This window comes from Botryllus schlosseri, chromosome 16, assembly GCF_051294905.1.
Source record: "Botryllus schlosseri isolate E-star chromosome 16, Bs_hap1, whole genome shotgun sequence".
Classification (NCBI taxonomy): domain Eukaryota; kingdom Metazoa; phylum Chordata; class Ascidiacea; order Stolidobranchia; family Styelidae; genus Botryllus; species Botryllus schlosseri.
Genome location: NC_137251.1, coordinates 7,467,201 through 7,596,470, shown reverse-complemented (window position 1 = coordinate 7,596,470; position 129,270 = coordinate 7,467,201). Strand labels below are relative to the sequence as shown.

The 129,270-nt window shown below is 42.2% G+C and overlaps 6 protein-coding genes and 1 long non-coding RNA gene across 8 annotated transcripts; 3 read left to right on the top strand and 4 right to left on the bottom strand.

Annotated features, from left to right (window-relative positions):
• Positions 1-10,091: 10,091 nt before the first annotated feature.
• LOC145459167 (zinc finger MIZ domain-containing protein 1-like) lies at positions 10,092-51,907 on the top strand. Of its 2 annotated transcripts, none has more exons than XM_080337800.1 (20): positions 10,092-11,039; positions 11,276-11,389; positions 21,900-22,005; positions 22,063-22,234; positions 22,822-23,209; positions 23,396-23,530; positions 28,902-29,183; positions 31,385-31,687; positions 31,748-31,958; positions 32,511-32,655; positions 32,899-32,977; positions 35,386-35,505; positions 37,111-37,216; positions 41,703-41,881; positions 43,387-43,454; positions 43,515-43,672; positions 44,797-44,925; positions 45,533-45,819; positions 46,574-46,927; positions 50,127-51,907. In XM_080337800.1, the coding sequence occupies exons 1-20, from the start codon at positions 10,938-10,940 to the stop codon at positions 50,238-50,240; spliced, it is 3,552 nt and encodes a 1,183-aa protein (XP_080193926.1). In that variant the 5' UTR covers positions 10,092-10,937; the 3' UTR covers positions 50,241-51,907. The 2 variants fall into 2 exon arrangements, with proteins under 2 accessions (XP_080193926.1, XP_080193927.1); XM_080337801.1 differs by having other exon boundaries at positions 10,095-11,039; positions 31,385-31,678.
• Positions 51,908-68,004: 16,097 nt separating this feature from the next.
• Positions 68,005-71,275, top strand: LOC145459072 (uncharacterized). The gene is made up of 2 exons (XR_013921268.1): positions 68,005-69,464; positions 70,792-71,275. It is a non-coding gene; the product is annotated as an uncharacterized LOC145459072 (long non-coding RNA).
• Positions 71,276-80,994: 9,719 nt separating this feature from the next.
• Positions 80,995-82,830, top strand: LOC145458708 (uncharacterized). The gene has a single exon (XM_080337165.1). The coding sequence runs from the start codon at positions 80,995-80,997 to the stop codon at positions 82,828-82,830; it is 1,836 nt and encodes a 611-aa protein (XP_080193291.1).
• Positions 82,831-99,141: 16,311 nt separating this feature from the next.
• LOC145458321 (solute carrier family 35 member E1 homolog) lies at positions 99,142-111,609 on the bottom strand. Its single transcript, XM_080336654.1, has 11 exons — positions 111,501-111,609; positions 110,691-110,778; positions 109,805-109,883; positions 108,033-108,165; positions 107,830-107,962; positions 106,792-106,862; positions 105,119-105,256; positions 104,936-105,061; positions 101,478-101,570; positions 100,824-100,970; positions 99,142-100,085 (listed from the first exon to the last, which is right to left on the bottom strand). The coding sequence occupies exons 2-11, from the start codon at positions 110,695-110,697 to the stop codon at positions 99,798-99,800; spliced, it is 1,215 nt and encodes a 404-aa protein (XP_080192780.1). The 5' UTR covers positions 110,698-110,778; positions 111,501-111,609; the 3' UTR covers positions 99,142-99,797.
• Positions 111,610-112,586: 977 nt separating this feature from the next.
• Positions 112,587-114,252, bottom strand: LOC145458318 (protein SHQ1 homolog). The gene has a single exon (XM_080336650.1). It carries the CDS (start codon positions 114,250-114,252, stop codon positions 112,936-112,938), a length of 1,317 nt encoding a protein of 438 aa, XP_080192776.1. The 3' UTR covers positions 112,587-112,935.
• Positions 114,253-114,271: 19 nt separating this feature from the next.
• LOC145458319 (histone deacetylase 3-like) lies at positions 114,272-115,916 on the bottom strand. Its single transcript, XM_080336652.1, has one exon. The coding sequence runs from the start codon at positions 115,914-115,916 to the stop codon at positions 114,600-114,602; it is 1,317 nt and encodes a 438-aa protein (XP_080192778.1). The 3' UTR covers positions 114,272-114,599.
• An 18-nt stretch (positions 115,917-115,934) lies between these two features.
• Positions 115,935-118,588, bottom strand: LOC145458320 (TM2 domain-containing protein 3-like). Its single transcript, XM_080336653.1, has one exon. It carries the CDS (start codon positions 117,988-117,990, stop codon positions 117,217-117,219), a length of 774 nt encoding a protein of 257 aa, XP_080192779.1. The 5' UTR covers positions 117,991-118,588; the 3' UTR covers positions 115,935-117,216.
• Between the last annotated feature and the right edge of the window lie 10,682 nt (positions 118,589-129,270).

Below are 129,270 nucleotides of genomic sequence, written 5' to 3'. Positions count from 1 at the left end.
AGTATGCATCGTTTCGAGCTTCATTTTCCACATTTCTACTTGAAGTATAGTTTGGACATGTCTTAGAAATCTCCACTTCTACTTGTAATTGATTAGAAATTTGCGACGCTTCTTCTAATACTATTTGAGTACCAACGAACTACTTTGACCAACTCGGTGTGCAATGTACATTTCTATCACACTTTACACCCCAACTGCTATGTAATTATATTGTAGTGAGTCTACCCGGGCCTATCTACATTCTTTGAAGATCCATCTCCATATAGCGAACCAGATGCAGTGATCGCAGGGTTGTCACCAAGTCACAAGGTTCCAAGTCACAAGTCAATCTCACTTTTATAGTTTTGACTCGGGTCAAGTCGAGTGATTTTTCATTCACCACAGAGTCACGTCCAAGTCCAACTCAATAAGTAGAGGGTCGAGTCCGAGTCCTAGCGCTGTGACTCGAGTCCAAGTCATTGTGTTTACTATTCAGTTTTGAGTTCAATCGGGTTCAGTCCACCTTTTCAACTCTTCTCGAGTGATATAGAATGGTTGGCATTCATCATGTCGTAATTTGCCTCAGTCCTAACATTTTCTGGTCGTATTTTCCAAGTATCAGGATTGATAGATGAAATACAATAATGTGGTGACTTTACTCTTCTACGAAGTTACAATGAAATGTCTGCTTTGAACTTGACCGTTCTAGTCTCGAGTCATATGACAAGTCGAGTCAGTACACAAATTGACTCGAGTCGAGTCATTTTACGCATTTGAAAAAAAAATACTCGAGTCAAGTTGAGTCACCAAAAACTCGTGACTCGAGTAGGACTCGAGTCGAGTAATTACAACCCTGAGTAGTCGATAATTTAATATTACCTATAATCCACATGCTTCCTTTTTCAATCTAACGCTATTGACGTTAATTTGTAATTGGTGTAGACTTCCGAGAACGGTTGGCAGATGATGATAACGATATAACGCAATCCCATTGCTCTCTGTTACGTTGCGGAAGCGTTATTATTCAGGTGAGCTGAAAGGTCACAGGTGTATTGGGATGCGGCGAATACTTGAAACTTGTAAACGGTGAATATGTTTGACTTCCCGGCTCTAATGGTGCGAAGCCACACGCGAGACGAATTTTCACAAAGTTTAATGCAACTATATCTCGCTTAACTAAAAGTGATGGAAATATTTGTGTGGAGTGGTATTGAACCACACAGAACTCTGAATCGATATTTGTTCTAACCGAAAATAATAAAGATTCTACATTTTAACTGGCGTGACACGGTAAACACAAGGGCCAGGTTTCAATTCGATTGCATGCGAATTGGATCACTTATTATCGAGCGTTACTCTTTGTAAATGGCTCTACATAGTATGGCTAATAGAGATGAATAAATAAAAATTGAAATACCTATAAAGAAAGGATTTATTATGCCACCTTCTTATTCTGGCACCACGCGGTTGCATTGGGCGTGGTAAATCTAAGTTGCTATATATATATAAATAGATATACACCAACGCTAATTGCAGTTATGAAGTAGAGAATAGCTGTATGAAGTATATCTAATCGTGTATTACTCCCACTCCGGTTTGTACTGATCAGTACAACCGTTATACGAGTAACTTTATAAAGTATAACTTATGCGGTATAGGTCCCATAAATAGATTATTTGCGGTCCTATGTGAACTGTTGGCTGCATCCATCTTGATTCGACTACAATTCAATTTACATTTCATGCGCAAGATTGCTAAATACCATCCGCAATAGCACCTGGACGGGCAAGGTGTCGACACGAGTTCAACGTGTTACATCGAACAATACAAATAAAATTCATAATAACCAAAATTTAGAGGTGTGGTTAATATTCCGATGGGAAACAAACAACGACACATCTCCGCGCTCTCCAAATACACTACACGATTGATTTTCAGGAATGCCCTTTGCGCAATGCCCACTGGAGTATATGATTATATATTTCTATCAATATCATAAAATATCATACAATCGTGAATTATGATTGTAATTATATCCTTCTCGCATCGCCAGGAGTATACTTCTCTCTCTCCCCTCTCTCTCTCTCTCTCTCTACCTTCCTCTCTCTCTCTCTCTCTCTTTCTCTCTCTCTCATTCAATGTTCGATTCAGGACTGGTTCGCAGACAGAAATTCTTGGTGCTCAGAATTGATCTATATAAAACAATTCACTATTTTATTTATTATTGGAAAATATGATGTTCAGAACACAATCGATCCAATGTGGAATGAAGCGATGGCCTGACGGGGATCGATCTGCCTATGATGTTGAATTAACGACTCGTGTCCCAATCAACAGGGAAGCTGGCATTTAAAAGACCGGGTGTGCAGTGATAGATTTTACCGTTCAGTTCAGTTTATTATTAAAATTTCGTCATTTCAGAACACCAGAAGACTGCGATACAATGAAAAGATTGGATCGTGTCGAAACGACTTGGAATAGTCTTTAAGACGAGAGACCCATGCCCACGTGGGCCTAGGTGTTAAGAATATAGAATAGTTCTGCTCTAAAATACAATAGGGGGCAACATTCGGTTAAAACTTGACCCTGGGGCCCGAGGCAGACAAATTCCCTGATGGGAGCTCGAAAATCACCTGTGGAGGCTGTATAGGACATGTTGCGTTACTTCCGAAGTCCTTGCATGATCAAATCGATATACTGTTACATATTCTAAAAAGAAACAGGCGGAGATAGGCAAAACATGGGATACATATATTGCTAATCTACGCATAGTAGCTTAGATCTTCTCAACTTTCGCTGTGTGTCCAAATCAAACCTTCGTGGAGCAAGAGCATAGATTACGAAGCGGGGAGATTTACGTATACATGTGTCAGTATAATTATTAAATGATCAATGCACCTGCGAGTTAGCTTCCGAAAGTTGTCAAGAACAAACAAAAAGTAGGTTATCCACACGACGCTTTCAGATAAAAAGAAATATCGTCTCTTCTATACCGGATATTGCCGTACGGTGCAGACATCAAACTAGAAACTTGCTGATAACAGTTCCAGACTCTCAATCACATTTGCAGGTTCTGCAATTGTCATCAGTGAGATCATTATATTGTTCACAAAAGCTGCATCACGCTGACCGCCTTCAGCGGCATTTTAAGATCCCTAAAAATGTATGACAGACCTGGTCCCTCTACATCCCTCCCTCAGTGAAAACGTCTCATCTAGCAGATTCACACTCTACTCGTGGACAATTTCCAAGCTCTTTCTGTTCTCGACGTAAATTGGGGTATCATTTCGTTTACTTGTAATTGTAACTTGATCTGACACTAGCGGTAGTTGAGTGGCATCAACGTTCATATCGATAGCATTTCCGGAAACACGTGCACCTTCGCGCGTTTAGGCTAGAAAACCTGCCTCACTAAACGGACACCCAATGTAGCAGATCAGTAGCGGTAAACAGCGTATAGGCTGAGGGGGTCTTGGGGCAATGCCCCCCAGAAGTTCAGTTTATGACCATATAGGGGGCCAAAGACCTACGTATTTTTGGAAGGGGGGCTAACGAAGTGCTGTTACGGCCCTGACCACGGACAAGCTATTTGAATAATGCTTACTGGGTGAAAGGTAACTCCATTGGAACATATATCTTTAGATCGATGAATTGTTGTGCGGTTTACGGCCATTGGGTTGCTTGCATCGTATCTAGGGTTCGGGTTGCATTTGAAACATGTGTTTAAAACGTGTTTTAAACAGTGTTTTATTTAAAGGCCTTTTTTCTTAAATTTTGTTTTATTTAAGTTGTAAAATTATGCCATAATTGGTAAATACTCTCCAAAAACATGTTGTATGAGCCTACGGACAATTACCACCCGATATAGCTGACGTAGATGGATATGGGATGGTAAAAACCCTCAAAATAGTCGGTTATAGTCGAGCTATATTTACCCTATATTTTCAATTGTCAATATCAATCTATTGTGACGTCACAATTGAATATTCATGACGCCATGGCTTAAAAAACAAACCAAAAAAAAAAATACCATAAAAATATGTTTTAAATTAGGGCCTTGTTTTAAGCATCTTTGTTTTAAATTGATTTTTATAAGTGCAACCCAAATCGTATCTATGTTAATATACAACCTCCGTAAGGGTAACGCCGTGAATGTGTTTCCAGTGATACAGCATTTCTATGAGACCCGGACTTCCAAGTTTTTGTTCTATATATTTATTGATATTATGGTCATTTCAGACATTAAAATATACAAAAGTTTTTCTTACATAGTGACAGAATTCGTGCATGGTAAACCCGCCCAACAATTTTGTCCAGGCTGTTCCACTGGTAACGTCAATATTGCTACATCGGATGTTTAGTAATGCGACTCCGTTTTACATACATTCAATTTTAGCGTCAATGACTTTGTTATAATCCTTCACGGGGCCTACGAGAACTCAAGTTATTGTAGGCCCCGTCCCACATGTAAATTACGCGGTTAAACCGGGCCCCGGTTAAACATTTAAATGGAGTTTCGCAAACGCATACACAAGAGAAGATTTAGGCGGCTTTTTCATATTTTCACCCGACGAGGGGAGCAGATCAAGTCAGAGGCACTTTCCATCACGCCATCACGCCATCACGCCATGCATTACGCATGCATACGTATCGGAGTATTTGGTTCATGCGCCACATGCGATGGTGATGGAAGGGTTGCCCGACATATGAGCATGCGACACAATGGAAAACGACAGTTCAGCATGGAACACATCAGCATGCGTCACTTCAGCATATGACTGTATAACCCAAAAACTTACCCTAACCCGAAACATAGCCTAACCTAACCTAACCTAGCCTAACCAAACCTAAAACCTAACCCTAACCCAACCATAAATCCAACCCTAACCTACCCCTAACCCGTAATTTAACCCACATGCTCATGTGTCGCATGCCAAATTGTCGCATGCCGAAGTCTCGCATGCTGAAATGTCGCATGCTCAATTGCTCATATGTCCACGGACCGATGGAAGTTGATTGTCGTAGGGTAAGTGCCACAACATAGATTTACACTCCCGTACTGCTGAATGGGTCCAATCGATATGTGTTGTCCAGAGTGACGTCAACCGAGAAATAGGGAAAATGCTATCGACGTCATAACCCGACTGTTGGTGCGTATGATGCCGTTGAACTCGCGGGTATTGAACGAGCTGCGATGCAATTTGAGAGAAGATACATGCTGATGACGCATTGTTGCGAGATTTGCGTCCGGTATGGGTGACTTACGCCTTGTCAGTGCGATTCTCCCGATAGTGTGTTTTCGTAAAGACCGGTAGAAATACGTTGCATAACGATGGATGATTTCGTATCTTGATTTTATTGTGCATGCAAACTTACACGAGAGACAGGAACCAATATGATATCGAACAATGCCGATATATTTGATTTACTGACACCGATGCAGCCATACCATAAGGAAGAATCAAGCGGTAATCAATATTAGTCAGTTAGCTCGAAGTGTATAGATTGGAGCTTCGAAGTGATAGCAATAACGTCGTAAATATAACTTGTGCTATGTTGACAAAAGCTACGCACAGGACAAATGTTGTGTAACTAGGGTTGCATTTAAAACGAACAGTGTTTTATAACACTTTGTTTAAAACATGTTTTAACCGGTGTTTTAAAAAATGTCTTCGAAGAATCGTGTATTTTTTGTTGTTTTATGACAGGGGTCGGAAGCCTTTTTCGTCAAAGGACCCATATTAACCCTATATTCTCAATTGTCAATGTTAATCCACTGAGACGTCACAATTAAAAATATCTTGACGCCATGGCTAAAAAAAAACAATAGAAAACATGATTTAAACATGTTTGTTAGAAATTGATTTTTGTTCTAAATGTGACACATTGTGTAACACAAAATTTATCGCAGTTTTGCTCCGACCTGCTGTCGATTAGCGCAAAATCGTAACAAATAACAATAGACGTCGTCAACAGTAGGTTGATGTCTGTTTTGGTGGGGCATAGTTCACGCCATTGGCTAGGTTGGGACATAAATGAAAGCTGTTCAATTCTTTGTCCGTTATCAATCGATAAAATGAGATATGCCGCCGCACGTTCGCCGCACAATTAACCATTGATTTTGGAGATGGCACTGCATGCAAACGCATGTTGCATTGGTGACAACCTCAGCCATTTCGCACATTTTGTAGTTATCAGGTCGTTTACTTGACCAAGTTTACAGTCGGAATAGGCGTTGTGTACGTTGGTTCATTTCGGCTAAACCGATTTGACTACAGCCATGAGAATGCAGAACACTAGCAGAGCGTGTGTTGAACCTACTGCTGGATTCTTCGAGAGCGCGTTACTCGACGAATAATATCCAATTTAATTTAATTTAGGATGCGACTATGCCTACAGGCCAGTAATTTGTTGTACCACAACGAAGAAGTTTTATACTTACACTATGAGTTACACATTACAAACTTTTCTCGGATTGGATTCAGGTCTACATCAACTTGTAACTGCTATGGGTCACGTTCCCGCCTCCCATACATAGAAGTCACAGTATATTGGTACTGATAAACACATCTCTCATCGCATCACAATATCGATCTTTATAGGGAACTTAATAACTTACAGTCATTATTCGATATGTACTCCAGGTCTTTAAAAGTCACGATTTCACCAATTGCCATGCTGAAACGTATCACATTATCATCTCTCAAGTTCCACGGTAGTCTATACTAGTATTATGACACCAGGAATGGTCAACTCCAATTGGGTCTCAGCCGAATTCAAGCATTTTGATCGCCTGCGGGCCGGACCAGTCAAATGATTCTAAAATGTTACCTCCAAATCAATGCCTAGGACTATTATGTATAGACGTGGTAATTAATATAGTCCAGCGCATTTCATTACGGATCCCAACAACACCTTTATTCTCAAACAACGGAGTTGAAAACACTATACGGTGATTGACAGATTGAATACACGTTAAGCAGTGGCTTTAACGAACGACAATATAAGCTGCCTTATTTCTATGCCTCTTTACTTTAGTCGCGATGCGGCGTTGGCCCTGCGTATGCGTTGTGAGGAATACAAGAGATTTAACGGTAAACGCGGACATTAGAATTTGGTTCCTTATTATTAAATCACCATTCGGGGTTCTCTGGAGGTCGGGGACCTTTTGAGTCGGACGTTATACAGAAGTGCGATCACATATATTTGAATTAATGATGCTTATGTACCTATTATATTGTCCATGTAACTTTCATACAACGGTTTCGCGTTGGCGTTTTCATCTCGGTGAATAGCAATTATTTATCCCGTTTTTCAGAAAGCTATGAACTGAGTGTGTGCTTTTTTGCCTTCTCGGGATTTCGTGTCAATGTCACCGAATTGTTCCGAATGGTTACTAGAGTCAAAACCCAACACCCCAACACTGCCGTGCCATGGCTATAATGCGTCCTAAGAACCAATTAAACATTTTCCACATTTGCTGTCCTGAGGGATAATATTTATGTGAAATTAAATTCTTACTAAAGATCCCAACTTTTATTAAAATGCACTCATACTAGAATTATCGTGCCTATTCCGATGATAATATACCGGAGGGGTTGTTGATATGTTAAAGTTACGAACTCAATGAAAATTTTTAGTAAAGTTTTACTATACGTGATCTCTCAATCGACTTCGTAACATGGACGTTACGTAAGTGAGCAGTAAACACTGTTCCAACTGCTAATTTCGTGCGTCTGTAGCTGAAGTAGTTCCGGCCACAGCCCTAGAAGTAGATCTACTATATAGGCCTACTTGTACTTGAGTTGGACTTTGTAGCATTACTTCTCGTTCTATTTGGATGGCATCATTAACTTTTTCCGTTAAAAAATCGGGTTCCGATATCAGATACAATGCTGCTTTAAACTCAGCAAGCAACAGATAGCGACATTAGTCGGTCTTTGGACACATTGCTGTGGATGGATCATGCATGGATTCTCTGTAAAGTACTAACATATCAATCGAGAAGATCACTCAAAGACATTTCCAATCTGAAAAAATCTGATCAGAAACATTGCTATAACTGCACGAAATTATATGTCAAATTTAGGATTGGTTTTGGGACGCCAAGTGGATACCGATTCAGAAGTAAGGGATGCAGCAGTCACCGCGCTGTTATTGCCACAGTGTATTCCCAATCGAGTATTTAAATTATATATGGATTTGCGGCTGGTATATGCATGATGCTGTGTTACACGCATGTGCGAATTTTGCCATGTGAAATTTTGTAACTGTTAAGTACGTTCCGCCTCCTTTGAATATATACAATTATACATGTCTGCGACACGTCAAAACCGTACAATGTTAGCTTATGATTCTTTTTATTCACGTTTGAGTTTCTATGTACTTGTACAGATGTCAGAAAGTCGTATGTCAAGGAAGTTGTTGGCTAGTATTTCCTTCGACATTGCGCTGTGATATCCAATGCTCATTGGTCGTTAAATGAATGATTGGCAAGAGCCGTTTATGAAGACATTTCGGCTACGAATTTCATTGAAAGAACAAGTTCTATAACTATATGAATTACAAGAGGCCGAATGTACCACAAATTGCAGTACTGAGTAATAGGTATCTTCTATTCATATTCTGTTTTAATATGTGGCATTGCAAGTATTAAGCCAGTATACGCCGGGCCATATCCCGACTTTTGCGATGGGGAATATCAATTTTGTGAACTCATATTAAATACTTATCAACAAGTGCCACATAGTAGAGCAACTTAAAATACTATCGAATTTCAAAGTCATGCCATTACCATTTATAGTAGTCTCTTCTATTGACCCGAGACGGTAACAGTGTTCTCAAGACTTGAACAGACAACCTAGTTATAGTTACATTCCTCAAGGTACAGTATGTTTCAAGCATCCTTGAATAGAAGCCGAATAACATGATCATCACAGATACTTATCGTAGCCACGGCTTACATTGGGCATTAGGTTTCATTTCAGGTCAATTGCTGACCAGGCAACCTGAGACTACCAATGAATATACACAGCCCATGGTAAGAAAGTTAGAATCACCAATTTCGGCACGCCGATCTGTTAGAACACGATGTACGTGACAATGACGCCAAAACCGTGATATTAACGTAATTGTATTGCTTGTATTGTCGATTAAATTGCGACTCTACAATACATTTACGCATCAATTCGGGTGTCTTTTCTACACATTATGATCATCACCTCTGGACTCCCTATCACAATTGTGGTATCGATAAGCGTTGATAGTATGCTACATAGCGGATCATCTATCTATTCATTCTCAATTTTTCAGGAAACCGATACTGACTTGGCTCTATCGTACGATTGCTTTTGCGCGACATTTGGCGTTTGTACGGATATCCATCACAATATAATATTGAAACAACCTTATCAAACGGTACCGTTCACAATGGATTTTCCAGCGCTGCTTCTGGAAACAGGAAAATGTAATTTTATACAGCAAGTTATGACTGAGTCAACTCTATCCATACTGTTACTTGCAGCAGTTACTGCATCATTTCCGATTGAAAAAGCTTTATAAACGCGTTCATAAAGAGTATTAAATGTAATACCGACGGATATTTTACATTGCTGACAAGCTAGCAGGATTCGAAGCTGAGTATATTTTACCAGGGCATTTATCAATCGATTAGACTGAATTTCGCAGTAATGTTTCCACACACCCATTGAGAATATCTGGGTGACTAATAACTATCCGTTTACAATTAGGGTTACCATACTCAATACCAACAGCCATCAAGAATAAAAATATTTGGGTGAATGAGTAGTTTGGCTTATGGTTGCGTAGAACGTTACGCATACGTATCATGGAGTAATGAATACAATGCGGTGTATTATCATCAGCAATGCATCGGGATTTACGTAGGCACTGTTCTTACGTCGTCGCGCGAAGTCGTACACGAAGACAGCATTCCCCGAGGCCATCGCGTTCGGCGATTTTGAATTCATTACCACCGCGGCCACTTGGAAGCCACAGCGAAAGAAAAGCGACATTATTTGTCGAGAGCGATCTTTTTTCGCTTTTGACTTCTCTCTCGTAGATGTTCTACCAGAACGGTTGAGGCTGCGTTTCTTTTGTGCTCGTGTAAATCACTGTAAGCGACTAGTCACTTTCTGTCTAGGAAGACGAGGTATATCAATAAACAAAGCGATGGTGATGTAGCGTCTGCTGGGAACGGACATTATTGATATTAGTTTGCCGAGGATTTAACAAGTTGCGCGCGTTCCGACTACGGCATCAGGGAATTAGATCGGCGAGGCATGCACCATCTGGCTTAAAGAGATAATTTTCAGATTGAATCATTGAGGGTAATAGTCTAAATTGGACGCTCACTTGAGCATATCAACAAGGTGGTGGGAACAACAACTTGAGTCGTAATATTGAAGACGTGATGAGATAATGAATAAAGTCTTTATTTAGATGCAGACTAATACCTTCGAGTATGTAGGTTAACACGATCGATTATTTTCGTCGCCTTTCCTGTGTTATGTGTCGGAAGCACGGTAGTAGTAGCTCAGGTATCATTAATAGTTTCATCTTCGAGAGTGAAATCAGTCTATGTTGGTAAGGACATTTTAAGTACTGGTATAACCCTTCAGAAATGAAAGGACAATTGGGATAGTGCGTTACCATTGTTCTACTTGAGCGATCCTTGAACATATCGAGTGATGGGGTGAATTAATTCAGATGTAAGATTATTGTTCGATGCCAAGACCTAGTAGCGGGTATTTGTAGGTCATTTAACGACGTCCCCCGTCAAATACAAAGCATTTAAGCGGGTTATTGTGTATGTGCACGTAAATAGTGGCAGTAGAATAATACCAACTGAAGATCTGATGAATATAACCACATTGGATATTACTACGCTATCTTTGGATTTATGACAACATACGAAGAATACTGCTCTAAACCAAGATATGGCACACATGGGAGCTCCTAACGGCATGACACAGGTCGCTCACTCCGAAGTGGAACGGCATATACGGCAGAACAATGAAAGATTGCGATGCATTCAACGGGTGAGTGATGTCATTTTAAGCAGCACGCTTAAAACATTAGTCAATTGTGTTAGTTCCAAGACCTGTGTAGCTTGGGAGCATATATAGAAGCGATCGTTATTAGAGTGATGTGCGATGCGGTTGATCGGGTTCTCGAACATAATCCTTGTAAACTTGCGACCGATTCTCTCGTTGGCGGACTTGTTACTACAGTGCTAAGGAATTGAATATATTATTGACTGCGTGCTTCTTTTTAGCACTTACAATCACCTGGCGCGTTCGAAAAGGCCGCCAAAGAGCTCCTGGAATGGTGCTCTGACCCAAGAGCGTTCCAAAAAGCTTTCGAAGAAAGCCTTATGAATTGTTTAACGGTGAGAAATCTTATCCATACACACTATTGTTCTATTAAATAAACTCGATAAATTTAATATCGGTGAGCCAATAAGTGACTTGTCAATAAGCGTTATATTTCGTTGATGCATCTCGTGTTTTATGTACAGAGGCACTTGGTTTCTTCGTTTTACTTCTCGTCTAGTACCTTGTTTTATGTAGTTTACCTAGCACTGTCACGCATTGTTAGTGCCAACAATAACGGCCTACTCTATCGCAACAAGAGTTACAATCTATATTGTTTCCATCTCTTTAGGCATGAGATGTAACGTTCAGGTGAACGTACATTTTGCAACGCTGTTGACGTTGTTTGCTCACTTGTAAAATGCTTCTATTTGACATAGCTTCACATATTGTAGCAGTTTAGCTGCATTAAACGATATTGACATTGCCTGTATGCGCGTTTGGGCCTATTTCTTAGCACTAATTTATCAATCCGCGAACCTCAATCTGCACACAGAAATGTGACCAGCCTACACATCATAATTCTAAATCGACGATATATACCAGGTCGGATTCATTATGCGTTTAGCAAGAGCAATTTCTATTGCCTCCATAGCTTTCATCGTTTATGACCTTTCACATAGTAGAGTTTTGCGTTATTTTTCAATGACTACCATGGTTTCTATAAATAAGTTTCTTATTTTAATATACTTAGGGCCGCGAGATTGCCAACTACTAACGTGAACCGTGGCATTTGAAATCTTAATAGTATTTCGGGTAAGGTATAAATGCCACGAAAAATACGAGAAATACTTATACGCGACATGCTTTGTAACTTGTTGACTGGATGTATTAAGTAAAACTTCTGTTTTAATGTGATAAGAGCGAATCTACGCCACAGCTGTGATGAAAAATTGTACATAGTGGAACGTACAACACCGGCATTTCCTATCTTGGCTTTTACTCTGTACTGTTCTAACAGCTATAGCATCCAGCGCATAACGTGCTGTAGCGGAAATTGACTTGTGAGAGCCATTGTTCTGCGAAGTGTGCTGTCTTATCCATCGCCCGACTATTTCGGAAGCTCGTCTCGCGTTCGGTTTTGACTGTACTTGTACGGCGTACGTTCATGATTTGCTAGGATATTCGTGCTTACGGATTGGTCCTTCAATTTCAATGCACCAACTTCGTATGAAGCCTGAGCTGGTTAATCCGACCCGTCATGTAACAATCATCTGGTGCTCTGGATGGAATCTTATGTTTTTAAGCCAGTGTCCGTAAACGCGCGTTCTAAAAACGAATATGTGACAGGTATGTAAGATGTATACGACATCAGTTAATTGGATGTTTCAATATTTTGATTTGTTCGCCAGATTGTTACAATATTGGATATCTAATTATCTGTGTCGTTTTGACTCGCATTACCATTCCGTTGTGCCGTGTCCCTAGCCAGGTTAGCGGGAAATACCGTCAATGTAGTTTCAACGAGATTAAACTAGTTCTTACATTATAGGATATGTCAACTTCCAGAATAAACCTTCGCATAACTGTTTTTGTCTTTGTGCTATTTTGAGGCATTTCCGTCGCTATTCAGTCTTCTCTGCCGTCACGCCTGCTGCCTTTGTAAGCAAACAGAAGTACGAGAATGGTGACAAAATGATAAAATTTGTCTTCTGTTGTTACAACAGTCGCTGAATTGCCTTGAAGTCACGGTCTTGTTTAGGGCTGGGTAGACTCTGTACGCTTTTCTTTTAGAAATCACTTAACCCTTGCTATTATATGACTAGCTGGATACTGTGAATAGCCACTGATAACCTTAGTTTGGGTGATTCTATCTAAGTTGCTCCACATTTGACTATAAAGGGGAGATTGTGTTTTACACGATCAATCCATCAAGCAAGCAAAGAGCCCGGCAATGACAGTCTTAGCATTCTTCTGCAATGCTTCCGATTCGTGAAGTTATTGACCTATCGCTTCTTCTCATCAGAACGGTACAATGTATTATTGTGAATGAGCACATGACGGCGTTGAGCCGAGTCGCTGGCATTCTAATGTTAGTTTTATTGATTAATATTTGCTTGTATGGAGTCAGGGCTGTGCGACGCAGCTATCACGAAAAATCGATACCTCTGGAATGATTGTCGAATGCGAGAATGTGCATGATAGATATTGCCTTTCCGAGTTTCCTAATAATGGTCGATAATCTTGGCCTTGTCAAAGGTTTGATGACATATGCTACGGGTTTCTATTTGGTCTCGTTATCCCGGCCAGGCGCGAGTACTGGTTATCCTTATGCTTCCCAGTTTAATTTCATCATATACTAGAAATTAAGGTAAAAATAACATTCCTTGTGAAAGGCTTACATCTTCCTACGCGGTAGGACTTGTGAATGAATCACCAAAAACGGTACTTCATGACTAACTGCAACTGAAGCATTGTCTATGATGAAGGGAATTGCCTTTCCTTCCACGCGCTGTAGTTGATAGATTCTCGGAATAAGAATTACTATGCTACATGCTGCACAGACGCTTTTAGTCCACGGGCTGTATTTTCGTAAGCAAGTCGTGACATGCCAGATACATTCTACTGTAATAGCTAAAATACTAAAGTTTCATTCGAAATTCTGTGCAGATTAATGTCAAAGGTCAGAAAATCATATTTCTCTTGCATGGTGCCTTGAATGCTTATTGGATGAAGATGAAGTGCCCGATTCGTATAACGTGTGCGCTGGTACCGGTGGTGTCATATTGGTGTCACACTGTTTTGATATTTTTGATGCTCCTTGCTAAAAGGTGACCCTACACTGGTGGCGGTGCGTACTTCGCGTTATTAAACACGGCACTATTTCATGGCAGGTTGTCACTATTTGATGGGAAATAGTAGCGTACATGATACTTACCGCTGTGTCGTTTCATATTGTTGCGTTACGCAATATGAAAGTTGCGGCAAAGTGTCGCGTTTCGTGCTGTGATTGACCAATAACTTTAGCTTACGTGCTGTGATGTCGTTAATCGCGCATCATACCATCGGTGGCAATTCCGCAGTGATTCGCGGTGCGCATGCGCGGAATAGATCGAGAATACGTTACCTTCAATTGGAACTGTGCCTCTGAGCAATGTCAACCGCAATGAATAGAGTAAGATGTTAGTAATTAAACACGTCGCCTGAAGCAGATCCGACCTGCCTAATATCTGTGAGAGTAGGCGCAGCGTCAGCGGAGATTATCTTAAATACGAAGGTCCCACGGTTTGCCATCGTTTTTACGCAGTGCTTTTTACTACGAAAGCTGATTTGAGCTTGCTTACCGCTTGAACTTGACCACTCCCGATGCTCGCGTTGTTACTACCGCAAGAATTATGACGTGACAATACTTCCCGTCTCATTCTCGTGTTGTCTCGCGTATTCCATCGCGTAGTAGGTGACAGTAACTAAATCATGGGAGGTGTAAATTATACATACAATCACATTGGTATATGAAACGGAATCTGAAACGTATTACTTGCGTATCGACGGCATACAGCTCGTTTCGGTGGATAATTTCACGAGGCCAGCTGAAATTACATTCCGGTAGACACGGTATGTGCGACACACGTCTTTGTGGCGTGGACTCCTTGAACTGATAGTAACATTAATGAAAAGGCGATACGCAAAAAAGGAGGAGATATCCAAACAAATCCGACTAGTTTACAATCTCAACAATTTAGCAATGCTTCAATGAGAATGTCGGACTTCAGTGACATCATGTGTTCGATTTGCTTGAACGGTTACACTGTCTGGCTTTTGCTTCGCCATCAGGTTTGGGGTTATGAATCGATGGGATAGGTGTGTGATGTGTATGTAGACTGCAATTTGCTCCTTGCTAAACTTCCAGGCTGTGCTATTTTGGGACATCTAACGTTACAGTGTTCGTTACCGTCATAGTAGAATTATGCTAATTGAACCGCTCCCGATTTATGTATATCGTGTACTTACCTTAGCTTACCAGCAGCATTGCGCACTTTTGCAGTCTCTTTAAGGCTTAATTGTACTTATCATTTACAATTTTTCAAGTTGACCCCGCGATTATAGTTGTAAGTCGGTCGCCTTGGATGCAGTCACCCGTTTCAGCTGTGCTTCGCTTTGAATATAATATGGTGTTTATTGAAATACTAAGTGAGATTGTAAATGTTCAAAGTAAATTAATTTCGATGAGACGCTACGAAATAAATGGAAGCTAATAAGCGCTTAGTACGCCGTGGAAGTCCAAATTTATTGCCGCCCAATGTACACAAATCTGTGATTCTAGACACGGTAAGTTTAGGTATGCCAATAGACGCTCGATAAAATCAACTAATAAAACAAAATCAAAGTATTTGATTGTCACATTATATTTATCCGTAAGCCGAACACTGTGAACAGCCTAAGGCGAGATGTCTTGGCGCGTACACCTTGTAAAAGTGACAGCACGCGAAACTAGCTCCTAACTATGCTAAGTGTCGCGAATTGACAAATACTCCAGTTTCTGAAATAGCGGTTATGATTCACCAGTTACAAATGGCATTTATCTTTCCTCGACAAACGCTTTACCTGTCGGCAAACATATCCGTGATACCATCATTTGTCATAATTACGCAATGGTAGGAATTAAAATCATACCGTTATATCAATTGATAATCCGTGCTACATGCTAATTGTAACCGCATTCGCAGAATTACACCGTGCACATAGTAGACTTTTGCGTTGAAAGTAATGAGACTTCGAATCTCGATATTAAAGATTTTTGCGCTGGTAGACGCCTCGCGCCGGGTAGTATTTATATAACAGATTAGTCTAATGACGATATGCTTCGTTGCTGTTCGCGACACGCGCCTTGCCCTTGATTGAAATTTGAATTTATTACCTCGCTGCGCTGTATGTCACAAGTTCCATGTGTCTATTGCTGGATGACGGTACGTGTCCATGACAGTTTGATGACGTTTGATCTAACAACACATTAATGATGTCAAATGCGACCTTAAGCTAGCTTCAGTTGCACGATGTGGTAGAGATACAAGTTGCTGATAACGCCATATCAACTGGGACACAACATTCCAATTGGCTCGCTTACAATATGATGCCGTACATTTATGTTTGCTTAGCTATTAGGTAAATTTATGTCGCTATTATTGGATGTAGATTGAATAACTCCTTGTAACGCGAAGGGCTTCACCTTCGTGTTGTATGCGTCTTGCAGCAGTGGTTTTTGTATGCTATGGTATTAGAACGGAATTAATCATCGCGACGGCACTACACTATCGGTGAACATTCGCTTACAAATCAAATACATATAGAAGGGGAAAGTTAATATCCAACTACTTTGATTCTGTTGGTATTTGCATTGTAAGCAGCTCGATGCCGACGCTGTAGCAATGTAGCGACGCCGAATCATGTTATTATTCAATTTCACGACGAGGGCGCAACAATTCAATGACTCGACTGCGAGTTTAGTATCAATTGTAATAATTCGAGTATAGTAGAGAAAGACATTGTTTTCGGTTATCGAAATAATGCGCCCAATGCGACTAACAATTATTGTATCACAGATAAATATAACTTCACTTCCTATCCGCCACGATTGCCTTGAAATGTCGGCAGGTCACAAATTCAGTGTCCAGAGGTCCAAGGTCACACGGCGAATATACAATGGAACGACATTTCTATTTAGTAATGAATGATCATGCCGTAGCATCAGCCCAAAGCGCTAAAACATATAGTCATGGTCAAGAAACACAAGACTATTATTTAAATTTTTATTTGAACTTTCGAAGGTGTCATTACTGGTATGTACGCCATCACAGCTGGTGCTTGAATATTCGGCTCTACTGGAAACTTATTGTTACTCGGAATCCAAGCACCCGATTTCTGGATTTTGCTCAGCCATAAATTATTACAAGCGTCAGTCTCCTGGCTATCCGAAACGTAGCGGACCCACATAATTCCTGACCATTGTAATATCTTCATAATAGGCTATGAGGTGCTGCAGGTAATTGATGCTACTAGGTGGAATGGTCGCGTGTTGTGGTTTTGCTTCCGTGTTCGGTGGGTGTTGGTCACTCTTCGGCTTTTAAAGTTCACTTTCAATCGTCATCGGTTGCTTTTGCTGACAATCCAGGCGATGTCACATGGTTCCACTTCAGGTACAGCATGGCCTACTAAAAACTACTAGTAGGCCATGGGGGCAGTAACTAAAACGTTAACCGACCCTAAAACACTATCATCTGTGTCTTGATTCCTGAATTGATATCTCGTGTCGCCCTATACAATAGATACCTCTAACGATTGACAAGGAGGCAATATCCAACCGTAATGTGAGAATAAACAATGGTTTCCTAACTACAAAACTGGTCCAAACTACCTATAATAAAGTCAGTAGCACTTGATGCAACGAATAAATATCAGGCCGATGCTCATGGTTACCGGTTGAGAATCATTGTGGATTAAGTTTATAACGTCACAACATCCGCTACAACATTGTTTGCTGTGGTGCCGCCCCGCGTTGAGAAATCGTGTCATCCGTCTGTGGACTGTTGATTTATCCACAGCTAGAATCGGTCACTGGGAAATGAGCGGCAATGCCAGCGAGTTATACTAGTGCGGCGCGCTCTCGAAATGTAGACTGTCCCCAAATCTGTCACGTGAGGATAATCAAGTTTGAATTTCGACGATGGAACTTGTTCGTCGTGTCGTTTCCATGTACCGAGAACCGATCGTATAACGACTGAAATTGCCAAATGTTTCCTGCTAAGAATGGAAGTTTCGCTCTTGGAGCAATGGAATAATTTTCGATTACAAGGTTCATTTCGTTACGTTAGTAAATTTCCATCAAGCCCGTAATGACAGTTGAGCTTTGCAACAGCGGATAAGGAAATTGCCTGTTGGCTGACTGATCCTTGGTATCATGTGCAAGGCGATTGCCATTGGATCATGCGCAAGTGTAACACGCAATAAACACACTCCAATTCATTGAGCTCTAATAAAGCGTTCCCGTGGTACGTGTTCATTGTGAAATCACGGAAGACACCTTATTATTCGCCATGAAGACCAACTCAAAAGCGTTGACTCATTCACCCCACGAAAAAGTGACACGCGAAAAAAGCCGACTGAATTGGAAATTTTTATTTAATCTTACACCGCGAGCCGTATTACTCAGCGGGAGAGTACGATCGAGTTCACGGCGCCGATTTTAGCCAACAGGTTAACAAGATGCGTTGTTACTTACACTCACACGCGTGAGTGATGGCACACCGCGGCTAGCGAAATTGTCATTGTTTTTTCCTGGATAGCCCGTAATTCCGTGACCCGCCGGTGTACTCCAGACGGCATTTCCTATACCCCGCGCGTTCCTGGTGCTAACCCATGTTAGTTGATGTGATGTGACTATTCTGCTTCGAACTTATTCTGTTTATCCAATGAACAAGTATTTAGGCCTGACAGTAATAGTGATGTATCACAAAACTGTAAGTGCTCACAGTTAGTTCGACCTCCGCGGATCCCCATTCCCGTAGGGTCAACGCCTGAATGGGTAGGACTATAAGAAAACGAACGGGGGTGTATTATGGAGGGATTTTGGTAGCGCGTCATGAGACATTGTGTTTGCTCGAATATTTGTAACCTATTGCGTAATTGAATTCGTCAAACGGCGCGTTGTGTTAAAATTTCGCCGCAAATGGGCCGTTTTTTAGGTGGGTGGTCGCTTATTGTGTTTAACGCTATCGATTTAGCGCCGTCGATACGTTGGCCGCGCACGCGGCCGCACCGTGCATTGCCGAATCGCTGTTTACAAAATTCTGATCCAATCTTTAGGCTCGTAATCCGGTAAAATACCAGATTTGAAAGAACTTAATCCGAAACCCAGACGTGGTTTGTGGATGTGTGTAGTGCCGTAAAACTGAAGGTACATCGAAGCGGTAACAACCCTTCTACACGATCGTGACGTTGTTCCGAAATCATTAACAATTGACAATGATAGCAGGGACTAATGAATCATGGATTACATCTCCTCCAGAGAGCCATCGGTGCATATGAACTTTGATAGGTCTCATTCGAACTGACAGAAAAATACGATAGCTCATTTGTTTGAAATGTTTGAATTGGTAACCTTTCATCCAATGATCAGCATAATAAAAGATATATTCTTCTAAAAAAGAGGAACATTGACACATTGTTCATATGTTGATTTTACGCTGACATCCCAGCCAATTCTGGGTATTTGTCATAGCGATTGGGTTTTACCGGATCTGAAATAGGCTGACATATGTCCTGAACGGTAGATCCGATGCCACCTGTATGATGCAAGCTATAGGTTTCATGCCTATTCATTATAATCATGATGTGTAAATACTAAATGGTATCGTGGTACTTCGAACTCATCGATTGATCTTCAGCCCGCAGCGATCATGCATCGTGCATTCTCGCAGGGCAGTGGTGAAGAATGTATCCTATTTTGGTGATAAGTCCGACAGCGAACTGGTATTGCTTGCCGTATCGCGTTGCAATAGATAGTTGTTTTGTGCAAGTGTATTTGTTGAGTTGAGCGAAACAGCGTAGCATTCGCGGTATGTCGTAGATATCGCGATAACGCGGGTCTTGATTTGGTTGTTGTGTATCTGGCGAAAGTGGCTTTGTGACGCATAATTCAAATAAAGCAGATACTGCACCGTCGAAACTTCTGGCGGAGTGAATTCGTCGTTGACATCTGTTCGGTGGCAGGATTTCTTCACGTATTAGCAGTGTCCACATCTGGTCGATGGCGATTACGGTGGGATACGTCGTAGCATTTTCCCAGTTGGTGAAAATCTATCGTGCTGTTGTCATCTGCGTATCGCGAGGAAACGAAGTTGGCATCTATCCGTTTCCAATTATACTCTACCGGTACGAAGTATTGTCGAAATGGCAGGGTAGTCCATTAGATATAATATGTGCCCAGATTAGCTAATTACCGGCGTAATCCACACCATTATTCGCTAATTCCAATTATCCTCAAGTCACTACGACGAATGTCTTGTATACATACTGTTCGAAGACTAAAAGCATGATGGTACATTCACGACTAATGTAATTTCGCGCAAGCCGTCAGTTTTCGGTGATCAACATTGCTCGAGGACGCGACAATGCAGATAAGAGTGCTCATTTTGCAACGTTCAAAAACCCTAATTAATAATTCGTGCAATAAAACGACTGCCGATACCGGAGATTAGGGAGATTAAGACCGGCCAGTGCTATCAGTGTAGCAAACGTGCGCGCGTATCGCTATCATTACGGGATGAGTAGACATAATCGTTACACCGGTTCAGAGCGGACGCAACGCCTCTAAGTCAGTTTTCGGTCCTATTTGAGGTTCTGAACGTACTATACCTCAGTCAATACAGGCGCATGCAATTCACCATATAACAGTGACAACCGTGAATATACCATCGTACATTTGTATGATAATGTCGATTTGAAGACCATTTCACTCGCCAAATTGATAGACTTGATGTTATAGTCCGTAATATCTCGTTACGAAACATCACCACTTGACTACAGTGTAGGCCTAAATAATATATTGAACCCCGTGTACTCAGCGTGTTTCGCATTCACAACGGATCGGTGCAGAGAGAGAACAAAGATACGGTCGCGCGATGCTACTGTTTTCTTGGGTGTTCGATATATTGTCGATGCTGGAAACTAACCAGAGTTCCTTTCAATGTTGAGTTCAAAACACTATCCATCGCTGGAGGCCAAACGAGTTTACGCACATAGTTTCGCTGCTCCCGAAAATAGCCCTTCTTGTGAACTCCCGATGTTGTGACATTGGATCTTATGTATCGCAAGGAGCGCGCGCGCACACGACTGCAACAACATATTTGATCACAATATTGTATAGCTTGTACATCTGCGTGTGTAATTCAATCGCGGACGCGCCAGTCTATTACGCGGTGACCGCGCACCATTTGCGGGATATTTACATGTCCTTAATCGAAAATGAACTTAGCCTGTTTCTTTCTTCCGTGTTTTCGACCGATTCGACAAATAGTATCGTAGTAAGAAAACAGTTTTGGTATGTAACTCGTTGTGTGTGATTCATACCGCGCCAGAAATACCAGTAACTTTGCATCATAAGTCATGTGAGTCACACCGCCCGTCGTAGTAGCCACCCCTGTTCTAATTCCTATTAGCGATATAGCGGGAGGTCTTCTGTCTCGTGAAGTGGCGTTTTTCGCGGTAAAAATAAAGGCGCCTCGCAGCGTTTTCAGAAAAAAAATTGATTGGTGTAGGAAACTTTATTTTGTGATTGGAAATATACCTCAAATTTATATTGTATATGTATCGCGTGCTGGGCGCGCGTATACTCTATATGCGTCGGAATCGGTATTGAAAAAGAGAGAGTCGCAACCACGGTCAAGTTCTTGCGATCAGTAATTATTTCTTATTGAGAATAGTGATAATTGAGTGCTTGCCGGGCGCGTCAAGCTCTTACCTTGCCCGTACGCGCTTTGTAATGTTATTGGAAAATGCCGAGAATTAAGGAATGGCACGTTCTAATTGCAGGTAATTAGCGAAGTCGCGTCCAAGCCGGGATACAATTTGAGTTTGGGCTATCGATTGCTGGCCGTGTGCTCAGCGAACCGTGACAAATTCTCGCAAAAGTCCTCCAGTGAGTATACCGCGGCCGCTCGCGCTGAAGTTACGTGTAACTTTTACCTTTCTTCAGGTTATCTGCACACTTGGTGCGACGACCTGGGGAAGCTGTTACTGATGCAGCACCACAACAGCAGTCGGCCCAACGACGGAATAAAACCGGGATTACCCAGCCCTTCTCCGAACAATCACAACTCGATGGACATGCCGTATTGTCCCACCGGACCGATGGGTCCGCGGATGGGGTGAGTGAAACATGCGATGTTGAGGGGTGGCTGACATTTGAACATGCGATGTAGTAAATAACGACACTAGAACATGCGACACTTGAATATGCGACTTTATAACCCCAACACTAACCGGAAACGTTACGTTGTAGTGGTTACCAATCTTCTGGTTGTGTAATTTGACTAATTGGCGCGACATGCCAGTAATCTAATTCTGATCTAATTTGTGAAATATTTTTGTATTCTAATTTTTATTCTATTTAGTGAAAATGGTACAGGTGAACTGTATATAGTGCGAAACGTCCCAAGCTTGGTGTACAGACATTTACCAATCGCAAAAGACTCTGCTTTGAAGTGAACCGAAGTCGATTTTCGTCGTATTTTTTGAAATTCGGAATTTAATTCAATTTCCAAGTCTTTGCGAATTCATTAATTGTAATTCTAATCAAATTTTCTAAAAACTGTGTAGCCATAATTCTAATCCTCATCTAATTCGGAAAACCTGAAAATTGTCTAGTTGACCTTTTCTACGTTTTACTTTGTCGGTATCAGACGTAAGCCAAATGCATTTTCAAAGCCGCAACTAATCCTACTGTGTTTTCCAGCGGGTATCCACCCGAGGGTCAGCCCTGGAACGTCCACGATTCCAACCGAAGGAACATGCCAGGCCCGATGCATCCAAGACCCGCCTTATCCGTGACCACCACAGTGTGGGGCGTGTCAGACGCCACGCAGTCTCCCGCTATCAGAGGACAGAGCCACCCGTCGATGAGCCAGTACCCGATGGGTCCGAATAACGCGACGCACCCGCGGCCGCAAGGGGTCGGTTATCATATGAACATTTACGGGCGAAAACCGGGGCCGTACCCGAACAACGGACCCTACCCTCGAAACGAATACGGCCCCATGAACGCCGGACATCGGGGTGTCCCGGGCGCCGGATACGGCCCGAATGGTACACCGCATCCGGTACACAATATGCGATCAGACGCTGTGAGTATGAGAGGATTTAGTCAGACTTGTACGAACTGCCGATCTAGTTAGATGACGGTCAAGTAACTATCGTGTTTTGAGTCGCTCTAGTTCTAATTTCTAATGTAGAAGATCCGATAGTTTTTACAATCCTGATTATAGCCCCTTCCTTTTGAGTCGCATTTAATCGCCGATTATTCTTTCCAGAACGAATACCCGCCACCCGCGGCTGCTGCAGCGGCCGCAGCCGTGGCCGCTGCCGCCGCGACCGCCACGGCCACAGCCACCGCGATGGTCGTTAACGACCAACAGCAACAACAACAGAACGAGATGTACAATCAGGTGAGAAATATGCGGCGTAACTTTGCCTGGCGTTGTGTGTGTCGTAAACAGGTGTATGTGTTCGCTCCTCTGATCTGGCGTGTTTTATGCGGAACTGTATCAAAGACGGCGTAAACATGTTACCATCAATTGCAGGCGCGAATAGACTGTAATTGATGGACGCGCCGATGTTTCCAACAGCCTGGAGGCGGATTCAACTATGACACGGGAATGTATGTCCTGATCGCTGATAATATGCGATCTATTGATGAAATTAGTCGGGTTGCTAGCTTATAACTTGGTGTGATTCTTGAGAGTGTCCAACACCGACTCTGAGTGGGTGCATCGCACCCGTAACACTGCAGTTTTACTTGACCGTATTCGCTAGAACTCGTAGTGGGGTACTGGTAGGCATGCTATTTTCCGCACAGCTTGCGTAAACTCGTGGCAAACTCACGAAATGATGTCGACACTGTCGCCTACGAAGTATTACGCCTCGAAACGTGTCGAGGTTACTCGCCTCGTACACGCCTTCCCGGGTGCAGTCAGCGAAGCCTCAGTGTAACGCTCGGTCGAGGCTAATCCGACACCGGTTAAGGTGTCGTGCCTTATTAGTGTTCTGGAATTTAATAACTTGGACTGATCCGTGAAGGCGAACACACCTTGTTGGTTTGGGTTTTGGTGAATTCCGCATCGCTCCGGCGCGGACTTAGAAGTCTGCCGTAATTTAACAAATTATTGAGCCCTTAGGCGCACGAAAATAACTATTAACTTCCCTTTCAATCGTGACATATTTTAACTGGAGGATAATTTGAGCTCGGCCGTGCGAAGTACCGAACGGGTCCGGATCGCGGTGACGATTTTAGAGTTAGTTACGCGCGGTGACAGAATGCGCGTTGCTATTTGCGTATTCCTTCTCGTTTGTCTGTGGCAAGTAAATTGGATTCGATTCGGTCGGCCGTGATGGTATCGGCTAGGGCTGGGCAAAATCGAGTACCTGAGTGATTCGATTGTGAATCACGCATTACGCTTCGAGTCGAGTCGAGTATTCGAGTATCACACATTATGACGTCACAACAAAATATACTATATCAAAGTTCAAATATGTTCCTTTTAAGCCACCACAAATAACATAATGCCTGTTGTCCGTCACAGTAAATATATTTTTGGTATTTTTTCGACCATACCGATTTCATTGCACTTCTTGACAATGTTGCGGGATGATCAAGACTTCTTGAATACGTTATTTCCAGTAACGTTCGTAGTTTTGTACTATGTCTCGTACGCTGCGACCCGGCCAATCAAGGTTTCAAGGCTTCCTCGGTGGAAAATAGTATCAAAACTATAATTCTTGTGAGTAAATTAACTTTTAGTTGCGAGGAGCGTATAATATCAGTACTCGAAAAAAATCGACTTTTACTACTCGACTCGAATCATTAAAATGAATACTCGATTCAGATTCGAGTACTCGAATCATTTTGCCCAGCCCTAGTATCGGCCCGATTCGAGGTAGTTTAAGCATTATCTGTCTGGTGGCGTTGATATATATTTGCGAGAGAGACGCAATCTATCAAATCGATTATTACATTTACAAATCGGCTACGGACTCTTGTTTATTTCCCGGTTATATCAAGGCAGCGAAAACGTCATTCCTATCTTTGACAATAATGAAGATAACTGGCGGACTAGGGATTCAATTGTTTAAACCATGTTTGCTAGTGACATAAGAGGTAATAGTGATCGCAGTATCGTATTATGCATCCCGCCGCGTCTCGCTGTTGTGTAACATTGTGATACATGCGCTATCCTAAATGAACTGGCGAAAAATCGTCGGTATCGATTTAATTTCTCCTGACTTCTATGAGCGATGTCGAATATTCAACCTTATCCCAAGAGTGTTGTGTCGTTGGAATCTTGTGCGTTTTGCCATCGCTCAGCACGCTATCGACGTTCGGTATATTGGTTAAATAGTCAATACATATCCAGTATTGACACACTGTCGGGTTCTTTTGCACAAATGGCACTTCTACCTGAACACGATCTTACTATATTAAAACAACATATAGCGAAGGTAATATCAACACACCGCTCGCTAAGTCAACAAGCAGGGTGAGGGTTCTTGGATCAAGTGTGTGCCGTACGCTGGGCCCGCGCGGCATTCGGATAATCAGGCATTTAAGCGACCAATAATCGCGGACCAAGCAACAATGGTGTTTTGTAAGAATTTCATTACCAACCATACAACTTAACGGTAACTGTAGGTTCGAATTTGACGTGTATCTTTACACGCCTATTGTAAGACGCGTTTGGGATATGTTGTGTGGTTTGAGCGGATTTCTTGAAGTCAGCAGCAGATCGCTCTGAATTCCACCGGCGATTAGGTTCTTTTCAGCAACCGTCGGACGACACCGTTGAATAAGCGACATGTTCATTATGACGCGCACAATTCACTGAACGCTGGCGATCGTTGTATTGGCTTTCGCGTGCGCGAGATTGACCAATAGAATGTCAGCTGGTAATGAAGTCATTCTGCGTGGTCGGCGTTTTTTAATTCCCGTACGACATCATAATCGATCATTCCGTCGCCGAGAATTGCCATTATTCGATACGGAAGAGATTTTTCGACATGCAATCGCGTGTGATGTGGGGAATATTGTGCGCGATGTACCTTTCGGTATGATGCAATTAAACGGCAATTGGAATCGTGTGCAATTGACAGCGGCCGGGCATGCGCGCGTGGGAATTAGTAACGGGGGTCGCTTTTGATGGAATAATCTTCGCCCCCGCGAATGTGCAGTATTGGTTTTTAGGTCGCCGAAAATTATCCAGTGCGTGACTCAGAGCGCTATCGCACGAGAAGGCGTCTGAAACGAAAACAGAAATGTAAAATTTCGAGGGTTCAACCACTTTTTTTAGTTTGTTTCATTCTCTTGCCGTTTGTAACCTCAAAACACCTTGCTCGCGGATCGGAATAATGTTTCAATATCGCTGTATTAACTGTTTTTCCGCGCCCCGTAAGAAGTAAAATTCGCCACTGCTACGATACTGACTAAAAACGGCATAGGTGATTTGGTACGGCTCGGAATTCAACTAGAACTGATGTTAAATACGGTTAGCGGCGTGCGTGAACTATACTGTCGGGTCAAACCGGTTTGTGTGAGGCATCTGATATATTTTTGTCAAAATTGTTCGAAGATATATTCGATTTCGAATTTTCTACCGGCGCGATTCGAATTATTCGAACGAGGCCGAGCGGCCTTTTCTACTTGTACCTGAGTGGTAATTTACAGCGTTACTTTCACATCTACTTGAGCAGCTACGCTAGCTGTTATGACAACATCTTATGGATGTATGTAAATCAAATGTAGGACTGGGTCTATTGTTTCCGAACGTTACCTAATTACCCCGTTCGATCTGAACAACAAGATTAAAATCCTACTCCATCGAGAAAACGTAAAGGAAACCAATTTGAATAACAGTTCCTCAATTCGAAAATTCCAAATACCCCGCCTTTTTTCGTCTTTCGTCTATCCTTGGAATGAACACATTGCTGAGTTCTTTTACTTCATACCTAAACGTAAACTCATAGTGTCGTAATACCCATATTTCGGATCGGTCATTTCAGGTTCGACATAGCTCACGCCACCGCATCATGTGAATTATCGCCGTTGCCAAAATTCGTTTGATATGACGTAACGATAGTGTTGATGACGCGCGACCGTCGCAATAATCGAACTCGGCTTGCGATAACAACCTCTCGAGCATTGCCATTATGTCCTCGGCGGAAAGCGGCCGTTGTGTATTCAGTGTTTCGCTTCAAATGGCGAATGGGAGTGTACGACGTGGTATGCATAAATGTATGGATTGTGATAAGTGGGGCTCGGCTACTCGGCTCGGTTTCTAAGTTGAGAAGTTGTGATCGTATTAACGCTAGTCGCAGCTGTTAGAATTTGGGAACGCCACGTTAACTTTGACTTGTATTGTTTTCTTGTTGTACCGACTTTACATTGGTAGTGTGACAGCGGTTTGCGATGCGTTCAATAGACTGATCATAGGATTGCATATAGGAATGAATATTCCGCTTATGACTGCATATGGCATATTTATAAAGACAATCCACTGGGTTTCGTTGACAAAAATCACACTGTGGCATAACGAATTAGAGAAAATCGCGGTGTAAGTTTTGATTATTTCGACACAAAAGTAGATCCTGACCCTTGCGCAGGATTTCATCATCTCGCTATCCCCCTATCAGTCGGTGTTGATCAAAACGCGACCGCAACGCCGTCAGTTTGAATGTAGGCTACCCGAAAAAGTTCTTGACGGATTTGTTGTTACGACCAATTGGGGTTTTTGCACGGTCTGATACTTTTCGAGAGTTACATTTAAAGTCGGGAATGTCAAAACTGGTACGAATCACCGAGCGTTAAGTCGCTTGCGCTGCCAGCTTATCAAGAAATCGCGGTGTGAAACTATGTAATGGGGCCGGTAGACATTGCTGCGAAAACCTACTCGCACGTATCGCCACTGTTTTTTTCCAGCACACAGTCCTCCTTTTTCTCGGAGGCTAGCACACAGCTGACATACAGAAATACCTAGAAGTGTTCAAAATATTGACAATATAATTATGGACGAATTGTAATCCAACTGCGTAACGCTATGGTATTTTGGCGTGTAACTGATCGAGACGTATTTCGCGTTAAATGAGCATTAGTTTCGTCCACACGACACGAATGATGCAACGATATATCTCTCAATATCGCCGATAACGGCTTTGGTGTGAAGAATTTGTGGAAGTGTGAGATAGTTAAAGTGTTTCCACCTGTGGATTCGTGACTCCGTCCCACATCGCTTGTATTCTGACCGGAAATAGCTGCGGGCACGGGAAATTGATGGGTTCGCACGCCTCATTTAAACACGGAAGTCCAACCTCACATTTGCGCGTACGCCTGATAGGCTCCTCGATGCATTGCCGCTCGGCACAAACGGCCGATGTCAACCCCGGTCTTCTCTGCTAGAATTTTTAATGAAATGAGCATATGGCGCGCCTGCGACTTATATATTTGGAATCTGCTCAATGATGACACTGTCCTAATTTGCCGTATCAAACCTCGGTTATCTCTCTGTGGATCTTTGCGTATCGCTTCGTTGCTTTTCCGCGGCCTTCTACGCGATGTATTTGTGTAATCCTCGTTGGTTAATCTCAAATGTTACGTTCTCAGAGGCATTGTCATTTTAACCACCGTCTTTCTTCTTGAATTTTGCAGCACTTTCGGCGTTGCGGGTACTTAGTTTGTGGTTGAATAGCGAGCCGCTACCCCAGAACCCTAATATATACTGTGGGAATTGTAAACGGGCCTTTACTTATTGGAACCTGTGTTTTATGTTACAGATGGGACAACACAACCCTGGCATGATGCATCCTATGGCCCCGTCAGGTCATAACGGCCCGCCGGGGCCGGTGGCCAGAGACCCCACGATGCCAATCGACGGAATCGGCCCGGGTACAGGCAGAGCATCAATACGACACAGCGTATACGGACAGTACGGGCAAGTCGGGAGGAACATGGGGCCGCACCACGCCAACTCGCCCACCGCACCGCCTCCTAATCACGGGATGGGTGGCTACAACAGCATGAATTCACAGTACAGGCCGGCCCACAGATCGAATTCGGTAAATACAATGCTTCAACCATTGAAACGATTGTACCTAATTGCGAACCCTCAGGCGCTGTTACACAATAAGTTACACACGCCGAGTGCTACCTTCGCATTAACACTAACTGATACAAGGATAGGTAACCCAATACCTAATAAGAAACCTTAGCACAATTCAATTTGGTAAGATATACATTCACTACTTTGGCGACAAACCACTGTGATTAAACAGAATGCGACTTAACATAATGGCAACATGTGTCGAGTTTTATACATCTCGAAGATTGGATGTCCCTTGAGTGATGCCGGTGGGGCGATACGGGCTATATTAAAAGTGCCATTGTCGTGTCCGCGGCACGCTTCCGCTTATGTTATCTTATAGGCAATGTAAAGCTGTTATAAGCATCGGTTTCAAGTATCGGATAGCGTCGGCATCTTCACCGCGCAGTCACCCGCGAAATGTGTCGTTCGCCGCTTTGCGTGCGGTTTTCAAACGGTCCGCAGTTAATCGCGAATTCCTCGCGTCTAAAAGGGTTTCAGTTACTCTAATATTTTGATGCCGCACTTTCTAAAAGGACTCGAGTGACGATTGTTGCAGCGCTTGCGAACTCGAACTGTCCTTACTTGAAACATTAGATCTGTCGCTCTGTACAGCTCGCGTCTTAGAACCCGCTAGTAGGACGGCAACTATTGTTTCTATCCATGACGGTTGCTAATAACTTGAGTCAGAGTTCATCTTTTTCAAATTAAATTAGAATTAGAATTACTAAATTCGCAAAAACTTGGAAATTCAGTAAATTCTGAGTTATAAAATAAATACAATAAAAATCGTTTCGCAGTATATACCTGTGCTGTAACATTGCCCGGAAAACCAGATATTATATCACAATTTAAATAATAATTTAATAAATTAGATTCGAATTTGATTACCGGCATTTCGTTTAGTTTAATTGGTCAACTAGAATTATCTAGCTGTCCAAGTCTGCTTGTCGTGTTATGTTTTATTCGACTGTGATGTCCCTGGTACCGGTTAATGCCGGCGTATGGTTTTTAGTCGCTTTTGCGCGCGGATGGTTGTTGTGTTTGTCTCGTTACATTTCGTCTGCTCGACACGAGATCGTCCAAGAAGCTTTCAGTTATAAAAGTCAATTTGCTTTAACCGATTGCTAACCTATTGTAACGCGTGACACGGTCCATATTTAATATACGCGTCGATTCCTTTGTCCGCGCCAACTACGCTAGTACTACATCGTGTGTATAAGCTTTGTAAACGCTTTTAAAGAAAAGGGGCACCACTATTCCGTCCGAGGAATATTTAAGCTACTCAAAAGCAAAATCTATCGACGTGGTAAGTCGATGACAAGAAAGCCTTTTGGTTGAATACTTCCAGACAAACAAAATCTCTTGAAAATGTAATAAAAGAATGGTGCGATTGGTTTGCTATTGGAAGAGAATACCGACTGATCACGGGCCCGTGACTAGAGAGAAATATATCACTGTGCAACGCACCATTTGAGATCCAGCCTACGTTTTATGTGTAAGCTATCATCTCTTATTGAATAAATAATGTCTATATATTTTAACAGTGTCGCGCGCGGGCCCGCCAAAAGCAGATTTTTAAGACACTCCGTTGTTAAATTGATACAGTTTATCTATGTTACCAACACCTGTTAGGTGTGAAAGCGATTAGGTTAATTTAACTCCGGGTATTGAAATATTGGAATCGTGCGGGTGTTTGGTCACAAGAGTGTAAAACGCATATCAAACACCGTCCTTACCGCCATTCGCTATTGTATTAGGTCGATTCCTAATCGATTATCTGTCATTGGTGGCCAGGCGCCTGTACGAAAATGTAGTTGGCGAAGGAACTTAATCGAATACCTGCGAGACTGAAATTATAACGAGCGGGAGAGATAGGCTTTAAATATTTATGAATTCCAATCGTGCCAAGACTATAGCGGACGATAGAGTGGGTGTATTACGCCGCAATCCTTACGGTATTTTAAATAGGTGCTGTACTTTTCCATTCTAGATGTTATTGGCCGCCACACGTGAATTGTCAATACTCGGGGAAACAATTATCATTCTCTTTCTACTTGCTGTGATTTAGCGCGCGCGTAGTTTGTGCTTCGATGAATATTGCGGCTGTGGGTTGCGGCATATTTACAACCATGCGGTGCATTTCCGGTTTGAATTGAGTCTCGTTTCGATTTACAGAATTCTTACTGTCCGACGTCACCGTACGACGCGCCGACACCGAACCAATTCAAGCCCCCGCCGATGTCAGGTCACCCTCCGCCCCCGAATGGGTACAGCCCGCGCGTGCCCACACCCAGCCCAGTTCTTACAGTCACCCCCGGGCCCGAGATGTACCCGTCCGTCTCTTCGACAGGCAACGCCTCTCAGTATTATAATCCGCAACCGACGCCTGCTTCAAACGGACCTCCCCACACACAAAACGGGCCACACATGGGGTTCAACGCACCCAGGCCGGGGTTTTATAGCCCAATGGTGAGTAAGGTGAATTTTAGAGAGCGCTTTATTGATATAGGTGACTAAATATTAATACCGTGTTTACAGACACGCGGGCCGCACCCTCATCAGCCCCCAGACCCGATACCTGGCAATCCGACGCCACCGATCACGCCTGGCAGTGCGCATAACATGCCTCCTTTTCCCGGACCTGATGTAAAACCGCAACTACCGATCGATGTCAAACCGAAAATTTCGAATATGGGGCCTATGGGAGGCATGGTGTCGACCGCACCGAGTCCTATCATTCAACAGTCTGGTAAGTATTTCCTGCCTAACCTTAGATAGGTTACCCCTGAATCAAATTAGAGTTCTTCCTCATAGACATAAGAATGGCAAATGTCAGTACTGTACACCACGCTTGTCTCGTTTCGCACTATACAGTTCTCTTGCAGCATTTTCAGGAAAACGAGAAAGTAGATGGATTGGTAATAAAATTAAAGCATAGATGCATTTCTCTGATTGGATTATAATTCGATGTCCGGCATTTCGCTCTAATTAGTTTAATTTGACAGCTGGAATTATCTAGCTACAGTTCAAGTTTTGTCGATCGTCGCAAACTTCTATGTTATGTAACACCTATCTGCGCTACCGCAACGCATCGATCAATCACGCCAGTAACGCGTGCTGTCGAATCCAACTTTACAATCACGGATTCGCTGTAGCCAGTTATTGTTACGTCATCACCGGTCGCGTGCGCGACTAGAAAGCGTGGCGTTGCTTGAATCGCTCGCGGACGGTTGGTTACTGCTAGCGGATGCGCGATTGCGCAGCCTTTTCCGTTTGAAAGTTATTGATCGTGACTAATTAGTTTCAGACAACAATAACGAAATGCGAATGTCCTTCCCGGTACGAGACGGCGTCGTGTTGCCGCCATTCCGACTTGATCACAACCTAGCGATAAGCAACCGCGCTTTTCAGCTACGCGACTCGGCGTACGATACGCTGATGTGGAGGTGAGTGACTAGGCAGCTTCTGTTCCTTGTAATTAATGCCCGATCATTTGGTGCCGAAACACTGATTCATGCAATGGCACGCGAGCGATGGTTACCGCGGCGCCGTAATGTCATGTTATTAGCGTTCATTTATCCGTCTTACCTGCCTATTTCGGCGTCTGTGCTGTATGCCTCGAACCCGTTTCGTTAATCTGTCTCTGTGCGTGTAGTTGTTCACAATTGAGGCCTGATGTTTGTGTTCAGACCCGATTTGGAACTTGAGTTCAAGTGTTACCACCATGACGATAAGGTGCAGCAGACAAACTGGCCCCAGAGTGTACAGGTATGCCTTGCTAGCGTTGATATTATATGTGCAATACTGTATTGATCAACTGTGATTGTCTTATTAATCCGAAGTTTAGCTTCAATATCCAACCGTACCAACATTCACCTGGAGATCTTAAGATACCCTCTATTTTCGCTAATACAGGTTTCACTGGGAAATATAATTTTGATATCAAAAGATCTACGATACTGATCAAACCTTTCTTAACGCCAGAAATAGGCCTGCTTTACAAGGTAGAGTTGTCGTTTTACAGTAATAGTTTTAGTTTGCTAATCATGGTATGGTTTGTGAAAGAGAAACCGAAAACTCGGTGCCGCAATTGTGTTAAACCACATCCGAGTGTGATTTTCTGCACAATCGGGAACTTCAGGCGTTCTACCCTGTAATTTGAGGCCCGTGGACACCTTTTTGAGCATTATTTTGAATTTTTAAGCATCCCTCGAAGGGACAGGCTTTCCTCCGTGCCAACTGCCTGATTAATAGACCCCTCCTCCAATTTGTGTACAAGGAATTAATGTGAAGGGCTGAAATCTACATTTTATGGAAAGTAAACTACATAGAACTCGCACACCAATCTGCTCCAAGCTAGACTTTCAAATTTTGCCTAACAAAACGGCACCATGTTCCGTTAAGACGGAAAAATATGAACACTGTTGTGTGTTGTGTCGCATGTAGATCCCAATTATCATCGTCCTTACCAGCAATTGATCAGACACTAATTATCTCATTATGATAAATTGCCCGGTAGCAGCGAATGGTGTCGTTGAATGATGGTTGTGTTCGCGGACTAATCGTTATGATCTTAGTTTTGCATCGGGTAATTGGTACGCCGTGAGACGTGATGTATGTATTAGTGAGGAATCGTGAATATTAGATATCAATTGAGACTATCGCTGCCGTATAATTTCTATCATTCGCTGAACAAATTTCAAGCTGTCTATAGTGCGCGCGGATTTGCGCTAATTAGTCAATCGTCTGATATTGAACACGCGCTTGAAATGTAACAAAAATCATCCTAAGCTCATATTAAATCAGGGTTCATTCTGAAACATGATGGTAGCAAATGTCAGAATATGTGCAGAGAGGTACGCCGAGCTCGGTTCTTTTCTCGCCATACAGTCCTACTGTAGCATTCTCTAGAAACCATAAATTAGATTAAAATACTAGGATCATCGCCCTAACATGTCTAATTATACAACTACAATTGTCTAGTTGTCCAAGTATGCTATGATCAATAGTTTGGTTTCAACGTTGTTGACCTATAATGACGTGGTCGTGTTAATTTCTCTTCACGTGTGTGTTATACACATGTGTGCATTGTACGGCGACAGCGCGAATAATATGCCAAGATATTTATTAGTTGGACATTGCCAATATTCCTCGTAACGCTATTTCGCTTTTCGCGTCATTATGAATTATTATTATATTAGAGCAAGTTTCAGTTGGTGTCCATGCGTGCATAGCCGTACTGACAACGGGATATCGTCGTTGCGAGTTCATAATATATTCAATTCATGCATTAGTATGCTCGTACAGTAAACACTCCCTACCATTATAGAGAGGAACTACACCGTTTCGTGTTTAGTCACGATCGTCTTGCGGTCGAGTGCCACGAGATTCCAACGCTCCAAATATTTTCTTACGTGACTGCGATCGCGCTGCCCGCGTTTAAAAATAAGTCCACCGTTGTGTCATGCGACCGGGTTAATGAACGTGTATTTCCTGCGTTGAGGATGCGCAGATGCCTGTGGCGTTGGCGAGGTTTTATCGCGCGAAGAACCAGCGCGGTCGGAATGCGACACTTATTATTTTGACTATCGCGACGGCGGCTTTATCTGCGTCCAGCATCTCGATAGGTGTTGGTATTAAAAGGGCGGTTATGGGATGAGCCCCATTAAATGCGATCATACCTTTTTGTACCAGGCTGCAGTCAGTAGCGCGCCGATACCAAAACCGCAACGGGTTCAATTGCGGTGCGGCGCTATCCTAGATGTCGTTTGATCCTCGGTGTTGTTTACTTGATATTTGAGTAACAATATGAGTGCCGTGTTTCCGCAAGTATAAGCCGATGTGCTTAGTGTTGGGTTTTGAAGTGTTTTTGTTGAAGGCAAACAGTTACGAAGTACTTATAAGTTATCGGCCTCGCGTGTACTTTTTCGGTATACCCGAGCTTTTATTTTTGGTAGACTTGAAGCTTCTAGAATCTAAATCTTACCGACGGATGAAAACGATTTTGCTCCCCTCCATCTGATGTAAGTAGCGATCCCCTCGAGTTCGTTTATATAGCGTCACTTAAGCGACTCCCACTCCGCGTTAAAAGCTGCTAATGCGGTCTCATTTTGAAGGCGTAACGCTCCTGTTCGCGAACCGCCTCGGAGTAAGTCACACGTGCCTTCCCTTTTCAGGTCACTGTCAACGGCGTTAAAATGCCAATATCCCGGAACCCATGCAAGCCGCTGTACTTACGCGACGTGTGTAAAGACGGCCTCAACCACATAGACATCGAAGTCGGAACGTGCTGCTGCGTGAGTATCTTTGCGATGTCGCGCGCTTACCGAGGACTGCCGTTATGTCGTTGTTGTGTGCTTCAAATCAAATAAGTCGATCTCGCTCGGGCGGTCTGGTCTGTCTAGGTCTGGCAGATTGCTATTTCGGTATTGATAGAATACTCGAATGTGACTTTTACAAGCTATCCGCTCCGCTTGGCTAGTGAGACCACCTAACTTGCTTGGGTAAAAATTTGGGCGCTGGCCCCATTATACGGCTAGCTGTAATGATCGATGAGAAGATATTTAAGTTCATCTTGATCGTGAACATATGAGCACGCGACACAGTATCATGCGGCACTTGAGCATGTGGGTTAAAGGTTGGGTGTGCACTGTGCAGTGTGCATGTGCATTGAGCATGATATAGGGTTAGGTCGGGTTTAGGGTTAGTTTGGAGTTATTAAGTCACCAGCTCAAATATCACAATGCCGTTTTAATTGTGTCGCATGCTCAGATGTCGGGCAGCCATTATTCTTATGGCGATGGACTTCGTCCTTCATCTCATCGTTAGGCTGCGAATTAGGTGTTGACAGCCCGTAATTTTGCGGGGCTCGACACGCAGCAACGACGTCGGACTTCCAATTCGAAAGCGCGACTGAATTTGCCATTTGTGATGTATATATCGAGGCGGGCAATATAAGGCAAGTGCGGGACAAGTGTACTACGCGCGGAACGCCCCGCTTTTGTATCGATTTCAAAATCAGCGCTGGTTGAATCGCGGACACCGATTCCCTGATGGCGCGACTACCGCGATATCATTGATTCGACTTTCTTTTATCTAACCAGCGAACTCTGATAGGGACACGGCGCCTTTGTCGCAACTGTTGAAGCTGCTGTCGCGAGCCTTTGCGACAGCTCTGTGCATAATCGAGGCATAACGTCTTGATCGTCCCGGGGGATCGGGCGATTGAATAACACGGCGTTGATGTTGTGTAAACGCGTCCGTGAGGCTAATTCCAGTGACGATCAGAGGTGATCAATCACTGGCCAGTGGTCATGGTCAGTTATGAAGTACTTCTCTTCTGCGTTTCAGAGTATTCGTGCAGCTTTTGTCGATTGCACTATACTTAATCAGGCGGCTATGTTCTTGAACTGCGACCACTTCTACGTTAACAGTTTTTAAACAAAATCAATACAATTGCTTTTTACACTTTGGATTGTGAAAAGTGGAAAGTGCCTCCGGGATAAGTTTGCGTCACTTTCACGAGTGTAACTGTCCTAAGAACCGCGTGAGATATCCCCCATATCACGGTGACTGAATATGCTTACGAAGATTGCATCTATTTGTGGTGTCATTTGTAATTTTGCGTGAAGATACATCTCGAAATTTCGGCAGTAACCACTTCCGATTTACTGCTAAAAGTATACGAGCCCACGACCAAATCTATTTTTGTAAATTAGGTACTTTAATACTTTTCAGATCATTCATTTTCTACATCCACTCTTGATAGTTTTGAGACGTCCCTGAAATTGCTGTTTTTACTTGTAATTGAGCAGAACTCGTGGCATTTGATATACTTTAGTAGCAACGCAGACTACCTTGCGTACCTGCCGGTGGCGCTAATTGCGATGTTTGTCTTGCAGTCGCATTTTTTCGTGCTGCAGCTCGTCCACCGGCCGAACGTGAGGTCGGTGCTGCTGGGATTGCTCACGAAGCGCATGCTGCCGGCCGCGAGTTCCGTGGCGAAAAGTAAGTAAATGCTTGTTACTTGGCGGTCGCTATGATTGCTAGTGCTTCCTGCGTAGTTTTCGGAACGGGGGTACATTTTGTGCGCGGGTGAATGGTCCGCGGGGCGTCAGCAGTTAATACGCATGTTTCACTCGAGCATGTATTGGTCAGCTCTGCATACTTTACATTTCCGTAAAAAACGTGCTACATATGTTCATTCTGCTCTGTTACGCCTGGCATCGACTGCAGCAGCCTAAACACTGGTTTACATCGTAGCCCAGGGGGAAACGCCTTTTCGGCTTAGCGGGTCAGACCACTGGCATTCTCCAACCGATTTAAAATTCTTCAGCAAGCTATCAAACCAACCCAATAATATTAGCATAGTTGAACAATTCGAAAATAACGGAACGACAAGGCGTGCAGCTGCAGTCGGCGGTGAACGCACTGATTATTTTAATTTTGACGTCACAAAGCGTAGACACTCCATACACGAGGTCGGAAATGCCTACCATGACGCATCGCTACAAACAGCAGCCTACATACCGGGAGTAACATCGGCTTACTTGCCGAAAGGTTATTACTCCGCTACGATTGTCCTTGACCTATCCCGTGTGTTTAAGCCGCGCGCTCTTGACCCGTCATCCCGCGCGACAATATTTATCTGAAACTTCGCGAAAACAGACCGCTCGAAATGTAATATCCGATGTAATTCCGCTGCTCCGGCGAATGCCGCCGACCGTATTATAAACATATCTAGAAATTTTGAGCATGGCAAGCCGGTAATTAAATCGTAACCGATATCGAGGATTAAAATTTGACCGCAATTAAAATTCGTATCGCGCCCACCGCGAATGACGTCACGTTAGTCTCGGTACTCGTGGTTTTAGGCGACTAAACCACGGATGCTTGCTTCTTGATAGAAGATCCGTATCAGTTACTGTTGTATTTACGCGGGTAAAGTCTCTTAAATTGTGTCTGATGCACTGGATGCTTGAATGTAGACAACTTTAGATATCTGTCGATAGCGATCTGATATTTAGACTCCTATCGCGGCATCTCCTGTGTGATGTTCGCCACCGATAAGATGAGATAGTTTATAGTCGCTGTTGCAATGCATGGCATTGACCTGCAGCTCAACCCGCCGTGTTAACGCGTGGTTATTGCTGTGTGTGTGTGTGGATGCAGTTCAAGTTTTGATACCGCTGCACTTTTTTCGTTGGTGCTGTAGGAGAACGGCGTGTGATTTATACAGTTGAGACAAACAATAGATCTTTGTGTCGATTCATTAATATTTGAAGAGTGTTTGTTCGCAATTCGGAATGCCATATGTGTTCACGCCGGTTTCTGGCATTTCTATTCGCTGTCATTCCACGTTATAAGGTCACGGTGTAGGGGATTTGTGATGATAATTTATAGTGCTATAGTCTGCTTTGCGGTGTTTGGATACAAATAACTATATAGGGGAGTACACATCGATAGCGTTGACTTTTGGGGTTTTACACGAGCTCAATGTTCTTGATTATACTGTAAATACTGAATGCCGCCATCCTATGTAATGATAAAGATACGCGTACAGTTTAAGACGCCCCACGATGGCCGATCGATGAAAATTTTATGACCTTCAGTCCTTCACACCTACGTCGTGTTTAGCTGACCTGACACGCATATGTCTGTCTATAGTCTCGAAATGTTGAAGATTTCGCTCCGTCACGCTACAGATATCAAAGGCAAACGCCAGTGACCATTTTAGATCGCTCATGTCAACTGCTACAAAAGGATATGTTTATCGTGACTTGAACTTGGGGATGCCGTAACTCGTATCGAAACACAATATTTGGGCGATTTCACCCGTGTATTTATTATTTCCCGTTGCTATTCCTGTCGGTTCCTAAGCATACGCGCGATTAGCGTTTCGTAGCGTATGTTCGGCGGGTCATTAGCGATTCTGATTTTTAAATTCGTTCGACGAGTTTCTGTATCTGCCGGATGAATTATTTACATTTCGACGACCGGGAATCATTGTCTTCGTCACAAGGAAGTAAACACGTTCGCCAATCAGATTCTGCGGCATCGCCCGCGTTGTCACGCCCGCACGGCGTTTTCATGCTGGCGTTTTGATTGATATGTTATCGAAACTTTCGCTTAAACTGTCCATAAATCGAGGATGTATCGCGAATATATTTGGTGTCGCGGCACTGTAATTTCCGTACGTGTATCATACAGGCTCGCGTATACTTTCCCGCGATTGCCAGTGCTCAAGCCGGATATGCGGTGTTCAAAGTTACTGATCATTTTATTATGTTATCCTAAATGGGTATGGAAAATGGACTGTCAATGCGTGGGTGGGAAATAGTTGTACTTATAGTCAATGTTCCCTCTAATTTTTGACGAGTCTGCGCACACTCACCAACTCACTGCGCAGACCAGTGGGCAACAGTGCGTAACGACTAAAAAAAGGTCATCACTTCTGATTTTTTGTGCGCAACTTATATTTTCTGTGCGCAGAGACCGTGTCAGCACTGCGCATTTGCGCACGTGCGCAGCTTAGAGGGAACATTGCTTATAGTGTGTAAGTCCCGTCATGGCCACGTTCCTGTACAAAATTACGCTTTCACACCAATTCCAATACTTAAAAACGAGGCAAATACACAAATCATGAAGAAGCTATATCCAGGGGTGTCTTTGTGTGCGATTTGGGGTGGTTTACGAAAACACAGCTCGCTTCATCCATGGCATATATCCCCACAATATTTGGTTTGCGTGACCCGTTTTCATGCATTTGAACTGGCGTGAAAGCGAAATGTCGTACCGGAAAGTGCAATTTACCTGATGTTTACCACCCGATGTAGTTCAGCTCGGACGGAATACAGGATTTTCGTTCACAGTGTACGATGTCAGTTATTCGTGTTACTCGGGTGGATTGGCTCAGTTAGACTCCGACTTTGGTCCGTGTTTCAATGCACAAGCTATCTCTGTGTCAAAACCACCAAGGGATGTTCGGATTCATAAGTTTGTATCCAAGTTCGACTAAAATCTTCAAGTGCGATATTTTTCAAATCAAAATACACATTACTGCAAGCCGCACACTATTCCAAGCACCGCAACAATTCATCACGGCGATTGCAATCGCCAACCAACACGTAGGAGCGCTACGCCATATCGTCCGCATGAAGAGGCATCGAAGAATCGCATTTCACGGCGGTTTGCAACTTCTTACTCTCGTTGTAAGCGATTGTCGCTTCCGCCCAGGCTACATTGCGACGAGTTTACGGGCGGAAACGCAGGCGTGAAATGATCACCGCAAACGAGTCGTTTTAACAACAAAACGCCGCTTGCCGTGGCTGGCCTGCCGCGAGGGCGTTGCGAGCGATTTTCCGGGAATGTTACCGGGCATTGAGTAGTTGTATCACGGCGGTGGCAGTTAAACTTCGAGGAATTTGGAATAGGCTTTAGCGATGCAGGCAGCGCAACGCACAAAGCGCGCCCACGCAGTTTGTGACAAGTGATGAAAGTAGCTTACATATACTCGATATCTACCATTTACAGCCCCGCTGAACACGACGTCTCACTAAAACGATGGTAGACATCGATTTTGCGTTTCTTCTTGCCAATTAGATCGATTGATTCGGTGCAGCATGGTGTTTTGTTTTGCGGTAGTTCTCAATCTTTTTGGAGTACGATCTGAATCTGAGCTTGAATAACATCTCTTGACCCAAGTCTGACATATCGAAAGTAATGCATTTCTAATTTATATATACGACCTGTTAACGGGCGCGTATAAAATAGGGAAGGTGCAGATAACTAGTTTCACGCTACACAGTTGTATAAGATATGATTCATTACGAAAAAGTCACTGGTTCGGTGAGGTTGATGTCGCTGGAATGTCTCCCTCGTAGTATATTTCATGCATCAAACCGACCCGTGTTATGAAGGGATGGGTACATTTTAAATGGTCAAGCCACATTGACATTGCCGTAACAATATTTCTGTGTGTGTGTGTCACTATTGGCTATAGTACCCAACGTAATGAACTTGGAGATGTACGAAGTATCTACATAAGATTAGGCGAAGAGCTAACGATTGTTTTGCAGGACACTCGGCAAATATTACATACGATAAAGTGTACTGATTAAACGAAAACACTGGTGCGGTTTACCCTTCACGACCCGTGTTTGGGTGGCGACCCATGCTATGAGAACCACTGTTCTGCAGTTTTAGTTGTGATGCAGCGTTGATGAGTATCACCGTTACTTTCAAAGCGTGGTTATTCGTATATGAAATGACTGTAACCCCGCGCCTTCCACTAATCCAACCTCATAGCACGGGCAGATTTCAAAATACAGTCACATGACAAGCCTAACAGGACAGTTATCATGTTCGCGCAACGTAGCGCAGGTGTTGCTGACCGCACCGCCGCGCCGTGTTGATGTTTACGAATTCCGATCGTATCGACGCTATTGTGAACACCTCCGTATCGCTCATTACTAACCCGCGATTTTCTTTGTAGTAAAGCGACTCTTCCAACACCGGCTGCTGCCCGGTGTGCCCCGGTCGCTGTTGGGCAGCCCGGCGGAAAACGGGGTGAACGGAGAGGAAGAAAATTCAACCGTGGTCTCGCTCCGGTGTCCCATCACGCACAGAAGAATCAACTTGCCGGCGAGAGGCAGCCAATGCAGTCATATACAGGTTCGTGGTGCCTTTGTGCTGTTTTCCGTCACGTGGTGTCGCGATTTCGGGAATATTGCCGTGTAGGAAAAAGTATTTCCGTTTAGAAATATTTTTCGAACTTGTTTCTAGCGATTAATGAATTGTCACGTGGTGATTCCTCGATCTAATGCGGATGACATCCTCCCATACACGATGTGATCATTTCGATGGGGCTATTTAAGGGATAGGGTTACCTTACGTTAAGACGCGTTCGGATGTGTAACCATCTTTGCTATCTGCAGCTCTTGGCATTATTCTGCCGGAATGTTTTTGCTCATTTTAGGACTTGAAAGCGCGAGATTGAGTGTGCTGATCGAAGTACGCATTGCTCCCATAGACAGTTTTAAAGTCGCCCTTACGGTGCTGTCATATTTTCACACGGGCGTAGATGTAGATTCGAGGTATTGCACGGGTTAATCCGCGCCTTTCCCTTGTGATGTGCGGGGAAATCGCGAAAACGCGTGTTTCTTTGCGGCCGATTGAATATTTTGCGCGGTTAAGGCGCACCTCGCAATCCTGCGCCTCGCGAAATCGCGTGTTGAATCGAAATCGCGTTTGGCCTTTTCATCTCGCTCGTCCGGTTTGCGCGATTCCACGAATTATTGATGTTACAGCCGTTTATTTACTAGTCCTGTGATTATAGCCGTCGCTCAGCTTCTAATACCGTTGAACTGATATCTGTAGTTATAAGGTTCATGCCGTTTTTGAGATACATCCTTTCGGGTAGCGGTGTCGAGATTATCGGTGCGTACGCGTATCGGGTTTATGCGTGATTTTGTAACGGCAACGTCCGGGAATCCGCCTCAGCGAGGCGGGCGGTGTTAATAATTTATAAATCGAGGTAGCTTTCTCTTCCTGTGTACTTGGAATTGCGTTATTTGGTAGCGCGTTTAATGCGTGATTTCCCCGTTTCTGTGTCTTGGAATAGCGATCTTGCGGAGAATGAATTGATTTTTTATCGCGCAAACGCGCACGTTGCGCTATGCGTTCTGGTCCTTGGAAATTACCTCGATACAACAAATGACTATAATTATGCAGAGTTTGACAAATAGAAAATTTTCAGGTTTTACAAATTAGATTAGAATTAAAATTTCTGAATTCGCAAAAACTCGAAAATTGAATGTATTTCCGGATTGGAAAATAATACAACAAGAATCATGTTCGGTTCATATGAAATCAGGGTTTAATTCGATATGCACGAGAAGGGGAAATGCCAGTGCGAAACGAGACAAGCATTATTTCATAAATTATATTAGAATTAGGTTACCGATGTTCGCCCTAATTAGTGTCATTCTTATTGTCCGAGTCGGCAATAAATGACTAACAGACCCAACGGTTTCTGCGTTAATTTGATCGCGTTAAGTCGGTTGATCGCCGCTGTGACGTTAGATTGAACCCTCGGACATTTTTATTGGTACGTTGTGGCGTCATATTCGTCTATCACGACGTAGCGTAAGTGTGGTGACGTCCCTTCAATGTTTTAGTGTTTCGACTTGGAAGCCTACCTGCAATTGAATTCCGACAAGCGAACGTGGTGCTGTCCGATATGCCGGTGAGTGGCGCGGTAGAATTGCCTCAAAGTTCCGAGCTACAATTTCTTCTCGCTCTGTAGGAAAAGCGCCCTTCTGGAAGGCCTGGAGGTGGACCAGTACGTCTGGGGAATTCTGAAGCAGTCGCACGCCGAAGACTTGGAGGTGATTATCGACAGCCGGTGCAATTGGAAGCCGATCGTGATGAAGGGCTACGGCGTCGACGACGAAGGTCCTGCGAGTACGTGAACGGGGCGCCACTAACGCAACAATACCAGATTTTTGTGTGAACGTGAACATAGGAATAGGAGCAGTACGTTTCTGGATGTTTTAAGGCGTATACACACTTTTACTTCGGGTCACGTTGCCTTTAAATATTTCTACTAGTTACCGCGACCGCGAGGTAAACACTTTACAAGGTGAAACTATTTTGAGGGGTTTCGTGGCGTCATAATATTCACCTTAAGGTGCACGCAATATATGCACCTTCTAATATCCAGCCAAAGATCCAATCCAACCTATAACATACCCGCTCCAAGGCTGAATTCGGTCTTCTGAAACACGTAACAACCACTAAGCAATATAAAAATCTATTTTAGGGGTTTCGTGGGTCATAATATCTACCCCAATATCCACCCTATGTAATATACCCACCCTAAGGCTGATTTTGGTCTACTCAAACACGAAACATATTGTTCCCACTAAAGGTGATAAAATGTGTTTTGTTGTGTTTCATGGCGTCGTCATTCCACCCTCAGGCATACCCTACACTATACCCACCCTTAAAGACCCTCCTATTGTACTATACCACACTGGGGCAGAAGTTGGTCTATTTGAACATAGAACACTAGGCATGGCGAAATCTACTTTGAAGGGTTTCATAGCGTCACAATATCCACCCCAAAGGCCACGCCATAATATAGCCTCCCAATAATATCTGACCCGGTGCCACCCATGTATATACTTGAGCACTAAACATGGTGAAATCTATTTTGGCGGGTTTCATAGCGTCACTATATCCCCCCCTAAGGTCGAATTTGTTCCGCTAGAACATTTTACTGGCTCATTGCACACATTGACTTGGTTAGAATGGGCTAGTGTGCGTGTGTCCTCGCATATACGAATTGTGACATCGTTTTCGTTGGTTGCGTCACAGCATGTGTTTGATGTCGCAACCTTGTTGAAAATTGTTACGGCCCTTCGAAATTTAAAATATGTTCATTGTTCAACCCCACCGGTTTGAATTCCGCAAATAATATCTTTAGATTTGTCGGCACTCTGTGTAGAACGCGCGGAAACGCAATTGTGCTTGTCGAGCGGGTTTGGGCATGAATATTTTATCATCGCCGCTCCTACTTTTCGCAGGAAAGCGCATGCGAAGCAGCGGCATGTCGCCGGCTACCATGTTCAACCTCCTGCCCAGCCCGGGCAGCTACGTGCCGCAAATGACGCCCCTCCCACGCCTGACCATGACGCCTGACATGCCAGGATCGGGTAAGACGCATTTTTCATTGTGCGCCTTAATTATTTTTCCGAGTTCCGTCTTGAATTATGCATAATTCGGAATTGATATGTCACTTTACTTTGGATTCCCAGTGAATGTATCTTTAAGTCCAATATATTTTATGGGTAGCGACGTGTAAATGCGACATTGCGTCAAGTTAATGACAAGTAACACGGTTCTGCGGGCTCGCGTTTTTTCCCTTCATTATAGTTTGCGAGGTGTGGCGGAAATGCTCTGAGAATGGAACGCTGTATTACTGGCCTGCTATCGAAGTTGATTGCACTATGTCACATTGACGTCACGTCGTCGTTAAATAATGTTCGCCTCTCCGATTTTCAAATGCCCCAAAAATATTCATCATAGACATGCCTATGGACTATAGTAGTTTCCAGGGGTGGTCATGGTCAAAGTAGTCAATGGAAAATTACTCGATTGTGTAGCTTCGAAAAGTATACTTGGTCGACGCGTCACATACTTACAACTGTTAATAATTGGAGGTGGCCACAGCGTACAAATCCTTAGGATATGAAGAATACCAGCCGGCATCCAAGTGATGGCTCGTCTGGTTGCATTATTCTCATTATTCTCTACGCTCAGGTATGGGATGCGGCTATCACTCTAACGGCATGTCCCGTAACTTGACGCAAACGCCGGGACCGCACGTGAACGGGCCGATGGTATCGATGGGCCGGCCGCCGGGTAGCCATTCGGTGCCGAAAAATATACCCAGCATGAACCAAGTCTCGCAGGGCGGGATGGTGCACCGCGCCAACCCGCTGCAGCTCGACAACATAGCCGCGGACGACATGGTCACGATTAAGAAGACGTTGAACCCGGCGCGCGTGACGGACCACAACGCCAACACCAACGCGTCGAAACCGAATGTGAGTCGCGTTTGTTGCGGTACTTCTGTGTGCAGACTTGTACAAACTATCAATATGGTTAGCTGCTGGTAACCTGACTAACGTACTCTTTTTATTGAGTAGTTCTGCTTTTAGCTTTAGTTGTGGGTATCTTAAGTAAGTGGTTTCAGTTCTAGTTACGCATTAAAAAAAGGAAGGCTGTAAACCTCGATCGGTCGTATCGAGGCTAACGATACATGTACTGTACAGTGTACGTACATACATGTGAACATGTGAACACGTGATCCACCCACAGTAGGGTTGTTCAAAATAATTTTTTTCTGGATCCCTGGGATTCACTGATTAAATTGTTAGGTTACCTAAAACAATTGAAATTTATTATTTAATGCAACAAAATTATTTTTTTTTCCAAATTTTATTGTGAACCTCATGAAATTGTTTGAGTTGTCTACGGAAACGATGCGAAACAAATTTGACGCAATTCCAACCCGTAGAAGCGGAGTTATTCGAGTTTTTTATTAATAATTCTGGGTTTCACCCACCGTCAATGCTATTTTTGCAAATCGAAAGCTTTCAACTGCAGTAACTGTGCTTCTACTGGTTGGAATTGAGCAAAAATTGTTATGCATCGTTCTGTCATTGAATGTAGTACATATCATTCATAATAGTCCTCGATTTTGCACAGCCCTGTCCACATTGAAGGGATATACAGAGCTAGCTATATGGGCACTACATTGTTCTTAACGTTATATTATTACCAACATCCTATCTTTAGATCCCAATGGGCAATCATCCGCCAAACCCAATGCTACGACAAAGCAGCACGAACGGGCAACGCATACAATCGCCCCAACAGCATCACGCCGACCAAAGAATGCGGAACCCCGCCACGCCCTCGAACCCGGTAACACCCGGCGGCAATCCGAAGACGCCGAGCATGGACATTTTATCGCCGCAGTCGTCGGGCGGTATGTCGTCTAGCTTTTCAGCGGGCAGACCGCCGAACTCTGTAGGGATGACGCCCTCGGCTTGCAACACTAACGCGGGCTCAGAGTTGAGCTTCGATCCGAACTTGGTGATTAGCGGGACGGGAATGGGAGAAAACGACGACAAGATACCTTCGTTAGATGTGAGTAGAGTACCCTTAATATCTTATTCTAACGAGTTAATCTTACGGCAGTATGCAATGGCGGATAGATGCAGTAGCCAGGGTGGACACTGGACATGTTTGGGAATGGGCGTTTGAAAGAAGGGTATTTTCTGAATGGGGTTGCGGTTATTTATTTAATCTGTTTCCTGATGCAGGCCTACTATACGCACCGAAATATCGAGTGGTCACTGGTAGTATGAACTATGAAGGGACTGATTATAGTCGCCCCAAGCGCGAAAAAATTTCAGATTCCCCAACGAATTTCGTTATTAATATTAGTAGTTTTACATGTTACTTTCTCAGCCCACGGGCTCAGATTCACCGGTATAAAGTTGATGCAGGGGGTGTTTTCGAAAATTTAGGGCAAGTTATAAATTATGATGCATCTTCGGATGGGCCAATTAGTATTAGTCACTTTGTTACATGCTGTTATTTCTTGACCTCCAATCAGGATTGTTGGTATAGTGAGGAGCACACGATTCCGAGTTGGTATTTCCATATGAAGCGCATCATTTTCCTTTGCTGTTCGCATCTGTATTGTGGGGCTCTGATTGCAACGGGCGCTACTATATTAAAATCGAAAAATGAAGGGACATTGAATCGCGCGCTACGTGAAGAAAATATCAAGATTAATTAAAATCTTTCAAGAAATCGGGAGTCAATTCGTTAAATTCAAATTGGATATTGACGGCCGCCAGCATAGACTAACTGAATTACGTGTCCACGGCCGCACAAATTTCCATTTACGGCCGCAGGTTGGCCACCCCTGTCTTAGGAGCTTCTTGGAGGTACAGAACTCCAATATACAATTGACTAGTATATTCAATATTCATATTGAAACGAATCCGAATATTTTCGGCTGACACTCGTCAGTGGTAGTCGTGAGCAGCTAGAGAGTAGAGAATTGAAAAGAACATTGTATATCGACAATGGTATCACATATCACATATCGACGTCATATTTTGTGATACGATTGTTGATATAGAATGTTCTGTCCAATTCTCTACTATTTGCTGACGATTACCCCTGACGAGTGTCAGCCGAAAATATTCGGGTTCATCTCAATATGAATTTACTATTCAATCGTTCGTCTTAAGTCGCGAGGTTACATCTTGGAATTTCTAAAGTAGCAAAGTCATGTCACCTTTCGGCCCTCATGTATGATCTCGCTCTTGCCAACGTATAATTCGCAAACGTTATTTAGACTAATCTAACAAGCGACAGCGGTAGGCGGTATGTTCTTCGTGCCGAACGAACGACGGTTTCGGCGCCGTCGGTATACTTTGTGAGTCAATCGACTGCCAGGCAGGTGCCTCGGAAAGTCGAGTGCAAAAGAAGACAAAGATAACGCGTCACGCGATCGAACCGAGTAGTGACGGGAGATTACGTCACAGATCCCGAAAATTTGCGCAATTTCGCGTCGGTTGCGTCGATCGAAATGGGCCGGATTTTCGGCGTGTGAACAGTGTACGGAGACGGACGTTGTTATTTGTGGAGCGAAAGCGGTCGCGTGACGTAATACTTGCGCAATTGGTGCGATCGCTTTGGCTCGTGTAAGAAAACGCTGTTGTTTTTCTGAGATATCGCGCGTTGCGATTCGTGGCTGCAAAAATAGAGGCCTATTACCGGAATGCCGTGCCTACCCCGGTATCAGTTTCGCTTATTATACTACCGGATGTTTTTGTTACCTATCGCGACGGTGTCTTGTAGGTCACGACTGTTTTCACGCTTGCGCGGTCTCAAAATACCATCGCGAATGATATTGAGATCAACGGCGGGGAATAGATAATCCTTTAGGAGCCTTAGGCGGCCAGTAACGAAGTATTTTTACTTATATGGACTACTCAAGTAGGATTTTGTTTATTTCAAATACTTACTCCACTGGTTCTCCATTTCTCCTTGACATTTTTCGGTTTTCAGGCAAAACTAGGCCTGTATTATTTTCTTTGTTTTGTTGGAAATCCCTGCTACCACATGCGCTCGAGTATAATTTTACGCCGTCACTTCTACTTCTACTTGAGTGCCAGCGATTACCAGTGACCCACCTCTGTTTTTAGTGCGAGTGTAGGCTCCCGCCCATAGCCGAACGCGGCCTCATCGTTTTGTTAATAGGCTTGTTTTTATCGTCTCGGAACTGTCGACTGTCGAGCAATTCGTAGAATTGGCTCTTGAAGGAATAACTCCGCGACTGTTTGTCATTTGGAATCAAGAGCAAATAGCGTCGATGCGGGTTTCGTAGCAAACGCGACATGAACACGCGATCGATGAAGGATCTTCGTTATTCGTCTGTTTGCCGCGCTTTGTGTGCTAACGCATCTTTGCGCTGTAGCCGGGCGCGAAGATAATTGATTCTGATCGCGCCGTGTTAAAGCGTGTCGGTCGACAGTGTATCTTGAAGCATATGGATGTTTTGACAGTTGCTATACACGGGCGAGAGTGTCGTAAATCTAGCATCGCGGTCGTGTCGTGCCGGTATTGAATCGCGTTCTGTCAATACTGCCCGGTTGTTAATGACATTCGATACCAGTGAACGCGCTTCGTAAGTCGAAGCTAAGCCCTATTTATAGCATTGTGAACATAACGCGGGCGTGAAATGGTATGAAATAGACCTGCCGGAAGGAGCGGCGCTCAATTTCTGTTTAAAACACGGTAATGTGCGCGCGGAAAAGTCTTGAAGACGCAGTGGCGCAGGTGAAGCGCACACGTGACGACCAGCATTGGACAACCACATAATTCGAGTTGTCTATTAGGACTAATTACAAAGAAATGCCGCTAATTTAATTTTAATATAATCAGTGAAATGTTTCTATGCCAATATATTAATTCTAGGCTAATTTCTAGCCAAGCTTGGCGTACAGACATTTACATTTCCCTTGCTCATGCTTATGAGATATAACTGAAATTTGTTTTTGTTTTTGTTGTAATCTTAGTTTTGTTGTTTTTCACTCTGGTTGGGGAAGTTATTTCAATTTTCAAGTATTTGCAAATTCAGCAGTTATATTTGTAATTTAATGTGGAAAAATTGCGTAGCTCTTATTCTGACTCTAATCCAATTTGGGGTTATAGGTCTTGAAATGGTTTTCGAGCGACTTCCGTCGCCGGAACAGTAAATATCGCGTCACAATTGAAGCACTTTAGCCGGGTACGATCGTTTCTCAACTGTGACTTTGCATTCCAGATCCTGCCCGAAAACACAGACCCGTTGGAGCTCATCGACTACCTGGGACCAACCAGCTCCGCGCCGGACCCGAGCGAAGACGACATCTTTTCTATGTTCGACAACGCGAACTGACGTCACCGAATCGGTATCGGAGATGAACCGATGGAGAAAGTCCGGATTCGGATGCGCTCGTCGCGCGCCCGGCAGCGCCGGCCGCAGGCTCGCAATCCCTGTGGGATGAATATCGGGCAGTCCGCGCCCTCTGCACTTAACAGACTTATGTCGCGGACGAGACTGTTGAACGTACGGTAGCCGTCGCTTACACTTCCCTGTTAGCTGTCACGACTTTTTGTCGCTTACGATTATGAATAATTCACGTTTTTTGCCGACTTTTTTTCTCTTCTTTTCTCCCTCGCAAGTATTTATTGACTCCTCTACCCCGACACTATCTTTTCGTCCCGTCCACAGTATTTTTATTCAGCGCAGTTTACCAGCAGATCGCTGTTTCGCTACCTTAATCATCCATCCGTTATCGCGGCGGTCGTTCTTTACGCAGAATCAAACAGTTGTGCGTCTGCACCAGATAAAATAACAGCGCGCAATGCGCATGTACTCATCGGTACCTGTTTTGTCGCGGCTTACTTTCGCAATGCGAGATTACCTTTGTCGCGTTAGCGCCACCGCGTGTTACAAGTGAGGAAAGTTCCCGCCATTCTGCGGTCGATCGATTTTATATTTCAAACGAGGTATTCTCTGTTCCGCTGGGGTTTTAAGGCGGCGATGCCGCGTTTTTAACGTTCTAAACCCGTGATCAAGCTCCGAAACGCAACCCCCAATGTTTTTATCGCCAATTCGCGGACCGTGCCGTGAAATACATTCCGAATTTTGGAAAACAGCGCTACTACTCCCGGCGTCGACCTTTGGGTTTTTGAACCGGGTGCTTTTATGCCATGCCGCGTCATACGCACTACACAGGCTTGGTTTGGTTCGCAATGCTCCCTTGTCTGTTCCAATGGCCATCGCACTCTTAGGAGATAATACATCAACGGATTGTAGAAACAGTATCAGCAGATTGTCAGCAACTCGCAAACCGGTCTCGTTATTACATGGTGCTGTTCGTCCGGGGCGCGGTTATGAGATAAGCGCGCGTACACATTTTATCCGACTGGTTTCAGAGTGATTTTGTAACGCTTTACCGAACAGTATTGCACGTGGCCTACCGGCCGCACATTGCACGATTTGTAATCCAACTCGACATAGATTTTGTCTGTTTTCAATCGTCGATTTTGACAGGGTATTTTTACGGCCTGCGTCATTATTATTTCGATTTTAAATCGACCGGGAGCTGTACTTTATCTAAATATCTGCGTGCGGTCGCCGTTGAATTACTGTAGCTGTGAAATGATTCGAATCGTGCCATTCTCCTTCTCCACCTTTTTACATCCCAAACCTGCGCGGTGGATTTTGAACGAATGCGGAATAAACCCGGTCGAAGGCACAGGCTTTGCTTACCTCACGGTAATTGCGCTATTCTAGTCTCGTTTTATATACGACTGAGTGTATTTTTATATCCTTTTTCCTCCTCGTTTCGCCGAGGCTTTCCTAATTATCGTGTAATGTCCCATGGCAGACTGCCGCTGTTTGAACGTTTTATTCCATCTACTTTTTTCGATTTTCGTTTCGTTGCATTTCTTTTTTCTAGACACTGCTCGTAATTCTGTCAACTGAGCGCAGTAGTTAGCACCCCGTGTTTGGTACAATTCTCTGAAAACAATGAAAATGCAAACAAGTATTGGAAAGCGGTGTGTGCTGAGGAAAGGGGGCGTTCGAAATGACTACTTCTGGGATGTTGGGTTGGAGCTGTAGGCCTGGCTAGGATGAAAATTTGGAAGGGAATTTGAGGTTCTGTTTAGCGAAGGAAATATTTTATCAATGATATCGCGTCACAAAGTTCACGTGACGCGAGCGATGAGCGGATATAGTATTTTAGAACTGGAATCCTGTGTTCATTTCGTATCATATCATGTCCGAGGTTCGAAATTTGATTCAAAGGAACTTGAAAATTGTAAAGGATTTGAGATTGCAGGTCCAAATCTAGCTTTCATAAATTATGAGTCCGATCCTAATCCAGAAAAAGTCTTCACATCAAAAGCCATGCTCATTGCTCATGCGCATCTCTGGTAGGCGCCTCCACGAAACATTGTTTTGTTTGGTGTATTGGTGAGCGACTCGATGAACTGACATGAATGTCCTTTAGGTACATCCTTCTGGATATTACTTCAGTAAACTGAAATGGTCTCGGAGATAGCATAATGGTATATAGTGGGGGTGGGCAAACTGCGGCACTTTCAGCCTTTGATTGCGGCTCTTTAATGATTGCACAATGCACATGCGTTTCACCATTTTGCAAGAGAGGTTTAAACTTATTATAAATTGAAGCATTCATCGCCTATTAACAACATGCGTATTGGCTACGTGTTATTTCTTTCTTTATGTTTTACGCAACACTTGTAAAATTTAGGGGAAGATAGCACTGAGGGTTAGACTTTGCAATTGGAATCTCGAATCGAGCCTGGTCATCAATCAATTACAAATCATTGTGTTAAACAATGAACTTGATAATTAATTACGCCAGCACTGGCCACAATCATTTCCGGGCTAAGAATAGTGAATACCGCTCTTCCATTAATTGTATTGTAAAGACTAGCAATAACCAGCGAGTTTGGCCAAGAAAATGTCGCCGAGATTACCGAGCTCCCTTAAAATCTCATCAGCACTTGAAGCAGTGGCGGCTCGTCCTATAGGACAACTGGGGCATTGCCCCACCTAAAATTCTGTTCAATAACAATTTAACCATTTATAGACGCACAGCGCTCAATATATTCCGAGATCACAGCGAAACCCGCGTTCTTCTTGTGCTTTCGCTTGCAAATGCCCATACATAGCGAAGTCTCTGCGAAAATCGAATTCGCTTCTGTGTGTTCGCTTTGTGAATGCCTAGCCGGGGCTTGCCCCGGTAGCGCTCATAACAAGCTTTCACTATCTATTCTCTCAAAGCCGCGCACAATTAAGAAACGGTGATTTAGTCTCTCCTATTCGTAAAATGGCCGAGCAACCGGGGCAAATATGCCTGGTCGCCCCTAAGGTGTGATGTAACAATCGTATCTATATCTGAACTCGGATACCGTAATATGCGTTGAGTCGACCTTTGCTGGTATAGGTCGATTTTGATGGTGTTTCACACCATGATAATTCTTGAAACTTGGTATGTCATGTCGTGATGGTGGTATTTAACACTCTCCTAAGTTTCAGGGTTTCTACTCAAAGTTTAGGGTAGTAATTCCGTTTCCAAAGTCGAGTGTGTGCTGATCCGTCATGTATCTCAAACAGATTTTACTCAAAAGCCGGTATTGATATCCATTGATTTTAACGATGCTCCTTAGCTAGATCCGTCATGAGCTTTTACATGGTATGTCTTGATTTTAGTATCGAACGCTGTGCCAAGTCTCAAGGTTGGCACTCCATGATTAGGGCAGCAATTTCGTTATCAAGTTCGAGTATGGTAGAGATGTGCGCTGATCTGACACTTAGCCTACCTAACGCATTGCGGATTTCACGCAAAAGCCGGTGTATCTGTGTTAACGCTAACTGTGTTCCATTTTCCATACTGAGAAAGTTGGTGAGATGATGATATCATGAAACAGTTTACTAACATCCTCGGTTTGCATTCAAATATTTAGTTTTATTTTATATTCTTCAATGTCAATTTCACCGTGAAATTGTGGCCTTCAGGCCATTTGCTTACAACTACAACCCCTGTCAAGCGCCATAGCTGTTTCGTTTTCGATGGCGGCTAACAGCTGATCGCTTGATCAGCCTATTCCTCAGTAAATTTTACGCAAAATTCGGTGTTGATCTGTTCGTATTAATTTTGACAGTGTACCATACCGAAAACGGTCATGAGGCTACTTCTCGATGATTTCATGTAACAGTGTACCAAGTTTACGGCTTTCAATCACGTATTTATTCGGTAATATATTTTCCAAAGGCGATTTTGCAGCAGACATATAGACACTATAGACCGTAAGCCGTATGTCCGTGTCCGTGTGACAGTCTCCAGCCTCAAGGCCAAAATCTGCTATGCTGTACCGGGACCGAATTTCCGAAGCTGCTATCCGTAGTTCTTCAGAATGATGTTTTGCATTCAATATGACAGGCCCAATCTATGAGATAACAATTGCGTATGTGTCCGAACTCGTCGACCTTTCCAGTTAGGCTTACGCAATCTCTCGAGTTATAGTCATTTCAATTTCTGCAGATAATTAGTCAGGTGTAGTGCGAACATGAACCGTGTCGAATCTTTGTTCCGCACGCCGTTTACGATGTTACCCCACTTCAAGTCACAGCTCACAAGCAGACCTCTCGCGGTACATACGTTAAAATCACTGTTGTCGTTCGTGTTACCGTACCACCAAGTTACTTGTTTACTTTGGAAAACGCCATTGTGACGTCATCTTGATAAAAAGTCGCTTGCAGCCCTTGCCCCACCACCCGATATTGTCACGAGCCGCCACTGACTTGAAGGAACTGAACTGCTCTGCACTGCTTCGACGTCATACATGCCCGATTTCAAACACCTTGCAGCCCACGAGGAGACGCAACATATCACCACACAATAATATAATTCATTCGATAGCCTACGAAACCAAAACTTTGCCACGAGTTACCCAACGAGGATAGATTTACGGAGTAAAGATTACCGAGCTGAAATCTTCCTTAAATTCTCGGCAGCACTTGACTGAACTGCTCCACACTTCTTTGACGTCATATCAGCCTGATTTCAAATACCTTGTAGCCCAGCAGTTGGGGACATATACCGTGTCCCCACACAATAATAAAGTTCGTTGGATAGCCTACATTTCATAGTGGCGTATTGTATTGTAGCTCGGCGTCGAAACGAGTTAAGTAACCTTCATCAATGGTTATAACGAATCATAATCTATTATTTTCATCAGCTCGCGCACGCAATATACAATGCGATACGCAAGACACTGTGCTAGTGTAATGAAGAGAGAGAGAGAGAAAATCTTTATTCGTATACATTACATATCAACATAACACTACAAAAATGTAACAGTGAAATGCGACATGCAAGGTAGACGGGAGGCTCGAAATGACAAAGTCTTCAGAGCCGAGCCACTCGGGACAGGAGCAATTTTCACTGTCGATAACTAATAAATAAAAAATAAAATTAAAATAAACTAACGAACGAAAGGAAAAATAGGACACAGTATCATGGACCAATTCGAAATACAATTCAAATACAATTTAGCGGTAGTTATAGATAAGAGAATGAAAACATTGTTTTTTAAAAGCAAGGGTCTAAATTGCGGAGATTAGGTGGCTTATTCCAAAAATTGACACCAATAAAACTGATTGAATTTTGTACTAGACTGGTAGAGTGGTGTTGCACAGACAGAGACAAGTTAGAAGAAAATCTGGTATGATGTTGGTGGAGAACAGATTATCAAAATATAGTGGCAATTCACCCTGATGATAGCTATGCATAAATTTCATTACCTCAAATTTGAAAATGTATTCCAGAGAAAGGACAGCGGTTCGCGAAGTGGGCGCCAGTGCTCCCCTTGGGGAGTTTGCGACCTCGAAGGGGGCGCTAGCTACAAAATGGCGATTGGGGGCGGTGAAAATTAATGTGGGCGCTGTGGACGATGGGAAACTGTCTGGGAAATCCGTAAATTAATAGCTCTCTCTGTACGCCAAATTCATATTTATGAATATGTGTTCACATCGTACAGGTGCATTCAATCGAAAATCGTCACCATCGCTCTCCGCAGACACTTATTGTTTTGAAAAATTGAGTTTTCTAAGTAACTAACCAAATAATCAATCAGACAACGAATTGACCAATTTATTATTCAGCCACACTACTTATCGAGCGCAAGTTATGAGAGCACATTCAAATGCATCCACATCGAGAACATGGGAGTTTTAAGCGCGCATTGCATAAGAACGAAGTACGATGCTTCGGAAGAGAATTTGCCTTGTACGATTGTTTTAACTGATCGTGGTGTCCTAGAATTCATACAAAGAGCGTACAAAACGTATATCGCGCTGCCAAGAAATTATATCAACACAAAAAGTCTACGCGAGAATTTAGTGACTGTGCATTGTGCAATGAACCAAACCGAGGGACTGAAGTTTGGGAACACTGGGATAGAAGGATGTCGAAACGGTCTCTCCATCTAACATACACCTCGGCGTAACCTCGGCCCGACGAAACAATTTTCGATCTTGTTCTTACGACCATATTTCACTTTTAAACTCTTTCACTTGTTATATTCATTCGTGAACCCAGCGACGTAGGGAAGGAGCCTAGATAAACCTCCAACACTTCGAAATGTGGTACTATCGAGATTCGAACCAGATTCTTTCGCGCCGATGACGGTGGCTTAACCAACTGTTATGACCTCGTGTACAAAAATAACGATGTTGTGTATTCAATGTGCTGCATAGAGCGGCCCCGCATCCTCGGCGTTAGCATTTTTATTCTCGCCGTAACGCCATCGAGATTATGATATCGTAGGAGAGTGACGGGACGTTCCTTTCTTGTCAATCGCATCACTATATCAGGCATTTCCGTTACTAAGTAATTTCGTATATTTTCTCTAATCACACGACTTACTCAGATTTCCCAGTCGCGTCTTTTTTAATTCCATTTTAAAAATTAGACGTGTGGTAGAAATGTCCTCTGTCCGCATGTCGGCGCTATAAGGCAAAAATATGGCGCATCAAATTATGTGTTGGATTTCGTCAATTCATGTCAAACTCCGATTTTGCATCAAGTAATTGTGTGTCAACTACGATGGACAAGACTAATCACTGATTCGAAATAGATTCGAATCATTTGTCAAACCGTATGATTAGAATCTGCCATTTGGAATTCAATCAACAGGAATAATCACAAATTTGATCTATAGCTCCCAAAAGACAGTGATAACTAGGGCAAATTTTTGTTGCACTAAAATCGAGAGAAAGTTGCATTTAATTTTGAAAAAAGTTGCAGTAACAAGTTGCATTTATAATTTTGTTAAATTAAAAGGGTATATGGAGAGTTGTATAGCCTAGTTCCTGCAGAGCTTTCAAATTTGTTACTTTACCATTTCATGGACATTCTGGCGAGATCGCAAAAATTATATATTTTCACGGTACACAGGAATAATTTTCCTCAAAAAGCCAAACAGCATAGCGATAACCCCCTACCCTAAAACAAGTCAAATAACACACCCCAAACCCCTTAGGTCTGCAAACTTGACCCAAGGCGCTGCAGAAAAACTCACCATTGGCGACTTTAACTAAATCAATAGCCTGAATAAGGTGGCACAGTGACAATTTTCGGCGGACTCGCCTGGGAGTTCGTGAAATGGAAAACTATCTCAAATTTAAACGACAGAATTAATAAAACGATCTATTTAGATATTGTTCGGAAACGGTCGTGTTGGACAGGGGTAGTTGAACTTCCTGCTTGCGAGTCATTGTGTCATAGATAACAGTGAGATGCAGCAAACCCATCATATAGCTCTTTGTTATGCAAATCAAAGAGAACAGAACTTTACTAGAAATAGTTTGTAGCATGTCTTTAAACCACTCATTCACATTTTGACGCATTATTTGATCAAAGTTGCAGTAAAAATTGGTATAAAAAATAGAGAAAAGTTGCACTGTAAAATCCCTTCAAACAGCTTAAAACGTCATAGTACATAGTTCATGACTATCTAGGAAGCTGTAAAAAAAGTTGCAAAAGTTGCAAAAACTTGCCCTAGTGATAACTGTTAACCGACCTGTGTGAGGCGATCTCGTGCCCAGAGTCCAGTTTCAACTTGAAACATCAGCGCATACGAGCACTTCAATTGGGTTTGCACCAGGGCTGTGTAGTGGGAGCCGTGGAGTCTAAGAATTTGTTAAAATGCTCTGACTCTGACTTCGACTCCCACTACTTCGAAATCGAACTAAATGTTCTAAATATGCCGGACCTCAACTATGGAACATTATTGTTCCGACGGCTATCGAGTATCCGATCACACATCGAACATGCCTACTTAGGCTACGAGTCGAAATACAAGCAGTTTCCATACGTGTAAATACTAGATGGCGCTCGAGATTACGGTACCTTACGATATTATATATCGACTTCGCCTACCGACACATGCAACCTCATATTTATCGTTTGTCCTTTTTATGTTATCTTGAATTGCTTTCATTCGGTACTTGTCTTTTACTGTCATGTTCTAGTTCAGAGGTCTCAAACACGCGGCCCGCCAGAGCATTTTGTGCGGCCCGCGACGACATTTTAGATTTTTATTATTTTGACAATATATAAGTGTCACATATATATTTTCAGGTTATAAAGCGAAAATTCTCTCTTAAATTGCTCCGAAAGCCTGAAAGTATTCATCAAACTTCACTATCAAATCAGATGCAAACGCTACCATGCAGCGGAAGATTCACTATTTCGTCACATTTCCAATTCATGATGACAAAACCTGACCCTTAGACGATTCGTGACTGAAATTTGTGAGTTGGACTCGGACGCGAGCTTTCTTAGAATTACTCAGACTCGGGCTAACTCGATGGCAAAATGAAAATGACTCGAGTGGACTCGGAGTGATTCGGAATGCCGTCATATGCTTATCAGAAGTATACTCGAATCCTGGATTGGAATTACAATGCTCAACCTAAAAATGTTTTGATATCAGATCAGTCTGTTTTATCAATCTGTTAAATTCAAAATATTCATAGTAGCTGCAAAATTATAACCCGATAGCTTTTATGATGGCATCAGACATTTGTCCACCCATATGCGCGATGGTGTCTATATCTTATAATTAACGTATATCAAGTACAACAACAATTCTATTCAAATAGGTATAAATGTGATGATTCTTTTCGTGCCAGGTCTAAATTGATACAAGAGTAAATCACATTCTGACGATGTGTGATTGCTGCCAGTCTGCCGGATCGGCTCACTTTCAATGGGACAATTCATCCCCAGCAAATAAGGCCTACTTGGAAAGACATAGAATACCCCTATAAATTCTGCGACCCGCGGCGCCGTCAAAACTGGAAAAATGGCCCGCGAGCACATTTGAGTTTGAGACCTCTCTAGTTCAAGGTGGGTGTCTAAATTAGAAGACTGTTTCAGGTCATTTCGACCCCTGCCTATATCCTTTTATTCTATTAAAATCTTGTGGTGCTTTGAACCGGTAGAAATTCTAAATAAGCAAACGAATGAAATGTTACAAAAGTGCCGCTGCAGTTACAGAAGTTAATAACGTTCCAATGTATGCCTTCACAAACTTAAATTCTTTGTGTGAGCACAATAGCTTTTGAAGTTGAAAAGCAGGTTGATTCACTTGGTAAAAATAACAACTAATAGTATAATAACGTATAATTATAATTATCTGAGTAACTTTACAGGAATATCAGAGTCGTAATTTTGCGAAAAAAGTGTTAGGGGTCGGAGTTTGTGTGTCCCTGAATCGGAGTCGGTCTATTGGAAATGGATGGAGTCGGCGGTAAAGGGAGCCGACTCCACAGCACGCTTTATCACTCAACGCGCTCGTTCCAGAATCATGCTCGTTCATGCTAATGCTGTTGCCGAGATAACATTTAGCCCGAACATCACTGATGAACTTGAACGCGTCGATATCACGGATCCACCTTCAGATTATCTCGACTATCTGGTGGATATCATCCTACAAATTTAATGCAAGAGGATTTAGCAGTTATGAGAGATGAAATATAACGTTGTGTTGTAATGAAAAACATGAAAATTGGTCAATAATCCCACGAAAATCAAGTAAGGTTTCCTGAGATTTCGAATGAAGTGGCATGAAAATATCTTCAAGCACCAGCTAAGCCAGCGGTTCTCAAACTGGGGGCGCGTACCCTCGGGAGGGGGGAGGGGGGTGAAGCCGGCTGAGAGAAAAATTGATGTTTCTTGAATTCGGAATGAGTTTAAATAATTTAAGTTTATTTAATATGATATATCATTTGGTCATATGCGATGCATAATATAACTTATGAATATAAGAACCCAGGATATAAATCATCAAGTGGTTTACAATGAAGTCGAAGTAGCGTCTCCTATAATATATTCAATTAGAACACTTTTTGCAGACTGTCACTAAGGGCAAAATATGACGGCCCGAAGTACCCAGTTCAATTATTCTCTTGCCGAACACCTGCGACCCGTATAGAGAAAAAAGGTTCTATACCAATATCGAGAAAACTATTACCGAGAATGGACATTACCGAGAATGGACACCACAGAGAATGGACATTGTCGAGAATTGACACCACAAAGAATGGACATTACCGAGAATGGACACCACCGAGAATGGACATTGCCGAGAATAGACACCACAGAGAGTGGACACTACCGAGAATTGACACCACAGAGAATGGACACTACCGAAAATGGGCACTACCGAGAATAGACATTGCTGAGAATTGACACCGCCGAGAATGGACATTACCGAGAATTGGCACTACCGAGAATGGACATTACCGAGAATATTGACATTACAGAGAATGCATACTACGGAGAAGGGACATTACCGAGAATATTGACATTACAGAGAATGGACATTACCGAGAATGATCATTGGTTTTCTCGGTAATGTCCATTATCTGTGGTGTCAATTCTCGGCAGTGTCCATTCTCTGTGGTGTACATTCTCGGTAGTGTCCATTCTCTGTGGTGTCAATTCTCGGTAATGTCCATTTTCTATGGTGTCAATTCTCGGTAGTGTCCATTCTCTACGGTGTCCATTCCCGGTAATGTCAATTCTCTGTGGTGTCCATTCCCGGTAATGTACATTCTCTGTGGTGTCAATTCTCGGTAGTGTCCATTCTCTGTGGTGTCCATTCTCGGTAGTGTCCATTCTCTACGGTGTCCATTCCCGGTAATGTCAATTCTCTGTGGTGTCCATTCCCGGTAATGTCCATTCTCTCTGGTGTCCATTCTTGATAATGTCCATTCTCGGTGGTGTCCATTCTCGGTAATGGCATTCTCGGTAATGACATTCTCGGGAATCGTTTTCTCGGCATTGTTCCGTGAAGAAGTGGCAAGTCTGAATGGCGTGCAGACTGAACCATTGATTTTAAATTTCGTTTATTGTCAGGTACGTTTGACCTAAGCTCCAGTGGGGTAACAGAAGGGATGAAAATCGAAAATCGCCAAAATATATGTAGAACCTACGTGCTACAATTGCACTTGATTATTTTTCACTATCATCAGGGGGCATGACTAAAGAATTTGAAAACCACTGACCTAAGCCGTCGAAGAGAATATTTCTTTATATTCATTTCTTTTTCTTGCCATTAGTTATCTAAATTCGTAATTTCCACGGTCCTATCCACCTGATGACGAGGTTGCCTTGGATTTTGTCAATTGCAACCTGATGTGAAGTATAGATGAACCTGTATCCATGGATACATCTCACAGGTGTTAGTTATTAGACAAATCTCTGTGCCACGTCGAAAGACCAAAGGAAATGACTTGGGAAAGGAATCCTTTACACACATACAGACAAACGGAGTCGGGAGAAGATGCTTGAATAGCAATAAGCGTGAAAGCCATAAGATCGACGCATTGTTCTGACAAACGGCATCAAATAACGTATTCATAATCGCGATAACGGTCAATATGGCTCAGCCCGAGTGAATTGTAATCGGCATTGTTATATGTTGGGCTTTTATTCGAAAATGGGAGCGTACACAGTGTAAGTGCCGGTAAAGGTTCATGATGCGGTCGGTAACGCTAGAGATGATTTATTACAATAGTAACAAACGGTTATACCCGGCATAGGCCATAGGCGGATGGGAGGAAAAGCTTTTCGGAACGCGAAAACAATTTTCCAAATTGACTGTAAACCCCATACGCACCCGCAATTATAATGCACATAATGGCATCGACTCACTACGCGGAGATTCAGCATGAAGCCACTTTATAGGCACTTACTTATAGGCACGATTGTAATTTCCGACAATTAACTCCCTACTGCAAATATATTGATACTGTATGCTGTATAGCGGTTTCACGTAAGATATTGTAATGTTAAAATGGTAATCAAAATGGGTAGAATGTCATTTTAAAAGTATCACAAAACACAAATAATTAATTCGCGAAGAATTGAAAATCATTCTGGGGTGCGGCTTCTTCCCCTGTACCTCCTCTCATACATCATGACCGTTCGCTGACGTGGGCATCAGTGTTGGGATCAAGTCACTACCTTTGAGTCACGAGTCATTGCACATTTTGACTCGAGCCAAGTCGAGTCAATCGATTTTGGAAAGTGACTCGAGTCAAGTCAAGTCACTCGATTTTCGGAGGTGACTCGAGTCAAGTCAAGTCAAGTCACGAGTCAAGTCACAATTCAAGTCAAGTTGCCTTTTCGAAGTATGAGGCATATCTACGTCATTGCATTTTGCTGGCTGTCTGAAATACAAATTGAGTGGTCATTGATTTTGAACCGATGAATGAATATAGACTTAAATATACACGCAAGAAGGCGCTGTATCGCTCACATATAGCCCCAGCCTAGCCATAGCCTCAGTTTATAGTTACCAGCCAAAATAGAGAAAAGAGACACAAATTGATTAGATGCGATACCTTACCCATTTACAGATTGATATGATACAATTCGAGCCTGCGCCAAATATTTACGAATATATAAACTAACTATATTCGAATTAAATTTCAATAAAACAAGAGTTTTGGTTAAGGTATAATAACAGAGAACCTAAATAGAACTATATTATACTAGTTTACGACAACGGAAGCTGTGAGCTTCGATCACTTCGTTTGTGGTCAATTGATTTGTGAGAGAAAAATGGAGGCTCAGTAAAACGCACGATCATTGAACGATTGGTCGCTCTCACGGGTTACACCAGCGTTTCACGAACGATCCGACGATATGCAAGATAGTGATTTTTATCGACACCGATTACTTGATGACTTGAAATTGACTCGTGAATTTTGCTCCGAGTCACGAGTCAATCCACATTTCTGATACGCCAAGTCACATCAAGTCAAGTCATTTTGGCAAAGTGACTCGAGTCAAGTCAAGTCATACGAAAAAGGTGACTCGAGTCTGACTCGAGTCAAGTCATGACTCGAGTCATCCCAACACTGGTGGGCATATGGCCGATAAGCGGTTAACATGCATCTGTAATACTCTCCTCGAGTAACAGTTTCAGTTAACAGTTCCTATACCTTCACCACGTTGCCAAACATAAGTATAAAACGAAGTGTTTATGGAGTATTGAAGCAAGTTGCCGTTGAAAGGTAATTTGTGCGATGTCTTCCAAACGTGTATCATCTAGTAACAGTTATGAATTCGTAGTACATGCCTATACAAACAAAATCATGAGTCATCAGTAGGACAAGTTTATGTTGCACCAAAATCACGAGAAAGTTGCACTTAATTTTAACAAAAGTTGCAGTAAAAAGTTACATTTATAGTTTTTGTTGAATTATTAGGGTATGAGATACTGGGAAGGTTCCGTTATATAACATAGTTCCTGCTGAGCTGTCAAATTTGTTGTTTTGCCACTTCACGCCAAACATTACATTATTCCTGGCACACAGCAATAAAATTCCGCAATGCGGGAATCATTTGCCCCCCAAAAGCCAAACAGCATAGAAATAACCCCTCCCCCTAAAAAAGTCAAATAACACACCCCCAACCCTCATAGGTCAGCAAAGTTGACCCAAAGAATTGCAGAAAAGCTCACTCTCGGCGACTTAATAACAAAATCAATAGCCAGAAAAAAGTGACCCGGTGAAAATGTAATTTTCGGCGGTCTCGCCTGGGCGTTCGTGAAATGGGAAACTATCTCAAATTCTAACGACAGAATTAATGAAGTGATCTATTTACACATTGTTCGGGTAATTTCGTGCTTGGCAGGCGTAGTTAAACTTTTTACTTGCAAGCCATTGTGCCATAGATAACAGTGAGATGCAGCAAACCCATCATATAGCTCTTTGTTCTGCAAATCAAAGAGAGAGAGAGAGAGAGAGAGAGAGATGATATTCTTTTTCGCCTGCACCATCGAGATGCTTTGACGACGGAGTTGCGATACGGCCCCATGAGGTCATCTAGTCTGCGCCCCCGGTTTTTTTCTCCTCCATGCTATCCGTGATTGCTGAGCGCCTAGCAGGATAGCAGCGGATACCAATTTTCTAGTCTTTGGTATGACCCAGCCGGGGATCGAACCCACGACCTACCGCTCGAGAAGCCGGACGCATAACCATTACACTATCTCGCATACTAAAAATAGTTTATAGCATGTTTTCAAATCACTCCTTTACATTATTACGCAATATTTGATAAAATTTGCAATAAAAATTGGGATGAAAAATAGAGAAAAGTTGCAAAATGCAAACTATAAAATCCCTCCAAACAGCTTAAAACATCATAGTACATAGATTATGAGTATATAGGAAGCTGTAAAAAGAGTTGCAAAAGTTGCAAAAACTTGCCCTAGTCATCCATCAGTCGTGAGTCTTGATGCATTCATGAATAAAGGCTGCATAACAATGCCATGAAGAGTGACATCCTTTCGAATTTCAGATCCGTTGATTGTAAATAATTTTCCGTTCAAAACACCTCAATATTATGCGATACAATGTAAAGATTGGAAGTTGTCGAAACGACTTGGAATAGTTCTTCAAATCAAACACCCACATGGACCTATAGGGGCTAGGCGATGTAAAGAAGACGCATTCAAACGGAATGAAAAGTAATACGATAACTGTGGTTTGCATTCGTTGTATGTACACCGTGATCTGCGAGAGGCACTGGTGTGGGGAGAACGAGGAGAGCGGCGGCGGGTGTCGGTCGGACTAAGTTTGCCTGTACTAATTCCGTTAATATAACTACTATCTACAATAACATAAAAGGTTTAGCGACGAAAATGATGCGGCATGTGACGGAAGGCGATGTCGATATATCAGATCGTGGTCCGCTAGTCCCGATCACGATGCGATGGTCTTGTATAAAGGCTGCCAAAATTTCATTCTTAACGGTCATTTAAATCTCTACATAAAGCTGCATATTTCAACAAAGAAAAAATGCACGCTTTGAGTCAAAACACAAAATCAAGTGTATGCGAACGCTGGCCACAAACTTGCACGCTCGGTGGATACCCAATGAAGTTTTTTTAAAATTATTTGCGACCTATACAGGTGAGCAGTTGCATTCTTTCGCCAGACCACAGTGAGTCTTTGTAGATATATCCATTTCCATATTTTCCATGTCCATGTCTCGACACCATTTACCACAATATTACCTTTTGTTCGCCATATTCGTAATAGTGCGGAGCTGATCGACAAATTCTCTGGTCCGGCTCCGATCCGGTTGTTCAATTCTCTGGTCCGGCTCCGATCCTGCTCCGGCCGCATCAGGAAAAGTACTGATCCGGCTCCAATCCGGTTACGGCCAAAAATGAAAAAGTCCGGCCTGAAATCCGGCCCTACTCGGTACGGAGGTTCCGTGAATTGATAAATATGCCTCGTTTATGTTCACACTGGCTTGGTGGTTATTTACGTGTGGTTGGTTGGTAGATATATAGTTATATAGTTATAAAAGTTATGCTTCTCCATAAAGATTCTGGCCGGATCAAAAAAGCAGTGATCCGGCTCCGGCCGTAACAGAAAAAGTACTGATCCGGCTCCGATCCGGTCCGGTCAAAATTGTAAAAATCCGGCCGGATATCCAATCCGGCTCCAGTCCATGCTCCGCACTAACGCGTACACGCGAATATTGAATATATCATTTCACGTCACGCTCAACTGCACAGATTTTCAAAACACACAACCTTTACCGCCAGTAGGAATGAGTAGAAGCTGCCAATATCATCACGACTATACTGGTCCGCGCTTGAGATTACTGGAACACGATCTGACGTATCGATTACGCCTATATCGACACACGTTACCTCATTTTATTGCTTCTTCATTTAATGTTATCTTCTGTTACTTTTCAATCAGTGTGGATGTGTCTTATACTTACATATTCTTTTATTATAAGTAGGAAAATGTGTGTCTTTGACTGAAAGACTATTCCAAGTATCTATCTCCATTACATTGCAATACTTTTGGTATCTTCAACAGATTAAAATGGTAATAAAATGATGATAATGATCTTCCATACCCCGAAGTCACGAGAAAATAATCATACGAGGTGTCATTCTCCTCATGAATTGATTCCCTTACCTCCTTACTTCATTTGTTATATCAGACAAATCAATCGTGGGGATATCATGGTCAGTGGTAATAACACCAGTATATGGATGTGACGATCTGACTCACGATTGGAATATTCAAATGCGTACTAGGATATGCATCTGGGCAGTTCAGAGTTTGAATGTTATGTGTCAGCCACGTTGCCGTCTGACCAACTGACAAACTAATCTCCATAGGTACAGTCCCATGTGTTCAGTGCGTCATGTTGAGCGGTTTTGCCTTTTGTACTATATCATGCTTGACATCAGATTTTTGGTCGATGCCGTGATTTTGGGTATTTATATTTTGCATCTTTAGTAGCAGTTTATATTAGATTATACAGAATAGCTGTAAACGGGAATTTAACAAGAAATAGGGTTTTAAATGGGGAGATAATTGGAAATGAAGAATTGAACTTAAAATTCAATCAGGCTAAAGTGTAAATTAGCCCAGTTGTGTCGAAGGTCTTGCGTAGGATATACAGATACACATTATGTGCACTTCTCAATGAAGTGTGGTCTTTTGAATCCGCGCCACTGTAGTAGGGTGACCAAAACCACGTAGAAACCAATTGACCTTTTTACGACATATTTTGAAGTCAACAACGACTTCAATTGGGTTGAATAAAGTAGGTTGTGTGGGGTGAAAGAGATATGCAACTTGCTACTGTAAGTTAGTAAGAACGATGGGTGATCGGATTTGCATATAGCTGACCGTAGGTAACTTGAGCTATAGTGTTTGATGCTATGAATCGGACGTTTTATAGTTATAAACCCAAAAACATATCTGATGCATTGACGCTTAGTTGGCGATTTCTCAAAGCTAACTTCAAAATCATCTACACTGCGGATGGATACTGATTATATCGACAATCTCTGCCTAACGACCAAAAGTCTCAATATTTACACAATACCAAAGCCCCAACGTAAAGCATTAGAATAAAAACGCATTCCGCATTTCACAAAGCGCGGGAATTATTGAATCAAACATCGTCTCTCTGATGTAACGCTGTTTTCGTTTCATGAATGCTTAATAAGATTGATTATTAAGTCAATTTATCTAAGGCGAGTCTTTGGATATCATACGAAGTGAAGGGTCGTGATGATAAAAGCGTTGTCCTGGAAACATGGCAAGTATGGAGTCGGATAAATGTGTGGTGTATATCCATTACATATACCCACATGCTCATTAGCCACGGTGACTGGACAAAACGACAAATCGGCGGCGTCGCGTATATGATTCTATGAGTGGTCGGTTTAGTTTTCAAGTAACGTGATATAGGGGTTTTTACGGCCACGTGTAGACTTATTTTCCTATCGACAAGGATTGGGATCCCTATGCTGTTACGGATAAATTAATTTTCACACTACAGTGGTATCAATCTTAAATGTGTGTGTCACAGTCGCATTGCGGCCTTTGCGACAAAAATCTTTTGCTCAAAATGTCGGCCATATCTATCACCGATGAGATGGCCCTTTTCAGATAGAAACCGTCGTATGTTTCTCCACACTTGCGAAGCCGCGTCAGGCTGATATGCGCCCCTTGTCTTCACGCGTCGTCACTCTCCAATAGCAGAAGTAATCCGCTTCAATGCCCGGCTGTGGACGAAGTATAACGAAATGATTTTATACAAAGCTCGTGCGCTCTTAGAGAGCTATCGTAAGGCATAACAGGCTTTGTGTGAATATGGTGGTTATTGCTACGTGAGCACGTAGGCGCGGAATGGTGGATAAGTAACGGATCGAAGGCGAAGGCAGGTATATTCGCTAGCATCGTGACTGGTCATTGCGCAATAGGTTTCGAAGAACGAACCTCGAATTTATGAAGCGGGTAAGAGCCACTCAAACCGTGGCGGTATATGTTCTCGGATTAATGTTTAACAGGCTCCAATGAGCGTGAAAGGTGTAACAATGCGGTTGGGCTGGCAGCGTGGCACATTGTCCCGCTATTCTGTCGGCGATAACTGGATCTGGCAGAGCTCCGAGTTTGAGAACGATGTTAAGGTAGATTAGGAATGTTATTAAATATTGTGTTATGTGTATAAATAAGCAAAATGATGCCGAAGCGTATCTAGTGAAAGCGTTGGGACTTGAGCGACTCTAATTCCACGCGGAAAAAAGGTAAGTACAGTGATGATAATCCCGAAAGGGAGGTCCGGCTGCACTATAAATATTGGTCAGGAGTAAGGGCAAATACATTGATCAATATCAGCTATTTGAGGCTTATCTGCGCAGCTAAGAACCGCAGGATTGATCACGAAAGAAGAGTTGCCATGTCTTGCTTGCAGTGTGTGAGCCTGCCCGCTCCTTTAGAAGGTAAATATAACCTTTTGTATTGAATCTCCTTTCAAAATTTCATTCGACCAACGCCTAGCTTATAGCAAATATCTGACAATCATTAATAGCGGTGGTTAGCGTTGACGATATGACAATCATTAACCCATTGCCGGCTATCGAATTCAATATTCTATGACGGTGGCGCTACGGTCGATAATCAGAAGGTTAATGTACACAAAACGTGCGCGCGAACTTTTGCCTTTCTTTGGGATCTATTCTAAAGAAATATGGGATATCTTGTTTCTTTTCGCGTCGTAAATCGTCCGTCGCGAGCTCGTCTCCAGTGAAGCATGGTTACGTATTGCGCGGCTTGCGGTATTAAAGTTTGTCAAAGGCGTGCGACCTCCGCTCCAAATCCGATTGGGTTTGAATCTATCTACCAACACCTGGCTCTGAGGAAAAAGGCGCACCGTGTGTCTACTCCAAGGCTTGGTTTGCGTTCAAAGGGTTTGGTTGCGACTTGTGTGACCGCTAACAAGCACGAGTGGGTGAAAAAAGTTGGTGTTCATTATACCCATGGTTGTATGGGAGTGTATGGTTGTTTCATTGTTCCTAAAACCTTTATAACGACTACTTCTTCCACATGTTCAGCAGATGGGTTTTCGTAATGACCCGGAAAAGGACAATCTAGATAACAGGGGCTTGGTACAATACCAGCTTTGGTGACTATCCAGTATTGATCATTCCAGGGAAGATCCTGCAAGTGTCATTGGTAAGTTGCGGTAAAAGTCGTGATACTTTGAGAATTAGATAAAATTTGAGTCGCGGTTTTCACGATGACTTTCAACTTCCAAATCCCTGAGAATTTTGTAAAACGTCTGTGGTTGTTTCGGCCGTGATGTAAGACGAGCATTGAGCAAGGCTATGCAGTATATGGTTTACAGCTGTGACATTGATTCTGTCGGTTCTATGGCAAGATGTTGGCATAGCTGCATCCAGTTTCACTGCAGTGTGCCCATATCAGGCCGTGGTACTGATCAGATCGAACTTCGTAAAATGTCAACTGTGAGGTTGTATTTGCATCGTACACGCAACACTCACAGTATTGGTGATATTTCGTTCATAGTAACCACAGCCAATGGTAGTTTTCAAATAAGTGGCAAAAGATTCTTTTATATCAACAGCTTGTGATCTAAAGGTATGAGTGTATGCACCGTGTAGTATATGAAAGGCAAAGGTTTTACTACCAAAATGTCAATGACCTACTTTCCGCTACAAGCTTCGACCGTATCTAAATATTTCTCTAACGAAATATTTTTCTTTAAATAGTCCTACTGCTCATTATGGGTACAGTAATGCGATTGCTGATCACATTGTATATTGGAGTCGGAATTTGTGCACCGACGGCTGTTATTAGCTGAATTTACAAGCACGGAAACATTCCTTCAACAAGTACAGTACAAGTGTCGACTCGACGTACAGCTAACCCACCCAAATATTTTTCAAAGTACCCAATTTGATTTTCGCGCCACGCCAGTTTAGACCTAATAATATACCAACCCACAAGGACATACAGTGGTGTCAAAAGTAGTTACATATTGCGATCAATTATTCATACAGGATTGGGTAAGAGCATAGCAACTAACAGTACGGTTCAACAAACATCGCTAGTGTTCAGGGTTTCTTTATCATTTCCCAATCTTCAAATCTTTTGTGTTGAAACGGAGAAAACGTTTGCTCAAGAAGGTGTTGATGTTCGTTCTGGATGAAAAGGTAAAAGAAAATAGAGTCGCTATTATCCTCCATTATTCGAAATCAAATATTAGAAGCGACCGATCCATTGTCCTCATTCTTCGCAAAACTCTCGCTTGAGTACCGAAAGGAAATTCTATCGAATGCTTAATTGAATTACATATTCGCGGGATAAATTCGGTTGAAAGATGTGGCGTGGTAAATATTTGACATGCAGGAGAAATTGACGTTTGCAATATAATCGAGGATTCGTCTTTTGTAGGTCTTGTTGATCGCGCAATGGACGTTAGCGTTTGGTTATTGTATTTCACACTACATTGTTAACGACATAAATGTGGATTTTCCAGATCTTCAACAGAGTGTGGGATTCACAGCTACACCCGTTGCTGTATAAGAGTTACATACACCAAGACATATGATACTAAATGACTGGGTGATGTGGATTGTGTTGAAGTATACCGCCGGCCGGGGTGATGATATGACCATTCTTTTCGCTGTCAGTGTAGTGACGTAATGATCGCAACTTCATTCACGGGATGAGAGTATGTCCTCACATGATCGAAGATTATACAACGATCATGTTGAATGGGTAGATAGTTGACTCCGATATAGGACGACTTGTATTGAGCCTCATGACGCTCTGCAGCAGAATAATACTCAATACCGTCACAAAGAGTGGTAAATTCTACTGAAATAACACTAGTCAGCCCGCGAGAATACCAGACCACAATGTGATACATCGACTTCGCCATCCGACACATGTCCTGCCACATTCATCGCTTATGAGTTTTATATTCTGTTTTATGTGGTATTCTGTTGCTTTTCATTCCGTTTGCATGCCTCATCTTTACATCGTCTAGCTAGGCCTACAGATAGGTGTCTGATTTCAAAGACTATACTCCAAGTCGTTTCGACGCCTTCGTATCCATTCATTGTATCCATCTTATGGTGTTAAGAAAGGATAAAATTAATAATATACTGATGATCATTCCATATTTTTATCAGATATTCAAGCTTGCCTGGTGGTATTATTGGGAAAATCGGTTATCTGAACGAAATGTTGCAGTGTGACGAAACTATATAACTATATGAAAGGCAAGAGGCGTACCCGCGAAATAATTTAACGCTGGGTCTGGCGTCGCTGTGTAAACTTAAATAAAATGTGTACGACGGGACAAGAAATCGAATGTCATCGATCGCAATGACTTGCCTAATAAAATCATTAATGATTGACTATAAACGCTGATTGTATCGTGTTTGATTGTTGAGCGGATTGTCTCTGCGAAGAGCCCTTGTCTGTGCAATTGCGCATATTTGATTTCAAATAAATGGTGGGGTGTTCTTATTCTGTATGGTGTGTGGAGTAGATTCTTGATTTGGTTCATTAGCAATTTTTATCAGTTCAATACACCTCTGAAATTGCGATACAATGAAACATTAGGAAGGTGTCGAAACGACTTGGAGTAGTATTTGAAATCAGACACCCACCTTGGACTAGGCGATGTAAAGAGGAGGCATGCACACTGAATGAAAAGTAAAAGAAGATAGTATAGAAAAAAGCAAGCGACAAAAACGGGGTGGCATGTCATGGAAGACGAGATCGATTGGTCAGGTCGTGGTCCGGTAATTTTGAGGACGGACTAGTATTTTTTAGTAATAATTGTTTGTATTTCGACTTGAATGTGGACATGCTCGTCAACTGTCGGATAGCCGGTGGGATACTGTTCCACACCTAAGGTCCGGCATACTTGATAGAGCGATGATCTTTTCGGTCGATCATATGATATTTGGACGACGTGGACGCGCGTGTGTTGGTTGCAGTGTTGGGACCAAGTCACTACCTTCGAGTCACGAGTCATTGCAGATTTTGACTCGAGTCAAGTCAAGTCACTGGATTTTCAAATGTGACTCGAGTCAAGTCAAGTCACCCGATTTTTGGAGATGACTCGAGTCAAGTCGAGTCAAATCAAGTTGAATTTTCAAAGTACGATACATGATTCAAGGTCATTGCATTTTGCTAACTGTTTTAAATACAGATGGAGTACCCATTTATTCTGAATCGAGGAACGAATAAAGAGTTCATTATACACGCACGAAGGCGCTCTATCGCTCATGCATACGTAGAACCGTCAAACTACGCAAGTATAGCAGTATAGCCGCAGTCTGTAACAGGGGTGGGAAAACTGCGACTCGCGAGCCGCATGCTGCTGTTTGAGTCTTCAAATGAGTGTGTAATGTGCATTCGGTGATAATGAACGTAAGCCACTGTGCCTTTGCCGTCAAGATTCGCCCAATAATCCCAAAGCTAGAATTGAAACGTCATTACGAAATCAAACATTGAAACCTTAATGGCCAAGAGTTACCCAAAAAAGACATATTTACGAAGTATTATGATTACCGAGCTCCCCACTGTTTGACGTCATATAAGTCGAATTTCAAACACCTTGCAGCCTAGGTGGAGGTGCATCGTCTTATACCGCACAATAATAAATTTCATTCGATACCCTACATTTCCTCGTGACGGAATAAATTAGTATATATAAATTTTTCTGTTGTGACACTTTTAAGGCAAACGATTTTTGGTATGCGGCTTGCGCGTGATGCAGCTCTGCCCACTCCTAATATATAATTATCAGCCAAAATATAGGATAGCATATTGAAGCATCACAAACTTCAACAAAATGATATGGAGCAATACCCTACACACATATATATCCATGATATACAATTATAAACGTATGGACGGTATTTGTTCGATTTAAAGCACGCAAGAGGGTTGGTTGAGGTTAGCAAGTTTACGACAACGTAAGCCATAAGCTCCGATCACTGCGATCAATTCATTAGTGATGTAACGATGGAGGCTCGGTAAAACGCACAATCATTGAGAGATCGATTAACAATCCGAACTTATTCAAGATACGGCGATTTAGTCGACATCGATTACTTGATGACTTGAAATTGACTCGCAAATTTTGCTCCGAGTCACGAGTCAATCTGCATTTTTGAAGCGTCGAGTCAAGTCAAGTCAAGTCATTTTTGCAAAGTGACTCGAGTCAAGTCAAGTCATATGAAAAAGGTGACTCGAATCAAGTCATGACTCGAGTCATCCCAACACTGGTGTGTTATACTTGTGCGCTTTTGATTCCGCGGTAAAGAAGTCATTGAAATATTCGGGACAATGACCGCAGTGGAACTGATACATAAACTTGGCGATTTCTAGTTTCCCCATATCTTTTAAACATATAGTTGGATTGATTTAGCAATGTTTGAATCACATCAGGGATATCTAGAACTAGTTTTAGATATCCCTGAATCACACTCTATTGCATCTTTCGACACGGCTGGTTTCTCTTACACTCAACCGCAGTTTAGTACCATGTTTCTAACGTTCTGTAATCGTTGCTGCTGTCCGGTATACTGAAATCTGCCACGTCTAGATACGCTGAACAGTTAATTGGAACACTGCAAAATGACCTCTACCTCAAATCCCACCAGGCTGCAGCAAACTTTTGGTACCTTGTTGACACGGAAAAGTACAGTGGTGTATGCGCAGCAGCTATATGAAGGTTGCAATCGTGTTTGATTCAGCTTATCGTTGTGAATCAGCCTTTTCGGACGTAAACTTCATCAGAAACAAACACAGAACACGCCTAATGCACATCTGGAACACTCAGAGTTGCAGTGTCCAGTTAAATACCAGAATACAGCGCACTAGTTGATAGCATACAATGCCAGGCTTCCCCACTGACTGATAAAGAAACAGATAGCATGATGTCCACTCAAAAGTGTGACATGATTTTTTTTTAAATTTGAGTTGACCGTTGTTGTATAATTTATACAAATATAGGTTACCATATTTTGCAATCGGGAAAGGAGGACACTTTTTCGAAATTCACCAACCAAGAATTCTGGAGAAAAATCTTGAGAAAATGGTAAATTTTTCTCACTTCGTGGTCGATTGACTAAAAAAGGTCATCTTTCCGGCTCAGCTCCCGAAATACCCGCCGGAGCTTTACTTCGGTGCTGATTTACGCTATCTCACTCGACCAAAATTCTCAAAAAAGAGGACATGAGACACATTTAGGCGTCCTCGGATAACATTTTCAATAAACCGAAAATGGAGGACAAATCCTCCTAAAGGAGGACGTATGGTAACCCTATACAAATATGGCACGAAGTAATTCATAATTTCTGAAAAAATCTTAGTGGCTATAGCTGGTTGAAATGAGATGTTTTGATTTAAACGACTCTATTCGAAGTCTTACCGCAATGTCATTCCAGCCCAGTGCTATGAATATCAAAGCGGAAATACAGTCTGGTGCGGGAAGACGGCGGGAGTAAATAAATAGTAGCCAGTCGCTTCAATCAGTACCTAAGAAGTAGCTCTTGGCTGCAAAAAGGTTGGTGACCCCTGGTCTAGTCAAATGTGAGATTAAGTCGCTGCAAATATTTGTTTGATGAATATATGACGTCACAATGCTAATTTCAACCCATTCAAGTAGAGCAGTATATTAAGGTACACCATGAGGGGTGTCGTGTCGAGCATGTAACGTACTTTTGATCGTAGCCTAGTTACGATAGTACGTTATATTTGGCTCGATTAGAGACTTGGCTGTATCAACTTAGACTGATCGAGTAGCTTGCTAACTCGATTCCAACCACTACCTAGTTTCTATGCGTCCTATTATTCGAGCCTACCCCTGAGACACGGTCAAAGTAATTCAAGCAATTACAGAAATAGGATGACAAATTTATCAAATGAAAGTCCACGTCAACTTCAAGGCAGCGCTTACAAATCGGTTAACAACAGTTAACTCTCTAGGCCAGTGGTTCTCAACCTTTTTGGCTTCGCGGACCCCTTTTGACCGCCACGGACCCTCGCAGACCCCCTCAAGTTTTAGATCAATTTTAGCTCTATTATGGAGCAACCTTCATCTGTCTTGTGCAATTAGGAACTGTAGGCTTGTGATAAACAGCAAAATATTGATTTAAGAAAAATAACATCATACTATTTATGTAGAAATTGGTGGACTTTTATTATTCCAAAGCTAATTTTGCTGCTGTATTTCTTGAAGTACGTGGTCGTGTCTTGAAAATCCGCATCTTCGTTTTGATATGAAGGAGGAGTGCCAAAAACCATTTCCGCAAAGATAGATGGAGGCTAATGCAATATTACCGCATAACGCTTCCGACGATGCTTTTGGCGTGATTGCAACATTTATGGCACCAAAATGAAGAAACATAGATTTTTTGAACATATCACGTCCAGCATCTAGCGCAGGGGCGGGCAACATACGGACCGCGGGCCGAATTCGGCCGCAGAGAGTTTCTACCGTCAAAGTGAAATCCTAATCTAAAAGTACAAACAAATTTTATGCGCCAAAGAATGGATCCAAGTTTTCCAACATGAGAAAGACTGTCATGAAACGACTTGTTCTGTTCGGGTTTACATATATATTTACGAGCAAACATTTTCGACCATGAACAATTGAATATCAACAAGACAAGGCTGCATACCAATATAACTGGTGATGTGAATTTCAGGGTTGGGGCGTAATGCTTTGATAGCAACGAAACACTCCTTGTTCATCAAACAATCAGCCTCGTCGATAGGGCATCCGCAATAAGAATGCGCCAAATCTGATAGCCGAGCTTTAAGAGCAGGTATATCATTGTCCAAATTATGACGAGTGTCAGCCGAAAATATTCGGGCTCATTTTAATATGAATATATACTTTACTATTCGATTGTATATTGAAGTTCTGTTCCTCCAAGAAACTGCTGAAATAGTGGTTATGTATAGGCTATTACAGGATAAAATGGATTTCGTGGGGAGGTTTCAATCCATGCATTGGGTCAAATTAGGGAAATACTTCAGAAATTTTTATTTCAAACGACTGTTCACCAATTTGATGAGACTGATGACAACTTCAAATTGTAAAGGTTTCACAGGCATTACGAAGTCACCCTGATTGACTTTACTATCTCCATATTTTTATTTTTTCCACAAACCCCAACATAACGTCTCTAAACAGCAATATGTTTGTGTCAGCAGGTTATTGGAAAATAGGCAATGAAAATGAGTTTCCACCCTACGATAGTTCATGTCAGACCACTATTATGATGATATGTGTCATGAGGTTTTATAGCAGTTGTGGTGCAAAACTGCCTCATACTTTCTCAAATTAAAAAATAATAAAAATTACCTTATCAACCATTTGAAAAATTTAGAGGTCTCGCGGACCCCCTGAAATTGCTTCGCGGACCCCCGGTTGAGAACCGCTGCTCTAGGCTAATCTTATAATCTAAATGAATAATGACAATTATCTCAATGATGCACCAAACGTCCAAACAATACAATAATCGAATCCCTTATACCCAGGCCGTGTTATTTTTGGCATTTCAGGAGTCAGATGCCAAAACTGCCAAAAATAAAAATTTGAAAATGCCAAAAATAAGCAATTTTTGGCATATGCCAAAAATAACACAGCCTGCCAAATAGTGTATTTCGTTCATGGTGTTGTGAAAACAGGACCACGTTACAAGCGAGAAGAGCGTTTGTGAATGGCAGGTGTCTTAATCTGGGTCCAGCCCGCCCATTAGGGGTGCAAGCATGGTGTCCTAAATGGTGTGGGCACAGCGAGATTGAACGGCTGACTGCATTTGGTTTACGTCATACTTTCCATTTGTCCAAAGGCAATTTTACGACCATTTTTGACCGGCTTGTCGAGCGCTAAATTCGATAAAACGGATATCAATGAGAAGCGGCCGCAGTACTGATTATTAAAATATAAATTATATTCTGCTCATGGAACTGGAACCCCAAAATCAACCACGATCGAGTTGAACATTGTGACGCAACAAACTGTTTGGCTATTTCTGAGCTGCATAGTCTCGTTTTGCCAGACAGTCTTGTTGCGTCAAGGTTCTTAAACAAGCTAACCTTCCCAGGACTCTTCCATGCAAGTTGGTAATATTAAAGCCACCTGAAGTGACGAAAGTCCTCCGAAAATATATCGGTAGACTGTGAAGGAGAAATGATAGTTGGGCTACTAAATAGAATGTGTTGAGAGACAACACTGGAAAAGGATCGGGAAGAAAATTCTTTCCGCAATGAGATCGATGGCACTGGCGAAGTGATCTCTTTTGATGATGCATGGAAGCCGGTTTGACCCTCCAAAGATTTCGAAGCTCTGAAAACCTTTTGTGGATGACTGGCAACATTATTTCCCTCAACGGCTACTGTTGAAGCCGATGTTTCCCAGATTCGCTGGGCGAGAAATGAATTTATGAGAAACTAAGCTGATCTGAGTTTGGAAGCACTGTTACAGTGCAAACGATTTAAGTCTATTCCACAGCTGTAACAATCAGCTGTTGAGCATGTTTGTTAGGCTTTTCTTTCTTTTTTTGCTTATTGGCACCGATTCCGATGGATACTGCACACTTTATGGTTTCGTTTGATATTATTAACCTATGAAGTCATTAGGTTTTTCCTTCTTATTATTGTTTGTTGGCACTGATTATACGTGGATGCTGCACATTTTGTGGTGTCTTTCGACAAACTAGCCCAAATAAAGCGTTTTCGTGACTAATTAGAGGCTGAAACTATCTATTTAGAGGACGATGCCAAAACTGCCAAAAATAAAAATCGAAAAATGCCAAAATTAAGTTATTTTTGGCAGTTTTGGCATATGCCAAAAATAACACGGCCTGCTTATACCCCCAATCTTGACTAATTTGAATCACAGACAAAAAAACTTATTACCAGCACCAAACCTCAAACTGATTGTCAAATCACGCGGGTACTGATGACCGCTAAGGACACTCAACATTTTTAGTGTTACAGAGCATACGGCTCGCGAAGCAATTCTGAGTAGATTGGAAATGCAAGTATTTTCTAGCACATTTCTATCAAACTTGAGATTTTCAGTAAGAAATGCGTTCATTAAATATCCCCTCAAGACAGCGAATGTCGAGTATGTTCGTAGGTCACATTATAACTATGCACCCGACATATGTATTGTGGTTTCTAGTCACTATTAAGAGCAAGTGGTTGGCATTGACACCCAATTCCAAGAAAGCTAAAAAGTCCATATGGAGCTAAGAGTGTTGCAAAAACTTGACCAAAAACTAGTTATTCACAGAAGCGAAAACGCCAATGCGAAACCCTTATTCGCTGGTTACATGTAGAATATAATAGTTATACAGAAATATAATTCAAATATATGTGATTGCACTGCCGCATCACTTCTGACTCAAAAGGTCTCCGGCTTTGAGAAAACTCGAATCGCAATATATAATTATATAAAGCAAATTGCAACGTCCACGTTTACAGTGAAATCTTTTATATTCCTCACAACGCATACGCAGGGTTGACGCCAGTATACGACTAAAACAAGGGAAAAATGGGAAAAATCAGAAACATGCCAGCTTATATCATCGTTAGAGAGCCAATGTGGCGGTGAAGATAGAATATAGGACCACTATTTCCCGTAATGTAATGTAATATACTACTGTGTATATAGTTTTGACAGGTGCGGCCCGTGAGCGATCTGAAGTTTTGAATGCGGCCCGGCGACTTCAGTTGACTTCGACACCCCTGATGTACACGATACCACGCAACGACTCAGGCCATGCGATATTATGCCACAATGGTGAAGTACGGGGTGACATTTTAAGCATCACTAAATGTACTAACTATAACAATCAAATGCTATGAGATTTCAATAAACTTATCTTTCGTAGCTTCGCGAACAATCTCGACGAGGACTCGCAAAGGAATAGAAGCATATGCCTTCATGATCTAGGTTAAACCGTACACAGTATTCTTAAGGCGTCAGATTATTGCTACATTCATATTGATCAGAGTAAAAACCAGTTTTTATACACTTGCCACATGTATTTCCTCAAAACTCCCCAATTAAACGGATTTTGTTTTTATGATACAATAAACATATCAGGTCAAGATAGATTCCAGAAACATGCATGACTTTTTACACTAGACAACTATCATATACAACTATTGTTGCATTCAAAACAAATGTCGTTTTAAAATTATTACTGTGTTTAAGAAATCAAAGTGTTTTGAAAAATGTCAATAAAAATGCTTTTTTCTCAAACGTTGTATAATTATGCTATAATTATGTAAATACTTTCGATAAAACAAACATATGAGCAGTATGAGCCTATGGACGATCTGCACCCGGCATAGTCGACGTATACGGTATGGAATGGTCGGAACCCTCGAAATAGTCGTGGGTTCAACAGTTATAGCATGTGGATAAATATCATTGGTTCATGAGGAATGGATGTTCTGATGATGATGACCAACGACCATAAAAATGCTGCATAATAATTAAGTCCTGGTTAAAGATATTTTTGAACCGTTTATGACAAGGGTCGGAAGCCTTTTACGTCAAAGGAGTCCTAAAGGAGTCACCGTATGTATATTTTCAATTATCAATGTGATCCACTGCGACGTCACAATTAAATACCCATTACGTCATGGTTAAAAAGCAATGTAAAGCATGATTTCAACAAGGGACATGTTTTAAAAAAGTTTGTTTTGAAATGATTTTTATTGTAAATGCAACCCTGTGTAAAACCATCCGTTGCCTTTCGTGGAGTATCCTTTTTATTAGCAGCCCTATACAGGTCCACTCATTCGCGATTCAGCTATCGTCACCGTGACTCGTGCTATTGTTTTGTGATTCATTAACTCAATGTGTGTCGGCTTTATACTAGACTAGTAAAGAGATTGGCATTCAGTATTCTGTGTTTAGAATAGGCCGATTGAGGGAAGTGTATGGTAGCTGCTCGTCGCTAGGTGAAAGAGAATCCTTCAAAGATTACAGTCAATCGCAAGAAAGGTCTAGAACAATTTCAAGATAAAAGTCAATTTCGTCACGAATGCATATCGGCTATCCTTCCACGTTTGGGGGCGCAGCCGTAGCCTACCTCACATTTGCTCTGTTATGTATAGGGGAGTGAGTTACGGCATTCTGAATTCGGGGCCAGTTCAAGATCCTCCAAATTCATGTCAGTGGGTAGTTTGGTTGCTCGATAAATGATTGGCCACCGCTGCACCCCCATGACTAATTAGTGTGATGCGTATATGCACGCTACTATTGTCATTATAGGAACGGACTTAGGAGCGGGTATATTGTATTGTGAAGCGTAGAAACCAGGCACGCGTATGTCTCATGTATAATGTACATATATGTGATATGACACATAGCATTTGTTAATTTATAATAAGGATGCGAATCTGGAACCTGCTTACCATTTCAATCACGATTATGTTAAATAAAGTATCTGGTACTAACACTATAATTCATGAGGACCACAGTACTGTACATGTGCATGGTCTCCCCTACAGACACCGGAACGTATGATGTTGTTTCATATACTACCAACATCGCAAATACTGTGCGACGGTTTTTAATAATTAATTTCCTTTTCACATGACCTCAATCAGAAGTTGGCTTACAAAGCCACTGAAACACGGATGCGTCAAGAGCGATTTTCCATTATTTTGCCGTAGTAAAAATATGGATATAGCTATACCAACATCTGACAGATCTCATCCCAATAGGCAGGGATGCGTCTTCGTACTGGGTAATCATCTCTCAGATAATTCCGATATGCATAGCGTGTATGCAAAAAAGACCGCTCAGCTATGGAAAGAGACAATTGGGTGTCAGCTATTCGATGACAAGATTCATCTAGATTTAAGCAGCAATCAACTTGGTGAATCATTTCGAAGGATTTCCACTATGGATACTTCAGAGATTGACTACCTGGTGGTCGTCATTATAGCAAAAGGATGTTCTTCACATCATGACAATAAAACAAGCCACAGCACAAACAACAACAGCACCAGCTACGACTTTCTACTGCGTCCCTTCAGAAAGCTCTATTTTTGGATGACCGAGAACACGACATATAAGCAATCAATACATTGCGCAGACGGATCGAAATATTTCGAAAAAGATATGTTCTCCTGTTTCTATAATGACAACTCAAATTGGAAAGGGAAGCCAAAATTTTTTATTTTGAATTATTGCAGATTTGCGGGTGAAGAATGTCAGCTGGAGTACGAGAATGACCCACCCCCAGCTTTGAAAGGATTCCAATTTTTTCCAAAACGAAGGCAACAAGTAAAAAAATCCATACGGATGCCAACCATTAGTGATATTGTTACAGTATATGGCTCATCGCCGCATTTGATCGATAAAATCAATGCTGTCATCGCTGATAACTGGCGTGACAAGACTGTCCTCGAGATGCTCACCATGGTGAATTATCGGGTGAAAACTGACATCAAAGAGACAAGCATCTTTGAATCAAGCCAAGGATCGAACTTTTGGTTGCATCAAAGTAACGCCTCAGCTCACAACGAGTCATTTTGTGATAGCCCTCAGAATGAAGTGACAGATGGTCATCCATCATCGATGAATGATGCACGCCTATTCCACAAATTTCTTCAAGAGGTCTCCGATGAGGATATGAAGGCTCTGCGAAGTGGCCCCTTGGTTGAGTTGCAGCGTGTATTGGAACGTAAAAGGGCAGATATGTGTAGTCAAACACGAATTCCATCGCCCCGGATAACCCAGTGCAGAAAAAGGGGATGCGTTTTGATAATCTGTAACGCCCTGAAAGAAGGAAACGAATCGCATAAGGACGAACGTGATATGATGGAAATGTTGTGGGTAAACGAATTCGGGTGTGAGTTATTCAAGCAGAAGGGCCATCTGGATAAAACTGACGTTGAGATGATGGAGCTCTTTACTGAGCTGTCTAACACTCCCAGCGACGACTTCGATTACGTAGTGGTTATAGTGAGCACTCACGGAGGTTTAGAGAAGCCAAAAGCGACTGGCACTCAAGCTCCGCGTCCATATTTCCTGGGATGTAACGGTAAACGCGTTTATGAGCGAGAGGTACTTGGCCTCTTTATGCAAAAGGACTCCATGTGGAATGGAAAAGAAAAACTTTTCATCTTAGATTATTGCCGTGGTGACTATACGGATAGAGGGGTAAAGCCTGCTGATCCTTTTATGGATAGTGAACCCGAATATCCAGAATCCGAAGAGGATATCCTGCCACCGTACACGTGTACTTCTACCAACGTGGACGATAGTATTGTCATGTACGCGACGCAAGAAAAATATGTAGCACTAGAAAAAACGTTAATTCCCGCTGTCGCGAAAGTGTTCCACGCCAGGTGGAAGTACGAATCCGTTTTGGAGATGCTGACCAGGGTGAACGAAAGGATAAAGCAACAAAACGATCATTTACAAGTTATGAGCGTTTTTAAATCAACCCTCACCGAGGATTTTCGCTTCACTTCATCGGCAAACAGAGGTAGCCAGAATAGCAACTGATGCAACGCGTCCTCAAGTAAAATCCTACTCTAGTGGGGATGGTGCTTTGTAAAGTATAGCCGCTTTTTCTGATGAAATCAGACAATTTGACGATTTTCTGGGCTTATTTGTTGTCGAATGCCTTCGTGCTAATGTACCGCGGCAAGAGATTAACACTATCTGTGCTGCTATATAGCATAGGCCTACGCCGCCCTCTTTCCGAGAGATATTTTATTAAATCATCGAAAGTCACAATTTGATCCGTGAAATATTAGTATCAACAATTCAGTAAACGTCATGATCACTGTACTGATCAATTTTGAGCCGACTACTCTGTTGTATTTCATACATGCGCTTCTTTCGTTGCTGGACATAACGATTCTAGTTTATGAGAATTGTCGTTACTGTTGGAATTGAGACCTCGCTTATCCGTATTATATATGATACTTCTTATTTGTGAACAACTGAGCATGTGTTCAAAAGCTACGCATGATCATAGAAACGCATTGCTGTGAAGAAGTGATCGAGTTTTAGTATGATCGGACGCAGAGCGTTAAGTCCTGATTGAGTAAACCAATTGAAAATAAATTTTGATCAAATTCAACTTGCATCAGTTACTTCGTGGCTACGAATGAGGTACTACGGTAGCCTACATATTTGAGCTCAAAGAATACGGTAAGTATAGGCGTACGGCACTGGCGACTAACGGACGACGTTCAATCAGGCATATTTGTGTGAGGCTCAGTTACCGTTACCAACCAGAGATGAGCATGATGGATTAGGATTTGTGAAAACTGGATTTGTGAAATTTTGGCGGATAAGGATTGGACTAAGATTTGAGGTTTTTTTCAGTGGATTGGGATTAGATTTACCGATTTTCGGGGAGATTGGTGTCCTGCAGCGAACGGCGACAAAGCTTTTACGTCCTACCGCAGTTACGTCATGTACTTTGGCACTCATTTAGCGTTTTATTCGTTTTTACAGAATTATACACATAAGCTTTCTGAGTAAAATTCTAAGTTTGAATCGGATTAGGATTAGGATTGGAATATACAAAAATTCTGGATTAGGATTTGAAGCTTTGGATTTGGATTGGATTAGGACATATAAATTTCAAGTCCGCTCCTCTCTGGTACCAACCCTTTGTCAGTCGCCGTTGTTAGGTCGTCCGTTTAGGGCCGATACTGTAGGCCTACGCCTACTTGCTGTGCTGTGACCAAACCGCCGCAGCATTTCAAGACACATTCCCTCAAAATATCGGCTCACAAACATATTAAATTAATTCTCTGCCTTGACTTCGTCGAGAAAGTACAATAGCAAAGATACGCGTGCCAGATTTCGCCCAGCCACAGATATAAATTTCGCGTTTGTTGTATCATCGCCAACGCCAAGCCAATACCTCGTTTGCAGTTTTCTCAAATAGGCTGAATCGTCACGTGACAGAGTTCCCTTCGTAATTTGGACCCATGCGTCACCCATTGCATTTCAATTCTGACGGAGAATCGAACACGGGATTCAAGTTCAAACCTATCACCGACCGATCGAGATATGCCCTCGAACTACCACTACGCTATCTCGTTGTGATTAGCACCAATTCGAAAAGCTTCTGATGAAATAATGTGAATATTTGTAGCCTATCATTCTCACATATCAACATGCAAAATTGCAAGGGGCATTTTCTAGTATATCGTAGAATGGCAATTTAAGCTGAACTACATTCGGTTATTATAGTGTAGCGCTGTTAAGTCCTGCAAACAAGATTCGTAAGCGTATGCATCTACTCTGCATCAATTAGGCTACCCGTTCGATCAGAAGCACAGCACAGTACTGGTAGCGTACACAGTAGGAGTCTCAGCTTTCCCGAAGTCACTCGCTGGCTACAGATTTTTCTGTGGCTGGCCACAAATATCTCATGGCCGGCCACGAAAAAGCGGTTTCTCATGACCAGCCCCTGCGAATTTCATGGCCTGTCAATTTAGGGGTATTCAAAAATAACTTTTTTTTTCAAAGTTCGGCCATTGTTAAATCGTCAGGATGCCTAAAAAAGACGTTGCTCGCCAAATTTGGCTCGATTCCAACCAGTAGAAGCCGCCGCCGATCAATTTGAAATCTCGGATATTTCTGGAAATAATAGTGTTTAGGGGTGGCAAATTTCGTCACTACGACATGACAAAAAAATCCTGTTCCATGTATGGCTATTGGAGAGTGACGCTTTGTCCATGTGTTTCTATCTTGACAAAGGTCTGTGATAGAATTTGGATAACGACATCGCCATTCGATGAAAATAAATATCACCCTGATTAGCTGGAAATTAGTCAACTTCATCGAGATATCCACATTAAAATGATGGTGCTATAATTCGTAAGTACAATATTTTCCTCATAGAAATTTAACACCACAAAAATAAAAAAACTAACAAAAGCAGGTAAAATACAGGTTAATTAACTTCTCAAGTGATAATCAATGCATGGAAGCATCTTTTGTCGCATCAACGGAGATTTCACAAAATCTAAACGTCACAAAGGCAAAAGGCTCCGAGTCACAAGTCAATCTCACTTTTATAGTTTTGATTCGAGTCATTTTCAATTCACCACCGAATCAAGTCCGAGTTCAAGTCAGCGAGCAAAGGGTCAAGTCCGAGTCATTGTGCTGACTGCTCAATTTCCAGTTAAAGTCTTGTTAAATCAACTTTTTATAACTCTGTTTGGTGATATCGAATGGTTCGCATTTATAATATACTAATTTTCCTGTTTCTGGTCACATTTTCAAGTACCAGTATCAATAGACGAAATGTTAATAGTGTGGTTACTTTACTATTATTCTAAATTACAATGCAACGTCGGTATTGGCCGTCTGAGTCATGTCATATGACTTAATTGGTTTAAAGCAATGTTTGCTGCTTTACGACAAAACAGCCATTGTGTCCTATAGGCCTAGTAGTGTAGACCATGGGTTCCCAAGTATTATTACACCCTTTGAATATTTTGAAAAATCAATGCCCCCCTCCCTATTTTCTCAAGCTTCACTTTTCCTGGTTTCATTAACTGTCAGTCAGTCATATTGAACATAAAACTCATTTTGACTTGCGCATTCCAATTTCATGCAGATAATTAAAGTCAAGCTTAAGATAACTTTCATCACACCAGTAGTTATATAGATCGCTCGTGATTCGCCATTGTGGCTTATGGGTGCGGCGGTGACTCGTATTGAAAACCCGGGGTGGTGACTCGTACTTTCAGACCCCCCTTGTGGTGGTGAGTCGTAATGGGTTCTTATGGACGCGGTCGTGATTCGTACTTTCGGGTATAGGCTGCGGCGGTGACTCGTATTGAAAACTCGTGTTCGTGATTCGTACTTTCGGGTATAGGCTGCGGCGGTGACTCGTATTGAAAACTCGTGTTCGTGATTCGTACTTTCGGGTATAGGCTGCGGCGGTGACTCGTATTGAAAACTCGTGGTCGTGATTCGTACTTTCAGGTATAGGCTGCGTTGGTGATTCGTACTTTTGGGTATAGGCGGCGGCGGCGGCATACTAACGTGAAACTCGTGGTGGCATGCTAATGTTTTTAGGTATGCGCGCGGCGACATGCTAACGACGATAATGTGTCTGTCATGTATTCTTACAGGGTCTCTGCTGATTCACCATGTGTTCTTATGGGTGCGGTCGTGAATCGTACTTTTAGGTATAGACATCTCTCGCATATCATACTTTCGGGTATAGGCATCACTAAACAGGAAATTCACTAATCCGCAGTGCATTGTGCGATTTTGAAAACCAGATGTTGGCGGTTGTATTTTGGATCTGTGTGACCCACTAAATACGTCCGTTTTGGAAATTCGGAGCGCGCACTATCGTATCGATTATTCCACTAATCCAGTCGGTGCTATTACGTTCAGCAGTATTCAGTATTCAGCAGCGACACGAAAAGCGAGCAACAAATAACCGCGCTCGTAAATTAACACTTCAAAAAGTGTAAAATAGATTGCAAATCCCGCGATTGCTAACAAGATAATGTCTCGAACATAACCATTTTTAGTGACTTGGTGTTAAAGACATACCGATCGCTCACAAGGTAATATTTCCGCAATAAGTTTGTCACAGAGCCGGCGCAGACGGTGATTCGTAAACCAACAATTTGACACTTTCTGGTGGTCGCTATATGTTTTGACACTTCGAACAGTGGCTGATTTTAGTTGCGCGATAAGAATTATGAGAATATTCAATCAATGTATCAATTTGCCAACTCGAAATGAAACTTACTACACAGCTCAAGTTGATTCGTATCTGAATGTGTTAATTCGGTACAATTCTAATTATTTCGAGAAATCTTTTCGTGATCTTTTGATTCGACCATAACCCGAATATTACTGACGCCGACTTTCAGCCACATTGAATTATTCGCACACCCGCGCCGCTGTTTTCACAACTATAACTCTACAAGAATCATGGAATCACAAGTATGTGCATTATACAGTTATTGTCTTTATCAACATGAAATCAAACTCTTAACAAAAACACGCATCTTATCACTTGCCAACTCTATCATGAAAATCCTCGAATCCGTATTATCAAAAATGTTATAGTACCGCATCGGAATCCATTCGCAGGATGTACTAGAGGTAAATCCAGATAATCCAAAATGAAATATTAGGACTTTGGCATAGTCTGAATTGAAATAGATTGACAAACATGACTACCAACTTTGATCCAGTCACATTTCAAGATCATACTTTAAAACAATCCTTGAAACTTACAACTCTATTCACGACTGAGTTTTCCGTTTATCAGTTTCAGTAAATACTATCGCGATATTTTAATGTGTTACTACACACAATAGAATCAATCAATGAAATAACACCTGTTGTAAATATTTCTAACTTGACAACCACTTGTGCATACCGCGATCGACTTGTGACGCGATGAGTTAAATCGGAATATTTCAATCTATTTGTCGAAACCTTGAACAAACTATCAGGTTATTTTTTGTTGCAATCGAGTGAACGGAAATAGTATTACGTCTCAACATTTCAACATCTTCCCATACACAAAAGAGTAAAATACAAAAAACCTTGTCAAGTCAATCCGTTTGTAACTTACCCAACCAAAACAAAAAGTATCCTTACGAAAAGTAGACAAGACTACACAAGTAATCACTACAACCAACAAACATATCAAGTTCGGTTTTAGGCATATACCACCAACTCGTCTTATTGGAATGTCAGCAACTCTTTACGGTCATAGTTACAACCACATAAACTAATTTACCCTGCCAACACGTCATGATCATTCCTGAAATCAACACAAACGCGACCACTGACTTGAGTTAACCACAAAACGACATCAAGTTTTTAATCCACTTGTAGCTGACAGATTATTCGAATACATCGATGGAGAATATTATTGAACTCGTCGGTATTGTTACTTCAACAAATTACACCGACTGCGAAAGTTAATATCGAATGGTAAGACTTGATCACATATTTGTTGAACACAGACATGACAAAGAACATGATCGGTATTTTATAAACTAGTCATATTACTTTTCCCATCTATCAATATCAGAATACAAGTCATCAAACTTTTGTTAAATGTAACATAGCACTTTTGGAATCGGATTCGTTATAGTCGTACAAATTGTATTAAACCCAACATCAAAACAAAAGGACTTTTTTAGTTCATTGAAATCAAATCATTCGTCTTCGACTTGTGCTTTTTTAGATTGCCCGCGACGATTCGTTTCGAGTGAGTTGTAACCAAAGTCAAGATATCTTTGTGTCCACAGATATGGAAGATGAATATAGCTAACACAATCACGAATCGACGTTTCAGAGTATTTCACGGATGTAATAAACTTGTTAGTGTCACCTATCTAAAAGTACGCACGCGTTCGATTTCCATACCGACTGTTGCGATGTTTAGGATTCACTTACAATAACCACGGGTGAGGATTTAACATCAACGTCGTTACTGGTGGTATTCACAACAGAGAATCGAAACATTACACAGTGTGAAAATATATCTTTGATATCAAAGCATTATCCCAAGTACACGATTAATAGTCAACTCCGTTCACACTTTCTATAGAACGTGCTAAATGTAAAATATCACGAGGTTGCACTCTAAGACTTTGATCATTACAAAAGTAAATTGGAATATGTTTGCTGGATGCATTCAATTCAGCTAGAAATGTCTAGTGCACAACAATCGTAATATCAAGGAAGTACTTGCTATCACTAAACGTGTTTTGTATCGTTGTTCATTTGTAGTGTTGATTGAAATTGTTTTTGAACACTCAAATAATAATTCCCGACATGAAACCAAGCCGCTGAAAGTCGTTACCATAACAAAGAAACAATTTGTACGATGTTTGGCAAATGTACCCTATAGTTAGGTGTACTAGAATTATTTGTGTAACACATACACCGACAATGCAATCGAAATTTTTTCCGTTGTCATTCGCTAAAGTAAATGTCATCACAATACTCTGTCACTAAAAGACGTTACTCGGACGTGCTTGAATTCTAGGCATAGTTCTGATTTACCCAACACAAGACCCAAGGACAACCCTAGTTTCAGTCGAACACAGATATCCAAAATATCGCGGACTTCGCTATTCCTAAAGCGCAAACACCCGACATGCACACACTAACACCGTGAACAGAAATCGATGATTTTGATTAATAAAAATATTTCTTGACTACATCGGAATGTCTATGTTGTAGAAAGTAAATACTTTTATGGAGTTGTGTGTTTAATGAAAGCGTTTGGTTACAAGTATGTGTTGGGGAAAGAAAATTTATTTTTCTGTATGTGACAGTTTGTGACGAAATGAAAATAGATTCGTGGTTTTAATTGAATTGTGACTGTGTTGTTTTAATGTACGTTTCAAAAGGTAGACTTGACACTGAACAACAATTCGACTCACAAAAAATATTTGTTGTATGATTTGTCGCTGGTGTGCAAAGGGTTAGGAATATTTTTGTATGATAATGTCTTCTAGCTGTTTTGTTGTGAGGGCAATCATGCGATGACTCAGCACTTTTCGTTGGCAAAGTAGATTCATCTATGTGAAAGATGTAAGGACCGTGACTAGAAAACATGTGTACTTTGTTGTTGGAGTAGCTGATTTACTGCTATGGCATTGACATAACCCTCTGGAAATGAGTATGCTTTTCTTTCACGAAAGTTTACGTGGCTCCGTTGTAATAAATTTGTGTTAACTAAACTCGGATGGATACCACAATTGTGCTGGACTTACACATGGTATTCGCATACTGTACACATACAAACTTTTGTGTAAACAACTCTGATGTTTCTGTTAGTACTAGTTCTGTGTTGAACTATTTGATTATTAAGATACATGAACACCCATTCAGACAATAAAGTTCTTGTGATATCGAGACAGTTTGAAAGCGTCACCAATCATTGCGTATGTTCGTAGCATGAGAATATCGAATATTTTCGTGTGTCATGAATAAACAAATGTACTTCGATTATCACGACAAAGGGAATTGAGATCAACGCAGTATTTCGGAAGTGAATGTGTATCGTTTGGTATGTTCGGCAATCACTAAATGACAAAAATATCTCTCGGTTAGGTAAACGATACAGTTACAAGTCGGATGTGATCTCGATTTACAGATGACAGCTTGATGATGTAAAGCTCAACCACTCCAGTGTGTTTATTGCAAAGTATTTGACACAAACAAAATATTGAATGAAGACTTCGGTTTCATTACCAAGCTAGTGAAAATTGTTTTCTATTGGATGGATATGATTTACCTTTAGAAAAACGATATAGACCGATTAAGCGACGCTGTTTCATATCCGTCGAGTGAGTAAAATTTCTTTGGAGTTCGGTTTAGTGGGTTAATTGTTAGGGATTCAATCACATACAAGTAACGTCTTTTAGTGACAGAGTATTGTGATGACATTTACTTTAGCGAACGACAACGGAAAAATTTTCGATTGCATTGTCGGTGTATGTGTTACTTTTGTAATGATCAAAGTATGTGAAATGGTGCGAACGGATTAGGTATTAATCAAGCGGCGGTATGTCAATTTACCTAGTGTGATATCTTGACACCGCGTCATGTGCGAAAGTGTTTCAATTCTCACCGCAGATTACGATGATAAAGTATTGTACCGGTTATTGTTCAACAAGGGAAATTGTTGTTTCATCTTTAGTCTTGGTTACTGGAGACAATTACATTTGTAAAATATTTCCTGATATCCACAATACACTGCGTGGTTTTTACGAACACGGCTTAATCTTCCCAATCAAAACATTTCAGACATGTTAATCTAGTTTCACAAATCGATATGTTAATAACAATGTTTCTGAAAAGTCTGTTGGTATCGTAATAACCTTCAACACAACCCTGGTCTAATAATGTCATAATTTAATAATCAAGTCATGATCGACTATTACAAAATCTCATATGTCAAAATCAATGTGTCAATTCATATGTTTACATCACGATAATTTTCAATATAACGACTGCGTTCGATTGTAAGAAATGAATTCTCAACTACGTTGGTCAGACATTCAAATATCATATACTCAAAACATATGTTAATCTCAAGTTGCGCGCACCGAGTAGTAATTACCTTAGGTTACAGAATAGTAACGACTTTTACAGTTGAATAAAAAATACGAGTTGGCGAGCTATGAATACAACCGAACTTGCTATGGATTTTGGATTGTAGTGATTACTCGCGTAGTCTTGTCTACTTTTCGTAAGGATACTGTTGAGTTGGTTGGGTAAGTTACAAACGGATTGACTTGACAAGGTTTTTGTATTTTGCTCTTTTGTGTATGGCAAGATGTTAAAATGTTGAGACGTAATACTATTCCCGTTCACTCAATTGCAACAAAAAATAACCTGATAGCTTGTTCAAGGTTTCGACAAATAGATTGAAATATTCCGATTTAACTCATCGCGTCACAAGTCGATCGCGGTATGCATAAGTGGTTGTCAAGATAGAAATATTTACAACAATGGGTGATATTTCATTGATTGATTCTATTGTGTGTAGTAACACATTAAAATATCGCGATAGTATTTACTGAAACTCTATCTGGAAAACTACTGGAAAACTCAGTCGTGAATAGAGTTGTAAGTTTCAAGGATTGTTTCAAAGTGTAATCTTGAAATGTGACTGGATCAAAGTTGGTAGTCATGTTTGTCAAACCTATTTATATTCACACTATGTCAAGTCCAAATATTTCATTCTGGATTATTTGGATTTACCTTTAGTACATCTCGCGAATGGATTCCGATACCGTACTATAACATTCTTAATAATACGGGTTCGAGGATTTTCATGATAGAGTTGACAAGTGATAAGATGCGTGTTTTTGTTAAGGGTTTGATTTCAAGTTGATAAAGACAATAACTGTGTAATGCACGTACTTGTGATTCTTGATTCTTGTAGAGTTATAGTTGGTATTGATTCTATAGGTGTGAAAACAGCGGCGCGGAATGTGCGAATAATTCAATGTGGCTGAAAGTCGGTGTCAGTAATATTCAGGTTACGGTCGAATCAAAAGATCACGAAAAGATTTCTCAAAATAATTAGAATTGTACCGAATTAACACATTCAGATACGAATCAACTTGAGCTGTGTAGCAAGTTTCATTTCGAGTTGACAAATTGACATATTGCTTGAATATTTTCATGATTCTTATCATACAACTAAAGTGAGCCACTATTCCGGAGGTGTGAAACATATAGCGATCGCGGGCAAGTGACAAATTGTTGGTTTTCGAATCACCGACTGCGACGGTTCTGTGACAAACTAATTACCGAAATATTACCTTGTGAGCGATCGGAATGTCTGTAACACCAAGTCGCTAAAGATGGTTATGTTCGAGACATTATCTTGTTAGCGATCGCGGGATTTGTAATCTATTTTACACTTTTTGAAGTGTTAATTTACGAGTGTGGTTATTTGTTGGTTGCTTTTTGTGTCACTGCTGAATACTGAATACTCCTGAATGTGATAGTGCTGACTGGATTAGTGTAATAATCGATGCGATAGTGCGCGCTGCGTAATCCTCACATCAGGTCGCGTTTCCGAAAACGGGTGTATTTAGTGGGTCACAAATATCAAAACGCGGTTGCGAACATCTGTTTTTCAAAATCGCACAATGCACTGCGGTTTAGTGAATTTCCTGTTTAGTGATACTCGTGACTATTTACTTGATACATATTCAACACCGTGTGAGAGATGCCTATATCCGAAAGTACGATTCACGACCGCACCCATAAGAAACAATGGCACATCACCAGAGATCCGTAAGAATACATGACAGACACATTATCGTCGTTAGCATGTCACCGCACGTGTACCTAAAAACATTAGCATGCCACCTCCCGGTTTTCACGTTAGCACGCCGCCGCCACCTATACCCGAAAGTACGAATCATCGCCGCATCCATAAGACGCAATAGCCGCATGCCGCCCAGCCATAAGAGCCGCTTGCGACCCCCGCCATAAGAAATAAGAACCGTCGCCATAAGAAATAAGTGTCGTCGCCATAAGAAATAAGTGCCGCTCGCCACCCCGGGTTTCGTGTTAGCATCAATAACCGCTCGCCACCCCCGCCATAAGACGCAATAGCCGCATGCGACCGCACCCATAAGAACACATGGCGAGTCACCACAGATCCCGTAAGAATACATGACAGGCGAATCACCGCCACCGCCTATACCTGAAATTACGACTTGACACCGGTTGAGCGATTCATATACCGAAAAGGGTTACCGGTCGAGAGATGGCTATACTAGCACCGGTTGAGCGATCCCTATACCGAAAAGGGTCACCGGTCGAGAGATGGCTATACTCGAAAGTACGAATCACCGCCACGCCCATAAGAACACATGGCGAATCACCAAAGATCCCGTAAGAATACATGACAGGCACATCATCGCCGCGGCCTATATCCACAACGTTAGTTCACTACGACACAAGAATCCGTGGGCACATCATCGCCACAGCATATATCTGAAAGTGTACCATCATCACCACATAGGCACATCATCACCACATGGGGGTCTGAAAGGGTACCATCATCACCACGAGTTTTCACGGCACGTCATCACCGCAGCCTATACCCGAAAGGGTACCATCATCACCGCATCCATAAGAACACATGGCACCTCACCACCGAGAGGGGGGTCTAAAGGGTCACCGGTTCAAGACGAGTTTCCTGGCACCTCACCGCCGCACCCATAAGAACCCCACGCTAGTTCGCGACCGATCTATACTACTACTATTGGATGGAAGTCTAATAATTGAACGGAACTGATATCAATATTCAGTAAATCTGTAAGTAAAATAATGAAGGGAACTCAGGAACGAGAGACTTTTACATATACTACTATGTCTTTTCATTATATCAATTTGGGGTGCGGTGGAGTAGACTTGGATATCATAATTAATTTCATGATCCCATCGTAAAGCCAATCATGGCCCACAGGTCGGGAGTCCGGAGCCGCTGGCGCGGTCACACTCAACCACTCTCTGGTCACATCATTCTCTCCATATGATCAAACGCAATTTAAGGCAGTATTCGGACTGACTTGCCGAGCGCTAAATTTGATAAATATCCGCTATGAATAATTAATTATGAATCACTTCGGTAATTATTGCGTAAATACAACGTTATTCTTGCCATGGCCTGGAATCCCACATTATCATCCTCGAGCTTCGCATCATGGTGGAGATTGGCACAGTGACGCAATAATATTTTGTATCCATTCATTGGTTGCTTCCGTGGTTAGTATGTCGTCGTTCGGTCTTAACCTTTTGTACAATTTTTCGAATATATCTTTTATTGTATCATTTACCCATCAATCTTCACATTTAAAGACTTCATTTTTAATATCGGTTACTCAAATAGTCCAGACATCTACGGTCCAAGTAGCCAGTGGAATTTAAAAAAAGTTATTTTCAGCAGCACAGTGTACAAATGCACCAATCCCTTTTATCCAGTCAAAAGTAATGGATTGGATTTTTATGGCGACAATTACGAACGGAAATAACTGCATTCATGATTCGACTTTTATCCCGTAGAGCAGTGGTTCTCAACCGGGGGTCCGCGAAGCCTCAAAATAGTTGATAACCAAATTTGTATATTTTTTCGATTCGGAAAATCCCGAGGCAGTTTCGCTTCAATACTAGTAAAACTCCAGAGCTCACATCAACCGACTGCCAACTGAGTGAAATATCCTACTGTGTAGACCAGTGGTTCCCTACCTTTTTCGATGGCAGGGCCAAATTTAGAATTTCAGAATACGGTCGGGGCCGCACGAATACCAGGGCAATGAAAGGAACCCAAAATAGTCACCAAAATATGAAAATTCGCATTGTTCCGATCATTCGCTTGACGCCATTGGCCATTGTGTTGCCGCGCTCCCGTTGTTCAGAACAATCAACCTTTGCTGGCTATTTCGGAGTAGTTTTATTGCCCTGCTGGCGAGATTTCAATTCGAATTTTTGGAATCAGTGCGACACCTGCTTTTGATAAACACCGTCATATCAAATTATTCGGACGCTTGGGTCGCGAGCTATAGGACTATCAATTATGCTGCTTTTTGCCGGCTAAGCAGTACGCATCTCGGCGTATTTAATCGTGAATGACTTGTTGCACATCTATCTGTAAATTAGTTATCAATACCCAGGGCCGTAACAGCACTTCGTCAGCCCCCTCAACGTTGCTCTTGGCCCTCTCAGGCTAGATGGCTGTTTGCCGCTATTTATCATCTAAATCGGGTGTCCGTTCTAGGCAGCTTCTCTCGACTAATCGCGCGAAGCGAGAAAAATTTCTATAATTCATGATTGAATCGGTCAATATAATCGGGAATTGAAAATATATTGGTATCAATTTTTATCCTCTCTCTCCTCACGTAATCAGATTGACCGGTTGAGCCGAGTGGGTTGTGTTTGCAAAGGTGGGACCACTCAATAATAATTAAACATCTTCGGGCTTATACCCGTTGGCAGGAACGAAACAGCACTTCGTCACGCCCCTCAAAACACTTAGGTCTTGAGCTCCCATAGGGTGATAAACCGAGCCCCGTCCCGTTGTTCGCTTCTGCCACGAAATCAGGATCACCGTTTAGTGAGCCATCGTGGAGCGCGAAAATTTTCGATAATTCAAAATGAAATAGGTCAATAAGATCGGGAATTGCATATATATTGCTATCAATTACTTGTCCTCTCTGCTCACGTAATTAGATTTACCGGTAGAGTTGAGTGAGGTGTCCTGGAAACTGTAGGGCCCGTAAATAATAATTAGCCTAAACATATTCGGACGGGCGGACTCGTTGGTACGACTTCGTTACATGGTGTCGTGACCTCCAGTCTGCTATATCAAAAAATATAGAATCGCCCATACGTTCTAAACTAAAAGATGCACACCATTTCAAATTGGTAGTTCTTCACAGGCATATAATTCTTCCCTGCGGGATGATAGCCCATTTGGCTCGTGAGGTTCAGATTGCCAAGACAGGAATATTCGGCTCCAGTCATTTAGGCGCCTATGGTCAATTAGCCTATACCTATATGTATTTTGTATATACATAACGAAGTTTCCGCTCAGCATAAGGGCAGTCCTTTTCGGCCAAGGTTTTTTCGCTGTTGATCATTCTGGCACACTTCTTGGAGTCGCATGTTATATGGCCTAAAACTTTACATGTCTTTGTGCGTCGTGACGCGGTAAGGGTCAACGCCGATATGGCCACTTCTATAAATCTTGCGTATTTTATCTTGGTGGAAGAGTATCCAATAATGAAGGTACTTGGAAACTTGAAATCGCGCACTGCGCGAAAAACTTTTGAAAAAGTTGCATAAAATACGCTATAATTCATGCTAATTCACTAAATAATTTCGGGCCCTCTTCGAGCTCGTTCCTCTCAATTGGGGGACTTGGGGTGCGGCAGTTACGGTCCTGTCAATACCTATATCTATACCTATTTCTATAGGTGCTGCTCGTTCAACTGGAAAGTTAGGGCACATTGCATTGAAACAGCAGTGACGTAACTTAGCTGTCTACTCACAGCTTTCCCGCAATCGTAATTGAAAACTCCAGACTCCAAGCTAAGCAGGAGTATTTTATAAAGATTTTTTTTTCATAAATCGATTTCTCAATATTTTTGTGGGGGCCGCAGAAAGGCTAGCTGGGGGCCGCGGTTGGGAATCACTGGTGTAGACTAATTTTAATTGCTAGATTGCCAATAGCCCACTGATAAAAACATTTTGAGATGATTAGAGATTTTGTCTAGAGATGTTTTGTCGGGGATTGTAGAAAAAAAACTTGGATGAGTAACGCTAATCACGGTGACATCGAAATGTTCACAAAAATTTATTTTCTCCTGTTATATACACCACCAATTTTAATAATAACTCCAAGATAAGCTGCTATAGATAGAAACGACCAGGCTTCACGTTATATGTTCATAAAAAATCGTTTGTCAATTTTAGTGCCATATTTGTTGAGATCATAACCATCATCGGAAGCGAAAACGTTACGCGTTATTATTACATTCAACGCCACCTACATATTTGTGGAATTGGATTTTCGGCACTCGCTCATATCAAATCGAAGGCGTGTATTTACAAGATACGACCACGTATTTCAAGAAATGCACTTGCAGAATTCGTTTTGAAATAATACAAGTCATCCCAATTTCCACAAGAAATAGTATGATCTTATTTGCAAGAAAGGTCTTTTTGTTGCTGTTTATCACTAAGCCTATAGTTGTTATTTGAAAGGGGTCCGATCGTCCGAAAGGGGTCCGCGAAGAAAAAAAGGTTGAGAACCAGTGCCGTAGCGTGATACAAAGCTACTCGTTTCAAAGACAATACTCAGGAGGCTGTTAAGTATAATGACTGTAGAATAGTACAGGTTACAATTACATGCTTACAGCTCTAACACGGGTGATAGGAGCATGAATTCGGCAGAGCTTGATGCGTATTGCCGAATACCCTTACATTTTCAATAAACTTGAAATTCAATCATCAACGGCTATGGCTTCAGATTTAAATAGGATATGAATCGAATTCAGGACCATCATTTTATAGTAGCAAACACAGCTCATGAACATTATCGCGTGTCAGGTCAGAGTCCCCATTTGATATCATCTGCTGTATTTTACAATTTGACTGCGACTAGAATTACTATCACTCATCGAATATGATACCGCTTCCGCTCCACAATTACATGCCAATATAGCCACACACTTGATGTCAAGTTTATAGAATGAATACACACATACGACTTTTCCGTACGCCTAACATATAGGAACAAGAGCAAATATTCGAAGGCATGGAATCGCGGTGGTTCAAAGATGTATCACAAATCAGAATCAAGTCATCGCAAACCACGGTTACGAGATAAGATTCCTCAGTTTCAAAATCATTGAGTGAGGAACCCTAGAATTACCAGAAAATCTTCAAGTCGCTAAAATACATTCATTCTACGTTTTCCGACTCTCGTCGTGAGCTCCGGATGAGAGAATTCTTGGAATTAATTATTGTTCACAATCTGAAGATATGGTGTGGACAGCTGTAAATGAAATCTAAATGCAAAGTTAATTGACGGACGGCGGACGCGGAACTTGTAGGTTTGGGGGAGAAATAGGCAAGAGCGTACGGTAAGCAGACTATTCCACGATAATGCAAAGAGGAGATTAGATAATAGATTGTAATAGATAATAATGAGAATAAATTTCATGCATCAATTCCGAACACTACAAGACCTGAAAATAGGTTATACAAATACATCTTACTTTATCTGGCTATGCCATTGCATCGAACTAGGTAGTGCTTTAACACTTCCTGTATAACTGAGAAGCAAGTAGAAACTAAAAGTGGGCGGAGGTTAAGGTCTACATCTCAGGCAGCGTGAGCCACGCGAAAGGGTCAATAATCATGCGATTTTCAAGAATTATAGATACATGCCATATCCACTTCGCCAGTTTCTCATCCAACTTCACTTGAGCCGCTTATATCGGCAAGCGGTTTGAGTTGTTCCAGACGTCTCTTCGCATCGTCTATTACGTCTCGAAACACCCGAGCCTACTTCTACAAAATTTTTATGGTAGAAACGAGTTACAGGGCCTATTTGCAACATGCTTTCGAGTTGAGGAAAACATTAACTCCACTGCGAGAATATTCCTTTTCGGGCATTGCCCAAATTCCGCTCATTTCTACTAGGTTGACCGACATAAATCCACTGGATTTTCCTTGTCGTACTGTGTAACGAGCACATTACTGCATGTAGACCAAACATATGCAAGTCCAGCACACATTAAAACAACTGAACACGAGTGATTGAGTGTATAAAAAAAGTGCGAGGAACATACTAATAGGTGCATTTCATGTGTAACATTCATTTGATCCTGTGTTTCTATTGAAAAGGAGTATAAAATGTACATCGTACATACTGCATGCAATTCAGTATTCCACTGCAGGAGAAATTCGAGAGGACACATAAAACTAGAGGTTATTCAGAAGACAAACTTCGGCGATGAAAGATGATCATTAGACCGTGAACGATATAGTGGAGACAACAACACACCTGGTCTAATATAATCTAACTGCAAAACATAGCGACATCACATTGAGCCGAGCTCAAGTCTTTCGGAGACAGTTCCAGCATGTCGATCAAGTTTAGAAAAAGCATTTGATGAGGTATCGATGGATATTTTGCATTGCTTCACGTTGATCTTGATATGGCGAGTCAAGTGATCCTGATTGCTCTCCGTCGTCAACATCTACGTAAAAGGATGCTATGATCCCGCACATTCCCATGCACTGATGCCGTTTGCCAACAACAAACCAATCTCATTTCTTGTTGCATGCCTGTTTGCCACATCTCAGTTCTCCAAACTTTATAGACTTTATGCACGCTAGCGATTCTTCTACAAAGGAAAGAAATACTGCACCGAACTAGGATTGATATCGTTTCCGAAGTCATGCTAGACATTTTGATATCGATGTTTCGGAAAATCAGGCATCGCCTGCATAGGCACATGGCCGTTAGCGTGTTGCGTCGTCCTGTCGGCATCAAACGAATTGCCATCCATTTCTTGGCGGCCATAAGGATTGTAGGGCGAAGCCAAAAGATTGAGATTGTCGGCAGGCACCAGAGTAGCAGAGTTATGGTTGAGTATAACGGATGAATACCGTTCGCTGACCAGTTGGTGGAGGGACGCCGTCGACCTTGTCGGTAAGATTTCTTTGTTCCGCGCCTGGTCGAGTTTTACCTATACGAAGAATGCTATATTGCAAAATGTTCGAAACAAAATGTCTGTCTCACATCGGGACATCGGTCAGTATCCGAATTTCTCCAGTCCGGATCGAATATCTGTGCGCTCCATGGCCAACACCAGATAAATATTGGCGTAGACACAGCCGGAAATAGCAAAAAAGAAGTCCACACACGATATTAGTGACAATTGACGTGACAAGGTTGGCTGGATTATTATCCTCAATCTTGTCACTTTGCGGACCGGCAAAATTGCAAATAATAATTGAGGACCGATGAACTTTCAAAAGCTAAAATCAAGCCAGACCGTAATTACGACAGGAGTATGCAGCTCAAACCAAAGCACTGGAGAAATTTGCTGGTGTATTTTTGATATCACGCCCGTTACGCATGGTTCAAGTAAAGTTGACGAGGATCAACACAGGTCCACGGACCAGCAGTTTAGAACCACTGGGATAGGATTGACTATATTCATACTATTTGAACATGACAGAACAAGTGCCAGCCTAAGCGACTAGCAATGTTTGGAAAATACAGCCGACAATGATATACCACACAACTTTCATGTTGCATATTGAAAAATCTCCAAATCATTACGATTGAATCCTACATCCCAGCCCGACCGATCGATCACGTTCAATGATCAAGTTAAACATGTAAATCAAGACCACAGATAAATCTCATTAGCATGCTGGTGTACATCTATTCGGTTTTAAAAAAGATAACTCGCACTTACCTTGTTGTACAACAAAACGCCACATATCGCGATGCTCATACCCAACACATTGATGGAAGTCACAGGATTCTTCAACGTCAGTAACGACATTGTGATGACAACAATACGCTTCGTAGCGTTAGCGACCGAATACGATAACGGTGAAATCTTAAAACATAAATCGGAACTATGGGATCTATCTAGTGACACTCAATATAACACATGGAAATCAACCTAATCTAATGGGTCGACTACAATTGGAATTCACCAATCATCAACGATGACCGAACGTCTGGGCGAGGCCCCGGTCCAAACAGAACAGATGTTGCTGGATGCTGCGATACCTTATTTAAATGAACTGAGCAACATGTCTACCGACACATTTGGTGCCTGCAAACACTTGACTTGACATATATGCATCCTGGGCGAATGCATTCAGAGATGTTGGACGTAAATGTATCTAGTATGCAAACAGTTTATCGCCTCAACTTCAGGATCTTCAAATCAAAATTGCACAGCTTTTAAACTTTCTAAAATAAGCTTTAAAAAGACCGATCTATAGTCAACGCATTTCAATTACAGGACACGCAAACCGGCAAGGATACCTATAATTCTTGTTAATTTATGGTTCTCAAACACAAAGAATTATACATGTTACCAAATGCATCCGCTTACCATTGATATGATCGTGAACGCAACCATTCCGTGCGCAAAGTTGCAGAAGCAGTCGATAAAAAGTAGTAAAAATAACAAGCCGGGACTCTTCACCTATAAATAAAAGAGAATGCGATACTGTGCATGCTCCAGATCCAAACAAATCTCCAACTAATAGGGTATTACCGTACCATCAGATATGATCAAAGCTGTCAGTGTTGGTTTTCAAGTAGCTGTACATCTCTACTCAATTACAAGACATATATATATATCGACTTTTCAATAAGATAAAATAAAAAAGAGCAAAAGAAAACAGGAGACACAAGAACATCGAGATAATCAGTTTTGGGCTCGTGTTAAGCGTCTCCAACGTAGGCGGTCGTGGGCGTCTTCAAGCGACAGCCCGTGTTGCGCTAGATCAGTCTCCATTGTCGAGCGCCATGTTCTCCGATTCCAGCCATCTCTTTGCCATGGCTTCGTGGGAATGTGATTGATGATGGCGGCGGCTGGTTGCTCGTCTTGATGCCGCACTAGATGGCCGATTAGGCGGAAGCGTCGTTCAGCTGCCAGTAGACGGCATGGGACCGTTCCTGTGAGTTCTCGCAATGCGTTCGTGGATATATGCTCCGGATGGTGAATGCCGAGTGCATAGCGGAGGAGTGCGTCGTAGTTAGCGTTGAGCGTCTTAGCCAGCTTCTCTGTCAGCGTGAGTGCCTCTATTCCGTAGAGAAGAACCTGCTCGACAGTGGCACGGAAGATGCGGGTCTTGAGCTGGGTTGAGGCACTTGAATGGAAGAGGCTATGTAGCCGTCTTGCCACGCCCCAGGCCTTTGCTCGCCTCGCCTTGAGCGCTTTTCCAGAGTCGGCGACGTCAATACCGAGGTAGGCCTATACAAAACTCGTTACATACTTGAGATCGATATCTCCCAGTGGAATTGGTGTCGCGTTCTCCGGTAGAGCTGATATGGCCAGAACCTCAGTCTTAGCGTTGATCTGGAGGCCAACAAGAGCGGCGGCGTCGGGCCTCTAGCTGGTTAATGAGGCGCTGTGCCGATGCGGTGTTCGAAGCAAGCAGGGCTAGGTCGTCTGCGTAGGCAAGAATACCTACGCGAGTTCGTAGTATCCAGGAAGGCCGTTCGTAGCACGAAGTCAAGGATGACCACGAACAAGAATGGTGCCAGGGTGTCACCTTGAAGCATACCAGCCGAAGTGTTGAAATCTCCGCTTGGGCCGTCATCTATTCGGAATCGCGCTCGTGTGTCAGTGTAGAGGGCCATAATGGCGTACGTTATCACCTCAGGAATTCCATATAATTTGAGGATCTCCACCATGGCTGGGCGCGAGACCGAGTCGAAGGCTTTCGCGAAATCAACGAAGACGGCCACAACATCCTTTTTGTGTGAGCAGCAGGTGTCAATGATTGTGCGCAGTGCCAGGATGTGCTCTGTTGTACCGCAAGATGGTCGAAATCCATTCTGAGCATTCAGCTTGGTAGAGAGTCTGCATCAGGGAGATGCCTCAGTAGTTCGCTGGGTCACTCGTAGCGCCTTTCTTGTAAATAGGGACGATTTCGCTCTCGAGCCACTCGGGGGGCACCGGGCCGCCTTCGAGGATGCCATTCATGACGTCGAGGAGCACAGGTGCAACGCCCGAGGTGTAAGCAGCCGTTGGGATGCCGTCCGTGCAGGTGGCCTTGAATTGTGGTACTCCACGCATGGCTGTCTGGAGCTCACCTAGCGCGATCAGTGTTGTATTGATCGCTAGAGGATTTGCTGCTAGTGAAGGCGGTGCAACGAGCACATCGATGTCCGGTGCAGGCGTAGATAACAGGGTCTCGAAGTGTGCTGCGAGGTCTTCCGTACAGGCCTTCACGCGGGTCCTCTTGAAGCCAACTAATTCACCGATGGCTTTCCAGGCTGCTCTTGATCGGCCTGCTTCCAACTCATTTTCCACGGAAAGGGCAATAGCTTCGACTCGTTCCTTGCGAGCTGCGTCGTACACGTTTGTTAGGTACAGAGCTGCCTCGTTAGCATCGCTATGTGCATCCAGTGTTCCAGAGGTGTACGCAGCACGTCTGAGAGTCTTGAGGTTACGGCGCGCACTGAGCACATGTCGGGTCAGATTCCCAGGCTAATCTTGGCCGTGGCTTGCTACGGGCCTCACCGAGCGTTTCACGGGCTGCATCCTTGACTGCTGCTACAAGTGGCGCAAAGGCGGTCGGTATAGTATTTTGGATCTCGAGGGCGTGGAGTGTGCGCGTGGTAAAGACATTCATCTTATTTGCGTCCTTAAGATCGAACCAATTTGGTAGGGGCTCTTTCAGTGTGCGCTTTCGGACGAACGGGAGGCGTTCACGAAGCGTGGCCAGCACCATGCAATGGTCACTCCTGATCGTTAGCATGCGCACCGTTCGGCAGTTCGTGAAATGGCGCCGTGCGGGAGCATTGCAGCAGATATAATCCAGCCGTGTGTTGCATTGGCGCATACCGTCAAATGTCGTCCTACGCTTCGGCTTCATAGAGAAGTTGGCATTGAGAGGAATGAGGTCGCAGCGGTCGAGTAGATTGGTAAAATGCTCCGATTTGCTGTTCTCATGGCCAACTGGGAAGCGAACTTGCTGCGAGCGCTCGGCCAACGTGGCATTCATGTCCCCAAGCAGCATGGTTATGTCGCGCTGCGGGTAGGTTGATAGAATACCTTCTAGTTGGTCGTAGAAGGCGAGCGTATCAGCTGGGAAGGCAGTGGTGTTCGGAGATGTTGGTCCATACGCACACACACTAGGTGCAGTTTGCGGCGACGGAGTTGAATGCTGGCTGTGATAATCCGGCTGTTTATAACGCAAATCTTTGCCTCGGCGTAGAAACGCTGGGACAAGAGTAGACCGACGCCTCCAACTTCGCCTTGGTTGGCAGGTGATTGGATCATGATGATGCCTTCGCCTAGGTCTTTTTCGCGGAACGGTTCAGTGAAGTGCTGGCGATGTTCTTGGATTGACAACGTTTGAGGTCTGTCACAAGTGCGGCAGCTTCTTCCAGGCGCCATACAGAGTTCAAAGTTCTCGTGTTCAGAGTTTCAAGTTAAACTTCTGCATTTAGGCTAATCCTCAAGACATGTACAAACTAATTCAAGTAAAAACAGAAAAGTACCGAGTAGTTTTAAAAAGTAGATTTGGTCAAGGGGTCACACACTTCAAAGCCTTTAATCGGAGGTGGCTACTTCCGAAATGGCAAGACGTATCCTTGCGTCTAACGCTAAATGCTCAATCACACTGCAAATCAATAGAGCCTTTGAAAATATATTCAGTTGTCGCAATGCAGGGGTGATTTCACGCGGTTCATACAATTCCACTCACAAAAGTGATGCAAACTTATCCCAAAGCTATTTTATACTTTTGGAAATCCAAATTGTATAAAGTTATTCGTCTTTCCAATACACTCTTCAAGTAGAAGTAGATGTATTCTAAGGACTGCCGCACTTACAGACACATCGTCGCCGGTCCATTTCACACAGTCCGTGAGGAGCCAAACAGGCAGCAAGAAAAACACGCCAACCTTGCACAGCTCGTGCAGTAGTCGCAGATGATGCATGCCTATATCGTTCATTGCCTGCGAGGGTAAAAATTGGTTTTTCAAAACAAACAAGCTGGCAAACCGACTAAGTACCTTTTTAGAAAATATGTTTTGCAACGAAAAGCTGAACGTCGACACGAGAGCGCTGATAAGCCCGAGCGCGTTGAAAGAAATTTCCGTGACGGTGGCGACGGCTATTCCCCCCACGATCGGCAGGAGCGAGCAATAGATCTGTAACGCGTACGATTGCTTTATGCGGATTCCGGGGGTCTCGCATTCATTTCGATAAATGCGATTGGCTATACACAACCTCGGTCAGTATTATACATATATATAAACAGAGGTGGTCAAAGTAGTCAAGAAAGCTACTCAAGTAGAAGTAGAAGTAGCGACGAAAAAATCTACTCAAGTACGAGTAGAAGTACTTTTCCATAAGCCACCTAAAACTACTTGAAGTAGAAGTAGATTTGACCGACTTTAAAAGTACTCAAGTAAGTAAGTAGTTTTGAAAAGAGTCTTTATTCGTTCGCATGGACTGTCGAAATCTGCAAATTGAGCTGTGCGGAATGTGCAGAGAGCTGGATTCGTATTGATGCATCCCAGGAAGGAAGAATCAATTTTCGACAGAATAAGCATTCTTTCGTATCATGGGATGCAAATTATAGTAGTGATATGAAAATGCGATACTAACTCTTTGTTTACAAGAAGACCCCGTTTTAGAGAATACCGTGGCATGGCGCCCTACCCCATATTTCAAGGCCCCTAGTTTAGGCGATCAGCAATACGGAGAAGTTGCATTGGATGCAGTTTCAACACTTTTTGCGACTAGTATGCGTTAATGACAAATATTGTGGATTGTAAAATTTATATATAGTGTATCTTTATTTTCCGAGAATAGAGGCATTACTACACTTGCTTTTATGCTTCAACATGTATGTTCTGTAGACAAAAGAACTGAAAGTATTTAGATCCAAAGTATGATACTCCAAGTATCATACTCGGAATTGAAAGTGAAAATATATTTCATGTCTTTTCTACATAAAACTTCAATGGTGACCAAAGGCGACCAAAGGTGTAACCCTGTAACGTTCCAAAAAGCTGGATTTTCCAGATTAGCAGGACACGTCATGGGCTGCTAGAAAACGACAGGATAGGCAATTGCTAGATTGCGAAACGGTAGTTTCAAACGGTAGTTTCAAACGTTATTATAGTGGGCCATATTTACTGTGATGAAATATTTGATATGGGCGACAATGCGGTGTGAGCGGAACCATAAGCAATCCGGTACATAAGTTATATTCACTGATACTTTCGTGAAAACATATTTGTCAGTCCATAACTACTGTGCGCGAAGCGCAACAAAATTTCTGGGCTTTACCTGACTTTTATGGATATTTGATGTTGGTACTGCGCAAAAACAGCCCCGAAATTGCTCAGGCTCTCTTTCGTATTGGGGGATTAAACTACTTCTACTTGACAAACTGAAAATAGCGAAAAGTAAGTAAGTAGATCACAAAATATTACCAAGTAGAAGTACAAGTAGAGAAAATCAGATCTACTTGAGTAAGTTCCAGAAGTAGAGGAAAACTACTTGAGTACTTTCAAAAAGTAGAAGTACTTCGTTACCGACCACCTCTGTATATATATATGTATATATACTATGTTGCAAATTGCAATGTGAATAAGAATATCAAATCCAAGCTACATAATTTTTAACCTAGATTCGTTAACCCTGTATTTTCTACCATACGATAATGCTAACTCACCTTCCACGAGTTTCTTTCGCGTAGAATCAATCTGCTCAAGATTACTGTAAATATTGGCATTGATGCTTTGACTGAGAAGAAAAATCAAACGGTTAAACATGCAACTAAACAACACTTCGCGATGGGTACGGATGTCACGCTTGGTCTCGGTGCAGCGTTCGATATGACGATATGTCTCGGTTGTGTTGTAACAAGAATGTCATCAGAAGACGCAAAGGAAATTGAAAATAAAATTTGAGATTCGTCAATTTGAACACTATTTTCATATGACAACTCTGTGCCGATGACAGTGAAGTAATCACTGATATGAATCTTGATGCATCGCAAGACTAGCTGCAATGTAACCGGGTTTTCTACACAAACTAGGTCAAGGCGAAAAGCATATTCTCAGAAATACGAAATTGGAATTGGCACAATACCGTTCTCTTGCCTACATGACTGTGGTGAGCATATCTTATTCATGCATACTGAAACAACACAAGTGTAGGGCAACGGCTCCCAACCTTTTTCGACTCATCGCCCCCTTATCAATCTCAACACAAGTTTTCGTCGCCATATTTCTGAATCCAAAAAAGAGGACATGTAATCGCAAAATTTATTCACCTAACCCTCAGCATTGGTGAATTTACTAAAAAAGGCTATTTTTCCAAGGTGCTAGGTGCTCGGAAATCCGGTTTCCGCCTCTACCTCCCATTGAGTTGACCTATTATTCGCGTCGTATGCAGAATAAGCCATCTTCACGTGCATTTTTCGATTGTATTAATTAAATATATCTCACTGAACGTTTCAATATTTTCGCCACCGTGTTTATCAAAATTGCCCACTGGGGGGCAATATCGCCCGTGTTGGAAACCACCGGGATAGGAGTTCAATCTCTTATGGTCAGAACTGAGTCAAGGTGAGACGGACAGTTTAATAGTGCTTTTTTCAGGGAGTTGTGCTTTGATGGTATGACTGCAACTGACTCGAAGATGGAGTGTCTTTTGAAAAAATATCGAGTACATTCCTGATCAAACGTTGGCATACCATTACACTTACCTGTGTGTGCATATGACACTGGCACCTTCGACAGACTAAATTGTGATGTAAACGAAGCCATGACTTTTCCGAACGCCAACGGCACGATCACATAAAAGTAATATTTTTTTCTATAACTTGGATTCGGTGGTACCTACAAAAAGAAATGATTAAAGGTAACTGTAACTATTCAACTTTGAAAACAATCAAGCGCTTGGCCTTACCTTCCATACGCGCAATATTGGTCCTAAAACAACGGCGATAAAAGCGGAGTGTGAAATAGAAGCGGTGAGTGGAAAAGGAAAATCGGTTAAAATAATCTTGGATATGATATTCTCCGCGGCACTTAAAACATACCTGAAAAATATAAGGAGATTAGGTGATTTCAACACAAATTTGATGGTGCATAACCACTCCAGTCTTCAGATAATCATTAGTCTACTGACAATAATTGTTACCGTATTGTAATCGAATAATTAACATAAGTCAGAGGTGTCAAACTGGTGGCCAGCATGCTAAATGTGGTAAATAGTCAGGTGGAGTTAAAGGCGGCACACGTCGCGCTCACCAACAACCCCATAAGGTTTAAGCAAAAGTGTACAAGCATTCAATGCTGGTGGGTTGCATCATCATTTGCCTCCTTATTTCACGACAAGTCTTTTTTGCTGCCACGGACAACCGTTGCCATGCACCGCGCATATATCACGCCAAAGAGATCATAGAAGTCCTAAATGCTCATGGATGCATTTAAGCTGGATTTACTATCATATTTATTTGTTAGCTGTAAGATTTATCGACTGTGATGGGCAGCCAACATGTTGCGCCGCGATCAAAATGAGTTGGAAGCCCCCGAGATGAGTGGTTAAAAGAGTTACAGGACTTGGATGTCACTGGATTGTAAGGGATAATTGTCTGATAATACTCTCGTATACCGTAACACAGTTTGGACTAAACGTGTCAAGTTTTGTAGCTAAAAATGAAATTTTCGACGTGGACCAGTCTGTCAAAGTATGTAGCATGTCTAATCCGTCATATCAACAAATACCCTGAATATAATATGAACATGAACATATTTACATTGGTGCAGCTAGTTCTCAAAGATATTGGAAAGACATCATCGGCATCTTGATCTACCGGCGTCCACACCCCCAAAACAAACGCCAAACAACAAAATACTTGAGGTGCTGCCTATTGGTTGACGTAAAAACTTTGAGATAAAGGCCAGGGTGAGGTAACATTCAATTCAAAATATTTGTTACAGTAGGCTTCTAAAAATTTAGCCACATGGCATTCAATTAGGCAATGCCGTCAGTAATCATCCACTGTTAAACCCTTTTGTAGTAAAAATAGGTTTTTCCAGCTTCCTAAATACTGGCGCCATATTTACTACACCCTGGGGCGAGTTGACAATAAGGTAACAATAACAGATAATTATAGATAATTGACATTTAAGAAACTGTTGACATATTGTTGATTTCTTAGAAAATTCTTATATTGATGGTACACATATTGATGGAGAAATCAGAGGCAAGCTACTTGTTATCTCTGAAGGCAACACTGGAACAAAACAAACACCCAGCTATTTCACAATTGTACTTAAATTACTAGTCGGCCTAATTTAACAGTGGGCTACCAGAGTGCCAAATTTAATGAACTGGTCTCCACAGCTACTTTCGCACTTCTTCCGGGGGGGGCCCTAGAACCCTCCAAAATCGCCCTCAAAGTTTGGAATCTGCATTGCTTCCAACAATGGAAGCACCAGCAAACAATTGCTATTTAACGCCTCATACATTGTGACACCATTGAGCGTTTTGGCAAAGTCAAGTCATGTTACCCACGACTCTCAGCATCGTATGAATCGCTGCAACGCGAATATATCAAAATGCGAGTAGTTTTCATATTTCGCGGCATCGTGTTATTTACAGATTTGGATATATACAAATGATAGCACAGAAGCCTACTACAATAAAACCAAGCAGTTCAAAATTACTGTTACCACGATAAACATAAGACTCCAAGCCTGAATGCATTCGACACAAGTTTCTTTTTCGTCCATCGTTCATCTCCCGCATAATCTACATGAAAAAGTGCAATAAGTTGATCATCACATGAAAATTCGAAACAATTGCCTCAATTGCAAGATTGGTACGGTAGCGAAAGTCTGCATCTTCCTATCACTCTAGATGGGTGAGTGGATCTTGAACCTCAGGGTTTTGACCCAAGTCTTTGAAAATGGATTACGATGACCTTTCGACTATTTTTCTATTGAAGCATACTAGCTGCATCAACAATTCATATTTTGTGCGATATAAATGCTATGGTAATGTGGAGCCATCTGGGAATTTCGTTGAAGTAAATATCTGTATCTGAAATTCTCGTATTGCACACCAGTCGTATTTCATTTCTGGGAACGAGTTTCATACGCCACATTGTATATTATACAAGAGAGCCGTAAACGTTTATGAAGACCAGTATTTTAGAGTCTTCATTGGTGGGGAAATCAGCAGGGCTTGTTTGAAGCATATGTAAGGATAGAGGTTAAATTATAATTTATCATTATGTTGTCACAATTGTGGGTCACCACGGTTCGTAAAGATACTATTCCAGGTCCCGATGAAAGAGGGTCAAGAACTACTGGGTCAGCCCAAGTAGTGATGATGCCATGAAGTGAATTATTTTCGGATTTATTTTGAATGAATCTTATAAATATCTGTGGGAATCGTGGGGGAGGGGAAGTGCACATGATTAAGCTTGCTATTGTTGATTGAAATATTTCCATTATTATCACTACATTATCATAAATACGTGGGTGAGGAGTATAGTGTATAGAGAAGCTTACAAAAGATAGCCTGAACAATGGACATCAGAGGTTGATTGCTAACCTGCCATTTCATTAACTCTTCACAATCAGGCGGCAGTGCTTCAAATCGTTTCAATTGGAAGAAGGTTACTGACTGTATCCACATCAATCTAGCGTGTAAAGAAAAAAAAAAAATATTACAAGGTGAAATTGACTTGACATGTATGTGTAAACTGTAAAGCAGAATCATATAGTACGGTATCCAAATATGTGTGAATATACCATTACAAAATTATATATAACAGGATTTTGCTGACAGTTTGTATACAATCACAGTAGCAATCTCGGAGGTATATGACGGTAAGTTACCGGTATCAAGTGGTGATTACTCTCACGCTTTCTCGGTTAGAATTTGGCACTGACGTACGTTTCATACCGAAACCAAATCAAAGAACACCACAGTATATTTCAATAGACCTAATTAACCTACCGTACTCTGTATTCGACATTTCCCAGTGGTTAAAAAGCAAGCAACTGAGATTAAAACGGTATGGTACACATACCGCGACAGCAAGTATCAGATCAATTCAGTTTAATTGGTAATTTCATCATTTCAAAACAGCACAAGCTACCGTACCACATATAGCGTGTAAAAAAATTCTGGTTTTGCTGATGGTTAGTCATCATTCTATTAATTTTTTTATCAAATCAATACCGTACACCACGAGATTGAGACGTAGTGAAAAGATAGGAGGGTCCCGAAACGACTTGGTTTTTAATCGGACGCCCAGCTTGTTTTGGCCCGAACAGTAACGCACGTACTATACCATGAATAGATAAATACATCCTGGTCGCTGATATCCTATAAATTTACATAGAACTCCAAACTTACCGGCTTTTCTCCTAGATCAGCATTGCGAAGTCGTAACATTTACTACCGCATAAACATACAGACTCAACATCAACATCAAGGATCAGCGTTGTCGGCCGGATCCGTTTATATAGCTCAGTGGCCGGATCGCGTCGTTTAAATTTTACGGGTCATTGCATGTGAAAACCGGAAGTAGATTAGGAAGTTAATCCACTGAGCTATATAAATACAGATGAGCGGATTCTCAAATTTGGGAATCCGAGTCCATCCTTCTCAACATGACAATTTGAAATCTGGTATTGTCAGCAATCCAACAAAATTATTCTAATTGTACATATTTTGATGAAAAATCCTACTAATAAAGAAACCCTATTGTTCCTTTCCTGTAAAACCGAAAGTAGTCACCTCCGACCATATGATAATAATATGCGACCCCTCCACTAAACCTACTTTTTGGAATTACTTGAGTACTTTTCAGATCGTCTACTTGTTTGACTGGAAATTTACGGCGTTAGTTGCACTTCCGTAGCAACGCTGACAACTTTGACTACTTACGGCAACCCCTTGGGCAAACAGTATCACTCAGGGGAAGTAAAAATCATCGTTTTCTCCACCACTGCATCTTTGTACACCTAGCTAACCGGAGTTATGCGTTCAACAACTGACAAATGGAGTGGTGATCTCAATTGGCTTAACAGGGCTATTCTAGGGAGCCATTCAGATATAAGTCCGAATTTGCAGCCAACTCATTTCAAGAAGTCGTTGGCAGGTGGCTCATTGCTAAATCAACTATGATTTCAACTGATTAGAACACGCATTCGTACCGCCCATTCCAGACTCGTGAAAAACTGTGTTTGGCCGCCGTAACATAAGTCATGTTGCTACTTCTTTGCTATAAGCCACTGATATATACCCACAGTTCTATACCTATCAGGTGGATTTATTTTCCGCAATCCAGTTGGTGAGCAAGATTAGGAATCCCTACTCAATGTTTTACCTGTCACCATCTTACCTTGAGTATTCATGCCCGCAGATAAAAGCATAGAATTCCAATATTGTCTAATGAATAACGACTCTCTTATCCTCACTATATCGCTAACACACAAATTATCGCCAAACAGCCAACTTTTCCTTTCATTCTCGGAAAATCTCGGGCAAACGACAATCGCATAACAGTTAAAAAGTAAGGTTACGAAGAATGAACGAGACATGATACAAAACAAGGTGTGAAATTCACAAGTCGAGTCACTAAAAATTATTCCCATTAGTGAGAAATATGATTGTTAGAAGGCAGGAAATGATCAAGCTTTAGGTATTGATAGGGAGATTTCTGAAATCTCACATCAACTTGACCGAAATTTCCAGGTAACACCAGGCATCACCAATCTGTAATCATTCTCAGTTGAATGAAACGATATTGATTGGCCTGGAACTTTCAAGTGATGAAATCAACTCCTCACAACCGCAAACCATCCACTTGCTTAGCAAGAACGTCAGCTTCGGATGTCGATTCACCGACAGCGCTATCTTCTTCTTCAAGTACCATTTGCGCAGCATGTTCCAGTTCACACAACTCCAAATCCAAATCACTCTTCTCACACTTGAAGTCCTTAACAGACTTTGCAAGAGATGCCAGACTCTGATCACTGGCTTTCTGTATCCATATGCAATAATCCTTAACATACAAATCATTTAATATATAATACGGCCGATCGCTCTTGGCGAACAAAGTGTGAACTTCCAAAAGGCACTTTAAAATATACTTTCTTCCTTTTGATAGTATATGTGCCACATCGTTTTTACAAGTACGGGCAAGCTTCCAATTGCGGTAGAAAGGGAATGTTAAGGCACGCCGACATGATGATATAATCGTATTTGGTAACGTATCACACTGAACGCACCATGACATCACAGCAGAAATAGTTCTTATATCCCAGGCTGATTCAACGCTATATTCGCCTTCCGTGCATCTCCAGTTATAGGCATAGCTGAAGAGAATATCCACTAAACCGAGGTAAACACTTTGCAATTGGGTTTTATCTAATAGGTATTCCCGGTTTGGAAAGTTTTTCAGGACTAACTTTTCATCTTCTGTGAAGTCATCCTTGGCTTTGTTGGCTCTGTATGGCGGTTGAATACTGATGATCCTGGTAACGTCTTCATTTTCAAAATAATCCGCTAAATAATGTTCCGGATCGAACTGCTCACCCTCGAAACTCTTCTTTGCCTGCAATCTGCTACTAAACGTTGAATTTTCCAAGTCTTTCACCTGAATCACGCTCTGTAAGTCTTGTTGCAATTGTCTGAATGAGTCTTTTTTCAAATTACCGAATCCATAACCATCTCCGAGGCTTATGACGTTGTTCGGCTCCTGATTGACGGATATAGGAAACTGCCAATCGAAATCACCGTCTTCCTGTGCTTCGTTTGAATCGCTGCTGATCACTTCTATTTTAGGCTGCGTTATATTTTTCTCTCCAGATGTGGCAAGAAGTTTTGTAAGCATTTCCAGATCTTCGAAATGAGTGCCGGGGAATTCCTTAGCGATCTTCACCTTGTAACTGCCTTCGTCCGCATTATAAACAGTACTTGCGCGTTCGTCTTCGACCAGAGTGCCAGGCAGACGAAGCCTGAGGAAATAGGGCTTGGCGTAAAACTTGAAATCAAAGCCATCGACGAATACGTCGGTTTCTGAAACCTTGGAGTATGGTGCTTTGATGATAATGTACAGGTACTGATCATCTTGCTCTAACTCAAATGCTGGTGTAATCATGATTGAATTCTCGTTTAGATCTAAATTCGACGGAAGTAAAAAAGAGGATGATAAAATTGAGAGATCACGAGATACAATAGTTTGGAATCAATGAAATAAACATATATCCAAGGTAGAATCTCGAGATGCGTTAGTAAAGAGCATATACTTAATACACGATACGTCACATCAACACACGCAATATAACACAGTCTACTTTTTGATGGCAAAGCTGTGTTTGCGCCAGATAATGCATCGACACCCATTTACATGTAAAGCTGCGCTAGGACTGCTATTGCCAGCTCTTGGGATGCCTTCGCGAGATAGTAGCACTATCTCCCGTTGGGTCGTGCCATCACTATCCCCGTTCAAATACTGACATCGCTTTCCTTATCGTTGTCCTGTTCGTTATCATAGAATTCGTTATCAGCCTCTATCCGCGCTTCCTGCTCCAGTAATGGATCTCTCACATCCAAATTCTCATTCCCTTCGTAGTTTTCGAAGGTCAATAAATCTGGCGGCACGTCATGCATCTGAACGCTCGGCGCGTGGGCGATCATTTTCAGGTTTTCTAAGACCGTCGCGCTCAGCGTGTCCAAGTATTGCTTTGTATTTTGATTTTCCACCCTCTGGCTCGTATCAGGTCGCAGCACATAATCCGGACCAAAGAATTCCAAGTACTCGCTGTACGGCAGCTCGTCGCTAATCTCCTGCCCAGTTATAATAGCAGTTTCGTAAGTCCAACACCGCGCCACGTTTCTTACGGTGTAACCTCCACCGCCCAGAAACATTAAAGGAACGCCGAATTCTCTCATAAATTTCACACTCTCGCCGTGCCCGTCGATAGTCAAATTGAAACAACCAAGTCTATCGCATCCGAGCGAATCAGCACCGCATTGCATCACAACGCAAGTCGGCCGGTACGTCTCCATTATGTTCTGCATAATGGGTCTGAACAGTTGATGGTACGTTTGGTCATTAATGCCGTCTTTCAAAGGTACGTTTACCGAATAGTATTTACCGCTCTCGGCACCGAATTCGTACATATCACCAGTGCCAGGGAAGAAATAATTGCCGTACTTGTGGAACGAGACAGTCATTACTCTGTCGGTAAGATAAAACGCTTCCTGCACGCCGTCACCATGGTGGACGTCGATGTCTAAATAGAGTACTCTTGGATGGTACTTCAGCAGCTCCAAGATCGCAATGACAATATCATTGACGTAACAAAATCCGGAAGCCTCGTACTTTTTAGCATGGTGCAGACCCCCAGACCAATTGATGGCGATATCACATTTTTTGTTGTTAAGCATAGTCGCTGCTTGAAGGGACGCCCCGGTGTACATGGAGCAAAAATCGTAAAGACCGGGAAACACCGGGCAATCGTCACCGACGTTGAACATCTGCAGATTCTTCGTGAAGCCTTGAAGGTTCATGGGCGTCACTCGTTGCAAAAAGCTGATGTAGTCCTCGGCGTGAAACCGGCACATGTCGTGTTTCGAAGCTCGGTAGGGTTTGTACATTTGCATTTTATTTTGAAGTCCGTAGTTCAAAACCAGGCTGTGCGTTAACGCCAGTCGGTGGGGTTTCATTGGGTGCCCTGGGCCGTAGTGGAAGTGGGAAACATCCATATCGTAGAAGTAAGACACTTTTCTATCCTTACCCTCTGTAGACATGTTCACCATTAACCTCTACCACTGAAACTTGAAAAAAAATTGGCGTCACATTCAGGGCTGAACAAAATAGAGACATAAATTTACTCGAAATTTGCAAGTGGAAAGCATCGATAGAGGAATCATACCAATCTGGCAATGTAGAAACATAGCAACAACAAACCCTTTCTATGATAAATTGATGGCGATTCCATCATGATAGTCTATTGTGATTCGTGACATCATACACATATTTGAGAGTAGGGAACGAGCTTGACATTTTATATAATGCCAATTGCCATTCTATGAACAATCAATTTGTGAAGTTGAATGAGGTACAAGATAGATAAGAATATCGCTGTTATTACACAAATGCTACAAGACTCACACGCACAAGTCACAATAATGAGCCCGCTCACAAAGTCATGAAGACCTTCTACTATGTTGTATGCGGTATCAGCAGTTCGATGTCTTGATAGGATAGTACGTAGGGTTACCAAACGCCCTCTCTTGAAAGTGTCCCTGGAAGACGCCCAAATGGCGTTTTTTTGAAGAATTTGACTTTAAAAAATTTTGGTTAAATGTATGTGAAAATTGGACCGAGATATAGGACTTGAGCACTCAAGTAACGGTGAGCCAGAAAGACCAAGTCAACCAACTACAAACTCTGAATAAATTTACCAATGTTTCCGGATTTTACTCCTGGATTATGAGTCTGAAAATTTTGAAAAAGTGTCCTCTTTTCAGATTCCCAAAATATGGTAACCCCAGTAGTACGTAATTACTATCCTAGCAGGATGTTATGTAATTAGGGTTATAATGATGGTTAGATTAATCATTCCACTATTACGACATGCTATAATGTCCCATCAATGAGATATCTCTTGTTCATGGTTGATCACCTCTACACACAGACTTCAAGGGGCATACAGTGGGTTAGCGATCCTATCACATTATATGGACAATCTCAAAATAATTCATCTCACCTACAATTAAAGAAAGATTAATATTTACAGTTATAATGAACACAGAGATTTAAGCCAGTAACACAGGGTTATCTAGAGCATTTTTATGGCGAAAATCCCAACTCCTACCGGTACGAAAATAAGAAAGAGCCGAAAATTAGTAATTCAATTGAATTCGAACCCAAAGAGGTCAATTTGTAACATTGCCACATAGTATCAAACAAAGCGCGATTCATATGGATACAATAAATAACCCTATGCAATTCATCATACATTGCTGTCACCACTGCCTATCATAACTATACCAAATAGAAGAAAAAACATACAGATTGTGCATAGAGAGTTAGTTGACCACAGTACAGATACACTCAAGATATATATAGAGAGCCATCGGCAGGCATCAAATACGACGAGCCTATCAGCACAATATCTATTAACGTCCAAACTCCAAGACCACCAAAACTGAACAATTTTCCCATCGCTTCTTTCCAATACCCGAGATAGAATCGGTCAGCACCAAACCCACCTAGAGTGATACTCAGTGCAAGCGCTGTGTACCATTTGTGACCCGAGGTCCAGTTGCAAGGCAACGCCTTGACAAATGTCCGTTTACCAAGACAAAACACATCATTCTTTGTAGTACATGTGGCATTGAACCGTTGAGGCGGCGACGCTATCACATGACAGTTAGTGTAGTTCAACTGACAGGTGTAATCTACATTCTCCGTCATTAAAAAGCAGTATGTACATTGAAATTTTCTCTCCACCACACGGTCACCAGAGCAGTCATACTCCTGTTTGACTGAACACTTGAACATTGCATTCGATCCATATTTGCATTCATTGGTAGTGTTGCAATCGTAGCACGGAGCAGGAAGATTATCACAATTTCCGGAGCACAATTCGTTATTTTGTGAAGAATTAGATTCTGCAGCAGTTGTAGTTACTAGCGGAGAGCTGGAAGTAGTTTTCATCGGCAACGACGTGATATTTTCATTGGAAAGTTGACGTGCCATCGTTGTCATTGTGAGTGGATTGGTCACGTATGTGTACCCTGTGCCTGTTGTATATTCACTTTCAGCAATATCCAACGCCACCACAGCAAAAGTAATGATCGTAAAAATTTCGAAGTAATCCCACATTTCTGAAAGCGTCTTCTGAATAAAAAATATTTGCTGCAGTAAGCATGTAAATTGTACAATGCTGCATTATACTGTAATGCTGCAAGATATATAGCCGGGCGATATATCATTCAGTTTGACTGTTTGATCAATACATAGCAAAAGCAAAATTGGTGCAGTCTGTTTGACACAAAGGGCAAAGCCAAAGCATCACAGTTTTGTTGACAGAAAACTATTATAAAATGCTGAAATGCTTCGAATTCAGTACTGGAGGTCATATCATTAACGTTGGCTACGTTAGAAATACAACATGTCAATTTATGGGACCCCATTTATCCATCTCCAAGTAAATCATCTCCGGTCGGCACACGATTATCACCCGATCACTTTGGTGCAGCTTTACCTCGAAATTATGATAACATATATGTTGCACACTGGAATACGGTACAGGTACGGGTATACCAAAGACTCGAAAATTGGTATCGGCAGCTATCCTGCTAGGCGCTCAGCAATCACGGATAGCATGGAGGAGAAAAAAAAACGGGGGTGCAGACTAGATGACCTCATGGGGCCGTGTCGCAACTCCGTCGTCAAAGCATAGCTACGCTGTAAATTGCTATGGTCAAAGCATCTCGATGGTGCAGGCGAAAAACAACATAATGTCTCTCTCTCTCTCTCTCGCACCGCGCATCTTCAAAGAATCAATGGCCGAGAAGTGGAAATAGACACTAAAATGCGGACTCAGCTGTCTCAGCGGAAAGAGTGAAGAGTGAAGAATTCTTATTCCTAAAGCACGGAAATAGCGGAAAGCGAAGCTTTCGGTCAGTGACATTTAGAGTATAGACATTACTGGGAACAGTTCGTCATCATCATTGGCTTATTAGCAATTTTTATCAGTTCAATACACCACAAAAATGCGATACAATGAAAAGATAGGAAGATGCCGAAGCGACTTGGAGTAGTCTATGGAAACAGACACTCACCTTGTCCTAGGTCAGGGGTAGGGTTGGGACCAATGTTCCCCCTAATTTTTCACGAGTCCGCACAAATACGCCAACTCACTGCGCAGGCCCTTGGACAACAGTGCGGAACCAGGCCCCCAATAGGGTAATAAACCTAACTTCGGCTTCGCCCCCCCCCAGGCTACACGCTTTTCACCGCTACTAATCATCATCTGTGTCTGGTCTTCGTTTAGGGAGGGTTACGACTAAATGCGCAAATCGGGAAAATTTTCTATAATTCATGATCAAATCGGTCAATATCATCGGGGATTGCATATATTGCTATCAATTTTAATCCAGTCTCTGCTCACGTAATCACATTTACAGGTAAAGCTGATCGAGTGAGATGTGTTGGAAAAGGTAGGACCCCTAAATATAATTAAACATCTTCGGGCGTACCCGTTAGTATAATGAATTCCTTACATCATGCTATTTCGTGACCTGCTATCCATGCTATACCAAAAGATATTGAAATCTGGACATAAGTCACTTTGATTCCACTGCGACGATATGGTGATGTACTATGGATTACTAGAAGACATGTGGCGAGATAGCGCAGTGGTATAATCCGCGGCTGCAACACCAATGGGTGCAGGTACGAGTCCGACCGAGGTCGACTTCCGAATTCCGATGCCTAAGTGTTGGAGGTTTACCTAGGTTCCTCCTCGCCACCTCATCCGCGTCAGCGGCGTCTTACAAAAGCCTAGAGGTCGGCCGTGCTATAAGTCGGCAGTTACGGAAATAAGAAGAATATCGGCCTGGTGTAAATGACCATAGTAGTCGACAAACACCATGAATACCCAAAAAGAAACAAAGAAACTAGAAGACATACACGCACGAGAACGCACTTGAAATCAATACATGCGATCGATGTAGGCCTATCGCGTTAAAACATTGATGTGACGTCTTAATACCGGCAATGCACTCATTACTATCAAGACATACAGTCAGATATAATGATACGAATATTCAAGTCTGATTGAAGCAAGAACAAGATCAGCGTATGACCTTATCGACAGAAGATACCCGTTCAAACGAATCGAATAAAATCACAAATTTGTGCTGCTGAGAAGCTGATCTAATGCAACGCACTACAGTGCATATAGTTGCTGCATTTCCCGATCAACGTTTGCAAAGATATAGATTTTTCAACAATATATTGGTGCTTGTACTTGCATATTCTGCATATTATCCTAAATCACCATACGTGATCAGATTCACCTGATGGAAGTGATGACTTCGAAAATTTGCGGCATGTAATTGTACAGTAAATCTTACACAATATTCATGCCACGCGGAGAAGACTATTCGTTAGTTTCTCGTAGTTAACTTCGAGCTAGCCCATTGTTATTTATAACTTTGTTAAACCATGGTATTTCGCCATTCCCACAAAGGATTGCGCTATTTATGTGATATCAGTATCACTCACGCGTACGATACCATAGTAAAAGAAAAATATCTTTCGTGAGTCGCACACGATTGCACATTCTCATTGCTTCGCGGAGCGCAATATTTGCCTTTGCGGGCCGCACTTGTAGGCCTACCTCGGTTTCAGACTACAGCGATAGCACTATTTACCCCTGGCAATGTTCCCTCTCATTTTTTCTCGAGTCTGAGCGCCTGCGCGGTGCCTTGGACAAGAGTGCGTAACGATTAAAAAAAGTCATCACTTCGGATATTTTGTGCGCAACCTAGATTTTCTGTGCGCAGAGACCGTTTCAGCACTGCGCATTTGCGCACGTGCGCAGCTTAGAGGGAACATTGGTTGGGACTTCGGGATCAAATTTCAAATCCCGGGATCGGGATTTCCCGGGATTTTCGCTCCTCAATCCCGGGATTTCCCGGGATTGGCAAAGTAGCAAAATGCACATACAAGCTACACAGACAACATTTATTCCTTGCAATATTGACGCAAAAACATGCTCCCGTGAATACGAATGAAACGCAGCGATCGAAAGCCACCCGGATAACGAGCGTTTAAATTCATGTACCGCCTGCTTCGTGTATAAGAGTTGATTTGTCCAAGGTGATCGAAAAATGTCCATCAATCCGTTACATTGCCATAAGCTCTTCTTTCACACACTTGCGGATTTCTTTTGTGCTCGATCACGAAGTCCCGAATCCGTTTGTGACATCTTGGCAAGTTATAGCCGTCAGCCTTGAAGGCCCGACGAATTTGCTCACTTTGGAGCAATTTGTTTAAATGCTAGCCCGTCCACAGCAGTTAACTGGCTAGGAAGTTCATCGAACCGAGAATTATGCGATTTATAAAAGGAATGATATTTTTTTGACTTGCCCGATTGAGTCATGCGGTTGATTTAATTACTATCATGTGTACGGACCTTGAATGCGTTACCAGTCCCTTTGTGCTATACCAGTGGTTCCCAACCTTTTTCGTCTTATCGCCCCCTTATCAACCTCGACACACATTTTCGTCCCTCATACCCTATCGCCCCATATTTACGGATCCGAAGAAGGGGGCATATAAAAGGGAAAGTCATTCACCTAATCACTTTGATCGCCAAAGAATTGAGTCAATAAAAAGGTAACTTTTCCGAGTAGAGTAGGTGCTTCAAAAACCGGTTTCCGCCGTTAAGTTGACCATTTTTTAGTCAACTTTGGCGTCGTATGCAGAATAAGCCACTGCTACGATCCGTAGACTACGACGGAAATGATCGTGCAGTTCATTTTATGCCATAGTTGGTTTTATTATCATATAATTGGGAATTGTTCCAGACAATCAGCCGAGTTTGTAACACTGCTTTATTACCAAAATAAGAGACATGACGCTACAAAGCCTTGGTAGATGCTGTTTACAAATCCCGGGATTTCATTGCGATTAATCCCGGGATCGGGATTTCCCGGGGTCCCAACGCTAGTCAGGGGTGTCAAATTCAAGTTGCGTCGCGAGCCGGATTCAAACCTTGAAATCGCTCGCGGGCCGGACCAATCAAATTATTTCAAAATGTTACCTTAAAATCCATGCCTTTGCCCGTGTTGCAAACAATGGAATTGGCACAATGTCGATGATTAGTCGGTTGAGTACAGTTATATAAAGTGCTAAAACAATGACTTTAACGACGATATACGTTAGCATACTGCTATGATTTCTTTTTTTTTTTAGTCGTAATCTGGCAATGAGTCTGTGTATGTGTTGTGAGGAATACACGAGAGTCATTGTATAAACGCAGGCGTTCAAATTTAGTTCAATAATATTATTTTATCGCGATTCAGATTGTCAGGATGTCAAGGAGCTGTTAAGTCATATGCGAAGATGAAATGCGATCACAGATATTTAAAATTATTTTTGTGTAGCAATTATGTTATCCATGTCGCCAACAAATACCAGTTTTTAACTGGCGTTTACACTTTTGTGAATAACTACGTTCTGGTTCATTTTTCTACAAAACTCCGAGCTTAGTTTGCACTTTTTTCCCATACCGAATGGGTGTCAATGTCAGCAACTTGTCGCTGATAGTGATTACAGTGAAACCACAACGCACCAGTGTTGGGATCAAGTCATTACCTTCGAGTCACGAGTCATGTCGAGTCATTGCAGATTTTGACTCGAGTCAAGTCAAGTCACTCGATTTTCAAAGGTGACTCGATTCAAGTCAAGTCACCCGATTTTTGGAGGTGACTCGAGTCAAGTCGAGTCAAGTCAAGTCAAGTCACGAGTCAAGTCACTAGTCGAGTCAAGTTGAAATTTCAAAGTACGATACATGATTCAAGGTCATTGCATTTTGCCAACTGTCTTAAATACAGATGTAGTCCCCATTTATTCTGAATCGAGGAACGAATATAAAGAGTTGATTGTTCACGCAAGAAGGTGCGCTATCGCTCATGCATACGTAGAACTGTCAAACTACGCAAGTATAGCGGTATAGCCTCATTCTATAACAGGGGTGGGAAAACTGCGACTCGCGAGCCGCATGCTGGTATTTGAGTCTTTGAAATTGCGACTGTACAATGAGTGTGCAATGTGCATTCGGTGATATTGAACGTAAGCCACAATAATCAGAAAGCTAGAGTTGAAACGTCATTACGAAACCAAATACCAAAACCTTAATAGCCAAGATTTACCCAAAATAGACATATTTACGAAGTAATAAGATTACCGAGGTCCGCGCTGTTGAGAGAGAGAGAGAGAGATATGATATTCTTTCTCGCCTGCACCATCGAGATGCTTTGGCGACGGAGTTGCGATACGGTCCCATGAGGTCATCTAGTCTGCGCCCCCGTTTTTTTCCCTCCTCCATGCTATCCGTGATTGCTGAGCGCCTAGCAGGATAGCTGCGGATACCATTTTTCGAGTCTTTGGTATGACCCGGCCGGGGATCGAACCCACGACCTACCGCTCGAGAAGCCGGACGCATTACCATTACACTATCTCGCTCGATGACATCATGTCAATCCGATTTCAAACACCCTGCAGCCTACGTGGAGACGCATCGTCTTTAGGGCTGGGCAAAATCGAGTACCTGAGTGATTCGATTCTGAATCACGTAATATGCTTCGAGTCGAGTCGAGTATTCGAGTGTCACTCATTATGACGTCATAACAGAATGCAATACGCCAAAGTTCAAATATGTATGTACCGTTTATGCCACCACAAAGCATATAATGCCTGTTATCCTTCTCATAAATGATACTTGAGTATTTTTCGACCACACCGATATCATTCCACTTGGTGACAATGTTGTGGCATAATCATGACTTCGAAAATGTGCTACGTCCAGTAACCTTCGTAGCTTTGTAGGATATGTTTCGTATGCTACAATACCGCCAATCAAGGTTTCAAGGATTCAACAGTGGATGATGGTATCGAAACTATAATTTTAGTTGATAAACTAACTTTCAGTGGCGATAATCGTATAATTTCAGTACTCGAAAAAACCGTCTTTTGCCACTCGACTCGAATCATTAAAATTAATACTCGATTCAGATTCGAGTACTCGAATCATTGTGCCCACCCTAATCGTCTTATACCACACACTAATAAACTTCATTCGATACCCGACATTTACTTTCGACAAAATAAATTATTATATATAAATTTTTGTGTTGTGACTCTTTTAAGGCAACAATTTTTGATATACGGCTCGCGCGTGAGGCAGCTCTGCCCACCCCTGATCTATAATTATCAGCCAAAATATAGGATAGCATATGAAGCATCAGAAAATTCAATAAAATGATATGGAGCAATACCCTACCCACATATATATCCATGATATACAACTATAAACGTATGGACGATATTCGTTCGATTTAAAGCACGCAAGAGGGCTGATTGAGGTGAGCAAGTTTGCGACAACGTAAGCTAAGCTCAGATCACTGCGTTAACGATCAATTCATTAGTGATGTAACAATGGAGGCTCGGTAAAACTCGCAACCATTGAATGATCGGTTAACAATTCGAACTTATAAAAGATACGGCGATTTAGTCGACATCGATTACTTGTTGACTTGGAATTGACTCGTAAATTTTGCTTCGAGTCACGAGTCAATCTGCATTTTTGAAGCGTCGAGTCAAGTCAAGTCAAGTCATTTTTAGGAAGTGACTCGAGTCAAGTCAAGTCATACGAAAAAGGTGACTCGAGTCATGACTCGAGTCATCCCAACACTGCAACGCACCACTGTCGGATGGTAATAATGTGGCTTGTTCAGACACTGAACATTTTCTGTCTTGATGGATTATTTAATGAAAGTGTTTCGTACTAAAAATCTCGACATTTGTGAGAAATGTGCAGAATAATACAGCCATTTTCATAATCGCTTCGCGGCCGGATGAAATCGTCTGGCGGGCCGGATGCAGCCCGCGGGCAGTATGTTTGACACCCCTGGCCTAGGCGATGTAAAGAGGAGGCATGCACACTGAATGAAAAGTGAAGAAGATAGTATAGAAAAAAGAAAGCGACAAGAAATGGGACGGGATGTCATGGAAAGCGAGATCGATAGGTCAGTCGTGGTCCGGTAATCTTGAGGATGGACTAGTATTTATTTAGTAGTAAATTGCTTGTATTTTGACTTGAATGTGGACAATACATGCTCGTCGACTGTCGGATGGTCGGCGGGATACCTGGCCCGGCATATTTGATAGAGCGATGATCTTTTCGGTCGATGTTTGGACGACGTGGACGCGCGTGTGTTGTACTTGTGCGCTTTTGATTCTGAGGTAAAGAAGTCATTGAAATATTCGGGGCTACGACCGCAGTGGAACTGATACATAGCCTACTTGGCGATTTCTAGTTTCCTAATATCTTCTATGTTTAGGGCACCGAATCTCTTCAGCAGCGACTTGTTGGATGGGCAACCAGGCCCCTTTGGGGCCCTAGCTATGATACGGAGTAGGCTACTTAATGTTGTAGTTTTTGCAGTGGCTCGAGTGCCGTTTTACTGGCAGCCCCCAATAGAGGATGCCATATTGTAACTTCGATTGGATTAAGGATTTCAAGAGTATCAGAAGAACCCAGGCTGGCATGAAGCGTCTAAGGCTGTATAACAGGCCGCACTTCGGTGAAAATTTAGTATCAGGGACTGAATATAACTCTTCCGGGACATGTCCGAGTCCAGTAAACCCCGAGATATTTGGCATTATCTGTGTTGGAAACGGGCTGACCAGCGATATGAACGGTTAGGTTATATTTTGAATTTACTGTCAGCAATTGGGATTTCGAGGCGTTTATGCAAATGTTATTTTGGACCGTCCACTCATGCACTTTGGTTGAGTTGAGTAGAAGTAGAGGCAGTTGAAAATAAAAATCACTTGAGTAGGTTGTCCAAGTATAGGCAACACCAAGTGTGGAACAGTATCTCGCCGGCTATGCGACAGTCGACGAGCATGTCAACATTCAAATCATCATCAACATCATCATATATTTTTATCAAATCAATACACCACACGATTGCGATATAATGAAAACATAGGAGGGGGCCGAAACGACTTGGAGTAGTCTTTTAATCAGACACTCACCTTGGCCTAATTTTTCTGTCAACCCCATGAAATAGTCGAGTTGTCTTCAAAGACGATGCAAAACAAATTTGACTCAATTCCACCTAGTAGAAGCTGAGTTATTTGAGTTTTTCATTGATAATTCTTGATTGGTTGATAATCCGAGAATTATCAACGCAGAACTCAAACTTATTTTTGAACAGCCCTAGTGTTCATGTCTCCTCTTTACTTGGCCTAGCCCTAGGCCAAGGTGGGTGTCTGATTTAAAGACTAATCGCCAAGTCGTTTCGGCACCTTCACATCTTTTTCGCAATCTTTTGTTGTATTGATTGGACAAAAAAATTAATAATGAACGAGTCAATACTAGTCTGCCCTGAAGATTACCGGACCACAATCTGACATATCGACCTCTCCTAACGGCACCTGTAGCATTTATTTTTGTCGCTTTACTTTTATGTTATCCTTCTTTTATCCAGTGTGCATGCCTCTTATTTATACTTGCCGTAGGCCAAGGTTGGTGCCTGATTAAAAGACTACTCCAAGTCGATTCGTCACTCACCTGTCATTTCATTATATCGCAATCGTGCGGTGTATTGATTAGATATGGGAGTATGGTTCCGTGAATTTCTAGTGTGTTTGGACTATGTTGCCACAAGGGCATCATGCCTGGGATATGTTTGACTGTGTTGTCACGCGGACATCGTGTCTGGGGTATGTTCGTACTATCGTCACACAGACATCGTGTCTGGGGTATGTTGGGACTGTGTTATCACTCGAACATCGTGTCTCGGGCATGTTCGGACCGTGTTGTCACTCTGACACCGTGTCTGGAATATGTTTGGACTATGTTGTCACACGTAGGCCTACACCATGACTGGGGTATGTTCGGACTGTATTGCCACTCCAGACATCATGTCCGGTGTGTTTTAACAGTGTTTGGCACCAGGACACTATGTTTGTGACATGTATCATATCTGTTCGGGCTGCCTTTTTACTAGGACATCGCGGGTGGGGTGTACTTGGAGTGTGTTGGTATAGGGGAGACCGGGGTCAATTGTAACAATTTTTATATTTTCTAACATTTCGCGTTTGTTTCGTGGAATTAATTTTCCAAAGTATGATATAAAGAAGCCAACAACTCTATAGTTGATATAAAATCAATAATGAAACTCAATCAACAATAAATCATGGAAAGCCTACTTTAGGCCGCGAAAAATGTCGCTCAACTGTTACAATCGCCTCGTATCCAGGGGCAATTGCACCACCAATGTGGGACGATTGTAACAGTATTTTATATAATTAAAAAGCGATAAAAATCAACAATGAAAACAGAAGCACGAATTGTAATATTGAATTAAACTAAAGAAAGAAAAGCTGTAACGCTTAAGCTACGCCCCATTGAGACAGGATCCGGATTCCGTTTTATTGAACCGGATCGGATCCTACCTAAAATATGGTTCGTCCATCGCTCTATACATGATCACCAGAGGTGGTCAAAGTAGTCAAGAAAGCTACTCAAGTAGAAGTAGAAGTAGCGACGAAAAAATCTACTCAAGTACAAGTAGAAGTACTTCTTTCATGAGCAACCAAAAACTACTTGAAGTAGAAGTAGAATTGACTGACTTTAAAAGTACTCAAGTAAGTAAGTAGTTGTGAAAACGATCCTGATTGGATGGATTATAAAAAGGTGCAAATTGAGCTATGTGATAGGTGACGAGCTTGATTCATATTGATGCATACCAGCAGGTATCCAATTTTCGATAGCATAAGCATTCGTCCACATCATGGGATGAAAATGATAGTATTGATAAGGAAATGCGATATACTAATCCTCTGTTTTCTCGAACAACACGTTTTGGAAAATAGCATGGTATAGCGCCATCTCCTATATTATAAGGCCCGTAGTTTAGTCGAAGAGCAATATGGAGAAGTTGTATAGGATACGGTGTAAACACTTTACGCGTTTAGTAAACGTTAATAAAAAATATGGTGGACCGTAAAAATGCCATATTGTGTAGCTTTATTTCCAGAAATTCAAGGCATTACTTGCTTTTATACTTCAACATGTATGTTATTCGGACAAAATAACTGATATTAATTATAACTCAAAGTATATGATACTGGGAATTGAAAGTGAAATATAAATACTACTTCTGAAAGCAGAATATTTATTTCATGATTTTAGTCCAGAAAGTTTCAAAGGTGGTATGCTAAAACAGCTCTAAAACTAAAAAAAAGTCAAAGTCCACTCTTCCAGATTAGGACACGTCATGGAAATATATGCTAGATTACGATATGACGAGAAAATGCTGGATTGCGAAACATCAGTTTCAAACGTTATGATGATAGCCATATATACTGTGATGAATTATTTCATATGGGTGAAGGGAAACAATGTGGTGTGAACGGAACCACGCCAACCCTCCAATTAAATTATATTCACCGATACTTTCGTGAAATCATACTGATCACTCGATCCATATCCACTGCGCGCGAAGCGCGACGAAAATTCTGTGCTTTACTAAACTTCTATGAAAATTAAATGTTGATACTCCATGAAAACAGCTCTGAAATTCCTCAGGCTATCTTCCTGATTGGAAGATTGAACTACTTCTACTTGACAAACTGAAAATAGCGAAAAGTAAGTAAGTAGATCACAAAATATTACGAAGTAGAAGTAGAAGTAGCGAAAATCAGATCTACTTGAGTAAGTAACAGAAGTAGAGGAAAACTACTTGAGTACTTCGAAAAAGTAGAAGTACTTCGTTACTGACCACCTCTGATGATCACACGCCGCATAACAACTCCTAGGCGTGGAAAACTTCACTCATTCGGAACAAAGGCCTCCACCCCGACCTCTATAGTGTCCGATGTCACAGTCGTCTGCGATGTTGATCTTTTTTCGTTGGTCATTTATAGAATCTATTTCTTGCTCTTTAACGTTTTTTTGTCGCCGTAAGAGCAGCGACACGGGGGACAATGAACCCAGGATAACCTCCGACGGCGGGACTTGAACCCGGGCCGCCTGCGCATAGACGGCGCCGTCGTTCACCACTACGCTATCTCCACGAAGGGAAATATAAACAGGCGGAAAACATTTTTAAAAAGCGTATATGTCGTTGGATTTTAGTAACATCGCTGCATATAATTTGTGAAGCATGTGTTGTTGATGAATTGTCAGCAGATGACAGGTCGACTCTCAAATTGCGGAATCCGATTCCATCCTGCTCCGTCTGGCTATTTCAAATTACGAGTTCGAAATATCCAGCTGGTACCTACCAGGGCTGTGGAGTATGGAGTCGGTTAATTTTACCACCGACTCCGACTTCGACTGCGACTCCAGACATT

Coding starts and splice junctions, on each gene's coding strand:
- LOC145458321 (XM_080336654.1), bottom strand. Junction 108,166..109,804: donor GGAGTCTTATGTTTATCGTG/GTAACAGTAATT, acceptor TATATTTTTCAG/GTATGTTTTAAGTGCCGCGG. Junction 107,963..108,032: donor CAATATTGCGCGTATGGAAG/GTAAGGCCAAGC, acceptor TTCTTTTTGTAG/GTACCACCGAATCCAAGTTA.
- LOC145459167 (XM_080337800.1), top strand. CDS start 10,938: ATGGCACACATGGGAGCTCCTAACGGCATGACACAGGTCGCTCACTCC. Junction 32,656..32,898: donor TACGATACGCTGATGTGGAG/GTGAGTGACTAG, acceptor GTTTGTGTTCAG/ACCCGATTTGGAACTTGAGT. Junction 35,506..37,110: donor AAGTCGGAACGTGCTGCTGC/GTGAGTATCTTT, acceptor TTTGTCTTGCAG/TCGCATTTTTTCGTGCTGCA.
- LOC145458318 (XM_080336650.1), bottom strand. CDS start 114,252: ATGATTACACCAGCATTTGAGTTAGAGCAAGATGATCAGTACCTGTAC.
- LOC145458319 (XM_080336652.1), bottom strand. CDS start 115,916: ATGGTGAACATGTCTACAGAGGGTAAGGATAGAAAAGTGTCTTACTTC.
- LOC145458320 (XM_080336653.1), bottom strand. CDS start 117,990: ATGTGGGATTACTTCGAAATTTTTACGATCATTACTTTTGCTGTGGTG.
- LOC145458708 (XM_080337165.1), top strand. CDS start 80,995: ATGGATATAGCTATACCAACATCTGACAGATCTCATCCCAATAGGCAG.